The sequence below is a fragment of the Chiloscyllium plagiosum genome, unplaced genomic scaffold, assembly GCF_037043375.1.
Source record: "Chiloscyllium plagiosum isolate Xiang-an unplaced genomic scaffold, Cpla_swu_hap1 HiC_scaffold_2, whole genome shotgun sequence".
Lineage (NCBI taxonomy): Eukaryota > Metazoa > Chordata > Chondrichthyes > Orectolobiformes > Hemiscylliidae > Chiloscyllium > Chiloscyllium plagiosum.
The window spans coordinates 144223281-144367459 of NW_028270140.1; the positions used below are offsets into that span (position 1 = coordinate 144223281).

A 144179-nucleotide genomic window follows, 5' to 3' on the forward strand; every position below is an offset into this window, starting at 1 on the left:
TTTGTCAAGATTTAATCAAAATTGGAACAACTAGATGTTGCAACGAGAGATGGTTTCTTAACTGTTGAACTAGAAATTAGTCATTTATGGGGAGGTGATGGCAGACTGGAATTATAACTGGACTGCAACCGCACAGCAAATGATAGTATTTGAATTGAATAAAATCTGGAATTTAAATCCTAATGGTGACCATGCAACCATTTTCCATTGTCATCTGGTTCAGTAATGTTCTTCAGGGAAGGAAATCTGCCGTCCTTGCCCAGCCTCATTTACATGTGACTCCAGATCCACAGCAGTGTGGTTGACTGTTAAAAATCCTCTGAAATGATTTGTATGAAAAGGCCTCAGAGCAGAGCTTGAAATTAGACCAATCACTTAGTCATCAGAAATGACAATGGCATGCTCAGTCCAGTGGATCCTGCAAAGACATCCTAACCAACAAGTAGGGTGTCATGCTAAAATTCAGAGGGCTGTCTTACAGACATGTCAGACAGCTGGCTGATATGATCATATTCATAGAATCACACCTTATATTGTTCCAGAAACTGCCATCACCATTCTGTCCCACTGTCAGGCTAGAACCAGCAGAGGTAGTGGCACAGCGGTATACAGTCAGGAGGAAATTGCCTGGGAGTCCTCAACATTGACTCTGATACTCATGGCATCGTATGGCATCAGGTCAAACATGAAAACCTCCTACTGATTAACAAATGCTGCTCCTCACCTAATGAATCAATACCCATTTGTTCATGGATGTGGTGCCAAACAAGTGGCTGAATTCTCCTAGATGGGTGTCAAGCTACTTAAGCGTTGTGGAGCTGCACCCATCTGGGTAAGTGGGGAGTATTCCATCACACTCCTGACTTGTGCCTTATAAGTAGTAGACAGGCTTTGGGGAGTCAAGAATTAAGTAAGTTACCAACTGCAGTATTCCTAGCCTCTGGCCCGATCTTACAACTACTGTATTCCTATGGTGAGCCCAGTTCAGTTCCCAGTCAATGGTAAACCTCAGGATGTTGATAGTGAGGGATTCAGTGAGAATAATGTCAGGAATGTCAAGGGGTGCTGGCGAGATTCTCTCTTATAAGGAGGTGAAGGCCTAGCGGTATTATCGCTGGGCTATTAAGCCAAAAACCCAGGTAACGTTCCGGAGATCTTGATTTCAAATCTTGCCCCAACAGATGGTGGAATTTGAATTCAGTAAAATTCTGGAATGAAGAGTCTAATGATGATGATGGTTCCATTGCTGATTGTCAGGGAAAAACCTATCTGATTCCCTGGTGTCTTTTAGGGAAGGAAACTGTCATCCTTATCTGGTCCAGACTACATGTGACTGCAGTCCAAAAGCAATGTTAAACATCACACAACACCAGGTTATAGTCCAACAGGTTTTGGACTATTGCCTGATGCTGTGTGATTTTTAACTTTGTACACCCCAGTCCAGCACCGGTATCTCCAAATCACAACAGCAATGTGGTTAACTCTTAACAGCCCTCTGGGCTATTATGGATGGTCAATACACACAATGCCTACATCTTGTGATTGAATAACATAAAAATGGAGGTGGTCTCGCCTGGCATTTATGTGATACGAGTGTTACTTTTCAAGCCTGCATATTGTCCAGATCTTGTTACATTGGAACCTGAACTGCTTCAGTATCAGAGGATGGCACAGTGGCTCAGTGGTTAGCACTGCTGCCTCACAGTGCCAGGAACCCAGGTTCGATTCCAGCCTCAGGTGACTGACTGTGTGGAGTTTGTACATTCTCCCCGTGTCTGCGTGGGTTTCCTCCGGGTGCTCTGGTTTTCTCCTGCACTCCAAAGATGTGCAGATCAGGTGGATTGACTCTGCTAAATTGTCCGATAGTGTCCAGGGAATTACAGGCTAGGTGGGCTGGCCATGGGAAATGAAGGTTATAGGGTGTTTGGGTGGGATGTATTTAGGACAATCCATGCAAACTTGATTGACTGAGGGGCTTCTTTCCATACTGTAGGGATTCTGTAATTCTATGTGTTGTGAATGGTGCAGAACATTGTGCAATCATCAGCAAACTTCTGACCTTCTTAGAAGTACATTGATGTAGCAGCTGAAGATGGTTAGGCCAAGGACACTATCCTGAAAAACTCCTGCAGAGATGTTCTGGAGCTGAGATGACTGACTTCCAACAACTGTGATCATTGTTCTGTGTGTCAGGTACAACTCCAACCAGCAGAGAGTTTTCCCTCCATTGATTCCAGTTTTGCTAGGACTCCAGTTGAATGCAACCTTGATGTCAAGAGATGTCACTTGCGCCTTCCCTTGGAATTCAGCTTTGTTGTCCATGTATGAACCAAGGCTATAATGAGGTCAGGAGCTGATGGAACCCAAACTGGGCATCACTGAGCAGGTTATTGCTGAGCAGGTGCTGCTTGAAAGCACTGTTCATGATGCCTTCCATCAATCAGTGATCAAGGGTAGACTGATGGGGCAGTAATTGGCTGACTTGGATTTGTCCTACCTTTTGTATACAGGACATACCCAGACAATAATTCACATTGCCGGGTAGATGCCTGCGCTATAATTGTAGTGCAACAGCTGGCTAGGGCAGTGGCAAGTTCTGGAGCACAAGCCTCCAGTACCTTTGGCAGAATTTTGCAGGACCCATAGCCTTTGCAATATCCAGTGCCACCAGCTGTTCTTGATATCATATAGAGTGAATTGAATTGTCTGAAGATTGGTATCTGCAATGCTGGGGACCTTGAGAGAACACTGAAATTGATCGTCCATTCAATATTTTTGACTGAAATTTGCTGTGAATACTTCAGCCTTATCTTTTACATTGATGTGCTGAGCTCTTCCATTATTGAGGATGAGGATATTTGTGGAGCCTCCTTTTCCAGTCAGCTGTTTAATTGTCCACCACATTCACAACTGGATTTGGCAAGACTGCAGAGCTTATACTTCATCCTTAGGTTCTGGGATCGCTCAGCTCTGCCTGTCACTCGTTGCTTGTGCTGTTTGGCATGCAAGTAGTCCTCTTTAAGCAGATTGACATCTCCTTTGTAAACACCCCTGGTGCTGCTTCAGGTATGCGCTCCCACACTGTCCGTTGACCCCTTTGCTTGAATGGCAACAGTAAAATGGAAGGTATGCTGGGCCGTGAGTACAATTCTGCTGTTGTTACTCACCCACAGTGTTTTATGGATGGCCTAGTCTTGAGTTGCTAGATCAGTTCGAGGTCTATCTCATTTACAGAACCTCTGTCATGCAATTAGCTAACCAGGAAAACAATTTTGGATCTTAACATTTTTAAATATTCTGACATTGTTCAGGTTTTCATTTGAAATTTGGACATGCAATTTAGTAAATATGCAAATATGCCTCTATGGTATGCTGTGATATAACTGTGATCTCAATAGACATGTGATGAGATTCTGCTTGAAGCTTGGAACTAGAGCAGTGTTTGATTACCAATACTAAATCATTACACAAATGCTACTTTTATGGGCAACAAATTTGTCAGCACTCCTGCCTGACAGTGCCAGGGACCCATGTTCGATTTCAGCTTTGGATAACCATCTTTCAAGGTTTGTCCCGAGCAGTTCTGTGAAGCAGGAGTCTGTGCTGTATGGTCTGGTCACACACACCGAGACAAAAATTGACTGCACCTGGAGAATCATTAACTCGGTCAAAGACACTCTTTGGTCTGCCTGAAACTTGTTGGTCTCAACCAAGTGTTACAGACTGGCTCATTCCAAGTTCCAAGATTAAGTGCTGAGGGGAAAGACCAGGGTCTAAGGTCGCTCCCAGTTATCAGACCCTCCCAATGTCTCAAATATGTGTAAATATCATCTTGTGCAAGTAAAAAATGCCTTCAGTTTGATTAGATTACTTACAGTGTGAAAACAGGCCCTTCAGCCCAACCATTCCACACTGACCCTCCAGAGTTACTCCAAAGAGTAACCTACCCAGACCCATTTTCCTCTGACTAAAGTGCCTAATACTATGAGCAATTTAGCATGGCCAATTCACCTGACCTGCACAGACACGGGAAGAATATGCAAACTCCACACAGACAGTCACCTGAGGGCAGAATTATGAATAAAGTATATTTTTGAAATAAAAAAGGGTTTGCATGTTCTCCCCGTGTCGGAGTGTGTTTCCTGTGGGTGCTCTGGTTTCCTCTTACAGTCCAAAGATGTGCAGGTCAGATCGACTGGCCAGGCAAAAAGAAAATGGCCATAGTGTCCAGGAATTGTCCAGGTTAGATTGGGGAGTTAGCTATGGTAAAATCTACATGCAGCGATGGGGTAGAGTGGGTCTGCGTAGGAAGCTCTTCAGAAGGTCACTGCAGATTCAATTGGCTGAATGGTCTCTTTCTGCACTGAAGGAATTCTACAAATCTTGAGATTTGGCCTTGAAGATGTAAACCCACACTAAACCAGGAAAGGTAACAGAAAGAAGCCTGAGGGAAGTGGAAATGCTCTACTACTGGGCCAAAAGGCAAGGATTCAAGTCACACCTGTACCAGGTAATAGGTTGATGCAAACTATTTCATCCCTAATTAGTGTGCAGTATCTATTAGGATAGAATTTTGCAATCTCATAATTTTAATTTCAGTTCAAAAGCAACACCCTCAGTGCTTGGAAAAGTTAAAAAAACAGCCGCCAAACGTGAGGAAACATGATAAAATCATAGTGGCACAAATAGTGGAGGTACACTTAGAACTGATTCAGGTTTGACTTCTATCGATGTTGCTGACTGCCAATTCCCCAGCCACCAAGACCAATTGTAACATTATCAGTTTTCATGTGATAACACTGCCACCTAATGAGATAAAGCTTACATTAGGGCCGCAGACACCTCTTCACTGTGTATATTCTAGAGAAGGGAGCAGGAAATGAACTGATATCAGCAACTGCAATTTGTACCTTCATGTACTTGTACTGTAATTGTACAGTACATGATACTGTGCTGTAATTGGTGGATGTGGTATCCTCTGCTTTCATTGGCAGTGGGATTGGACTTGGAAAGGCATTCAATTTGACAGGATTGTGTTGCACCTGAACGCTGTTCCTTCATATGCTACTGTATAATATCAAACGGCTTCAGTGACTATGTATGCTTCAGTGACTAAATCTATTCAATGAATAAAGTATATTTTTGAAATAAAAAGTAATTTGGATGTTCTCCCCTTGTCTGCGTGTGTTTCCTGTGGGTGCTCCAGTTTCCTGCCACAGTCCAAAGATTCTAAGCTGGACCATGCCAACTTGGCCTTTAAGTGGCCAGCTGAGGAACTGTCGAAGGTACTTTAGTCAGACAATAGTATTCTTGTTGCACACACACAGTGTCTTTATTCATTGCAAAGTATTTTTATTCAGAAATCTGTAGTCAATCATATCTTGGCTTCTTCTTCTTCTTGTCCAATTACATATTGATTTGTCAAAACAATAGACCAATCATATTCCACTTTGGTTATGCCTCACTCAAGATAAGGTCATTTGCCTTAGACTCCCGCCATAGAAATTAAATGTGGTTCACAACTTCCTCTTTGCTTGAAACGGAGCAAGTTGCAGTTTGCTACATGTCTAACGGCTCTACACCTCACTTCTACATGTAACAATTTGTGGTCAGTGCTGTCCACACATATCTTGTTTTGAACCTGTCTGTCTTGTTTAAATTATCTTTGTTTTATTTTAACCTGATTCACAGAGCACCCAAGGGTGCCTGGTCCCACTGGCACTTGGGCTTAACCCAGCTGCAGATGAATCTCTGTCACCATGCTGTTTCTATAACAGGTTGAACAGGCTAGGCAACGTGTCACCCCTAGAAGTTCCTCATAGGTGACCAACACTTCATACTGTGTAAGTGCTGGATTCCCTTTCTCTTGGTGTCCTCGTGAAATATTCTGGTGAGTGCAAAATGGAAAGCCTCGACAAAATCCATCTCTCTTTTAGCAATACTCAAGTTCGCTACTAGCAAACAACTGTAATATGTAGGAACAAATTACTGCAGATGCTGGAATCTATGCTGAAAACAACAAATGCTGGAGATTACAGCAGGTCAGACAGCATCTATGGAGACAGAGCAAGCTAATGTTTCGAGTCTAGATGACTCAAAAGGTTAACTGTTAATATGCTTTCCTTGAATTTCTTTAGTTCACGTGATCATGAATCCTTCCCTTCGAATAATTATTTATTGTTGTAATGTACTTCTGTGTATTCTGAAATATCCCCTTAAATATCTCTCTGTATCTCAATTGACCTTAACCTAATTTTCCAGTTTGCTGGAGCTAGCTTTGGCTGTAATTAAGCAAAAGGATATTGAGGCATATAGTTAGTGTCACTATCTCTGGGCTACAAGGTCTGGATTCCAGTCCAACCTTCCTTTTTTTTAATTGGAATGTGGGCTTTGCTGGCCAGACAGTCCACCTGCGGTAGGTTGACCCACACTGTCCTTAGGGAGGGAATTCCAAGATGTCCGCCCAGCGACACTGAAGGGATGGCGATATTTTTCCAAGACAGGGCAATGTGTGACATGGAGGGAAACTTATAGGTTGTGCTGTTCCTATGTATCTGCTGCCCTTGTCCTTCTAGATGGAAGTTGGTAGGTTTGGAAGGCGCTGTTGAAAGATCTTTGGGGAAGTTCTGCAGTGCATCTTGTAGAGAGTATGCACTGCCACTAGTGAGTGTCAGTGGTATTGGGAATGGATGCTTCTGAATGTGATGCCAATCAAGCCAGCTGCTATGTCCTGGATGGTTCCAAGTTTCTTGAGTGTTGTTGGAGCTGCATCCATCCAGGCAAGTGAGGAGTATTTCATCACACTCCTGGCTTGTGTCTTGCAGGTGGCTTTGGAAAGTCAGCAGGTAAGTTATTTGCAGCAGTATTCCTAGCCTTTGACCTGCTCTTGTTGCTATTGCATTTATATGGTGAGTCCAGATAAGTTTCTGGTCAATTGTAATCCTCAGGATGTTGACAGTGAGGGATTTAGTGATGGTAAAACCATTAAGCGTCAAGGGGTGGTGGTTAAATTGTCTCTTATTGGAGATGGTCATTGTCAGGCATTTGTATGGCACAAATGTTACTTGCCACTTATTAGCTCAAGCCTGGATATTGTCCAGATCATATTGCATTTGAATGTGAACTACTTTAATACCCGAGGAGTCACAAGTGGTGCTGAACATTGTTTAATCGTCAGTAACCAATTCCACTTCTGACCTTATGATGGAGGGAAAATCGTTGATGAAGCAGCTGAAAGATGATTTCACTAAGCACACTACCCTGAGGAACTCCTGCAGAGATGTCCTGGAGCTGAGATGAGCGACCGCCAACAATCACGGCCATCTTCCTACATGCTAGCTATGACTGTAACCACCAGAGAGTTGCTCCCCCTCCCCGATACCTATTGATTCCAGTTTTGCCTGTGCTCCTTGATGCCACAGTTGGTGGCAGGCAGGCTTGATGTCAAGGGCTGGCACTCTCACCTCCCCTCTGGAATTTATTGTGCATGTTTGAACCAAGGCTGTAATGGGGTCAAGGAGCTGACTGGCCCTGGCAGAACCCAAACTGAGCATCGCTGAGCAGGTGCTGTTTGATACCACTGTTGTTGACACCTTCCATCACTTTACTGATGATCAAGAATAGATGGATGGGGCATTAATTGGCTGAGATGGATTCGTCTTGTTTTTTGTGTACAAGTTGATTTATTTATCTTTAGCTGCTAGTAAGCAGCATTGGCCTTGGAATTGCAATTGCAGACTGTTCCCTCTCAAAGTACAACTACCCTGCCTAAATGGGCATGAGGAGATCAATGCAGCAGGCAAATCTTTCACTAACCATACTGAGCTACGGTGGCAGAAAGGACATTTCAGAACACATCTAGTATGGGCTGAGGTTAGAAACAGGAAAGGTCACCCTGTTGGGAGTTTTCTATAGGCCTTGAAATAGTTCCAGAGACATAGAGGAAAGGATAGCAAAGATAGTAACAGGGTAGTTGTTATGGGGGACTTTAGTTTTAATATTGAGTGGAAATAGTAGCAAGCTTGAGGAGTGGGTGCATATTTTAATACAGTAGAGACAGATCAAGATTGAGATGTGCCTGAGGGTAAACTTACAAGGAACATAAATGAGGACTGTAAGAGCTTCTGAATTGAAGACGATAAGGATTAGCGAAGAATCTATGAGAAATGGAGGCCCCTTACAGTCTAAAAGGGGACAACAAGAAAATAGCAGAGCAATTACCCAGCAACTTTTGTTCTGACTCACAGAAGGAGACATAAAAACATCTCCGAAATGATACAGAAGCAAATATCTTTTGGGAAGGAGGGACTAAAGGAAATTAGTATTTGTAAAGAAAAGTAGAGCGAGAGATATTAATGGGCTGAAAGCTGATAATTGAAAGCTGAAAGCAAAGCTTTTTAATCCACCTCCGAGGGTTCTAAAAGAGCTTGCCACGGAAATGTTGGATGTATTGGTTGTCACCTTCCCAAATTCTGTAGGTTCTGGAACCGTCTCAGCAGACTGGAGGTCAAATGTGAACTATTGTTGAACCAAGAAGGGAGAAAACCAGGAATTGCAGACTAATTAAGTCTAACATCAATAGGAGGACAATGTTAGAGTATATTATAAAGAGTGTGATACAGGACAGATTGAAAATACTGACATAAAACACAAAGTTAACATGATTTGTTGGGAATTCTGTTTGACAATCCTACTAGGGTTTGTTTGAGGACATTACTATCAGAACAGATGAAGGAAAATCAACAGTTGTGAGTGTATCTAGATTTTAAGAAAGCTTTTGACTAAATTCCACATAAGAGGTCATTGCGTAAAATCAAGACAGCGGAATATCAGGATGGATTGAGAATTGATTGTTAGAAAGTACATGGACAATAGAAACAAGTGGGTGGTTTTCAGAGTAGAGGGCAGTGACAAGTGAATATCATAACAAACCCCAGATATTCACAATTTATGTGGATGGCTTGGATCAGGGGATTGACTGTAATATTCTCAAGCTTTCTGAAGACACAAGACAAGGTGGGACTGTGAATGGTGAGGAAGATGTAAAGAGGTTTCATGACAACTGAAACATGGCAGATGCAGTATATGATGAATAAATGTGAAGTTGTTCACTTTGGTAGGAAAAACAGAATGGTAGAGTATGAGTTAAATGGTGATATAGTGAGAAAGTGAAAAACGTTGATGACCTGGGTATCCTTGGACACCAGTTATTGAAGGCAAGCATTCATGTGCAATAAGCAATTAGGAATGCAATGGGATTTTGGCCTTCACAAAAGAAAGTTTGAGTAGGTAGTAAGAATGTCTTACTGCTGCTGTACAGGACCTTGGTGAGACCACATCTGGAGTACTGTGCACAAAACTATTTCACACTTTCCTGAAGTATACTCCAGATTTTTACCCATTCACTCAACCTATCTATCGGCAACTCCATATGTCTTCTTCACAACATACTTTCCTACCTATCTGACACCATCTAAATGTTTAGCCCCCATCCCTTCACTCCCTTTGTCTAAGTGTTGATGTCAATTGTAAATGGTTGGAGCACCTGCAAGACTCTACTCATCACATCCTGCAAATTATAGACCCACATATGCGTTCTCTCTGTTTTATCACTGCCAGCCAATCTTCAATCCATGCTAATCTATTAACTGCTAAGAAGTTCATTTTCTGCAATAATCTCCCAATGATTATGGAGTATGATGATTGTGAGACACAGAATTTGTAGCAAACATCTACAGCATGATGTAACTGAAATTATACATTGAAAAATACCTTGATTGCTTGTTAAGTCTCTCATCTTCAGTTTCATCACTCGATGAACTTTCGCTATAAATTCTGCGTCTTACGATCTTATATTCCACAACCACCTGATGAAGGAGCAGCACTCCGAAAGCTAGTGCTTCCAAATAAACCTGTTGGACTATAACCTGGTGTTGTGAGATTCCGTACACCCCAGTCCAACACTGGCATCTTCATATCCTAAATAAAAAGTGACTTTGTGACAGGATAGCAGCCTCTGTGCAGTTATTTCAGTCACGGTAGCCATCTGACTGTTCTCAATTGCCTGGGGAAAGCCCCAACTGGTTCACCAATGTTCTTTAGCAAAAGAAATCTGCCATCCTTACCTGGTCTAGCCTGTGTGTGACTCCAGGCACACAGCAATGTGTTTCGCTCTTGACGACTTCCAGGGGGATTCGCGATGAGCAATACATGCTGACCACAAATGAATCTTTGTTTTCAGTGCTGCAACACTTCAGCACCAAGAACAGTCTTTTGGATGCACCCTTCCCCAGAGCTGTGCCTGGCCAATGCAAGCGCAAATACATTTTTGTATTTTTTTTAAAAGGCAGGCACGACCACGTCAAACCCAGGTTGTAAGGCAACAAACACCCGCTTGGGGCGCAATTGTGGCGGAGGCTGCACGCCCGAGCAGCGAAGCGGCCAGGACCCGGTAAGAGGTTCAGGGAGCCGGGGAAGGGGGTGAAGTCGGAGGGTCGGGGGTGAGGTCGGAGGGTCGGGGGGGGGTGGTGAGCCCGAGTGCATTGCAACCCAACGCGGTGAGGTCCTTGCGTCCCCTTGCAAGGGCGAATGCCCGGTCAGTCTGGAAACCTTCGGCCGCTGGGAACATCTGAGCAGCCGGCGATGATTGACAGCTGAGGGGACCAGCCAAAAATAAATGTCAGCTGCAGCAAATATAGCAGCGGAGTGAGAGAGAGAGAGAGAGAGAGGATTCACCTCACTGCCCAAATAGGCACGTCTCTCGCTGGAGGTTCAGAGACTAGCTCCCCTCCCTTGTTACTTACGCAACATTTCCAATTGCAATTCCCAGATCCGTTTGTCAGCAAAATCAAAGGAATTTCAAGTGTCGCAGCTCGCTCGTTGCTCATTCAGACACCTGCTACTGTCAAAAATAAACTGCTGGCCCCAGGTAAGACCATCTGCTGACCACTTCTTTCACCCCTTTACTTTTAAATGCCCCACAACCGTTTAAAGTTGTGGTCGCGATCTGCCCTTTTGAGACAAATTTAACAGTGAACTTCAAAATTTTGAAGTGGGGTGATTTTGTTTGAAGGAACAAGGGGCTGAGAACAGAGGACAAAAGTAAGGTACAAGTCCCGAGGTGAGTCTTAAACTGCATCTTGTGGAATGAAGTGGTCTTAAAGTGAAGCTCTGGGATTAATTTTGAAAGTAAATGAAGAAGGAATTCCAATCAAAACATTTTCAGACAGCGGTGAAAATGTGGAAATTGCTCCAATAAGGGATGTTTGAACAGATAGGATGTGATGCCTTTTATTATTAGGGAATACTTGCATTTGAACAGGGGTGATGGCCTTGCGATATTATCACTGGTCTCTTAATCTAGAGACCTAGGTAATGTTCTAGGGACCCAGATTTGAAACCTGCCATGGCAAAAACTTGAATTTAATAAAGTTCTGCACTTAAGTGTGTAACGATGACGATGAAACTGTTAAAAATCCATCTAGATGGCTAATGAAGGAAACTGATCTCTGTAACTCTGTATTTTGGTCCACTCTTATCTGTCCCCTGGACAATTAAAATAAATCTCTGTATGGGATAAATCTCTATGCAGGGTGGATGGGGGGAGGTAATGGTGTTGTGGTATTATCACTGCACTGTTAATCCAGAAACCCAGATAATGTTCTGCGGACCTCGGTTCAAAGCCTGCCCTGGCAGACAATGGAATTTGAATTAATTTTGTTTTAAATCTCTGGAATTAAGAGTCAAATGATGACCATGAATTAATTGTCGATTGTTGGGAAAACCAACCTGATTCACTGATGTTCCTTTAGAGAAGGAATACTGCCATCCTTACCTCGTCTGGACTACATGTGACTCCAGACCGACAACAATGTAGTTGACTCTTAACTTCCCTGTGGGCAATTAGGGATGGGCAATAAATGCTGGCTTGGCCAGTGATGACCACATCCCATGAATGAATAAAGAAAAAATAAATGCCAGTGACAACCCTGTTCCATTCATGATTAAAAAATATTTCTTCAATATCTTTCTTGATTCAGAATGTCAAAAGAAATGAAATAAGCTTTGGGAAATGTGGCAACCAATTTATACACAGCAAGCCCCTAGAGTAATTCTTTTGTTGTATAGTTTTAGGTCCATGTCCATAAGTTTGGGTTCAAGACAAACTGGTCAAGGCAAAGACAAATTCAAGAACTTTCATCAGGCTTCAAGGTTCTTTATAACACTGCATATTGGATAGTGCAGTGCATGGTATTCAGAGATGGAATATTTTGTCTGCAGCATTTCAGATTTACAAATCGAGGCAATGTTCATGAAGTGAGAGTGGCACAGGTATACAACAATGCAAGGACAAAGAGCTGGTGACACTGGAGATCTGAAACAAAGGAAACTGAAATTGCTGGAGAAACTAGTCTGGCAGCATTTCTGGAGAGAAAAACAGAGATAATCTTTCGCGCGCAGTGATCCTTCATCAGATGTATACAATGTCCACCAGATCATAAAGTCGTCTTGTTATTGATTCCTATATTTGAAACATATTTTTTTAATTGCAGGCACCATGAACTACTTCCGATATATCAATGCAGTAAGTGCAGCTCGAAAAGCTTCACCGATTAGAGAGCTGAGTAAGTAGAGACACAAATCTGTCATTGCTAATATTGAATTATTTTAAATCAAAACCTAGAGAGATTTAATCACCTGTCCTGCCCATATTGTGGTCCTTGTGTGATTAATGAGAGAATCTAGTGAAGAGGCTATAGGTTTGTACAAAACCCGTTATTGTACACCAATGTGGGTAAAGATTTATAGGAAAATTACTTATGAGTAAAGTCCCAATAAGACTTTGTAAAGTCAATTGCTTGAATTCATTTTTGTTTATGTTGGTGGCTCAGTGGTTAGCATTGCTGCCTCACAGTGCCAGGGACCTAGGTTCAATTCCACCATAGAGTGACTGTCTGTGTGCAGCTTGCATATTTTCCCTGTGGGTTTCCTCCCATTTTCCAAAGATATGCAGGTTAGGTGGATTGGCCACGCTAAGTTGCCCATAGTATCCAGGGGATGTATAGGCTCGGTGGATTACCCCTGGGAAATGTGGGGTTACTGAGATAGGGATGGGTCTGTGTGGGACTCTCTTCAGAGGGTCGCTGTGACTCAATGGGCCGAATGGCATGCTTCCACACTGTAGGGAATTTGAGTGACTTGAAGGCCATTCGACTCATCACGTCTCCTCCACCATTCAGTGACAGCTTGGCTGAGCCAGATCTGATTGTCCTCAACTCTACCTTCCAGCTTTATCCCTATACCCCTTAATTCCTTTAATGATTTGAAATCTTCCTACCTCAGCCTTGGATGGTCTTAATGACCCAGCCGCAACAGAACTCTGCTGTCAAGAATTCCACAGATTTGTCACTGTCATGAGAGAAAAAAAATCCACCTTATCTCTGTTTTAAATGGGTGACTTCTTAATCTAAGATTATGCCTTCTGTCCTAAACTGTCCCACAAGAAGAAACAGTATCTACCCTGTAACGTCCCCTAAGAAGCTTACAGGTTTCGATAAGGACTTCTCTCATTCTTCTAAACTCCATTGAGTACAGCCACAACCTACTGAACCCCTCCTCATATCCAGGATCAACCCCGTGAAGCTAAATGTGGGTTCCCTCGAATGCAGCGTAGCTATCTTTAGATAAGGGACAGAAACTGTTTGCAGTATTCCAGCTGAAGTCTGGCTAGTATTTTGTATATTATTAGCAATTGCCTTTCTTACTTGCCTTCCCTCTGAATTTGGATTGTAGCATTTTATAATTCGTGCACTAGGATCCCCAAATCTCTCTGTACCACAGCTTTCAGAAATGTTTCCACCTTTAAATAATATTCAGTTCTTCTAATCTTCCTGTCAAGTTCAAAACTGCCAAGTGCCACATTTTCCAACATTACATTCTATCTAGGCAAAGGTGAGGACTGCAGATGCTGGAACGCGGAGTTTAGATTAGAGTGGTGCTGGAAAAGCACAGCAGGTCAGGCAGTGTCCGAGGAGCAGGAAAATCAATGTTTCGGGCCAAAGCCCTTCATCAGGAATTACATTCTGTCTGTCGAGTTTTGCCGTGTTTTAACCAACCTATATCCCTCTGTAATCTCTGTAATCTCTGAGTCATCCTTCGTTTTTGCCTCCCAACTTATGTTTGTGAGATCTGCCAAATTGACAACAGTACATTCACACCCATCATCGCAGTCATTAATGTATCTTGTAAACACCCATTGTTATCTGTGAACAACACTCCATGTGTTGCAAAAGATTTTGCAGTTTCTCTATCATCCTTCCAGTGTTTCACAACTCAACTCTACTCGTGTCCAACCACTTTGAGTGGGTGTCTACAATAACTAGAAACACTGAGCACATGAAAGGACCTGCATAGTCATAGAACATATAACATTACAACGCAGTACAGGCCCTTTGGCCCTTAATGTTGTGCTGCTCTGTGAAACCAATCCAAAGTCCATCTAATGTACACAGTTCCATTCTGTCCATATGCCTATCCAATGACCACTTCAATGCCCCTAAAGTTAGGTCTGCTACTCCTGTTGCAGGCAGTGCGTTCCATGCCCCTACTACTCTCTGAGTAAAGAAACTGCCTCTGACATCTGTACTACTCTCTGAGTAAAGAAACTGCCTCTGACATCTGTCCTATATCAATCACCCCTCAATTTAAAGCTATGTCCCCTCGTGCTAGCCATCACCATCCAAGGAAAAAGGCTCGCACTGTCCACCCTATCTAACCCTCTGATTATCTTATGTGCCTCAATTAAGTCAGCTGTCAACCTTCTTAGAACATAGAAGAATACAGCGCAGTACAGGCCCTTCGGCCCTCGATGTTGCGCCGATCCAAGCCCACCTAACCTACACTAGCCCACTATCCTCCATATGCCTATCCAATGCCCGCTTAAATGCCCATAATGAGGGAGAGTCCACCACTGCTACTGGCAGGGCATTCCATGAACTCACGACTCGCTGAGTAAAGAACCTACCCCTAACATCTGTCCTATACCTACCCCCCCCCCTTAATTTAAAGCCATGCCCCCTTGTAATAGCTGACTCCATACGAGGAAAAAGATTCTCACTGTCGACCCTATCTAAACCCCTAATCATCTTATACACCTCTATCAAGTCACCCCTAAACCTTCTTTTCTCCAATGAAAACAACCCCAAGTGCCTCAGCCTTTCCTCATACGATCTTTCTACCATACCAGGCAACATCCTGGTAAACCTCCTCTGCACCCGTTCCAGTGCCTCCACATCCTTCCTATAGTATGGCGACCAAAACTGCACACAGTACTCCAGATGTGGCCGCACCAGAGTCTTATACAACTGCAACATGACCTCAGTACTCCGGAACTCAATTCCTCTACCAATAAAAGCCAGTACGCCATATGCCTTCTTCACCGCACTATTTACTTCTAACAAAAACATCCTCAAGTACCTCACACTTTCCTCGTAAGACCTTCCCTGCATTACAGGCAGCATCCTAGTAAATCTCCTCTGAACCCTTTCCAAAGCTTCCACATCCTTCCTATAATGCGGTGACCAGAACTGCACACAATATTCCAAGTGCGGCCACACCAGAGTTTTGTACAGTTACAGCATGACCTCATGGTTCCGAAACTCGATCCTTCTACTAGTGAAAGCTAACAGACCATATGCCTTCTTAACAGCCCTATCGACCTGGGTGGCAACTTTGAGGGATCTACGTACATAGACGATATGCAACCAAGTCCAAGGTTCACCCAGCCCTTCTCATGGATATGGGGGAGCAGCTGGTAATAATTTTTTACCCTGTTGGCTCTCTGGGCACTGCCCCACCAAACCTGGTCACCAGATGCAACTTTGTGCTAACACCTTCATTTTGGACAGTCCTGGATAAGGTAGGGGTGCATGTAGGTGGGATGCTCTTCAGAGGGGCAGCATGGACTCAATGGGCCGAATGGCCCACTTCCACATTGTAAGGATTCCATGAGGTGGATTCAATCTGGCTTTCTGCCCGTGTCGTAACAGATATGTGGAAGATGTGATGGCTTGTGGTTTTCATTTTAACAAAGTGGTAATTATTATTGAAGATATTGATTAATTCTGCTAATTCTGTTTCTGCATGTGTTCAAATCCCCCACACATCAACACAAATACAGTCAGTAATATTATCACATGACTGCATCACCTAATAAACATATTGATGAGAATGAAAAAGGAATCCCTGAAAACCAAAAAAAATCTACACAAACCAGAAATTTTAAAAGGAGTCCTTGAGAAAATATTATTTGACCCCAGCCTTGAAGTCTTTTGGCACCCTTCTCGAAAGCATTCCTGCCTGGTTTTTGTCATCCATAAGCTTGGAAACTTTACATTTGGTGACCAAATCCAAAGCGTTACCTAACCCATAAATCCCCTACATTCTCCCCATACACTTGAATACCGTTTCTATCCAAATAGTCATCTGTTGCTCGCTTGAATGCCTCAACTGAACCTCCATCCACCACAATTCCAGGCAGTGCATTCTGTGCCCTAACTACTTACTGTGTGTAAAATGTTTTTTTTCTGACATCACCCTTGCTTCGCTTGCACATCACTTTAGATAAGCGCCCTCTCGTTTTCATTCCTTTTATGAGCGGGAACAGCTTCTCCTGTTGTGACTTTGGGAAGAATCCTTGTGGATTGGGAGGCAGGAAGTTAGAATTTGACATTTGCTAAATGCTGGGGGGGAAGCATTGTGTGGTCCCTTTAAAAGATCGTGTGCTTTTTCTGGGCTTAGACATTTAAAATGGATGTCTGTGAGCAAAGGCTTGAAAGTTTGTAAGTACACAGAGTCAGAACTGAAACATTTGTATTGAAAGGCCGTACAGTTATCAGACCCAGCAGCAGTTATTTTTTATAACAAGACAATAGGCTTTTGAATTTAGCCTGTCAATTTGAACCAGGTACTTGGATACCAAAGAGCTATTAAATTTAAGTCTGTTGGTTTTGACAACGTAGGACCAATCCTACTGTAGATATATTGATATGTCATCACGGTTATAAAAAGAAAGTGATAGTTGGACAAAGACCTCAGAGTTAATGGCCCTCAGCTTTCGAGAGAGAATCACTGTAATTCACAGCCACCTCTTAGTCTTAGAGAAAGCATCATCTAAATAACAGTGATACCAAAGGCACAACTAGTTAACATTCCTGACAGAAAATTGACAAAGAAGACATTCCTGACTGAAGAGTCAACAGAGAAGGCACAGAACATTCCAGAAGACATGTAACCTGACTGTAATTTCAGAGACTGATTTTTTTAAAAAAATATGAGTGGGACTTGTATTTATTGGAACAGCATACCATTAAATTTTTGCTTTATTCAGGAATAGTAGTTAGAAGGGAATTATTCTGTCATTAATAGTTTGGTTGATTTGTTCACTGTTAGAGTTAGATAAATAAATTTCTACTTGTTGATTTTGAAATGAATATCAGGGATTTATTTTATTTAACCACTAGAAGTTTCTGGAAAGCAAGTTACACCACTTTTCACACTCTACAGATTATTATGTGTGGTACTCTTTGCGTATTTTGATTTTAATTCTCAGTATGGGGTCAACCTCCACATTCCCTACCTAATTTATCCAGCCTGCTCATGATTTTGAAAACATCTATCAAATCTTCCAAGGAGGGCAGTCATAGCATTTTCAATCTACCCTCATAGCTGAAGTTTCTCATTCCTGGAACCATTTGAGTAAATCACTTCTGTATTCTCTCCAGTGTGATTTACATTTTTATTTCTAATGTGGCACCCACAACTACACAGTTGCCCAGCTGAGGTCTAACAGGTTTCTTGCACGTGTCTTATAGTATTGCTGCCCTTTGCTGTTTCTCAGCTCCACTCAAACAATTTCTACAATTTGTACTTCCGATTTAACGCCCTCTCTCACTACCGATCCCATCCCCTTATTAACACGTTGCCCAACTCTTTTTTTTTCCTTTTTGCCTGTTCTTCCTAAATCTCCATTATTGCTGTTCCTTCGCTGTCGCTGGGTCAGAATCCTGGAATTCTCTCCCGAGCATCACTGTGGATCCCCCTGCAGCAGGTAGACTGCAGCGATTCAAGAAGACAGCTCACTACTATCTTCTCAAGGCCAAAGAGACAATAAATGGCCCACAAATGAATAAGAAAATGTTAAATATCAGTCGCATTATTGGTATGACAGCAAAAACATTCCCATTTATTTACATTTAAGCAAACTGTCACCTGCTTTGTTGCAATGCCAAATGCATTCAGGTGGTAACTTTAGCTCTGCATTTTGTTACGACATGGGGTAAACCATCCCGCTTAATTTCACACCAGCAACACAGAGAAGATCTATCCCGTGTAGTAATCTGTAAACATCGAGTGGCCAAGAACTATTTAAAGTAAAGGTTAACAACTTTATTTCTTAAGGCATAACAGACAATAATTAACTAAACACTTTTACTCCAACGAAATAGTCTTATCTTTAAAACATTCTAAGAATGTAAGCGGATTGTGGTCAGTGTACACAATCATCTCCGACACATTGTTTGTGACATTCACATTAAAATGCTGTAAGGCCAGTACCAAACTCAATAGTTCCTTTTCGATTGTGGATTATTTCCTGTGGTGAATGTTGACCCTCTTCGAAAAGTAACCAACTGGCATTTCAATCCCATCCTCATTCTCCTCAATTGTAATCTATGTTTTTCTACCTCTACTGCACTTGTCTGTTTCTCTGACACACCTAAGTATTTGAGTAATTTCAGCTTTACTTTTGTCCCTGGTTAAACCCAAATCTAACATCTTTGCTGATTCTAAAAGTGTAGCCTTTTTCTTTCCTTCTAACCTTTCTTGGCAAATTTGAGAATCATCTTCAAATCCCAGAACCTCTTTAGCAATTCTAAGAGCCATATCTCTCACTTTTAATTTAATCAACTACAAGTCACCGAAATTAAACAAATTGTTTCGCCTACTTGGGACACTAACCTAAATCTGTTTAGGTTTAAATCTGCTGTGATTTTTTTGTACTACCAAATCTATTCAAACTGTTTAAACCAGTTCAGATCACGGATCCGAGCCCCCAGACTGTTACGACACAGGGTAAACCCTCCTGCTTAATTTAAAACCAGCAACACAGAGAAGATTTATCCCGTGCAGTAATCTATAAAAATCGAGTGGCCAAGAACTATTTAAAGTAAAAGTTAACAACTTTATTTCTGAAAGTATAGCAGAGAATAATTAACTAACTGCTATTTACAATTTCTTTCTCTAACATATCTTTTAGCTTCCCTTCTGTAATACTAGTCCGATAAAACTCCCATCTAAAATGAACAAAACCACACTTTTTATGTCAAAACCAGACAGCTGTAGGTTCTCGTCTTTAGATTTTTATGTGTCTTCTTTTCCGCTTGTTAGGAATGTCTGTGCTCCAGGTTACTGATCGAAAAGGGACTTTTAAGAAAAATATTTGTTCAGGCAGTCTCTTACATGCTAGGATGTGGCAGATCCCTCCTCAACTGTTCAATATTCCCGGGTCTTATACTCCAGAGCATCGGATTGTGTCATTGGCTTTTAAGATTGTCAATATGCTCAATTCGATCTTGATTGGAGTTTGATATGTTTCGAGTATACTTTAAACTGATTGGCCGGATTCAATTTTGTTTTTGTCTCCAAGCAACAAACTAATCAAGTGGCTTGACCCAGGGTTACATTGTTACCATTTCTGAGTACATTTGGTTCTGGGTCTGGTAGTTCTGCTGCTTTTAACTCTCTTAAAGGTATACCCACATCTTCATAACAATTTTTAACATTATTCAGTCTTTTGACCCTAACTGATGTTAGCATTTGTTTCTGCATCCTGCCACTTTTATTTACTACATTTTTTACTTCCCTAACCATCTTTGTTCATTTTCCAATCTAAGCAAATCTCCCTGTGATGATGTTAGTCTCAGTTCTGTTAAGCTGTGTGTCCTCCCTGTGTAAGTTCAACCTGCCCCAGAAATCTAAACCCCTCCATCCTGCACTATTTCTTCACACACACAATCAATTATATTATCTCTGCACTCACTCTCATATCTGCCTGATTCTCTCTCTCTCTCTCTCTCTCTCTCTGCAATTAGTCATAGAGTCAAACAGCACGGAAACAGACTACGTGGTCCAACTTGTCCATGCAGATCAGTTATTCTAAATTAATCTAGTCTCGTTTGCCAACATGTAGCCCATATCCCATTAAGCTGTTGTATTCATGGTCTCATCCAGATGACTTTTAAATGTAATTGTACCAGCCTCCACCACTTCCTCTGGCAGTCACTTCACACACACTCCGTCCTCTGTGTGAAAACGGTGCACCTGAGGACCCTTTTAAATCTTTTCCTGCTCACCTTCAACCTTTGCTGTCTTGTTAAAACCTTGGCTATTCATGAAGCTGCCTTCATGATTTTATAAATCTCTATAAGGTCACTCCTCAGCCTCCGATGCTCCAGGGAAAATAGCCCCAGACTACTCAGCATCTCCCTAATAGCTCAAACCCTCCAGCCCCAGCAACATCCTTATAAATATTTTATGCACGCTTTCAAGTTTAACAACATCTTTCCTGGAGGAGGGAGACCAGAACTGAACACAGAATTCCTGTTGTTAGCTCTATCCAGTACTGGATTAGCAAGGTTAGATCTCATGGAATACAGGGAGAACTAGCCATTTAAATACAGAACTGGCTCAAGGGTTGTTTTTCCCACTGGAGGTTTGTGACCTGTAGAGTGCCACAAGGATCGGTGCTGGGTCCTCTACTTTGGGTGTTGGGTCCACGACTTTTTGTCATTTATATAAATGATTTGGATGTGAACATCGGAGATATAGTTAGTAAGTTTGCAGATGACACCAAAACTGGAGATGTGGTTGACAGCGAAAAAGGTTACAATGGGATCTTGATCAGATGGGTCAATGGGCTGAGGAGTGGCAGATGGTGTTTAATTCAGATAAATGTGAGGTGCTGCATTTTGGGAAAGCAAATCTTAGAAGGACTAATACACTTGATGGTAAGGTCCTAGGGAGTGTTGCTAAACAAAGATACCTTGGAGTGCAGGTTCATAGCTCCTTGAAAGTAGAGTCCCAGGTAGATAAGATAGTGAAGAAGGCGTTTGGTATACTTTGCCTTTATTGGTCAGAGAGTCGAGTATAAACTTTGGAAGGTCATGTTGCAGCTGTACAAGACATTGGTTAGGCCACTGTTGGAATATTGCGTGCAATTCTGGTCTCCTTCCTAATGGAAGGATGTTGCAAAACTTGAAAGGGTTAGGAAAGATTTAAAAGGATGTTGCCAGGATTGGAGGATTTGAGCTACAGGGAGAGGCTGAACAGGCTGGGGCTGTTTTCCCTGGAGTGTCAGAGGCTGCGGGGTGATCTTACAGTGATCTATAAGATCATGAGGGGCATGGATGAGATAAATAGACAAGGTCTTTTCCCTGAGGTGGGGGATTCCAGAATTAGAGGGCATAGTTTTAGTGTGAGAGGGGAAAGATATAATAGGACCTGAGGGGTAATTTTTCCCCCCCGGGGGGGGGGGGGGTGTACAGAATGAGCTGCCAAAGAAATTGTTGGAGACTGGTACAATTACAACATTTAAAAGGCATCTGGATGGGTATATGAATAGGAAGGATTTAGATGGATGTGGGCCTAGTGCTGGCAAATGGGACTAGATTAGGTTAGGATATCTGGCCAGCATAGATGAGATGGACCGAAGGGTCTGTTTCCATGCTGTGCATCTCTATGACTCTCTCCCATGCCTCATTCACAAAATTGCATTCCTGTGTTTTTTTTCCCAGGGGGAGGTTACTACTGCAAATGAAAGTTACTCTTAATAATTTTATGACCTAAACATTAGGTCCTATGACGTTTATGACCAAAATTTTTTTTTTACTTGTTTTCAGCTGAACTGTTAAACAGGAGCCCACCAACCATGATCTCATTGGCTGGAGGAATGCCGAACCCCAGACTGTTTCCCTTTGAATCTGCCAGTTTTACCATCCAGGACGGTCTGAAAATAAACTTCAGTCCGGAAACAATGAAGAGGGCACTGCAGTATTCCAATTCAGCAGGGTAATGTAAAACTATGCTGAACATCAACAGCAACTAGGAGAAAGTGAGGATGCTTGAGAGGCAGAGTCGAAAAGTGTGACGCTGGAAAAGCACAGCAGATCAGGCAGCACACTCTTGATGATGGGCTTATGCTCAAAACATCGACTCTCTGCTCCTCAGATGCTGCCTGACCGGCTGTGCTTTTCCAGCGCTACACTTTTCGACTTTAACACCGACAGCAACCAAATTGCTCTGCCTCGATGCCACAGGGGTCAGTGCTGGGGCCACAATTGTTTACAAGATATCTTGGATGAGGCAAGTGAATGCACTTTTGCAGATGACAAAAAAAAGAACATGCAGAGGGCTATTGGCTGAGTAAGTGTGGGTAGATGGAATATAATGTGAAAAAAATGTGAGGTTAGTCACTTTGGATGGAAGAGCAGAATATTGTTTGAATGGAGAATGACTGCAGAAAGCGATGGAACTGAGTGAGTTGGAATACTTATCTATGAATTACGAAAAGCTACCATCAATTTTCGGCATAATGTAAAATGCAAATGCGTACTTATTTAAAAGGGAATAAAGTATAAAAGTAAAGAGGTCTTGCTAAAACTATATAAGGCACATATCAGACCGCGGATGGAATACAGTGAATAGTTTGGGCCCCTTACCTAAGGAAGGGTATAGTGCAGTTGGAGACAATCCAGAAAAGATTCTTCAGGCTGATACCAGGTTCTGGGGAGACTATCTTATGAGTTGAAGTTGAGTAGTTTGGCCTTGTAGTTACAACAGTTCAGAAGACTGAGAGGTGACCTTATTGAATTACATAAAGTTCTTAGGGGACTTGACGGGGTACATGTGGAAAGATTGTTTCTCCACATTGAACCGTCTAGGACCAAAGGACATAATCTCAGAATAAGGGGGCGGCATATTTAAGAAAACGATGAGGAGAAATTTCTTCTTTCAGAGGATAATGAATCTCTGAGAAGATTTGTAGCTCAGGTTGATGATAAGTCGGTAAGTAAGCTCACTTGCTGGAAGGTTTGTTTTCAGACGTGTTGTCACCATACTGGATAACATCATCAATGAGTCTTAGAGTCGTAGAGATGTACAGCATGGAAACAGACCCTTCAGTCCAACTCATCCATGCCCACCAGATATCCCAACCCAACCTAGTCCCACCTGCCAGCACCCGGACCATATCCCTCCAAACCCTTCCTATTCATATACCCATCCAAATGCCTCTTAAATGTTGCAATTGTACCAGCCTTCACCACTTCCTTATTCTATACACGTACCACTTCTGCGTGAAAAGGTTGCCCCTTAAGTCTCTTTTATATCTTTCCCCTCTCACCCTAAACCTATGTCCTCTAATTCTGCACTCCCTGACCCCAGGGAAAAGACTTTGCCTATTTACCCAATCCATGCCCCTCATAATTTTGTAAACCTCTATAAAGTCACCCCTCAGCCTCCGATACTCCAGGGAAAACAGCCCCAGCCTGTTCAGCCTCTCCCTATAGCTCAGATCCTCCAACCCTGGCAACATCCTTGTCAATCTTTTCTGAACCCTTTCACGTTTCACAACATCTTTCCGATAGAAAGGAGACCAGAATTGCACGCAATATTCCAACAGTGGCCTAACCAATGTCCTATACAGCTGCAACATGACCTCTCAACTCCTGTACTCAATACTCTGACCAATAAAGGAAAGCATACCAAACGCCTTCTTCACTATCAGATCTTCCTGTGACTCCACTTTCAAGGAGCTATGAACCTGCACTCCAAGGTCTTTGTTCAGCAACACTCCCTAGGACCTTACCATTAAGTGTATAAGTCCTGCTAAGATTTGCTCTCCCAAAATGCAGCATCTCGCATTTATCTGAATTAAACTCCATCTGCCACTTCTCAGCCCATTGGCCCATCTGGTCTAGATCCTGTTGTAATCTGAGGTAACCCTCTTCACTGTCCATTACACCTCCAAATTTGGTGTCATCTGCAAACTTACTAACTGTACCTCCTATGCTCGCATCCAAATCATTTATGTAAATGACAAAAAGTAGAGGACCCAGCACCGATCTTTGTGGCACTCCACTGGTCACAGGCCTCCAGTTTGAAAAACAACCCTCCACTACCACCCTCTGTCTTCTACCTTTGAGCCAGTTCTGTATCCAAATGGCTAGTTCTCCCTGTATTCCATGAGATCTAACCTTGTTAATCAGTCTCCCATAGGGAACCTTGTCGAACGCCTTACTGAAGTCCATACAGATCACATCTACTGCTCTGCCCTCATCAATCCTCTTTGTTACTTCCTCAAAAAACTCAATCAAGTTTGTGAGGCATGATTTCCCACGTGCAAAGCCATGTTGACTATCCCTGATCAGTCCTTGCCTTTCCAAATACATGTACATCCTGTCCCTCAGGAGTTCCTCCAACTTGCCCACCATTGACGTCAGGCTTACTGGCCTATAGTTCCCTGGCTTGTCTTTACCGCCCTTCTTAAACAGTGGCACCACGTTAGCCAACCTCCAGTCTTCCGGCACCTCAACTGTGACTATCGATGATACAAATATATCAGCAAGAGGCCCAGCAATCACTTCTCTAGCTTCCCATAGAGTTCTCGGGTACACCTGATCAGGTCCTGGGGATTTATCCACTTTTATGCGTTTCAAGACATCAGCACTTCCTGCTCTGTAATATGGACATTTTGCAAAATGTCACCATCTATTTCCCTACAGTCTATAGCTTCCATATCCTTTTCCACAGTAAATACTGATGCAAAATATTCATTTAGTATCTCCCCCATTTTCTGCGGCTCTACATATAGGCTGCCTTGCTGATCTTTGAGGGGCTCTATTCTCTCCCTAGTTACCCTTTTGTCCTTAATATATTTGTAAAAACCCTTTGGATTCTCCTTAATTCTATTTGCCAAAGCTATCTCATGTCCCCTTTTTGTCCTCCTGATTTCCCTCTTAAGTATACTCCTACTTTCTTTAGTCTCTTCTAAGGATTCACGCGATCTATCCTGTCTATACCTTAGTTAAGAATCACACAAGTGTGCTTCCAATTAAACCTGTTGGACTACAACCTGGTGTTATGTGATTTTCAACTTTGTACACCCCAGTCCAACACTGGCATCTCCAAATCATACCTTACATATGCTTCCTTCTTTTTCTTAACCAAACCCTCAATTACTTTAGTCATCCAGCATTCCCTATATCTACCAGCCTTTCCTTTCACCCTGACAGGAATATACTTTCTCTGGATTCTCATTATCTCATTTCTGAAGGCTTCCCATTTTCCAGCCGTCCCTTTACCTGCCAACATCTGCCCCCAATCAGCTTTCGAAAGTTCTTGCCTAATACCATCAAAATTGGCTTTTCTCCAATTTAGAACTTCAAGTTTTAGATCTGGTTTATCCTTTTCCATCATTATTTTAAATCTAATACAATTATGGTCGTTGGCCCCAACGTGCTCCCCCACTGACACCTCAGTCACCTGCCCTGCCTTATTGTCTCCAATGAAGTTCTGAAGCAGTGAGTCTGTAAAATTCTTTACCACGGAGGGCTATCAAGGCTGGTACGTTAAGTATCTTCAAGGTAGACAGATGATTAATCAGTAAGGGAATCAAGCATTATGGGGGAAAGTCAAGAGAGTGGCTTTGATCAGCCATGGTCAAATGATGATTGGTGGAGAAGTAAAAATAGGACTGAATGGCCTATTTTTTGCTCTAGTCTTATAGTCTTATGTGTCCAAAGGCTTAGAGTTCATGTGTAGTTTGTATTGTTTCAAAAAGCTGATGCCAGTAAACGTAATCAAATCAACTGTTGAATTAGCCTAAAAGCCTGGAGCATTGATGATATCATTTGAACAGTCACTGCCTGTTCCACAACCCCATTTGAGAATCTCAATAGCTTGGGGAGAGGTCATCTCTGGGAATAATGGAAAAGGTAATTCCAGTGGTACCCAACAACATCAAGATCATTTTAAAACTTTGCCTTCATGGGATGTGGATGTCATGGCTGGGCCAGCATTTTAAGTCCATCCCTAATTGAGTCAACTGCATTGCTATTGGCGTCACATTTTATGACCAGGTGAGGATTGCATATTACCTTCCCTAAAGGGTATTAGTAAACCAGCTGGGTTTTTATGGCATCTAATTCACAGTCATCATTTAATTTGAGTGCTTTTTGAAATGGATTCAAAATTCACCAATTGCCACAGATAGGATTTGAACCCAGAACTTCAGCCTGGGGTTCTGAATCATTAGCCCAGTAACACTACTATTATGCTGCTATTTTCCTGTATACTGGCACACCCGAGGATGGAAGCACTGGATTAGTTTCTGTGTGCATCAGAGCTGCCTTTCAGGTAGCATCTCCCAAAGAGACCTCGGAAAAATTTGAAGTTATCCCTAAAAACATCCAGTGCATACTTCGGCCCAAACTGGAGCCTCATAATTAAGCAAGAACAATCCCATCAGAGATTCTGAAGACCAGGGGACTCCATCAAATCAGTCCTTAGCAACCTACACAGGTTAGCCAGTTGATGCAAGAATGGAGCATTGAAGACAAATTTATTCGCAACTGAGTTATCATCTAAGTACCTTCTGAACATTTGTCAATGTTACAATGATAAGTGATAACCTGGCACTCGAGAATGTTGTTCAATACAAATTGAAGGTACAAAATCCCTGAAAAATAATCTATAGGAATATGGGGACCTTGGATCATAGAATCGCTACAGCGTGAAAACAGGCCATTTGGCCCAACAAGTCAACACCGACCCTCCAAAGAATATCCCACCCAGACCCATTCCCCTGCCCTATAGCTGTACATTCCCACTGCCTAATGCACCTAACCTACACACCCCTGAGCACTATGAGCAATTTAACATGGCTAGTTCATATAACCTACTCATCATTGGACTGTGGGAGGAAACTGGAACACCCAGGGGAACCCCATTCAGACACAGGGAGAGCATGCAAACTCCACAAAAACAGTCACCCTCGGTGGGAATTGAACCCAAGTCCCTGATGTTGTGAGGCAGCAGTGCTAGCCACTGTGCCACTGTGCTGCTTGTGCAATGGATGAGTCTGTTCATTGTGTCGGCTCAAAAGACACTGTCATGACTACTCAAAGGTCCACCTAAAACAAGGAAACTCTGTAGTTGCCATCTTAAAATGGTCACCTGGTACACCTAAAGGTAAAGTGGCGCAGCTGCAGAATCTTTATAATATGGAAATACTCAAGACTACTGCAACTGTAAATATGCAAGCAAAAGGAAGAAAACAGATGAATGTCTTTCAACATTTAGGGCATTTAGGAAATTGGAAATGGAGAATTCATGTTTCTTCATGAAGACTTAAATTGAAAAACCTAGGTGATAGAAATATTCAAGTAAAGGTCAGATCACCAGCACTCGGGGTTAACAAGAATCGCTATATTTTTACAAAATCAAAGAACATCTGAACGTAACTATTTCTTTCAATTCCCAGTCTTGAAAGAGTGATACCCTCTTCCTTGAGTATTCACACAACTGAGTTTGGACTATCTCAGTTTAAATTAATACTTCCAGGGTCTTGACCAAACACTTCTTGTTTGGAACTTTCAAACTAAGCTCCTTACATTGAAATAACTGATTTCTTAACAGTTTTCAACTATCTAACTTCCTCAAAAGAAACTATTTTACTGACCAAACTTCCAAAAAGACCTCTGTAAGACTTCAGTAAAGCCCATTCAAAGACTTTTGAAACAATAGGTATTTCCCTTAAGACAAAAAATAATAATTCAAGATTCTTCTAACTTTATACTGCACCACTCAGTTTGCTCCAAAAATGTGTCCTAATTAAACAAATTCTGATTAGCCACCAAAAACTGTCTTTTTCATGCTGTTGCTAAATCAGATGGCTCCAGAAACCATTACAAATTAATCATTAAACCCATTCAAACCAAATCCCAATGTTGCTAGTTTAAAATTCTAAAAGGAATAATATTAAAGAAAACATGAATGATCCACCTTTCAGCATTATGCACGCAAAGTTTCAGGCTTCAGACTGATGTCTTATCACTATACAGGTGTAAGTACCTGGTGAATCTGTGGTCACAGCAGTTGCACAATGGTGACTACAGTTGGTCCAGCAGAAACACCAGACCCAGTGCAACAGCAAAAAGGACCTCTCAGTAAACTCTGTGGGCAGGGACCAGCGAACTTCCCAGTTTTTGCGTTCCATTCAGAACACCAATGTTTTTTGTGTCTTTCTGTGTGTGTGTGTGTGCGCGTCTAACTGTGTATATATGAGTGAGTGTGTGTGTATGCATGAGTGTGTGTGTACGCACATGTATGGAATGTGTGGAGTTTTATCAGGGGTTAGAATTTTAACTGGTGATAGGTCAGCAGTTCATAGATATTCACTTGTAACTCGAGTGATGCAGCTTCTCCCTGCAAGCCCGAGCCAAATGGGCTGAAGGGTCTCTCCTGTGCGGTGTCTGCCTGAAATTTAGGAAGGGTTGCTGTTCCTCATCATCATTGCTGTTGAATCTCTAAGAAGCCATTCAGCCCATCTGAATTCTTCAGGACCACAGCACGGTGTCTGGTCTCCTCTCTGCCTCCTATCCTCGAATTATTTTTTTAGTTAAAAGCCATCAGTCCCAGATTTTGATCTATGACAATTCCATTTGTTGGATAAATTTACACTCCACTTCAATCCCTTATTGGGAGCAAGGAGTCTTCCCCTCATGAAATATCTCATTTTATACCATATCCTCCAGTGCTAAACACTTATAGTTTTTTTTTTGTTTATTCATTCATGGAACATATCCGTTTCTGACAAGATGCATATGTTGGCTGTCCCTATTTGCATTGAACTGAGAAGTTGCTTAGGTCAATTCAGAGGTAGTCAAGCAGGATTCTGGGAGAACACAGTAAGCTAGGCAGCATCAGGAGGTGGAGAAGTCGATGTTTCAGGTGCAACCCTTCAGCCAATTCAGAGGGAAAATAAGAGTTAACTACATTGCTGTGTGTCAGGACTCCCAGGTAAAGATGGCAGATTTCCAATTCTATAGGACATTAGTGAACGAGATGCGCTTTTACAACAATAGTCATCGTTAGAAAAGCTTTTGAATTCCAGAATCATTAACTGTGTACCCTGGAACTCTGTGGGAAGCTAGAGAACTAATTGCTGGGCCTCTTGCTGAGATATTTGTATCATCGATAGTCATTGGTGAGGTACCGTGGACTGGAGGTTGGCTAACGTGGTGCCACTGTTTAAGAAGGGTGGTAGGGACAAGCCAGTGAGTCTGACATCGGTGGTGGGCAAGTTGTTGGAGGGAATCCTGAGAGACAGCATGTACATGTACTTCGAAAGGAGAAAGTGAGGACTGCAGATGCTGGAGATCAGAGCTGAAAATGTGTTGCTGGAAAAGTGCAGCAAGTCAGGCAGCATCCAAGGAGCAGGAGAATCGACATCTCGGGCATGAGCCCTTCTTCAGGAATGAGGAGAGTGTGCCATTCAGGCTAAGATAAAAGGTAGGGAGGAAGGACTTGGGGGAGGGGCGTTGGAAATTCGATAGGTGGAAGGAGGTTAAGGTGAGGGTGATAGGCCGGAGTGGGGGTGGAGGCGGAGAGGTCAAGAAGAAGATTGCAGGTTAGGAAGGTGGTGCTGAATTCGAGGGTTGGGACTGAGACAAGGTGGGGGGAGGGGAAACGAGGAAGCTGGAAAAATCTGAGTTCATCCCTTGTGGTTGGAGGGTTCCTAGGCGGAAGATGAGGCGCTATGGTCTGGCGATGGAGGAGTCCAAGGACCTGCATGTCCTTGGTGAAGTGGGAGGGGGAGTTGAAGTGTTGAGCCACGGGGTGGTTGGGTTGGTTGGTCCAGGTGTCCCAGAGGTGTTCTCTGAAACGTTCCGCAAGTAGGCGGCCTGTCTCCCCAATATAGAGGAGGCCACATCGGATGCAGCGGATGCAGTAAATGATGTGTGTGGAGGTGCAGGTGAATTTGTGGCGGATATGGAAGGATCCCTTGGGGCCTTGGAGGGAAGTAAGGGGGGAGGTGTGGGCACAAGTTTTGCATTTCTTGCGGTTGCAGGGGAAGGTGACGGGAGTGGAGGTTGGGTTGGTGGGGTTTTGGACCTGACAAGGGAGTCACAGAGGGAGTAGTCTTTTCGGAACGCTGATAGGGGAGGGGAGGGAAATATATCCCTGGTGGTGGGGTCTGTTTGGAGGTGGAGGAAATGACGATGGATGATATGATGTATATGGAGGTTGGTGGGGTGATAGGTGAGGACCAGTGGGGTTCTGTCCTGCTGGTGATTGGAGGGGCAGGGCTCAAGGGCAGAGGAGCGGGAAGTGGAGGAGATGCGGTGGAGAGCATCGTCGATCACGTCTGGGGGGATATTGCGGTCTTTGAAGAAGGAGGCCATTTGGGTTGTTCAGTATTGGAACTGGTCCTCCTGGGAGCAGATGCAGCGGAGACGAAGGAATTGGGAATATGGGATGGCGTTTTTACAGGGGGTCAGGGTGGGAGGAGGTGTAGTCTAGGTCGCTGTGGGAGTCGGTCGGTTTATAGTAAATGTCCGTGTTGATTCAGTCGTCCGAGATAGAAATGGAGAGGTGCAGGAAGGGGAGGGAGGAGTCTGAGACGGTCCAGGTAAATTTGAGGTTGGGGTGGAAGGTGTTGGTAAAGTGGATGAACTGTTCAACCTCCTCATAGGAGCACGAGGCAGCGCCGATACAGTCATCGATGTAGCGGAGGAAAAGGTTGGGGGTGGTGCCAGTGTAGCTGCGGAAGATGGACTGTTCCACATATCCTACGAAGAGGTAGGCATAGCTGGGGCCCATGTGGGTGCCCATGGCTACTCCTTTGGTTTGGAGGAAGTGGGAGGATTGGAAAGAGAAGTTGTTCAGAGTGAGGACCAGTTCAGTCAGTCGAAGGAGAGTGTCAGTGGAAGGGTACTGGTTGGTACGGCGGGAAAGGAAGAAACGGAGGGCTTTGAGTCCTTCGTGATGGGGGATGGCGGTGTACAGGGACTCGATGTCCATGGTGAAGATAAGGCGTTTGGGACCGGGGAAGCGAAAATCATGGAGGAGGTGGAGGGCGTGGGTGGTGTCCCGAACGTAGGTGGGGAGTTCTTGGACTAAGGGGGACAGGACCGTGTCAAGGTATGCAGAGATGAGTGCGGTGGGGCAGGAGTAGGCGGAGACAATAGGTCGGCTGGGGCAGTCAGGTTTGTGGATTTTGGGCAGGAGGTAGAAACGGGCGGTGCGGGGTTGTGGGACTATGAGGTTGGAGGCGGTGGATGGGAGATCCCCTAAGCTGATGAGGTTATGGATGGTCTGGGAGATGATGGTTTGGTGGAGGGGGGTGGGGTCATGGTCAAGGGGGCAGTAGGAGGAGGTGTCCGCGAGCTGGCGTTTAGCCTCAGCGGTGTAAAGGTCGGTGCGCCAAACTACTACCGTGCCTCCCTTGTCTGCTGGTTTGATAGTGAGGTTGGGGTTGGAGCGGAGGAAGTGGAGGGCTGCACATTCCGAGGGTGAGAGGTTGGAGTGGGTGAGAGGGGTGGAGAAGTTGAGGCGGTTAATGTCACGGCGGCAGTTGGCTATGAAGAGATCGAGGGTGGGTAAGAGGCCAGCATGGGGTGTCCAGGTGGATGGGGTATGTTGGAGGCAGGAGAAGGGGTCGTCAGAGGGTGGGCGAGAATCCTTGTTGAAGAAGTAGGCGCGGAGACGAAGGTGGCGGAAGAATTGTTCGATGTCTCGCCACGTGTTGAACTCGTTAATCTGAGACCGTAGGGGAATGAAGGTGAGGCCTCTGCTGAGGACTGATCTTTCATCCTCAAAGAGGGGTAGTTCTGGAGGGATGGTGAAAACACGGCAGGGCTGGGAGCTAGAACCTGGTGTGGGGCTGGAACTGGGAGTGGGGGCGGGGTTAGGCGTGGGGGCGGGAATCGGGGGTGGGGATGGAGATCGGGGCGGGGGTGGGGTTCGGCTTGGGGGCGGGGTTAGGCGTGCGAATGGAGATCGGCGTGGTGACGGAGATCGGCGTGGGGGCGGAGACGCATGCAGCGTTGTCGTTGTGCAGGTGAGTGATGTCACTGAGGGCGGAAGTGGCTGCGGCGATGGCAGCCCCGGGGGCGGATGTGGCTGTGGCGATGGCAGAAACGGTGTTGTTCCCGTTAGCCATGGACCCCGCGGAGGCTGCGAATCTGTCGGCGATGGTCTTCCTGGCGATCATGGAGGCAGTTGTATTTGGAAAGCAAAGACTGATTAGGGATAGTCAGCATGGCTTTGTGCGTGGGAAATCATGTATCACAAACTTGATTGAGATTTTTGTAGAGGTAACAAAGAGGATTGATGAGGGCAGAGCAGTGATGTGATCTATATGGACTTCAGTAAGGCGTTCAACAAGGTTCCCCATGGGAGACTGATTAGCAAGGTTGGATCTCGCGGAATACAGGGAGAACTAGCCATTTGATACAGAACTGGCTCAAAGGTAGAAGACAGAGGGTGGTGGTGGAGGGTTGTTTTTCAGACTGGAGGCCTGTGACCAGTGGAGTGCCACAAGGATCGGTGCTGGGTCCACTACTTTTCGTCAGCTATATAAAAGATTTGGATGTGAGAATAAGAGTTACAGTTACTAAGTTTGCAGATGACACCAAAATTGGAGGTGTAGTGGACAGCGAAGAAGGTTACCTCATGATTACAACAGGATCTGGACCAGATGGGCCAATGGGCTGAGAAGTGGCAGATGGAGTTTAATTCAGATAAATGTGAGGTGCTGCATTTTGGGAAAGCAAATCTTAGCAGGACTTACACACTTAATGGTAAGGTCCTAAGGAATGTTGCTTAACAAAGAGACCTTGGAGTGCAGGTTCATAGTTCCTTGAAAGTGGAATCGCAGGTAGATAGGATGGTGCAGAAAGTGTTTGGCATGCTTTTGTTTATTAGTCAGAGTTGAGTACAGGAGTTGGGAAGTCATGTTGTGGCTGTACAGGACATTAGTTAGGTTACTGTTGGAATATTGCATGCAATTCTGGTCTCCTTCCTATCGGAAGGATGTTGAGGCTTGAAAGGGTTCAGAAAAGATTTACAAGGATGTTGCCAGTGTTGGAGGATTTGAGCTATAGGGAAGAGGCTGAACAGGCTGGGGCTGTTTTCCCTGGAGTGTCGGAGGTTAAAGGGTGACCTTATAGAGGTTTACAAAGTCGTGAGGGGCATGGATAGGTTTAGCAGACAAAATCTTTTCCCTGGGGTAGGGGCTGTTTTCCCTGGAGTGTTGGAGGCTGAAGGGTGACCTTAAAGAGGTTTACAAAGTCATGAGGGGCATGGATAAGATAAGTAGACAAGGTCTTTTCCCTGGGGTTCAGGGAGTCCAGAACTAGAGGGCATAGTTTTAGGATGAGGGGAAAGATATAAAAGAGACCTAAGGGGCAACCCTTTCACGCAGACGGTGGTACGTATATGGAATGAGCTGCCAGAGCAAGTGGTGGAGGCTGGTACAATAGCAACATTTTAAAGGCATCTAGATGAGTATATTTATAGCAAGGATTTGGAGGGATATGGGCCGGGTGCTGGCAGGTGGGACTAGATTGGGTTGGGATATCTGGTCGGCATGGACGGGTTGGACTGAAGGGTCTGTTTCCATGCTGTACATCTCTATGACTCTAGAATTTGTTAATGTGTCATTCTTGTTCATTACTGAAACCTACACCATGCTTCCTATCAACCAAGGTCTGAAAGTCAAGGAAACTGGGGACTTTATGTACTTTGTTAGAATGTTTAGTTTTCCAGAGCACTGCCTCAGCTTTGAAAAATGTGAGAATGAAACATCAGGTCATTAATTACGGAGAAATTTAGGCCATGCCTGAATTTTTGTTTTATTGTAAATGAGGAAATGAATTTCACTATTTGTTTAAATCGTTCTGACTTCTGAAATGATAATACTGTGATCTTTGAGAGGGTGAGAACTCTGAAGTGGTAAACATAATTGCTTGTGTGCTGGTGTGTGTTACAGAATTCCAGAATTAGTCTCCTGGATGAAGGATCTGCAAAAACGTGTTCATAATCCTCCAACCGTCAGCTACAGTCCTGATCGAGGACAGATGGAGCTCTGTGTCACCAACGGCAGTCAGGAGGGATTAAGTAAGGTGCGGCAATTACTGCACAGGCTGTCTGGAAAGTTGCCAACTAAATAAAATATTGATGGGTGGGGCAGTTTCCAAAGCAAAAAGGATCTAATGGATAATAAACACAAAAAGATACACGTGGGACATGGCTCCTCTGGCTGTGACAGCTTTTATTGCCCATCCCCTGGAGGAGGCAGTGCTGAGCCACTTTCCTGGACTTCTGCAGTCATAGGGGAGTTGTGGGTGTGCTGTTAGGAGAGGAATTTCTTGGCCCAGTAACTTTGAGGGAACAGCGATTATAGTTCCAAGTCAGGATGGCATGCAACTCTGTTAAGGAAGTTTCTTCTTCTTCTATATGCAAACAAGCGATAATTCTCAGAATAAGTGGGAGATGAGGAGGAATTTCTTCTCTCAAGAGATGCACGAATCTGTGGACTTCTTTACAACAAAGGATATTGCCTGGGTTGGAGGATTTGACCTACAGGAAGATGTTGAATGGACTGGGGCTGTTTTCCCTGGAGTGTCAAGAGGCTGACGGGGTGACCAGATAGAGGTTTATAAAATCAATGGGGGGTTTGGATAGGATAAATGGACAAAGTCTCCTGGGGTGGAGAGATCAGAACTAGAGGGCAAAGGTTTACGGTTAGAAGGGAAAGATATGAAAGAGACCTGAGGGGCAATTGTTTCACGCAGATGATGGTACGTGTATGGAATGAGCTGCGAGAGTAAGTGATGGAGGCTGGTACAATTGAAACATTTAAAGGGCACCTGGATGGGTATATGATTAGGAAGGGTTTGGAGGGATATGGGCAGTATTGGGTTGGAATATCTGGTCGGTATGGACAAGTTGGACCGAAGGGTCTGTTTCCGTGCTGTACATCTCTGTGACTCTATAACTCTCAGCACTATCGAGGCTGGTTCATTAAGTATATTCAAGGTTCCGATTTCTCAGATTGTTAATCAGGGAGAGAATCATGGATTATTGGGAAAGGTTAGGAAATTGCGATTGAGAATTATTAGGATCTCATTGAAAGGGGCAGCAGATTCAATGGGCTGATTTCTGTTCATTATGTCTGATAGTCTTATGGCCTTACAATTGTCAGGGAGACTACCCCCAAGAGTAGCTGCCAATTTGCAATGGAGTAAATGTAGTGAAAATACGAGGATGTAAGAATTAAGAGGAGTCGATCATATGGTCAGTCCAGCTGGCTCTGTTCTCCTGTACAATCTTAAGGTTGAACTCCACTTTGTCTCCCATTCCCTATTTCCCTGAGAAACCAAAAGAATCTATCAATCCCAGTTTTAAATATATTCAGCGCTGGAGCATCCACAACCTTCGAGGGTAGCAAGTTCCCCCATTGATTCGCAATCTTTTGAGTCTGAGTCATTTCTCATTACCATTCAAAATGTTCAGCTCCTTCTCCTGAAACAGTGTCCCCTCCCCGTGTTTAAGATTCCCCGCCCAGCAGAAACAGTCTCTCGGCATCTGCTCTGTTAAAGGTCCCTCAGAGCCCTGTTCAAAGAGGTTATCTCATTGAACCAAACTGTACAGAATATAGGGCCAATTTATGGAGTTCCATACCATTGAGCAAGCTACGCACTCACCCCCACCAGTGTGAGGGCCCAATTTGGTGTGCCTTCACTGTCCTGCCTCCAATACAAGTGTATCCTTTCATAAAAAAACAGGAGGTGATGGCCCTTTCAGTGTATTATCACTTGACTATTGATCCAGAGACTGGATTCTGGATCAGTGGTGCTGGAAGAGCACAGCAGTTTAGGCAGCATCCAAGGAGCAGCGAAATCGACATTTCGGGCAAAAGCCCTTCATCAGGAATAAAGGCAGTGAGCCTGAAGCGTGGAGAGATAAGCTAGAGGAGGGTGGGGGTGGGGAGAAAGTAGCATAGAGTACAATGGGTGAGTAGGGGAGGGGATAAAGGTGATAAGTCAGGGAGGAGAGGGTGGAGTGGATAGGTGGAAAAGGAGATAGGCAGGTAGGACAAGTCCGGACAAGTCATGGGGACAGTGCTGAGCTGGAAGTTTGGAACTAGGGTGAGGTGGGGGAAGGGGAAATGAGGAAACTGTTGAAGTCCACATTGATGCCCTGGGGTTGAAATGTTCCGAGGCGTAAGATGAGGCGTTCTTCCTCCAGGCATCTGTTGGTGAGGGAGCGGCAGTGAAGGAGGCCCAGGACCTCCATGTCCTTGGCAGAGTGAGAGGGGGAGTTGAAATATTGGGCCACAGGGCGGTGTGGTTGATTGGTGCGGGTGACCCGGAGATGTTCCCTAAAGCACTCTGCTAGGAGGCGCCCAGTCTCCCCAATGTAGAGGAGACCGCATCGGGAGCAACGTATACAATAAATGATATTAGTGATGTGCAATTAAGACTTTGATGGACGTGGAAGGCTCCTTTAGGGCCTTGGATAGAGGTGAGGGAGGAGGTGTGGGCGCAGGTTTTACAGTTCCTGCGGTGGCAGAGGAAGGTGCCAGGATGGGAGGGTGGGTTGTAGGGGGCGTGGACCTGACCAGTTAGTCACGGAGGGAACGGTCTTTGCGGAAGGCGGAAAGGGGTGGGGAGGGAAATATATCCCTGGTGGTGGGGTCTTTTTGGAGGTGGCGGAAATGTCGGTGGATGATTTGGTTTATGCGAAGGTTGGTAGGGTGGAAGGTGAGCACCAGGGGCGTTCTGTCCTTGTTACGGTTGGAGGGGTGGGGTCTGAGGGCGGAGGTGCGGGATGTGAGACCCAGGTAATATTCTGGGGACCCAGGCTCAAACCCTGTCATGGCAGATGATAGTGTTTCAATTTGATAAAATTCAGCAGTTCAGAGTCTAAAGACGTCCATGAATCCGTGGTCAATTGTCATGAAAAGCTCATCATGTGTATTAACCTCCTTCAGGAATGCAAATTGCCACCCTCGCCCAGTCTGGCCGATATGTGACTCCAGACCCACAGCAATGTGGTTGACTCTTAGTTGCCCTCTGGGCAATTAGGGATGGGCAATAAATGCTGGCCTGGCCAGTGATGCCCACATCCCGTGAATGAGTTGAAGAAAGGGGCTGAGGAACCTGGAACCCAATGAATCATTTCACAGATAAGATGAGGAGACATTTCTTGGTGCAACCAGTTGTGAATCTATGGGATATTCTACCTTGGTGGTTTTGTGCCCCATCGTTGAATGCATTTAAGGCTGAGATAGCCAGACCATAGAACCATACAGTACAAAAGAGGCCCTTCAGCCCATTCGGTCTGTACCAGCATGGTGGCTCAGTGGTTACCACTGCCACCTCACAGCACCAGGGTCCCAGGTTCAATTACAGCCTCAGACGACTGTTTGCATATTCTCTCCGTGTCTGCATGGATTTTCTCCGGGTGCTCCAGTTTCCTTCCAAAAAGTTGTGCAGGTCAGGTAAATTGCCCTTCGTGCTAGGTGCCTTAGTCAGAGGGAAATGGGTCTGGATGGGTTACTTTTCAGAGGGTCAGTGTGGACTGGTTGGGCCGAAGGGCCTGTTTCCACACTGCAGGGAATCTAATCTAATCAAATAAAATGTACTACTATCCAGACTAATCCCATTTTCCAACACTAGGCACGTAGCCTTGCATACATTAAGGGCTCATCCAAGTATTTTTTAAAGCAGGCGAGACATACGAATGGGATGGGGGGTGAGCTGAGACAAGTCAGAAGAACAGCATGGGGTGGGGTGGAGTGGGGTGGGGTGGGGTGGAGTGGAATGCATACATGATATAACTGCACAGACGACAGTATTCCATCACCAAGTCACCCTTTATTTACATTTACACAGTATATTGGCTGAGACCAGCCAGCTCAGAGTCAGTCCCTGAAGTGAGGAGATTCTGAATCCCATGTTTTGACTTTATTTTTCCCCGGTTATATTCTTTTCCTTTTTGTTTTGTTTCCCCCACACTATTGCCATTCGAGCAGAAGTGCTCATATTCCCCAGCACTCACATTTGTGTGTGTAAGATACAGTGAAAAAAACTTTATTTCCCTTTTTTGTATTGTATTAAACTGTACAAAGTACAAACAAGCTGTCACCAATGAACAATAAACAGCAGTTTGCAAGAAACAGCAATTTCCAGGGGAAAGGGGCAGCAAGGCCAAACCCCAAACCCCACAACCAGTTCACATGGAAATGTGGACAATATTCCCGGTTTATACTGGTCAGCCAGGCCCAGGTTAAGGATCCTAATCAAGGATCTCATAGTCAATAAGATCCACCTGGTTCCAATCACCACAGTAGGAAAGATGGAAGATTGAGTTGTTATCTTATTAAATGCAATGTAAACGTTTTGTGGATCTCTGCTAGTAAATAATATTCACTATTAAAGCTAATGGGGAATGCTGGAGAAAGGTCTTTGTCCGTTTCTCCTGTAAGGTGACAGGGTGATGTGATGTTTAGGAAGGAGGTTGCTCTCAAACCTTCTCACAGGGATTTCTATGTTCCCTCTCCAGGTATTTGAGATGCTCCTAGCTCCTGATGACTTCATTCTTCTCGACACACCGACATATCCTGGGACATTATCAGCAGTAAGAAGTGCCTGATGTTTGCTTGCAAAGGGCCAATTCAAAAGGGAGGCAATGGCCTAGTAATATTACCACAGGACTATTAACCCAGAGACCCTGGTAATGTCCTGAGGACCTGGGTTTGAATTCTGCCCTGGCAGCTGGTGGAATTTGAATTCAATGGAGAGAAAACAGTCTAATGCTGACCATGAAATCATTACAAGTGTACAAGATGATTAGGGGGTTAGATAGGGTCGACAGTATGAACCTTTTCCCGCGTATGGAGTCGGGTATTACAAGGGGGCATAGCTTTAAATTAAGGGGGGGTAGATATAGGACTGATGTTAGGGGTAGGTTCTTCACTCAGCGAGTCGTTAGTTCATGGAATGCCCTGCCAGTAACAGTGGTGGACTCTCCCTCTTTATGGGCATTTAAGAGGGCATTGGATAGGTATATGGAGGATAGTGGGTTAGTGTAGTTTAGGTGGGCTTGGATCGGCGCAACATCGAGGGCCCAAGGGCCTGTACTGCGCTGTATTCTTCTATGTTCTATGTTCTATGTTCTATTGTCGATTGTTGGAAAAACCAATCTGGTTCATTAACGTCTTTTAACTGCCATCCTTACCTGGTATGGCCTACATGTGACTCCAGATCCACAGCAATGCCCTTGACTCTTAAACAGCCTAGCCAGCGATGCCCTCATCCCATTTATAAAATAAAGCGCATTCCTGTCCACGCAGGGTCACAGCATCATTACAGTGCAGAGGAAGACCATGCAGCCCACCTTCTAGGAGCTAACCAGCCATATGAGTATCTCACCTCATTGCATTCTCCTATCTTCTCCCCACAACCCTGCGTATTCTTCCTAATCAAATAACCATCCGATTCCTTTCTCAGTATTTTAAGGGAAGCTGCCTCCAGCACATTGTCAGGCTATATACTCTAGGCTCTAAACAGTTATTATGGAAAAATGGTTTTCCTCAAATTGCTTTTTTTCCTTTGTTTATGAATTGGTTAAATCTGTGCACTCTCCTTGACCCCATCATGAATGGGAACATTTTCTCCCTCATTAATCAGTCAGGTGGACATAAAATATCCCCTCCCGCACTAGTTAAAGACTAGCAGGGTTATTGTCCTGATTAACATGTATCTGACAATCAACATCACCACAACCATGCTGTTTCTCCAGTCATTGTCATGTTGCTGGTTGTGAGAGCTCACGAGAGATCAATGGATTTCACTGTTTCCCTGCATTATAACAGCCATTCTACTCTATTAGCTAGACATCCTGAGAACATAAAAGGTAGTATTGAAGTTAGGGGCTGCATGGTGGCTCAGTAGTTAGCCCTGCTGCCTCAAGGCACCAGGGACCCAGGTTCACTTCCACCCTTAAGCAACTGTCTGTGTAGAGTTTGATTGTTCTCCCTATGTCTGCGTGAGTTTCCTCCGGGTGCCCTGGTTTCTTCCCACAGTCCAAAGATGTGCAGGTCAGGTAAATTGGCCATGATCTTATTGAATAATGAAACAGGCTGGAAGGGCTGAGTGGCCTACTCCTACTCTGATTTTCTATGCTTCATTCACCTTCCCGTACCTCTGCCTGATGCTGGCAGGACCAGGCCTTGCGCTGAGCTGAACCTAACACTCTTCCCTGCACGTTCTTCTATCCCAGTCAGATGGATGATCCATCCTGACGATGGATTGATTATTCATTCTAACCACCACCAGCACCACCTTCCTACCGTGGGAGCTAGGGCAGTTGAATAATCAGATCAACAATCTGCATAGCCCCTGGGCTGAGTCTGAGCAACATTCTCACTCAAGATCTACATTAATCAGCGCTGTTACCAGCTGAAGGGAGGAGCACTTCTTTTAACAAACCATTAATTCATTCACCAGCGCTGGGCCAGGAATTGCTCTTTACTGTGTTGAGGGAGGTGCCAATCAGTAAGTCTCTGCTCTTACTTGTTTCCATTCTTGTTTCGACTCAGCTCAGACCTCTAGGCTGCAAGATCCTCAGCATTTTGAGTGATGAACACGGACTCATTCCTGAATCCCTGTCAGAAGTCCTTTCAAAGTGGGCACCAGAGGAGGCGAAGAATCCGGACTCCGACGTACCAAGGATTTTGTACACAATTCCAAATGGTGGAAACCCAACTGGAGCTTCCATGACAGCTGATCGGAAGCGGGAGGTGTACCAGGTATGGCAAATGCCAGATATTCCTAGACGGTCAGGTAGCTGTAATGTTTTAAAGAGGTCGTCATACACAATCAGCCATCTCTAACAGGCACACGTGGTCCATCTGCATGACATTTTATCACGAGTAACCGGAAAGTATTTTGCAAATGCAGCAATTAAGGTATTTTCGTGTGTGTGTTTGGCTGCTCCTGTTCAGCAAGTTCTTCATTAAATCAACTTTAAAAATCACTTTGCATTTGGACACAAATAATGTTTTTGGCAAGGTTAACACACCGCACCACTTCTTGACATTGTAGCCAACCCCTACTGCTTTAACCTAAGGGAAATGCTACATTGATGAAGGTTTGCTGCCATTCATAAGAGCAGGGTTGTATTATCCAATTCAACTTCCCATCAGAAGGGGAGTGGAACATTGAATATGGAGCTAGGGAAGGGGAAATGGAACTGGCTGAGAACCTCTCCCAGAAAGCCAGCATGAATACCATAGACTGAATGGCCTCCCTCTAAGCTGAAACCATTCTATGATTCAATATGCTCTACTGCATAGAGCCCACAATGGATTTAGGGTGGCACGGTGGCTCAGTAGTTCGCACTGCTGCCTCACTGCGCCAAGGACCCAGGTTTGATTCCACCTTCAGGCGACTGTGTGGAGTTTGCACGTTCTCCCCGTGTCTGCGTGGGTTTCCTCTGGGTGCTCTGGTTTCCTCCCACAATCCAAAGATGTGCAGGTTAGGTGAGTTGGCCGTGCTAACTTGTCCATCGTGTCCAGAGATTTGCAGACTAGATGGGTTAGTCATGGGAAATGCAGGGTTTTCGGGATGGGGGGGTGGGTCTGCGTGGGATACTCTTCAGAGGGTTGATTTAGACACAGTGGGCCAAATGGACTGCTTCCACACAGTAGGGATTTTATGATACTATGAACTCCACTTACGCATAGAGGCAGGCTATAATTGGAACAGAATAGTGTTACAAAAATCAAAATCGAAATCCACCCCTCCCCACTCTGTGAGCCATACCAGAAGTGTCAACATCTTGTTTACCAAAAATGACCAGCTTCTCTTTTTTCTGAATAACAGGAATAGGCTTTTAAAAAGCTTCTTCAATAAGCTTGAAAGAAACATTTTTTATTGTGAACAAACGTATTATTTTTTTAAAAGTGGCAAACAGATTATTAATTAAGCTACTGAGTCATAGAGGCCTACAGCACAGAATAAGGCCTTTTCGGTGAATCAAGTCTGCACCTAACTATTCAAAAATAAGCACCTCTTGAATCCCATTTTGCAGCATTGGGCCCATAGCCCTGTCTGTCTTGGTATCACAAGTCCACATCTGGATACTCCATAACTGTTGTGAAGGTTTCTGTCTCAAACCCCCTGACAGACGATGCAGATTTAAATTGTATCCCCTTACTCCCAAACAAACACACGTTCATACAGAGACAGAACAAAATGACACAGCTCTGCAGAGCAATTGTGATTGAAAAGATGGGGAGAACGTGTGTTGATCAAGAGTTTAAACTAAAAGTGTATATTGAGACGACTTTCTCACAATCCCTTCAGTTGCTTGTCAATAAGCAATGAAAGATGCGTCGTGTGGGTTGCAGGTCAGATTTTACAGCTAAGTTAATAATTCACGTTTCAGAGTTTGAGGAGATCAGAATATTGATTTCTGAAACTTTTGTTTTCCAATCCTCAGTTAATACCTCAAAAATATTTCTTCAACGCCAAGAGTTATATTTTAGCTTACTGAGAAAAATGAGACATTTTTCCCCATTAGCAGCTTATTCCAGCCTCCCACAGCTTCCAAGTTTGTGGCAAAACATGCACCAACTTAGTCCAGAGGCTGTTGCTAGGCAACTTTCAGTATTGGATCCCTTCCAAAACCCTGCCTATAATTAGATGTTGTTAGGCATTTTCTTGTCCCTCTTTGAAAGCTTCTCTTCCAAAGTCACTGACTCATTTCAAACAGGACAAAAGAAAGAAGAACAAATGGATTTTTTTGGTGACTAAATAAGAGGTATGACACGCTTTGACACCAGTGACCCTGGCCACCAGGAGCTGCTGACCAATCAGAGGCTGTCAACTTCTGGGTCTTAAAGCCCACTAGTCATGGCCTACTTTTCATGTGATGAGTAGGTAAGTCTTGTTTGTCCTGTCCTCTTGAGTTGAGGGTCACAGGGAGAGGGTGGTTTTGTTCGTCCACAGGAAGCAGGTGTCACTGGCTAGGGCAACATTTATTGCCCAGAGGGCACTTAAGAGTCAGTCATATTATTGTAGATCTTGAGTCACGTGTAGGCCAGACCAGCTAAGGATGTCTGATGGGTTTAAACTGCCTGTTGTTTTTAACAACGATCAACAGTGTTTTCACCGTCTAGCTTTTATTTTATCCCAGATTTTGGATTTGAATTTAAATTTCACCATCTGCCATGGTGGGATTCAAACAGAAACAGATTCACCAGAACATTAGCCTGGGATTACTGACCCAGTGATGTTACCACCAACCCCACCCCATGGTATGTCATGTTGGTCAGAGGCAAAGGCTGGGCTTTCAGAGGCCACCTCTTTGCCTGCCAGTGGTGGCTCTGATTGGGGCAACTGGAGGGGCTACCCCTCACCAAACCTGGTGAAATAACTCCACAAAGGCTGGACTCCTGTCACTGAGTCACCCTTTATTCACTCGTCCAGAGTCCGTGACACTGGTCCAACTTCCTCAGAGCCAGCTCCTGACACTCTTGTTTCTATCTGTCAGCCAGGGCTCCCAGATTAACAGCTCCAATCAGGGAACTCACCATTACAATCACTGTGGTCGGTAGCTGTGGTGACTCAATCAGCAAACTAGCTCCTTTTTCATGCTTGCTGGGCAGGCTGTTGATTTGGGAAATGTTGAGTTGAAGTCATTAAGCAGCTATTTAAGGGTCTTAATAGCTGGTGAATCCAAAAACAACCCCATGGACCTTTCCCATGCAGGTCATTGCAGTGGTGGTAAGAGGGGTTGGGTTTCTCTCCAAGCAAATTTTCCAAATGATTTACCCCATCCCCCCGCCACCTCCAGAGAGGCTCCAACCACATACCTGCACCATCCCAAAGACTACCTCTTCTTGGTACCTAACCTTGGCCAATTCCACCCGGCCACAGCACACTGACTGCTGATGCTCTTATTCGGACCTTCTGTCATCTCGAGGCTCGCATAATAGACAACCTCTCAAATTCTAAAACGGAAGAAAACAACACTGGATGCCGGAGATCTGAGGCAAAGATATAAATTTGATGGAGAAACTCAGCAGGTCTCGCTGCACTCTGTGGAGCGAAAGCAGAGTTAACGTTTTCGGTTTCTGTGACCCTTCTTCACATGTGCAGAATAGCTAGGAAAAGGTGGTCTATATGCTGAAGACAGGAGGTAGGGCTAAATGATAAGTGGAGACACGGCCCAGAGGGAGAGAAAGACATTCAGAGAAAAGGCTGGATAGTACTAAGCCAAGGAGGCAGAAATAATAATAATGGGGACCGTAAGTAGATGAAAATTGGATGGCAGTGCTGACAGTCCCATCTCCAATTTCTGCTTTTGTCTCCAATTCTAAACTCAATCATCATCAGAAACTCTGCCCACACTGTGTTCACCTCTCACCACTGTATTCACTTATCTACACAGGTTCAAAGTAAAGTAGCGTACAGGTCTTTTTAAAAAAATTCTCAGCCTTATTTTCCGATCACACCATCACTCCACCCTTCCTGACTCTGTGCCCTGTTCCAGACTTACATTACTCGGAGATACCTATATTCTCCTAACTCAGGCCTCAAGGACATATTAAATTTTAATTGCTGTTAGTTTTGCCTTCAGCCAATTAGACGCTAAGATGTTTAAAACCCCCTGATATGTTTGCATCTCTCTATATCCCTTTCGTCCTTTCAGACCTTCTTTTAAAGCATACTTTTTTGACCAAAAAGTGTGCCCTTATGTGGCTCAGTGTCAAAACTGGCTTTCTTGTATTTCTGTGAAGCATCTTAGATTATATCATTGTGTAAAGGCTCCTTATAAAATGTTGTGATAAGAATGGAAGAAAGGTGTCAGTTTTTTATCTCAAGTTTGAATCCCACCAGTTGAAAATTTTAACTTATTCTTGTTAAAATGGAGGATCAGCAAAAGTGACCGTGAAGCTGTTGTAAATTGTTAACCAGAAAGCACGGTAATGTTCGTCCAGATTTTTTTACCCATGCCTCAGGCCTGGACTTTGAGTCCGTGACCTCCTTTTTCATGATGTTGCCATCTCAATTTGATATGAGGCTCACTGATCCAAAGTAATTAGTTAGCAAACTTGCACAAGAATGTGGTGAGAAAAATAGCTTACAAAAGAAAGAACGATGGATGCTGGAAGTCATGCCTTCTGAAGATGGGTCGTTGGACCCGAAACGTTAACTCTGCTTTCTCCCCAAAGATGCTGCCAGAGCTGTTGAATTTTTCCAGTAATTTCTGTTTTAATCTTGAAAATATTCCCATTTGACCCATTGAATCCAGTCTGTAGTTTGACTCATTATGACACCACAGTTAGATTAAGCTGGTATAATCATGAAACCACGTGCTAGAGGTATGAACTCTTGAAACAGTTATGTCAAGTTAATGTTTAACTTTTATAAAAATACAAGCTAAGCAAGTTCTATTTTACTGATGTCAAATATTGTCAAATGTTAAATTTCCAGGAAGTGTTTGGGAAATCCTACGCGCCAAACATTATGATGGAAAATGGAAGTTCATTCTCAAGGAGTAACATGCTAGCACACTGAAGGTTGGCTAGCTAACAGCAGAGCAAAGCAGATACAAATGGGTCATTTTCTGGTTGGCAAGGTGTAACGAGTGGTGTGCCACAGAGTAGAGGGCTGGAGCCTTTATATACATGACTTAGATAAGGGATTGAAGTAAGCTAGTACAGTTACCTACAGAGTAGGGACCACAACTATTCACATCATATGTTAACAGTCTGGATGAAGGAACTGAGAGAATTGTTGCTAAGTTTGCAGATGACACAAAGATACATGGAGAGACAGGGAGTCTAGATTATAGTGGTGCTGGAAAAGCACAGCAGGTCAGGCAGCATCTGAGGAGAAGGAAAATCGACGTTTCGGACAAATGAAGGGCTTTTGCCCGAAACGTCGATTTTCCTGCTCCTCAGATGCTGCCTGACCTGCTGTGCTTTTCCAGCACCACTATAATCTAGACTCTGATTTCCAGCGTCTGCAGTCCTCACTTTTGCCTGAAGAGACAGGGAGTGTTAAGGAAGCAGGGAGGCTGCAGAAGGACTTGGACAGGCAAGAAGACTGGGCAAAGAAGTGGCAGATGGAATACAGTGTGTGAAAGTATAAGGTTATACATTTTGATGGAAGAATAGAGGCGCGGACTATTTTCTAAACAGGGAAAGGCTTTGGAAATCTGAACCATAAAAGGACTTGGGAGACCTAGTTCAGAATTCTTTTTAAGTTTAACATGCAGACTCAGTTGCTCGTTATGAAGGCAAATGCAGTGCTAGGATTCCTTTGGAGAGAGCTAGAATACAAGAGCTGAGATGTATTGCTGCAACTTTATCAGTTCTAGTCAGACCACATATAGAATAGTGTGAGCAGTTTTGGGTCCCATATCGAAAGAAAGATGTGCTGGCATTGTAATGGGTCCACAGGAGGTTTACAAGAATGATCCTGAGGATGAAGACCTTGTCATGGAATCATAGAGATGTACAGCATGGAAACAGACCCTTCGGTCCAATTTGTCCAAGCCGACCAGATATCCCAAACCAATCTAGTCCCACCTGCCAGCACCCAGCCCATATCCCTCCAAAACCTTCCTTTTCATATACCCATCCAAATGCCTCTTAAATATTGCAATTGTACCAGCCTCCACCACTTCCTCTGGCAGCTCATTCCATACACGCACCACCCTCTGTGTGAAAATGTTGCCTCTTAGGTCTCTTTTATTTCTTTCCCCTCTCACCCTAAACCTATGCCCTCTAGTTCTGGACTCCCCCACCCCATGATTTTATAAACCTCTATCAGGCCACCCCTTAGCTTCCAACACTCCAGGGAAAGCAGCCCCAGCCTGTTCAGCCTCTCTCTGTAGCTCAAATCCTCCAATCCTGGAAACATCTTTGTAAATCTTTTCTGAACGCTTTCAAGTTTCACAACATCTTTCTGATAGGAAGGGGTCCAGAATTACGCAAAATATTCCAAAAGTCAACGTCCTGTACAGCCGCAACATGACCTCCCAACCCTGTACTCAATACTCTGACTGATAAAGGAAAGCATACCAAATGCCTTCTTCACTATCCTATCCACCTGTGGCTCTACTTTCAAGGAGCTATGAACCTGCACTCCAAGGTCTGTTTGTTCAGCAACACTCCCTAGGACCTTACCATTAAATGTATGAGTCCTGCTAAGATTTGCTTTCCCAAAATGCAGCACCTCGCATTTATCTGAATTAAACTCCATCTGCCACTTCTCAGCACTTGGCCCATCTGATCAAGATCTCGTTGTAATCTGAGGTAACTCTCTTCACTGTCCACTACACCTCCAATTTTGGTGTCATCTGCAAACTTACTAACTCTTATGCTCACATCCAAATCAATTATATAAATGATGAAAAGTAGTGGACCCAGCACCAATCCTTGAGGCACTCCACTGGTCCACCACCACCCTCTGTCTTCTACCTTTGAGCCAGTTCTGTATCCAAATGGCTAGTTCTCCCTGAGATTCCATGAGATCAAACCTTGCTAACCTGTCTCCCATGGGGAACCTTGTTGAATGCCTTACTGAAGTCCATATGGATCACATCTACCGCTCTGCCCTCATCAAACATCTTTGTTACTTCCTCAAAAAACTCAATCAAGTTTGTGAGACATGATTTCCCACGCACAAAGCCATGTTGACTATCCCTAATCAGTCCTTGCCTTTCCAAATACATGTACATCCTGTCCCTCAGGATCCCCTCCAACAACTTGCCCTCCACCGAGGTCAGGCTCACCAGTCTATAGTTCCCTGGCTTCTCCTTACCACCCTTCTTAAACAGTGGCACCACGTTTGCCAATCTCCAGTCTTCCGGCACCTCACCTGTGACTATTGATGATACAACCATATGAGGAGGGGTTGAGAATTCTGAATCTGTACTCAACAGAGTTTAGAAGGATGCAATGGGCTCTAATTAAAACTTCCAGAATACATAGACACCTGGATAGAGTGGACATGAAGAAGAGGGTTCCACCAGTAGGAGAGTCTAGGACCCCAGGGCACAGCCTCAGGGTGAAGGGACAACCTTTTAGAACTGAGATGAGGAGGAATTTCTTCAGCCAGAGGGTGGTGAATCTATGGAACCCATTGCTGCAGAGGGCTGTGGAGGCAAAATCATTGAGTGTATTGAAGGTAAAGGTAGATAGATTCTTGATTAGTGAAGGGAACAACGGATAGGAGCAGAAGGTAGGAGAATAGAGTTGAGAAACATGATTGAATGGTGGAGTAGACTGATTGGCTGAACTGATTGATTTATTATTATCACATGTACCAAGATACAGTGAAAAGTATTGGTTTGCATGCATGCTCTACAGGCAGAATGTACCATACAAAGAGCATTAAGGTAACAGGACAGAGTGCAGAATGTTTCAGCCACAGAGAAGTGCAGAGAGAGAGGTGAGAATTAATATTTGAGAGGTCCATTGAAAGGTCTGATAACAGCGGGGAAGAAGCTGTTCTTGAATCTATTTATACATGGATTCAAACTTTTATATCTTCAGCCCATCAGAAGAGGATAGAAGAGAGTGTAACCAAGGTGGGAGGGGTCTTTGATTATTTTGGCGGCTTTACAGAGGCACTGGGAAGTGTAGATGGAGTCAATGGATAGAAGGCTGTCTTATGTGATGGATTGGGTTGTGTTCACGAATCTCTGTAGTTTCTTTCAGTCTTGGAATGAGCAGTTGCCAAACCACGCTGTGATGTATTCAGATTGGATGCTGATCTGCCAATGGCCCAATTCTACTCCTGTATCTAATGGTGTTATGGTCTTACGAAAGATATGGTTGCCAAGTTGGCTGACGATATGAAGATAGGTAGGAAAGTAACTTCGTGGATAGAAGAGGGACAGGAACGGTTGTTGGAGGTTCCTGGTTACAGGTGTTTCAGTAAGATTAGGGAGGGTGGTAAAAAAGGAGGGGGGGTGGCATTGCTAATTAGAAATGGTATAACGGCTGCAGAAAGGCAGTTCGAGGGGGATCTGCCTTTGGAGGTAATATGGGCTGAAGTCAGAAATAGGAAAGGTGCAGTCACCTTGTTGGGTGTTTACTATAGGCTCCCCAATAGCAGCAGAGATGTGGAGAAACAGATTGGGAAACAGATTTTGGAAAGGTGCAGAAGCCACAGGGTAGTAGTCATGGGCGATTTCAACTTCGCAAATATTGATTGGAAGCTCTTTAGATCAAGTAGGTTGGATGGGGCGGTCTTTGCGCAGTGTGTCCAGGAAGCTTTTCTAACTCAGTATGTAGATTGTCCGACCAGAGGGGAGGCCATATTGGATTTGGTACTCAGTAATGAACCGGGACAAGTGATGGGCTTGTTAGTGGGTGAACATTTTGGTGTTGGTGACCACAATTCTGTGACTTTCACCTTGGTTATGGAGAGAGATAGGTGCGTGCAACAGGATAGGTTTTACAATTGGGTGAAGGGTAATTACGATGCTGTAAGACAGGATCTGAGGAGCATAAGTTGGGAGCATAGGCTGTCAGGGAAGGATGTCGTGGAAATGTGGAACTTTTTCAAGGAACAGATACGACGTGTCTTTGATATGTATGTACCTGTCAGGCAGGAAAGAAATGGTCATGTGAGGGAACCTTGGTTGACGAGGGAGGTTGAATGTCTTGTAAAGAGGAAGAAGGAGGCTTACATAAGGTTGAGGAAACAGGGTTCAGACAGAGCAGTGGAGGGATACAGGATAACCAGAAGCGACCTGAAGAAAGGGATTAGGAGAGCTAATAGAGGGCATGAAAAATCTTTGGCGGATAGGATCAGGGATAACCCAAAGGCATTTTATGCGTTTGTGCGAAACATGAGAATGACGAGAACGAGGGTGGGTCCGATCAAGGACAGTAGTGGGAGACTGTGTATTGAGTCGGAAGAGATAGGAGAGGTCTTGAATGAGTACTTTTCTTCAGTATTTACGAACAAGAGGGACCGTATTGTTGAAGAGGAGAGTGTGAAACAGACTGATAAGCTAAAGGAGATACTTGTTAGGAAGGAAGATGTGTTGGACATTTTGAACAACTTGAGGATAGACAAGTCCCCCGGGCCTGACGGGATATATCCTAGGATTATGTGGGAAGCAAGAGAGGAAATTGCAGTACCGTTGGCAATGATCTTTTCGCCTTCACTGTCAACAGGGGTGGTACCAGGGGACTGGAGAGTGGCGAATGTTGTGCCCCTGTTCAAAAAAGGGAATAGGGATAACCCCGGGAATTAGAGGCCAGTTAGTCTTACTTCGGTGGTAGGCAATGTAATGGAAAGGGTCCTGAGGGATAGGATTTATGAGTATCTGGAAAGACACTGCTTTATTAGGGACAGCCAGCACAGATTTGTGAAGGGTAGGACTTGCCTTACAAGTCTTATTGAATTCTTTGAGGAGGTGACCAAGCAGGTGGATGAGGGTAGAGCAGTGGATGTAGTATACATGGATTTTAGTAAGGCATTTGATAAGGTTCCCCATGGTAGGCTTTTGCGGAAAGTCAGGAGGCATGGGATAAAGGGAAATTTGGCCAATTGGATAGAAAACTGGCTAACCGGTCGAAGTCAGAGAGTGGTGGTAGATGGTAAATATTCAGCCTGGAGCCCAGTTACAAGTGGAGTTCCGCAGGGATCAGTTCTGGGTCCTCTGCTGTTTGTAATTTTTATTAATGACTTGGATGAGGGAGTCGAAGGGTGGATCAGTAAATTTGCAGATGATACGAAGATTGGTGGAGTTGTGGATAGTGAAGAGGGCTGTTGTCGGCTGCAAAGAGACTTAGATATGATGCAGAGCTGGGCTGAGGAGTGGCAGATGGAGTTCAACCCTGCCAAGTGTGAGGTTGTCCATTTTGAAAAGACAAATAAGAATGCGGAATACAGTGTTAACGGTAGGGTTCTTAGTGAGGTGGAGGAACAGAGGGATCTTGGGGTCTATGTTCATAGATCTTTGAAAGTTGCCACTCAGGTGGATAGAGCTTGTAAGAAGGCCTATGGTGTATTAGCGTTCATTAGCAGAGGGATTGAATTCAAGAGTCGTGAAGTGATGTCGCAACTGTACAGGACTTTGGTTAGGCCACATTTGGAGTACTGTGTGCAGTTCTGGTCACCTCACTTTAGGAAAGATGTGGTAGTTTTGGAGAGGGTGCAGTGAAGATTTACCAGGATATTGCCTGGAATGGAGAATAGGTCATACGAGGATAGGTTGAGAGTGCTAGGTCTTTTCTCGTTGGAACGGCGAAGGATGAGGGGTGACTTGATAGAGGTTTATAAGATGATCAGAGGAATAGATAGAGTAGACAGTCAGAAACTTTTTCCCCGGGTGCAACAGAGTGTTACAAGGGGACATAAATTTAAGGTGAAGGGTGGAAGGTATAGGGGAGATGTCAGGGGTGGGTTCTTTACCCAGAGAGTGGTGGGGACATGGAATGCGCTGCCTATGGGAGTGGTAGAGTCAGAATCTTTGGTGACCTTTAAGCGGCAATTGGATAGGTACATGGATGGGTGCTTAAGCTAGGACACATGTTTGGCACAACATCGTGGGCCGAAGGGCCTGTTCTGTGCTGTATTGTTCTATGTTCTATGTGAAGAGGACATGAGGAGGCTACAAATGAATATTGATTGGTTAAGTGAGGGGGGGAAAAGGAATGCCAAGTGTGAAAATGTAAAACTGTTCAATGTAGCAGGAAGAATAAAAATGAAGCATGTTATCAAAATGAAACGAGAGATTGCAGAGTTCTGAGATACAGAGGGATCTGGGTGTCCTAGTTCATGATTAGATTACTTACAGTGTGAAAACAGGCCCTTCGGCCCAATAAGTCCACACTGACCCTCCGAAGAGCAACCAACCCAGACCCATTCCCCTCCATTTACCCCTTCACCTAACACTACGGGCAATTTAGCATGGCCAATTCACCTAACCTGCACATTTTTGGACTGTGGGAGGAAACCGGAGCAAACCCGCACAGACACGAGGAGAATGTGCAAACTCCACATAGTCGCCTCAGGTGGGAATTGAACCCGGCTCTCTGGTGCTGTGAGGCAGCAGTGCTAACCGCTGTGCCACCATGCCGCCCCACATGAATTCATGAATCACCAAAGGTTAGTATACACATACAGGAAATAATTATTGAAGTAAATACAGTGTTATCTGTTATTGAGAGGGGTAGAAATGAAAAGTAGAGGAGGTTGTCCTGCAGTTATATAAGGCATTGGTGAGCCCACACTGGAACCGCTGTGCACAGTACTGTTCACCTTATTTATGTTAGGTTCTAAATGCATTGGAGACAGTTCAGAGAAAGTTTACTAGACTAATAGCTCATTTCTCTTAAGAGGAAAGATTGGGCAGACTAGGCTTATATCCACTAGAGTTTAGAAGAATTAGAGGCAATTTGATTAGAGATGTACAGCATGGAAACAGACCCATCAGTCCAACTCGTCCATGCTGACCAGATATCCTAAAGTAATCTAGTCCCATTTTCCAACACTTGGCCCATAAACTTTTCCTGTTCATGTACCCATCTGGGTGCCTTTTAAATTTTATAATTGTACCAGTCTCAACCAACTTCTCTGGTAGCTTATTCCGTACACTCATCACCCCCTTAGGTCCCTTTTCAATTTTTCCAATCTTACCTTAAACCTTTGCTATCTAGTTTTGGACTCCCCTACCCCAGGGAAAAGCCCTTGGCTATGCACCCTAACCATACCCCTCATAATTTTATAAACCTCTATAAGGTCACCCCTCAGCCTCCAACACTCCAGGGAAAATAGCCTCAACCTCTCCCTCCAGCTCAAAATCCTCCAACCCTGAAATATAAAATTTCTGTTGTCATAGTAGACACGGAGAGGATACTACCTCTTATGAGCGAGTCTAGAGCTGGGAATCACTGTTTCATTATAAGGAGATGCCAAATTAAGACAGAGCTAAGGAAAAAAGTTTTTAGAATCAGAACATCCTGAGGAAATGCTGGGCCAACATTTATTACCCATCTTTGGTTGCCTTTGAGAAGATGGTGGAGAGTTGCCTTCTTGAACCGCTGCAGTCCATGGGCTGTAGGTTGACCCACAATGCCCTTAGAGAGGGAATTTCATGATATTGACCCAGTGACACTGAAGGAACAGCGATATATTGTGACTGGCTTGGAGGGAAATTTGCAGGGGGCAGTGTTCCCTTATATCTGTTGCCCTTGTACTTCTAGATGGAAGTGGTCGTGGGTTTGGAAGGTGCTGTCTGCAGTGCATCTTGTAGATGGTACAGACTGCTACTACTGAGAGACAGTGGTGGAGGGAGGAGATGTTTGTGGATGTGGTGCTAATCAAGTGGGCTGCTTTGCCTGGATGGTGACTGTTCATGTGTGTGGTTGGAGCTGCATCCATCCAGGCAAGTGGAAGTATTCTATCACACTCCTGACTGGTCAGTCTTCACCACAAACCAGCCGTCCAACCAACCGAGCTAACGGAACCTAAAGTCAGTATAGAGTGCTGAGCAAAAGAGTTAATTTCCTCCTGCCCTCTCCTCAGCAAAAAGAGGCGATGAAATTCCAAAAGAGCATGTCTTTGTGAACTGGTCATGTTAAACATTAAAAGTATGCAGTAACCACAGTAGGTATTTTTAATTAAACTAATCATCATAAGATCCCTACAGTGTGGAACCAAGTCATTCAGCCCATCAAGTCCACACTAGCCCTTCGAAGAACATCCACTCAGACCCACCACCTACCCTATCCTGTAACCCTGCATACCCCATGGCTAATTCCACCTAGCCTGCACATCACTATACACTATGGGCAATTTAGCCTGGCCAATCCAATTAAACCTGCACATCTTTGGACTGGTTAAGGTTTCAAAGGTTGATCACATGGATAACTTGGCATTAAATGGCTTTTCTTAATTCAAGTAAATCTTAAATCTGTAATATTTATATTTTACCAGTGGGTGGCAGTGTTAAGCTTCTTGCCAACACTGTCTTGGTATGATTCATAATTTGGAGGTGCTGCATTGATTAGATTACATTACTTACAGTGTGGAAACGGGCCCTTCAGCCCAACAAGCCCACACTGACCCACCAAAGCGCAACCCACCCAGACCCAGTCCCCTACCTTTACCCAACACTACAGGCAACTTTAGCATGGCCAATTCACCCAACATGCACATTTTGGAAGGAGGGAGGAAACCGGAACAAACCCATGCTGACACAGGGGGAATGTACAAACTCTACACAGAGAGTCGCCTGCGGCGGGAATTGAACCCAGGTCTCTGGCGCCGTGAGGTAGCGGTGCTAACCACTGTGCCGGGTTGGGGTGGACAAAGTTAGAGATCACACAACACCAGGTTATAGACCAACAGGTTTACTTGGAAGCACTAGCTTTTGAAGCGCTGCTTCTTCATTAGGTGGTTGTGAAGCAGGACCATAAGGTACAGAATTTATAGCATAAGATTATAATGATATATTGATACATTGAACAAACCTAGATAACTGTTAAGTCTTTCATTCTTCAGAATGGATTTGCTGCTTTCAGTTTTTTAATATCTAAATCCCAGAACTTCTTTTAAGTCACATTCTCAAGGAAATTTAAGATTTTTTATAATAAAAGGTGACATCTCAGCTCAGACAATACCTTAAAGGTGTGAGTCAGGCCAATCTTGAGTCAGACTGGTTTTATTTCCAAAGTGGAATTTACAAATATTATATATATTCACTGCCTGCATTGATTACTTGCAGGTTCTGCATTTTTTGAGTAAAATAGAATGTATCTGCAAATACAAATTTACCCCATAAACTTGTGTGTGTGTGTGTGTGTGTGTGTGTGCGCATGCAGGAGAGAGACAGAGTGAGTGTGTGCATGTGAGAGAGTGTGTATTTGCATGCATGCATGCTTGGTAAAGTGTGTGTGTGAATGTGATGGGGCATAAGCCTGTGAGAGGGTGTGTGTGGGTGTGAGTGTAGAAGGTGTATGTGTGTGCATATGAGAAAGAGCTTGTGTATGAGAGAGGATTTGCATGAGAGTGTGAGTATGTAAGAGTGTGTGCGTGTGTGAGAGAGAGTGTTAAGTGCAGTGGGGTCACCTGTAGTGTGAGATGAACCCAAGGTCCTGGTTGAGGCCATCCTCATGGCGACCTAAGTTGACTATCGGCCTCTGCTCAGCCACTTTGCTTTCTTGCCTGTCCCATCTGGGCTTGTTAGGTCCCAGAAATCATGCTTGATGGATCATATTTTTAGTTTAGTTAATGTAGAGGTCACTCATTGAACTATATTCACATGAGGCTACCATGTTTCTTTAACAACAAAAGTTTATGACATACATGTTGAATATAATAGCATACAATCGTAATTTAGAACACAGTTTGAAAAATCTTAAAATACTTATTAAAAAAAGACTCAACCTATTTCCCAAAAATGGCACTTTACAGCAATTCACACACAGAGAAATTACCCCACTATCAAATCTTTAAATTCGACTAATCTGGTTCTCCCCAGTTCCTGTCTTGTTTTACACGTATATTCATGGAAATATCCTACATTCCTATCTTAATGGAGAAACTATTTTTGCTTCTGATCCTAACCTGGTCTTCTCAACCTTCAATGTTTACCTCACCTGTCCTAAAGCACCATTAACACTCCTGGGGTCCTTGCTCACTGATACATTCTAGATCAGCTCACTATTCCAGACTTTTTTAAAATTCATTTATTGGATGTGGGTGTCACTGGCTGGGCCTGTTTGTATTGCCCATGCATAATTGCCACTTGAAATGAGTGGCTTACCAGGGCCATTTCAGAGGGCAGTGAAGAATCAACCACATCGCTTTGAGTCTGGAGTCACATGTAGGCCACACCAGGTAAGGACAGCAGATTTCACTCCCTAAAAAGCATTCCTGAACCAGATAGGTTTTTACAACAATCAACAAAAATCTCCCTTAGGCCAGTGTTTAATTCTAAATTTTCATTGATTCAAATTTCACCATCTGCTCTGATGGGATTTAAATTTATATTCCCACAGCATTAGTCTGGATTACTAGTCCATCACAAATACCACTGTGCCACCATCTCCCACCTCATCTTGTTTTTTTTTAAACAGTTCAGCAATGTATCCAACCTATTAGTCTCTATTTTAAAATCCAAACTCTGAAACACATATGCCACGACTATTATCACACTTCCTTTGCCAGGCCTTTTCCCTCCTTCCCCTTTCTAGGAATCAACTTTCCATAACAGCAGAATCCTGATCTCTTTCACAGTTTCCAGCCCCTAACCATCTCTTCATCATCGTGAATGGCCAACCTCCCTGTATCTCCATACTCAATGAGACAATCTGCAAGATGTCCACATCTTCTCTGAACAGAGACCAAATCAGCCTCCATCACGATACTACCTGCGCCTCCCCCCCCCAACCCCCTCTCACCTGGTTAACCTTAGTTCTCACTCCCTCGGTGCTGCACTGGACTGTCAGCGTTGACTTAACCCTTGAGTGGGACTTGAACCTGGAACCTTCAAGATACGAGAGCTACCAACAGGCAACTGCTGATGAGCTTTGCAGAGAGAAAGTTGATCCATTAGGAATTTTAAACAAGAGGATGAAAATGTTAAATGTGAGAAGATGAGAGTAGGAGAGGAAAACAAACACCATAGTCTTTCTGTGTGCATTGCTGGCCGGGCCAGTATTTATTGCCCATCCCTGGTTGGCCAGGAGAGAGCAGTGGTGAGCTGCCTTCATGAACAAGTTGTGTCAGAGAACTTTGGATGACGTTCAAGTTTGTGGCTGAGGGTGAAAAGGTATGTCAGCTTTAGGGTGAGGAGCTGGGTTAGAGGGTCATGATGGCTCAATGATTAGCACTGCTGCCTCACAGCACCAGGGACCCAGGTTCAGTTCTAGCTGACTGTCTGTGTGATGTTTGCACATTCTCCCTGTGTCTGTGTAGGTTTCCTTCCACAGTCCAAAGATATGCAGTTTGGGTGAATTGGCTGTGCTAAATTGTCCACAGTGTTCAGGAATGTGTAGATTGGTTACGTTGGTCAGGGGTTAAATGTGGGGGAATGGGTCTGGGTGAATTACTCTTCGGAGGGTCAGTGTGGACTTGTTGGGCCAGATGGCCTGTTCCCACACTGTAGGGATTCTAGGTAAAAGCAATGACTGCAGATTCTGGAAACCAGATTCTGGATTAGAGTGGTGCTGGAAAAGCACAGCAGTTCAGACAGCATCCAAGGAGCAGGAAAATCGACGTTTCGGGCATAAGCCCTTCATCAGGAATACAGGGTCAGCCATAATTGTATCTGCTTGTAAAAGGAATAAAATCAAGAGTGCCCAGATTTAAAGTGACATCCAAAAGAAGCAGAGGTGATATGTGAAACATACCTTTCCCTCAGCAAGTATTTAGAATGTATTTCTGTAAATGTGTGGAGGCAGGTTCAATTGAAGCATTCAAGAGAGGCATTGGATGGTTATTTGGTTAGAAATGGTGTGCCGAGATGTGGGGAAAAGGCAGGAGATTGGCATTAGGTGATAGAATCAGTGTAGGTATATTGGGTTGACTGGCCTCCTTCTGCACTGTAGCAATGCTATGATTCTGTGGTATTGATTGGCAAAGTGCAGAATGGCCTGTTCCAGCTCCTATTCCTTATGTTCTCTTGTGGTCATCCAAACATTATTCTACTCTACCCTTCGCTGCTCTCAGTTCCATAGGCCAGTGGAGCACAGATGCTAACTGACCTCTCTGAGAAATGTTCTGCACACTAATCCCTTTCTGTTTACCCAGACCTCTGCAGGAAATCTGTTGGAGACTCCATTTGGAATGCACTTTTTGGGCCATTTGGGTGCATGAAAACTCACTTCTGTGCAATCGACACTTACCTGTATGATACCTGCACTGGTGTGGACTGGCATCCTCATAGAAAAGAGGAACAATTCTCACCCAAAGTCAAATGATGGAGAAACCTGTCCGTTTTGTAAAATTGACATTTTCTTTTGCAGATTGCTAGAAAGTACGATTTGCTGATAATTGAAGACGATCCTTACTATTTTCTGCAGTTTGAAAAGGTAAAACAACTTGCATTTATAAGGCACCTTTCCTGATCTCCAAACATCCCAAATGGTTTATAGTCAATGAAATTCTTTTGAATTGAAATTACTGTTGTTATGCAGGTAGCACTGCACCAACGTGTACAGAGAAAGCTGTTACAAACAGCAACATTGCTTTCAGTTAAGAGCTAACTATTAGGCAGAACAATTTCCACTGGTTATCTTCGGAAGAGCACCAGAGATCTCTTAGGTCCACCTGAGGGAAACCCCAGTTTAAAATGCTAACCAAAAGGAGGCATCTCCAGTGTGACGCTCCGTCTTGAGAATCTAAGTAGCTGTCTTTATTTTATCTTCTGGCCCCTGGCGAGGAGCTTGAAGCTTCTGACTACGGGATGAGAATACTACTCCTGAAAATATGCTAATGGTAAATAATGTTCCTGAAATGATAGGGCTTAGTAACCGTCCACTGCAAATTTCTTGTTTCTCTGCCGACCAATAAACACCAAACTACACTAATCCCATTTCTCCTTGAAGGGCTTTTGCCCAAAACATCGATTTGGCTGCTCGTCGGATGCTGCCTGAATTGCTGTGCTCTTCCAGCACCACTGATCCAGACTCTGGTTTCCAGCATCTGCAGTCATTGTTTTTACCACCATTTCTCCTTTGCCTACTCTGCCCTGGCATTTTAAGTACACATCCAGATATTTCATAAACGCTGCCCCCACCACCCTCTCAGGCAGCACCTTCCATATTTCTCCCAACCTCTGGATGAAAGACATTTTTTTTTCTCTCAAATCTCCTCTAGACCACGTCCTCCTCACCTTAAACCCATGTCCTCTGGCCTTAGACATGTCTGCCATGGGAAAAAGAACCTCACAATCCATTCTGTCTATTCCTCTCATCACTTTGTAAACCCCAATCAGATCACCCCCTGCTCTGCTCCACGGAAAACAAGCCCAGCCTATCCATCACTGAGACTTTCCATCCCAGCACGGTAGCTCAGTGGTTAGATTAGATTAGATTAGATTCCCTACAGTGTGGAAACAGGCCCTTCGGCCCAACCAGTCCACATTGACCCACCGAAGCGCAACCCGCCCAGACCCGTTCCCCTACATTTACCCCTTCGCCTAACACTACAGGCAATTTAGCATGGCCAATTCACCTAACCTGCACATTTTTGGATTGTGGGAGGAAACCGGAGCACCGGGAGGAAACTCACGCAGACACGGGGAGAATGTGCAAACTCCAGGGTCCCAGGTGCGATTCCAGCCTCGGACAACTGTCTGTATGGAGTTTGCACATTCTCCCCGTGTCTGCGTGGGTTTCCTCCGCGTGTTGGTTTCCTCCCACAGTCCAAAGATGTGTAGGTTAGGTGAATTGGCCATGCTAAATTGCTCGTACTGTTAGGTGCATTAGTCAGAGGGAAATGGGTCTGGGTGGGTTAGTCTTTGAAGGGTTGGTGTGGACTGGTTGGGCCGAAGGGCCTGTTTCCACACTGTAGGGAATCTAATGGGAAAGGTTACATCCCAGTGAATCTCCTCTGAACCCTCTCCATTGCAGTCATGTCCTTCCAATAGTGTGGTGACCAGAACTGCACACATCTGTGATCTAACTAATGTTTTATAAATGTTTAAGACAATACTTCCCTACTCCTATATTGAATATAGGAGTAAATGAAGGCAAGTATCCTAATGCCTTCTTAACCACCATACCTACCAGTGCTGACACTTTCAGGCACGTGTGGACTTGTACACCAAGGTCCCTTTCTTCCTCAGTTCTCCCTAGGGACTTACCATTCATTTTGTATATCCCCCTTATAGACCTCCCAAAATGCATCACCCCACACTTATCACATTGAAATACCATCTGCCATTGCTCTGCCCAATTTACCAGCTAATCAATATCAGACTGCAGCCTGAGACCATTCTCCTCACTATCAACAACACCATCAATTTTCAAGTTATCTGCAAATGTACTAATTATACCTTCTATATCACATCCATGCTGTTAATATATATAACAAACAGCAAAGGTCCCTCTTAAATTTACAGTCAAAATTGTGTCATTGGTAGAGATGATATGCCTTTGTTTTGGCAAGTAAGCGCAGAGTATTGGTGCCAGATCAATAATCCAGAGGATGAAATAACAATCTAGAGAGTATGTTGTAAATTCAACCATGGTGGTTTGGAAATTTGGAAATCCATAATTAAAAGTCTGTAAAATTCACATCGAAATTGATTCACTGATTACATTAGCAATGCAGGCTTGCCTTTCTGACCAAGCCTGCTCCCTGTGTGACTCCCTACCCATGCCAACATTAAAAATCACACAACACCAGATTATAGTCCAACAGGTTTAATTGGAAGCACACTAGCTTTCGGAGCGACACTCCTTCACCAGGTGATTGTCACAATCATCTGATGAAGGAGCATCGCTCCGAAAGCTAGTGTGCTTCCAATTAAACCTGTTGGACTATAATCTGGTGTTGTGTGATTTTTAACTTTGTACACCCCAGTCCAACACCGGCATCTCCAAATCATGCCAACATTAGTTGAGTCATTACTGCCACTTTAAGATGGGCACTCAATCCAGAGTAGTGAAGAACAGACACTAAATGCCTGAAATCTTGAGGGCATTGTGCGAATAAATATATATTCTTAAGAAAATCAATCAAGTAAATCTCCCTTTTGTGTTCTTTGCCACTCTACATTCAAAACAACTTCACTTAGTCGCTGCAGAGCTAAATTAATCGCTTGGTGAGTGAACATCCCATCAGTTGAAACTAAATTTCATAAAACTTCTTTCAAGGAATGTGGGTGTTACTGTCCCCTAATTGACCTCAAAGTAAGTATCCTGCTGGGCTATTTCAGAGGACAGTTAAGAATGAATCGCATTGCCATGGGTCTGGAGTCACATGTAGGCCACACCAGGTAGAGATGACAGATTTCCTTCCCTCAAGGACATGAGTGAACCAAGTGTTTTTTTTAGAAACTAAATAACACTTGATGATGTTTGCCACAGTCACCATACTTCAGGCCTATTGAAGTGGTGGGATTTGAAGCCGTGTCCCCAAAGCACTGGCCTGTCCTTCAATCTAACAGGATTACCACTGCACCACAATCTTCCCCCGGTGCCACGCCTTCTTTGGGGCGGTACAGTGGCTCAGTGGTTAGCATTGCTGCCTCACAGTGCCAAGGACCTGGGTTCGATTCCAGCCTCAGGTGACTGTCTGTGTGGAGTTTACACGTTCTCCCCATGTCTGCGTGGGTTTTCTCCAGGTGCTCTGGTTTCCTCCCACAATTCAAAGATGGACAGATTAGCTGGATTGGTCATGGGAAATTGTCCATAGTGTTCGGTGCGTTAGTCGGGGGTAAATATAGGAGAATGGGTGTGGGTGGGTTACTCTTCGGAGGGTTGGTGTGGACTTGTTGGGCCAAATGGCCTGTTTCCACACTAGGGAATCCAATCTTACATGTGGTTAGCAGTTGCATGTTATAAACTGGAAAATTCATGAATACCTTCGGTAATCTGTTGCTATGGGAACTCATTGCAATTGTGAAACAAACTGAACTCAGTTAAACGTTTAGACAAGGCATTGCTATGGCAACAAAAGCATCAACTCATTCATGTAAAGTTGGAATAGGGATGTCAGCCTAGATTTCTATCCTCACATCTTTGAACTGACAACCATGTGACTGATGGGAAGGATAGTGCTGACAGGCCATATTGGATCCTTCGCTGACTACGACTCTCTTGTGTTGATTTACAGCCTTGGGCTCCATCATTCCTTTCCTTAGATGTGGACGGTCGTGTCATAAGGACAGATTCCTTCTCCAAGATCTTGTCTTCAGGGTAAGGGTGTTTCTTTGGATTTGCTATTATGGAAGGTACATTGTCATGCTGTTACTTGCTTCGGAATAATTTTTGAATCCCTTCACTGTGGAAGCAGGCCATTCAACCCTCTGAGTCCACACCATCTCTCCAAAGACCACCCCACCCAATCCACACCTTATCCCAGTAACCCTTGCATTTCCCATGGTTAATCCACCTAACCTTGACACTTCAGCGCAATTTGGTATGGCCAATCCACCCTAACCTGGGAGGAAACCAGAGCACCTCCACACTGAAACGGGAGGATGTGCAAACTCCACACAAACAGCCACCCAAGGCTGGAATGGATCCCAGACTCCTGGCATTGTGAGGCAGCAGTGCTAACCACTGAGGCACCATGCCACTTACGTCAACTTGTGATGCCAGGTGAAGGCCAAACAGCTTGTAACAGTGCCTGTGTGTGGCCAGGCCTTAGAAACTGCAGTCTGCAACCAGTCAGATTTGATTATGGATGAGGTCTCATTTGAACCAATGGATTGAATGCAGATATCTCTGAGGGTTGAAGGAGCTTACAGAGACTCCTATGGAGTGATTCAGAAACCAGGATTAAATTCAACCCAAGGCATTCCCAGATGGGCAGGCAATTTTGGTAAACATAACAAAGGCTCCTTTTGATGTTACCCAAGTTTCACTTCTCGTCTTTGTTGAAGTATTCATTTTAGTATTGGATTCCTAACACTGGGCACTGTACTGAACCATCGCTGGTGTTGACAGCAAGGCAGAATGACCCATCGTGACCCTTCCCAAGACAATCCTGATCAGGGCAGAAATGGGAAGGTAGTGAGGACCCATCCACTCCCACCCATCCCCCGCCTGGTTTAACTGCACCCCCCACCCCCTCCCACCGCCACCAAATGCACCACTGGATAGAGGAGGGAGGGGAGCATTAAACTCCCCTCCTACTTAAGTTTTAAACATTTCCAAGAGTAGTAGCTTCTATTGGAACAGTTTCAGAATGCAGCATCAAATTGATTCAACATGAAAACACCGATTGGCCAAGTTTGGAGTTAAAGAATTTGTCTGAGGTGATTTTGGCAAGGAATGTGGGGTACGAATTGATGGACACCATATTGGAGGAAGCATTGACGCTGTGTTCATAACCACCTTCATTGAACGAATGTAACCTCTTGCTTTTACATTTTACTGAAAAAGGAAACTTTACTTTTTAAACAAACACGGGCAGTAAGAATTTGTGACATCTATTCTTGTGTTTTAATAGGCTGAGAATGGGCTTCCTAACTGGTCCCAAACCACTCATAGACCGGGTGGTTCTACATATTCAGGTTTCCACGATGCATACAAGCACCTTCACACAGGTACGTGCACTCTCCACTAATATCAAAGTTAAAAATCACACAGCACCAGGTTATAGTCCAACAGGTTTATTTAGAAGTACGAATGGAAGCTAGTGCTTTCTAATAAACCTGTTGGACTATAACCTGGTGCTGTGTGATTTTTAACTTTATCCACCCCAGTTCAACACCGGCACCTCCACATCATTACTAATATCAAACATAACAAGATAAGTGTTTGAAATCACTGTTGGCTGGAAGGAAACACAACAAGCATCTATTTTCTGTCAGCACTTCAAACAAGTTATTTTTCTCATCACGTGGCTTGGATTCAGACTCTGCAATACTTGGCTGGGTGCATTCCGTGAGTATTTTCACCAGACTATTAATCCGGAGACCCAAGTAATGTTCTGGGGACCTGGGTTCAAACTTGGCAATGCCTAATGATGAAATTATAAATAAGTTAAAATCTGTACTTAACAGTCTAATGATGACCATGTATTGATTTTAAGGAACAACCCAACTGTTTCATTGATATCCTTTAGGGAGGAAACTGCCATCCTTACCAGATCTGACCTACATGTGACTCCAGACCCACAGCAGTGTGGTTGACTCTCAACTGCCTTCTGGGCAATAAATAATGGTCCAGCCAGTGACACCCACCTCCTGTGAATGAATACATGTTTTTAAATGAAAGACTTTAGCTAGTTTTTCTTCAAAGGGAATGACAACCTGATAAAATTTGAGGATAGGGTGATTTCTTTGGAGCTATCTTAATGATTTTGTTGTAGACACATCTGGAAGGGGCATTTGAATGAACGACGGTGTGTGTCTCTCACACATTGTTTCACAATTTGGAGGTGCCGGTGTTGGACTGGTGTGTACAAAGATAAAAATCAGGCAGGAGTGGGTACTGCAGATGCTGGAGATTAGAGTCAAGATTAGAGTGGTGCTGGAAAACCACAGCAGGTCAGGCAGCACCGGAGGAGCAGGAAAATCGACATTTCAGGCAAAAGCCTTTCATCAGGAATGAGGAGCTTTTGTCCCTCAAAGTTAAAAATCACACAACACTCATTGTTTTACCTCATTGTCTCCCCTCAGTTAATGGCTGCCCTTGTGAATGGAGAGCTGTCTCAGTGTTGGAAACCCTGCTGTTTATTTCGCACATTAACAATTTGGAATTGAACAGTGTGGGCACAGTTGGGAAATTTGCAGGCTACACAAAAATTTGCCTGTCCACGGATGCTGTCTGACCCACTGTGATCTCCAGCATTTGTTGTTTTCAGTACAGATTCCAGAATCTGCAGTAACTTGTTCCTAATATGTTGAAAGTACAAGGGTAAAAGTGATTGATTACTTTAATAACAATCTGCCTGATTAGAGTAGATTAGAGTTGTCAAAGACAGATCGCTTAACTAAATTATCAATTGACACCAGTGATTGAAGTGGAGACTATCGATCCACTATGAATACATAATCCCTATTCATAGACCATCACCTCAACCCAGTTCATTTATTCATTTAGTGCATTGTTCAAAGTGTTTAATTCTTCTCATGAACATATTGTTTTTATAGAAAATGTTTTGCGCAAGTCTCCTAAATCTGTACGTTCCAAAGGGTAAAATGACCCAAGTTTATAAAACAAATGTTGTTACATTCTCATCTTACACCATCGCTATAAAAATGATTGAATTATTTATAGTGACAGTGGGGGACCCAGTAAAACCACATCTGTCTCTTCCAATCTCTTGTGCCGTTTCACACATTGCTTGGATTGAGTTCCCGTTCTTGACATACTCTATCAGAACTCAAAGCAATTATGCGCAGTATCACCTGGACTGAACAGTGTAAAGAGAAACACATTTTTCTGGTCAACAACCTGTTATCGGTGAGGATTACGTCTACTGTTGCCAAAGAATGTGTTGTTACTAAAATGTACTAAGCCGAGGGAATTCCTGTGAATACGTTTACGAAAGACATTTCTAGCTGTTGGTTCTATCAATAAATCAATCCAGTCTCCGGTTTAAGACCATTTGTCAGTATAAATGTCTCACTGTGCCTGCCTGCTTTGCCTTCTTGCTTGATACTTATCTGACTATCCTGACAAACATAGAAACATAGAAAATAGGAGCAGGAGTAGGCCATTCAGCCCTTCGAGCTTGCTACACCATTCAATATGATCATGGTTGATCAGCTAACTCAGTCTCCTGTTCCCACTTTCTCCCCTCCCCTTTGACCCCTTTAGCCCTAGAACTTTATCAAACCAAATTGGATATCCTAACGTAATGAGAGTCATGGTTTTTGTTTTAAATAAGAGCATAAGAACTAGGAGCAGGAGGAGGCCGTCTGGCCCTTCGAGCCTGCTCCGCCATTCAATAAGATCATGGCTGATCTTTTCATAGACTCAGCTCCACTTACCCACCCTCTCACCGTAACCCTTAATTCCTTTACTGTTCAAAAATATATCGATCTTTGCCTTAAAAACGAGGTAGGCTCAACTGGGCAGGGAATTCCGCAGATTCACAACCTGATGGGTGAAGAAGTTCCTCCTCAACTCAGTCCAAAGACTGCTGCACCTTATTTTGAGGCTGTGCCCTCTAGTTCTAGTTTCACCCTCCAGTGGAAATAACCTCCCTGCTTCTTTCTTATCTATTCCCTTCATAATTTTATATGTTTCTATAAGATCCCCCCTCATTCTTCTAAATTCCAATGAGTGTAGTTCCAGTCTACTCAATCTCTCCTCATAAGCAACCTTCTCAACTCTGGAATCGATCGAGTGAACATCCTGTGCACCCCCTCCAGTGCAGTACGTCTTTTCTCAAGTAAGGAGACCAAAACTGTACACAGTACTGCAGGTGTGGCCTCACCAGCCCCCTATACAGCTGCAGCATGAATTCTCCTTGCAGGATGTGGGTGCCACTGGCTGGGCCAGCATTTATTGCTCGTCCCCAGTTGCCATGGAGAAGCTAATGGTGAGCTGCCTTCTTGCACTGCTGCAATTTGTGTTATGTAAGCACACCTACAATGATGTTAGGGAGAGAGTTTCAGGATTTTGACACAGCAACACTAAAGGAATGGGGATATGTTTGCAAGTTAGGATGGCACATAATTCAGAGGGGAACTTGCATGTATTTGCTGCTCTTTCTCTTCTAGACATTAGATGTAGTAGGCTTGGAAGGTGCCAGTGAAGGAGCTGTTGTCATGTATCTTGTAGATAGTCCACATTGCTTCTACTGTCAGTGGTGGAGAGACTGAATGGTGATGGTGGTGGATGGGGTGGCAGTCAAAAGGGTTACTTTGTCCTGGATGGTGTTGAGCTTCTTGACTGTTGTTGGAGATGTTGGACAAGTGGAGAGTTTTCCATCATATTCCTGACTTGTGCCTTTTAGATGGTGGAGAGGCTGTTGGGAGTCAGAAGGTGAATTACTCGCCGCAGTATTACTGGTCTATGACCTGCTCTTGGAGCCACAATATTTGTATGGCTAGTCTAATTCAGTTTCTAGTCAATGGCAATGTCAGGAATAGTGGGCGATTCAACGTTGACCATGCCATTGAATGTCAAGGTTCTAGATTAGAGTGGTGCTGGAAAAGCACAGCAGTTCAGGCAGCATCCGAGGAGCTGGAAATCGACGTTTCGGGCAAAAGCCCTTCATCAGGAATAGGCTTTTACCCGAAACATCGATTTTCCTGCTCCTCAGATGCTGCCTGACCGGCTGTGCTTTTCCAGCACCACTCTAATCTAGAATCTGGTTTCCAGCATCTGCAGTCCTTGTTTTTACCTCATTGAATGTCAAAGGGTGATCGTTAGGATCTCTCTCTTATTGGAGATCGTTTTTGCTTGGACTGTGTGATATGAATTTTAATTATCACTTGTCAGCCCAAGTCTGGATATTGCTGGTCTTGCTGCATATTGATAGTTGGCCTCTCTAAACCTGAGCTCACCCAAAGCTCAACTGCCTCTATCCTCACTGAAACCTGTTATACCTGATATATATTTGCTCTTTTTAAAAAGATAATTTCACCCATCTTAAGCTAACCCTGCATACCCTCATTCCCTCTAGCATTGTAACATCTTCTGTTGACCTCCCTCCACCTCTGTAACATCCTGTCTAGCCCGGCAACATCCCATGATCTCTGTGTACCTCCAATTCTGGATACATGCACCTTCCTGATTAGTGAGTTTTGAGAAGATTTGTAGGTCAGGTTGAGATTCTGGATGTAGGTTTGCTCGCTAGGAGGGTGACAAAACATCTGAAAATGAACCTTCCAGCTCAGCAAGCAAACCTACATCCAGAACCTTCCTGATTTTCCTTCACTCCTCTGTTACCAGTCAGCCTTCAACTGGAAGGTCTAGAATTCCCTCCCTAAGCTTTACCACCTCTCTCTTTTTTAAGTCACTCCTTAAAACCTAGATTAGTGACCGAGCCTTCTTTCACACACCTTAAAATCTTATGGTGCAGTTTAGGCTCATGTTCCCATAATTCATTTCTCTTTTGGTAGACAACTTACTAAATGAAAGATGTGATGTAAAAGCAGCTTATTTTCTCTTCCCCTTTGGCAGAGATCTGATTCCCTCAGCCATTACCTATGCCTCATCGACGTCATCCTCTTGCATAATAAATTATCAGATTATTATCACATTCCTGTTGTTGAATTGTTTTGTGAGGTAGCTGTGTATAAATTGGTTGCCAAGTTTCTTATGTTACAAATCATGACTCCTCTGAGGTACGTCATTCACTGTGAAAGTATTCAATAAGCTAAATTACCTATTCCTGTCCTTAGTTCTTATTAGATTACTTACAGTGTGGAAACAAGCCCTTCGGCCCAACAAGTCCACACCGACCCACCCAGACCCATTCCCCCACATTTACTCCTTCACCTAACACTACGGGTAATTTAGCATGGCCAATTCACCTAACCTGCACATTTTTGGACTGTGGGAGGAAACCGGAGCACAGAGAGTCGCCTGAGGCAGGAATTGAACCCGGTCTCTGGCGCTGTGAGGCAGCAGTGCTAACCACTGTGCCACCGTGCCACCCATGTTCTTGTGTATTCTTAAGGACATGGAAGGTGTGATTATAAACCCAAATAGTTTTATTTAGCTCTGTGCCAAGTTTAGGGGTCTTTAACGGATATTCCCTAAGGTCGGATCAATTGCAGGTAGAAGATCCTTTATCCCAGCATCCAAAAGCTGAAAAGCTCTGAAATATGAAGGGTTTTTTTGTGAAGTTTTTTCTCATTAACAAGGTTGTTTGACGTGCAAACAGTTAACCCAAGTCGACACCCACTTGATGCATGTCACTCAGATGCGATGTGGGGGCCTGGGATTTCTCTGTGAAGGCCCCCAAGTCGACACCCACTGGATGGCGTGTCACTCAGATGTGATTTGGGGGGCGTGGCCAAGCACTTTCTTACTTAGAAGTCTGCTCCTCCGGTAAAGATTTTTTAAAAATTTCACCATTAAACTGTCACTTATTCTGAAAACCGAAAACCTCCAAATTCCAAGAAACAGCTTGTCCTGACATTTCGGTAAAGGATCGTCTCCCTGTATAGGCTTATTGGATGGCGATGGGGTTGATTGGTGCGGGTGTCCCAGAGATGTCCGCCCTGTGGCCCAACAGTTCAATTCCCCTCCCACTCTGCCGAGGACATGCAGGTCCTGGGCCTCCTCCACCGCCGCTCCCTCACCACCCGACGCCTGGAGGAAGAACGCTTCGTCTTCTGCCTCAGAACACTTCAACCCCAGGGCATCAATGTGGATTTCCCCAGTTTCCTCATTTCCCCTTTTCCCCCACCTCACCCCAGCTCCAACCTTCCAGCTCAGCACCGCCCTCATGACCTGTCCTACCTGCCTATCTTCCTTTCCTCCTATCCACTCCACCCTCCTCTCTGACCTATCACCTTCATTCCCACATCCATTCACCTATTGTACTCTATGCTACTTTCTCCCCACCCCCACCCCCCTCTCATTTATCTCTCCACTCTGCAGACACCCTGTCTCTATTCCTGATGAAGGGCTTTTGCCCGAAACGTCAATTTTCCTGCTCCTTGGATGATGCCTGAACTGCTGTGCTTTTCCAGCACCACTCTAATCTAGACTCTGGTTTCCAGCATCTGCAGTCCTTATTTTTGCTGATGGGAAATGCAGGGTTACAGGGGTATTGGTGGGTGTGGTAGGATGCTCTTCAGAGGATTGGTGTGGGCTCAGTGGGCCTGCTTCCATACTATAGGGATTCTATGAAGACAAACCTTGGTTACTGGACCTTACCATTTGGCTCATCTCTCCCTTCTCAGTTTCTTTCATTAATTACTATATATTGCATAGCCCAGTCTTTAACCCTGAGGTTTGTTTGACCTTTGTTATTTGTTATATACATAAATGATCTGGATGTGAATGTACAAGGCATGATTAGTAAGTTTGCGGATGATACAAAATTAGGAGGTAATGTTGATAGTGAGGAAGCTTATCAAAAATTAGGAGATTTTGATCAAATGGGTAAGTGGACTGAGGATTAGCAAATGTCATTCATTACAGATAAGTGTGGGGGGTTGCATTTTGGAAAGTCAAACCAAGGTAGGACTTGGAAAGTAAATGGTAAGGTCCTGAGGAGTGTTGTGGAACAGGGGGACCTAGGAATACAAGTACATAGTTCTTTGAAAGCAGTGTCACAGGTAGACAATGGGATGAAGAAGGCATTTTATCGGTCAAGACATTGAGTGTAGGAGTTGGGGCGTTATGTTGCAGTTATATAAATCATTGGTGAGGCCGCACTTGGAGTATTGTATACAGTTTTGGTCACCTTGTGACAGGAAAGACTACGCAGACCCCTTGGCATCATGGTAGCCCACAAACCTACCAACACACTTAAACAGCGACTAATGAACCTAAAGGATCCATTAGATACCACCAGCAAAACTAACATCATTTGCAAGATACCATTGCAAAAGCTGTAAAAAAACACTACATTCGACAAACTAGCAGGAAACCTGCCACCAGGATACATGAACACCAACTGGCCACCAAAAGACACGATCCACTCTCATTAGTTTCCATGCATACAGACAAAGAAGGACACCACTTTGACTGGGACAACACACACATCCGAGGACAGGTGAAACAAAGACACGCACGAGAATTCTTAGAGGCATGGCATTCTAACCAGAATTCCATCAGTAAACACATCGATTTAGATCCAGTCTACCTTCCCTTGGAAAAAAATAACTGGAAGTGACATCACACACCTTACGAAACCAAGACCTATAAATAGAGAGGCGGGACCTGCCACCAGCACTTCACCAGAGCCTCTCACTGATGATGTTTCCTAGTCATGGTGACGAAACATCTGAAAACAGACCTTCAAACTCAGCGAGCTGACTTACAGATTTATCATCAGCCTGGGCTACAAATCTTCTCAAACATTGCTAAAAGGAAAGACATGACTAAACTGGAAAGAGTGCAAAGAAGATTTACGAAGATGTTGCCAGGCCTATAACTCAGGGAGACGTTAGCCAGGATAGGAATTTATTCCTTGGAATGTAGGAGAATGAAGCATGACCTTATTGAGGTCTATAAAACCATGAGAGGGAGAGATAGGATGAATACATATAGCCTTTTTCCAGGAATAGGGGATTGAAAATTACAGGGCATAGGTTTAAGGTGTGAGGGGGAAAGATTTAAGAAGGACCTGAGGGGCAACTTCTTCATGCAGAGAGTGGCGTGTATAAGGAACAGGTTGCCAGAGAAAGTGGTTGAGTAGAAATTGAGGACTGCAGATGCTGGGGATCAAGAGTTGAGAGTGTGGTGCTGGAAAAGCACAGCAGGTCAGGCAGCATCCGAGGATCAGGAAAGTCGACATTTCAGGCTGGGAGCCTCGAGGGTGGAGAGATAAATGGGAGTGGTGCGGGACTGGGGGTAAGGTAGCTGAGAGTGTGATAGGTGGATGGAGGTGGGGTTAAAGGTGATAGGTCGGAGAGGAGGGTGGTGTAGATAGGTGGAAGGGAAGATTGTCAGCTTCCTCAGTTCCCCTCCCCCCATCTTACCCCAGTTCCAACCTTACAGCTCAGCCCTGTCCTCATGACCTGTCCCACCTGTCAATCTTCCTTCCCACCTATCTACTCCACCCTCCTCTCTGACCTATCACCTTTACCCCCACTTCCATCCACCTATTGCACTCTCAACTACCTTCCCTCCCACCCCAGCCCCAACCCCCTCCCATTTATCTCTCCACCCTGGAGGCTGCCAACCTCATTCCTGATGAAGGGCTTTTGCCTGAAACGTCGACTTTCCTGCTCCTTGGATGCTGCCTGACCTGCTGTGCTTTTCCAGCACCACTCTAATCTTGACTCTAATCTCCAGCATCTGCAGTACCCACTTTCGCTGAGGAAAGTGGTTGAGGCAGGTAAAATAACAACATTTAAAAAACATTTGGATAGGTACATGGATGGGAAGGGTTTAGAGGGATATAGACCAAATGCGGGCAATTGGAAGGAACTGAATGGGCGCCATGGACAGCATGGACCAGTTTGCGCTGAAGGGCCAAATGCTGTGTTAATCTATGACTCTAGGTTACTATTTCATTGCTGTTTTTATGCAGACTGACTAAATGCAAGGCTCTTTGAACTGTAGGACACATGGGGTAAAATGACGGAATTATGTCACACCTCTTTGTTGAATTTGTGATATAATTAGGAGCTAAGCATTTAAGTCATTTATCAGCAAGAATGTCAACATGGCTCTGTGACTAGGCCTCTCCTGGAAAAGTTGAATCAGCTAAATAAGTACATTTGGAATCTTTCCAGTGTCTGAAGGTGAAGGTCAAATACTTAATCAGCTTTCTAAAAAGAAGCAGGCATCAAGGCTGAAGAATCAAATCAGCTCTCCCAATTGACACTCACATTTCCCACCAGAAGTACAACAATATGTACATTTATATAGCAACTTTAATATAATAAGGTGTCCCAAGGCACTATATGTGTATGTGTGTGTGTGTGTAGGAGTGTCTGTGTGTGTGTATAGTGCAATGGTGGTCACCTGTAGTGTGATAGGAACCCAAGGTCCCAGTTGAGGCCCAAATCTGGTACCAATGAGATTCTAAGACAGAGGACTGGAAGATTGGCTGGAAAAGTAGGTCTTAAGGTGGGCTTAAAATGGCAAAGGTGGGACAGAGAGAGTTGAAGAGTTTGGAGCCTCTTTAAGTAGAACCACCATTGTTGGACTAAGCATAATCAAATGGTTCCTCTTAAGAGACCACTGCCTGCAAGTTCCCTTTCTTTGTCACTGTTCCTTCACTGTCACTGGGTCAAACTCCTCGAACTCTCTTCCTAACATTATTATGGGTGACCCTATGTCAAATGATCTGTAGAATGAAGCCCACTAGGACTTTCTCCAAGGCAACTAGTGAAAGTCAATATATATTACATCAGCCAGCAATGCCAATATCATGTGAACCAATAAAAATAATTAATCCATGTTCTTTCTTTTTGAAGAAGGTGAAAATCTTAAGCTCTTCAATTTTCTTTGGTTGTTTCAATACCTTGAACCTAATCTTAACTTGACCCATTATTATCATTGAATTCTTTCCCTAATGGCATTTTGGAGGTAGCTACACCAAATGGACTGCAGCAGTTCAAGAAGTTAAATCACACAACACCAGGTTATAGTCCAACAGGTTTATTTGGAAGCACTAGCTCTCTGAGCGCTACTCCTTCATCAGGTAGCTGTAAGAAGGAAGCTCACCACTACCTTCCCAAGGGCAGATGAGGATGGGAAATAAACACTAGTCCAGCAGTGACACCTACAGCCAGTGAGTTAATATAAATGGTAGGAGTTAGTGGTGTGCAGAGGTCTCAATGGGTTGTGCAACTGTAGGAGATTGAAGAGATGAGAAGACATGGAGGGATTTGAAAACCAACATGATATATTTACAATCCAAGAATTGATTAACCAGGAGCAAGTATAGGTCAGTGAACACTGGGAATAGGTGAAAGGGAATCTGTTAGGTTGTGTGTAGCAGAGTATCTCTGGGGGAGCTGGCAGGTAGGAAGGATAATGGAGCAGTGGTGATGGCTCTGTACTGTAATCCAAAGATTACAAGTTCAAATCCCACCAGCAGCTAGTGGAATTTAAGGGGAGATGATGACCTAATGGTTTTATCACTGGACTATTAATCTATAGGGGCCTGGGAACCTGGGTTCAAATCCAAGCATGGCAGATGGTGGAATTTGAATTCAATAAAAATCTGCAATTAAGAGTCTAATGTTGACCATGAAATCATTGTGATAAAGCTCCATTGGGTTCACTAATGTCTTTTAGGGAAGTAATCTGCTGTCCTTACTTGGCCTGGCCTACATATGACTCCAGACTTGCAGCAAAGTGGTCAACTGTCAAGATGGGAAATGAATGTTGGCCAAGCCAGTGGCACACTCATATTCAGTTAACAAAATCTGGGATGTAAAGACTCCGTGTTGGTGACTATGAAGCTGTCATTAATTGTGTTTTATTATTTAATACGATCTGGTTTGCGATTGTCTTTCGGGAAGAAAGCTGCCATTCTTACCCGGTCCAGCCTATATGTGTCTCCAGACCCACAGCCAATGTTGTTGACTTTCGAATGCCCTGTGCAACGACCCCGAGCAAGCCACTTAATTTTAGGGCAACTTGAACCAGGCAATAAATGCAGCCTAGCCAGTGACACTCCTGACCTTTGAAAGAATAAAGAACAACAATACCTAGTTTTCGGAGGGTAACCTATGAGAGGTCACCTCATACATTGGAATAGTCTAGTCAAAGGTAACAAGGGTGTGACTGAGGGATTCTGGGAGAAGCTTGGGAATAAGTGATGTTGGGATTTGGAATTTGATGGTGCAGAAGTGTACTCAGTTGCCCATCCCCAGGTCCAGATATAATAGCAAGGTTACATTGCTTTCATTTAAGTCATGTTTTGCTCTAGTATCATCCCACACCATTTTTTTGCTTAAAGCCAGCATGTATGTGCTCCTACTCTTGGCCTACCTCCTGCCCCAGTAGGGTTGTTCGTCCTGAGACCACTTTCTTCAGACAACGCTCCATTGGTTATATTTTATCAGCTTTGAATTTCTAACCAAAGTTTGCCAGAAGTGGATGGGCTTGTAAAACTTTGATTTTGATTTGAATTGATTTGTTGCAGTCACACGTACCTAAGAAAAGTTTTGGTTTGCGAGCAGTAAAGGCAGATAATAGCATACAAGGACATACAGATCATAACATGGTTAAACAGAGAGAGGAATTCAAGGTTACAGCTGCACAGGAGACAAAGCGGGATCAACATTGTTTGAAGTTGGACGGTCCATTCATAGTTGAATAACAGCAGGGAAGAAGCTGTTCTTGAACCTATTGGTGCATGTGTTCAAGGTCTGTATCTGAAGAGGATGGAAGAGGTTATAACCGGGGTGGGAAGGATCTTTGGTGATGTTGGTAGCCTTTCTGCAGCAATGAGAAATGTAAATCGAGGCAATGGATGGGAGGTTGGCTTCCGTAATGGTCTGGGCTATGCACACCACCTTCTGTAGTTTCTTACAGTCCTGGGCAGAGCAATTACTGTACCAGGCCATTATGCACCCGGATGGAATGCTTTCAAAAGTGCATCTGTAAAAGTTGATGAGGGTCCTCAAACCCTAATAATAAAGAAAGAATTCAAGGATTGTGTTCAACTTCAGATATTGCTTTTTGTTTGAATTTAACAAAGTGTGTACAGTGAATGTCTCTTCCATTTCTAGCTCATGGTTGCACAGCTACTGAAACAGTGGGGACAAGACGGCTTCTTGAAACATGTCGACAGGTAAAAATTACAGCATAACATTTTTCCCTTTCTTTCTGTCACTCTCTAAGTCAGGGGATATGGAGCAGTGAATTATCCTGAAGCTTTATCACAGAATGTTATGTCGCATTAGGAAGCCATTTGGCCCATCATATCTCTACCAACTCTTTAGACAAGCATCATTATATGCTGCCAATCTCCTGCCTTTTCCCCAAACCCTTATACATTATTTTCTATCCAACTAAGCACCCAGAGCCACTCTGGATGTCTCAATTGTACCTGTCTCCACCACATTTCCAGGCACTGCGTTCCTCCGCCATTTTTGCACATCATTTTCAAGCTATGCTTTCTCCTTGTTCCTTTTACAAGCAGGTACAATTTCTCCTCACCAACTCAATGCAGCCCCACTCGTGATTTGGAAAACCTCTATCGAATCTCCTCTTGGGCTTCTTCTCTCCAGGGAGAACAGTCCCGACTTCTTCAGTCTCTCCTCACCACTGAAGTTTCTCATTCCTGAAACAATTCTCATAAATTGTTTCTGCACTCTCTCCAGCATGTTCACATCCTTCCTATAATATGACACCTATTACTATACACAATATTCCAGTGGGGGCCTAACAAATATCTTACATAAGTTCAACATTACCCCCCTGTTGTTGTATACCGCTATTAATAATTATATTTGATTGAACATTCTTCCAGATTATAAAGCAAAAATTGCTTGTTTTGGAGCAGGTAAAGATTTTAAGAGTGGAATTGACTGAGATTTCCAAAATCATGAATAGTTTTGATACAGTAAATAAAGAGAAAACCTGTTACAGATGGATTTGAATTCAGAGTATGATACAGATTAAAGCCAACCCATATAAATGTGGTGGTGTAGTGCTAATGCCACTGCACTAGTAATCTAGAACCTCAGGTTAATGTTCCCATGAGATAGGTTTGTATCCCATCAAATGGAGAGGTGATGGCATAGTGATATTATTGCTGGTCTGTTACTCCAGAGACCCAGGTCATGTTTCCTGGGTTCGAATCCTGCTATGGACAGATGGTGGAATTTGCATCCAATAAAAATCTGGAAATCCAGTCTCATAATGACCACGAATAGGTTGTCGGGGAAAAAAACATTTTTGTTCGGTATTGCCCTTTAGGGAGGGAAATCTACCATCCTTACCTGGTCTGACCGACAGGTGACTGCAATCCCACAGCAATATGGTCGATTCTTTACTACTCTCAGAAATGGACTCACAAGCCACTCAGTCCCAAGATATTTTGCACATGTTGGCCTCATGTGAAAGCCACAGAAAATGAGGGAGATACTAAATGAATCTTTTGCATCAGTATTTACTGTGGAAAAGGATATGGAAGATATAGACTGTAGGGAAATAGATGGTGACATCTTGCAAAATGTCCAGATTACAGAGGAGGAAGTGCTGGGTGTATTGAAATGGGTAAAGGTGGATAAATCCCCAGGACCTGATCAGGTGTGCCCGAGAACTCTGTGGGAAGCTAGAGAAGTGATTGCTGAGCCTCTTGCTGAGATATTTGTATCATCGATAGTCACAGGTGAGGTGCCGGAAGACTGGAGGTTGGTAAACGTGGTGCCACTGTTTAAGAAGGGGGGTAAAGGCAAGCCAGGGAACTATAGACCGGTGAGCCTGACCTCAGTGGTGGGCAAGTTGTTGGAGGGAATCCTGAGGGACAGGATGTACATGTATTTGGAACGGCAAGGACTGATTAGGGATAGTCAACATAGCTTTGTGCGTGGGAAATCATGTCTCACAAACTTGATTGAGTTTTTTGAAGAAGTAACAAAGAAGATTGATGAGAACAGAGCAGTAGATGTGATCTATATGGACTTCAGTAAGGCATTCGAAAAGGTTCCCCATGGGAGACTGATTAACAAGGTTAGATCTCATGGAATACAGGGAGAACTAGCCATTTGGATACAGAACTGGCTCAAAGATAGAAGACAGAGGGTGGTGGTGGAGGGTTGTTTTTCAGACTGGAGGCCTGTGACCAATGGAGTGCCACAAGGATCGGTGCTGGGTCCTCTACATTTTTGTCATTTACATAAATGATTTGGATGCGAGCATAAGAGGTACAGTTAGTAAGTTTGCAGATGACACCAAAATTGAAGGTGTAGTGGACAGCGAAGAGGGTTACCTCAGATTACAAAAAGATCTGGACCAAAAAGATCTTTTTTTTTTTGAGTGGGAGCAGCGGCCGAGTAAAGGCGAACTCGGGAGACTACAGCTAAGGTAAAACAGTTTGTTTCAAAATTACTTACCTGTAGCGGGCAGCGGTGTTTTTTATTCTCTCTTCACAAAAAGAGCGGGAGCAGCTGAGGAAGTGACGGCAAACAGAGGGGCAGCCGGGAAGGAGAACTGTGAGTATAAATACTCACCCTTTAATCACCAACGGTCATTTGAGTGGGAGCAGCGGAAGTGAGGTTGGAGCGCATAGCTGGGCGGGAAGGTAAGCGATTAGTATTTGAGTGGGTGTGTTCTAGACCCCAGGTCCTACTTCCGTAGGGCCTCCTCTAACCTAACTTTAAAGTCCACAGGTAAGTGACTCAGTGTTATTGACTCAGTGTTCTTGTTTTTGGAGAAAGTGTACAGTCATGGCAGCGCAGGCGGTGAAATGTTCCTCCTGCAGGATGTTTGAGGCAGGGGTGACCACCGATACTCCTGCCGACTTCGTCTGCAGGAAATGCAGTCAGATCCTGATCCTCACCGAACGAGTTAGGGAACTGGAACTGGAGTTGGATGAACTGAGGATTATTCGAGAGGCTGAGAGGGTGATTGATAGAAGCTACAGGGACATAGTTACGCCGGAGAACAGAGGTAGCTGGGTAACAGTTAGAGGTGGGAAGGGGAAGAAGCAGGCAGTGCAGGGTTCCCCTGTGGTCGTTCCCCTAAAAAATAAATATACAGCTTTGGAAACTGTTGGGGGGGACAGCGTTGCAGGTGTAAGCTGCAGTGAAGGGGTCTGTGGCTCTGAGACTCAGAAGGGAAAAGGGGAGAGGAGGAGAGCGCTAGTTATAGGGGACTCTCTAGTTAGAGGGACGGACAGGCGGTTCTGTGGACATGGGCGAGACTCACGGATGGTTTGTTGCCTCCCGGGTGCTAGGGTCCGAGACGTCTCAGACCGTGTCTTCAGAATCCTTAAGGGGGAGGGTGTGCAGCCAGAAGTCGTGGTGCACATTGGCACCAACGACATAGGTAGGAAGAGGGGTGGGGAGGTCATTCAAGAGCTCAAGGAGTTAGGCTGGAAGCTAAAAGCTAGGACAGACAGAGTCGTCATCTCTGGGTTGTTGCCGGTGCCACGTGACAGTGAGGCAAAGAATAGGGAGAGAGTGCAGTTGAACACGTGGCTGCAAGGCTGGTGTAGGAGGGAGGGCTTCAGATATTTGGACAATTGGACTGCATTCTGGGGAAGGTGGGACCTGTACAAACAGGACGGGTTGCACCTGAACCAGAAGGGCACCAATATCCTGGGGGGTAGGTTTGCTAGCACTCTTCGGGGGGGTTTAAACTAATTTGGCAGGGGGATGGGATCCGGACTTGTAGTCCAGCAAGTAGGTTAGCTGTTCGTCAGGATGCCCAAGACTGTAGGGGGGCTGTGGAGAAGGTAGCACTGACAGGGACTACTAGCAGACACAGAGATGGGCTCAAGTGCGTATACATCAACGCAAGGAGTATCAGAAATAAGGTGGGTGAACTTAAGGCGTGGATCGGTACCTGGGACTACGATGTTGTGGCCATCACGGAAACGTGGATAGATGTGGGACAGGAATGGCTGTTGGAGGTTCCTGGTTACAGGTGTTTCAGTAAGATTAGGGAGGGTGGGAAAAAAAGAGGGGGGGTGGCATTGCTAATTAGAAATGGTATAACGGCTGCAGAAAGGAAGTTCGAGGGGGATCTGCCTCTGGAGGTAGTATGGGCTGAAGTCAGAAATAGGAAAGGTGCAGTCACCTTGTTGGGTGTTTACTATAGGCCCCCCAATAGCAGCAGAGATGTGGAGAAACAGATTGGGAAACAGATTTTGGAAAGGTGCAGAAGCCACAGGGTCGTAGTCATGGGCGACTTCAACTTCCCAAATATTGATTGGAAGCTCTTTAGATCAAGTAGATTGGATGGGGCGGTGTTTGTGCAGTGTGTCCAGGAAGCTTTTCTAACGCAGTATGTAGATTGTCCAACCAGAGGGGAGGCCATATTGGATTTGGTACTCGGTAATGAACCGGGACAAGTGGTGGGCTTGTTAGTGGGTGAACATTTTGGTGATGGTGACCACAATTCTGTGACTTTCACCTTGGTTATGGAGAGAGATAGGTGCGCACAACAAGGTAGATTTTATAATTGGGGGAAGGGAAATTACGATGCTGTAAGGCAGGATTTGAGGAGCATACGTTGGGAGCATAGGCTGTCAGGGAAGGATGTGGTGGAAATGTGGAACTTTTTCAAAGAGCAGATACGACGTGTCCATGATATGTATGTACCTATCAGGCAGGAAAGAAATGGTCGTGTGAAGGAGCCTTGGTTGACGAGAGAGGTTGAATGTCTGGTAAAGAGGAAGAAGGAGGCTTACATAAGGTTGAGGAAACAGGATTCAGACAGAGCAGTGGAGGGATACAGGATAGCCAGAAGGGACCTGAAGAAAGGGATTAGGAGAGCTAAGAGAGGGCATGAAAAATCGTTGGCGGATAGGATCAAGGATAACCCCAAGGCATTTTATGCGTATGTGAGAAACCAGAGAATGACGAGAACGAGGGTAGGTCCGATCAAGGACAGTAGTGGGAGACTGTGTATTGAGTCGGAAGAGATAGGAGAGGTCTTGAACAAGTACTTCTCTTCAGTATTTACGAACGAGAGGGACCGTATTGTAGAAGAGGAGAGTGTGAAATGGACTGGTAAGCTAGAAGAGATACCTGTTAGAAAGGAAGATGTGTTGGACATTTTGAACAACTTGAGGATAGACAAGTCCCCCGGGCCTGACGGGATATATCCTAGGATTATGTGGGAAGCAAGAGAGGAAATTGCAGTACCGTTGGCAATGATCTTCTCGTCTTCACTGGCAAAGGGGGTGGTACCAGGGGACTGGAGAGTAGCGAATGTTGTGCCCCTGTTCAAAAAAGGGAATAGGGATAACCCCGGGAATTACAGGCCTGTTAGTCTTACTTCTGTGGTAGGCAAAGTAATGGAAAGGGTACTGAGGGATAGGATTTATGAGTATCTGGAAAGACACTGCTTGATTAGGGACAGCCAGCATGGATTTGTGAAGGGTAGGTCTTGCCTTACAAGTCTTATTGAATTCTTCGAGGAGGTGACCAAGCATGTGGATGAGGGAAGAGCAGTGGATGTAGTGTACATGGATTTTAGTAAGGCATTTGATAAGGTTCCCCATGGTAGGCTTATGCGGAAAGTCAGGAGGCATGGGATAGAGGGAAATTTGGCCAATTGGATAGAAAACTGGCTAACCGGTCGAAGGCAGAGAGTGGTGGTAGATGGTAAATACTCAGCCTGGAGCCCAGTTACAAGTGGAGTTCCGCAGGGATCAGTTCTGGGTCCTCTGCTGTTTGTAATTTTTATTAATGACTTAGATGAGGGAGTCGAAGGGTGGGTCAGTAAATTTGCAGATGATACGAAGATAGGTGGAGTTGTGGACAGTGAGGAGGGCTGTTGTCGGCTGCAGAGGGACTTAGATATGATGCAGAGCTGGGCTGAGGAGTGGCAGATGGAGTTCAACCCTGCCAAGTGTGAGGTTGTCCATTTTGGAAGAACAAATAAGAATGCGGAATACAGGGTTAATGGTAGGGTTCTTAGTCAGGTGGAGGAACAGAGGGATCTTGGGGTCTATGTACATAGATCTTTGAAGGTTGCCACTCAGGTGGATAGAGTTTGTAAGAAGGCCTATGGAGTATTATCGTTCATTAGCAGAGGGATTGAATTCAAGAGTCGTGAAGTGATGTTGCAGCTGTACAGGACTTTGGTTAGGCCACAGTTGGAGTACTGTGTGCAGTTCTGGTCGCCTCACTATAGGAAAGATGTGGAAGCTTTGGAGAGGGTGCAGAGAAGATTTACCAGGATGTTGCCTGGAATGGAGAGGAAGTCGTACGAGGATAGGTTGAGAGTTCTCGGCCTTTTCTCGTTGGAACGGCGAAGGATGAGGGGTGACTTGATAGAGGTTTATAAGATGATCAGAGGAATAGATAGAGTAGACAGTCAGAAACTTTTTTCCCCAGGTACAACAGAGTGTTACAAGGGGACATAAATTTAAGGTGAAGGGTGGAAGGTATAGGGGAGATGTCAGGGGTGGGTTCTTTACCCAGAGAGTGGTGGGGGCATGGAATGCGCTGCCCGTGGGAGTGGTGGAGTCGGAATCATTGGCGACCTTTAAGCGGCATTTGGATAGGTACATGGATGGGTACTTAATCTAGGTTAGAAGTTCGGCACAACATCGTGGGCCGAAGGGCCTGTTCTGTGCTGTATTGTTCTATGTTCTATGTTCTATGTTCTAAGTGGCAGATGGAGTTTAATTCAAGTAAATGCGAGGTGCTGCATTTTGGGAAAGCAAATCTTAGCAGGACTAATACACTTAATGGTAAGGTCCTCAGGAGTGTTGCTGAACAAAGAGACCTTGGAGTGCAGGTTCATAGCTCCTTGAAAATGGAGGCGCGGGTAGTTAGAATAGTGAAGAAGGTGTTTGGTATGCTTTCCTTTATAGGTCAGAGTATTGAGTACAGGAGTTGGGAGGTCATGTTGCAGCTGCACAGGACATTAGTTAGGCCACTGTTGGAATATTGCATGCAATTCTGGTCTCCTTCCAATTGGAAAGATGTTGTGAAACTTGAAAGGCTTCAGAAAAGATTTACAAGGATGTTGCCAGGGTTGGAGTGTTTGAGCTATAGGGAGAGGCTGAACAGGCTGGGGCTGTTTTCCCTGGAGTGTTGGAGGCTGAGGGGTGACCTTATAGAGGTTTACAAAATTATGAGGGGCATGGATAGGATAAATAGACAGTCTTTTCCCTGGGGTCGTGGAGTCCAGAACTACAGGACATAGGCTTAGGGTGAGAGGGGAAAGATATAAAAGAGACCTAAGGGGCAACTTTTTCACGCAGAGGGTGGTACGTGTATGGAATGAGCTGCCAGAGGATGTGGTGAAGGCTGGTACAATTGCAACATTTAAGAGGCATTTGGATGGGTATATGAATAGGAAGGGTTTGGAGGGTTATGGGCCGGGTGCTGGCAGGTGGGACTAGATTGGGTTGGGATATCTGGTCAGCATGCACAGGTTGGACCGAAGGGTCTGTTTCCATGCTATACATCTCTATGACTCTAAAAGTCAGAAGAGCTGAATGAAGTTCTCTGTGGTTGAGGAGTCACTACTTTAATGGAAGTGGCGATAGTCTTCATTGGAAATGATTATTAAAACAAGACATCCCAAATATGGCTTGACCAGTGTGCTGCAGCAACAAGAGAAAATTAAAATGAATTGCAAACATGAGAAGAGGAAATAATGTTTCTGCACAATGAGTGGTTGGGGTGTGGAGTGCACTGACTGGAAATGTGGTGGAGGTGCATTCAATTGAGACATTAGGGAGGGACATTGAATACTTGCTTCTTTTCAAATAATGTGCAAGGATCATGGGGCAAAGGCAGGAGAATGGAACTGAATCAGAATGCTTGCTCGAGAGCCAGGATGGAGGTGATGGGCTAAATAGCCAGCGTTTTTATGATTCTGTGAACCTGCCAAACCCACTTCATCAGAATTTTCCAAACCCGAGAATTCTTCCATCTAGAAGCTGAAGAGTAGTAGATGTATGGAAACTCCCTTCTTTACAGCACTGTGGGTACATCTACGCTACATGGACAGAATCAGACAGCACAGCAACAGACCCTTCGGTCCTTTTTGTCCATGCTGACCAGAATTCCCAAATCAGACTAGTCCCATCTGCCTGCATTTGGCTTGTCACAAACTATTTCCTGTTCATGTTCAAGAAGGCAGCTCACCACCACTTTCTCATGGGCAACTAGGGGCAGGCAATGATTGCTGACTGAGCTCAGATTCCATGAAAGAGTATATTTTTAAAAGCTGCCTCTCATAAGATCGCCTCTGAGCTACTCACCGTCCAGCCTTGAACTGCATCATTCACTGAAGCTGGGTCAAATCCTGAAACTGTAGGGTGTCTGTAGGGTAACTGTAGGTTACTGAAGAACCTCACCATCCCATGTTGCTGGTGCAGCAAAAGCCCGAACGCAAAGCTACTCACCGACAGCTGTTACTATGGTAAGGACCATGGAATCTGGTTGGTGAGGTCTGAGGTAAGGCTCCTTCAGCAGCTAATAATCTTGCTTTAAAGAAGAGAACTTGCTTTTGCACCCTTCTCCTGAACTAAGAGATTGGTTAAGGGAAAGAATCTGTATTGGGACTTATTATTGGAGGGTGTCATGCCTGTTTGACAAAGTGCTGCTCAGGAGGTTGCTGAACAAGATAAGGGCCCATGGTGTCAGAGGCAAGGTACCAGCATGGATAGAAGCCTGGCTGTCTGACAGAAAGCAGAGAGTGGGGATAAAAGGGTCCTTCTCAGGATGTCAGCCTGTGACAAGTGGTGTTTCGCAACGCTCAGTGTTGGAACTACAACTTTTCACTTTATACATTAACGATCTAGATGAAGGAACTGAGGGCATTCTGGCTAAGTTTGCAGATGATACAAAGATAGGTAGAGGGACAGGTAGCATTGAGGAGGCAGGGAGGCTGCAGAAGGATTAGGACAGCTTAGGAGAGTGGGCAAAGAAGTGACAGATGGAGTACAATGTGGGAAATTGTGAAGTCATGCACTTTGATATGAGGAATAGCAGTGTGGACTATTTTCTAAATGGGGAGAAAATTCAGAAGTCTGAAGTGCAAAGAGACTTGGACATCCTAATCCAGGATTCTCTCAAGGTAAACTTACAGGTTTACCTTGAGTGAGTAATTAGGAAAGTAAATGCAATGACGCCATTTATTTTGACAGGACTTAAATACAAAAGCAGGGGGTGTACTTCTGAGGCTCTATAAGGCTCTGGTCAGATCACATTTGGAGTATGGTGTACAGTTTTGGGCCCCAAGTCTCGGGAAGGATGTACTGACCCTGGAGCATGTTCAGAGGAGGTTCACAAGAATGGTCCCAGGAATGAAAAGCTTAATGTACGAGGAACGTTTGAGGACTCTGGGTCTATACTGGATGGAGTTTAGAAGGATAGGGGGGATCTAATAGAAAATTACAGAATACTGAATGGTCTGGACAGCGTGGATGTTGGGAAGATGTTTCCATTGGTAAGAGAGATTAGGGCACAGGCTTAGAGTAAAGGGAAGACCTTTTAGAACAGAGATAACTGGAAACTTCTTCAGCCAGAGAGTGGTGAATCTATGGAATTCACTGCCATAGAAGGCTATGGAGGCCAGGGTATTGAGTATATTTAAGACAGAGATAGATTCTTGATTGCCAAGGTGATCAAGGGTTACGGGGAGAAATTAGGAGCATAGGGTTAAGAAATTTATCCACGATTGAATGATGGAGCAGACTCGATGGGCAGAATGGCCTAATTTCTGCTCCTATGTCTCATGGTCTTATGGTCTGTCTGCAGGGGTCACTGTATAAGTGAGCAGGTGGGAGAAGTGGGTGGCTTTTCTGCAGGGTAAAACCCAAACCAGTTGCCCCACCCTGAGGAAATACACACAGGATGGACATCTAGAGACAGCCTTAATTTTTCTACCGTTTGCACTACCTTGCTTTTGCTCTCATTCTCTCACAGTCCCTCAACCACCATCTCGTGCTTTCTCTCCTTCCAGACTGTTTCCCTTCTCTCTCCTATCTTTTCTTTTGTATTCTCTCTCTTTGTTCATTTGCTTTCTCTGTCTCTCTCTCTCTTTCTCTCTCAAACACAACTGTTCTCTCTATCTATGTGGCTGTCTTTTTCTCTCTGTGTTTCTCTCTTTCCATCTCTCTCTGTCTCACTCTTTCTCTCTCTCGCTCTTTCTCCTTCTCTGTCTCTCTCTCTCTGTCCCTCTGTGTCGTTCTCTATCAATTTCTCTCTCTCTGCATCTTTTTTCTCCTCTCTCTCTCTGTCAGTATGTGTCTTTCTCTGTCACTATCTCTCTTTTTCTCCTCTGTCTGTCTTTCTCTCTCTCTTTCTCTGTCAATCTCTCTCTCTCTCTTTCTCTATCACTCTCTCTCTGAATATATGTCTGGCTCTCTTTTTCTCATTTTTGTTTTCAGTGTTGTGTACTCAGGAGATGAATGCTGGCTGATCATAAAGCCAAGGAACATGACCATCCTGATGTGTAACTAGACATTGTTGAATAATCAGGTGCCGACATTGGACAGGGAGGCAAGTGGGTTGCCGCTGATGATAACTTAAAGTAGGGCTGTTGTCTGGAGACACATCTAATTTTAAGCTGGCTGAGACCTATATTAGAGACAAAAAAAAACTCCAAATGCTGGAATCTAAAGTAGACACACAGGAGACTGAGAGAACACAGCAAACCAGGCAGCATCAGGAGATGGAGAAGTCAACGTTTCAGGTATAACCCTTCTTCAGGTCCAAAATATACACTCTTTCTTTATTCATTCATGAGACATGGGTGTCACTGGCTGGGCCCATCCCTAGTTGCCCTTGAGATGGTGGTAGCGAGCTGCCTTCTCAAACTAAGGAGGGAATTGCAGAATTTTGAGCCAATGGCAATGAAGAAACCGTGATATATCTCCAAGTTAGGATGGTGAGTGGCTTGGAGGGGAACTTGCAGGTGTTGGTGCTCCCATGTATCTTCCAGATGGAAGTGAACGTGAATTTGGAAGGTGTGGTCAGAACATTTTTAAGAGCATGATCTTTAGGAGATAAGATTAATAAGGTTCATTTTTTGCTCATGCCCTGGGTGAAACCCAGTCCAGATTGACTGGGGTGAAATTAGACTTGGAGATTTCAGATTGGTTATAGTGTAGGAGAAGGCCATTCAGCCTATATCTCTATGCTAGCCCTCTGAATGGTCAGTCCACCTGGAGCCATTCGATCAACCTCACCGCACAGCCCTGCACAGTCTTCCTTTTCAGATAGTCATCCAAATCACCAGAGACGATCTCGATTGAACCTGCCTCCAACAGAATGTCAGACGCTGTGTTCTGATCCTAACCACTCGTTGCTACTTTTGCCAATTTCCTTCAATCTCTGCTTTCAGAAGCCTGGCTAGCTTTTCTTCCACTCCACCTGATTCCTTCAGCATTTCAATCTCTCTGTCTTTATTCTTCTCTGTCCCTATCCCTCTCTCTCTTGCTATGCCCCTCTTTCACTATCCCTCTCTCTCCCCATTTCTCTTTCCCGATCTTTCTCTGTCTGTTTAACTCTGTCCCTCTCTCTCTCTGTTCCATCTCACACCCACTGTGTGTCTCTCTCTCTCTCTGTCCAATCTCTCTCTGTCTCATCTCTCTCTGTCCCTGTCTCTCACTGTCCCATCTCTCTCTCTGTCTGTCCCATCTCTCTGTCTGTCCTGCTCTCTGTCTATCCCTCTCTCTCACTGTCCCATCTCTCTCTATATCTGTCCCACCTCTCTCTGTCCCTCTCTCTCTGTCCCATCTCTCTCTCTCCCATCTCTCTGCCTGTCGCTTTCTCTCTCTGTCCCTCTCGTTTTCTATCTGACTCTCTCTGCCCGATCACTCTCTCTTTCTCTCTCTCTCTCTATGAGTCAGGTTTATCCCAAGTCCTGGTGTGTATGAGCCCCAGCAGAAAATCCCTTCTTATTTGGTGCAAATTGTCAATTGCATTCAAGATCACAGACGGAATAATCAACCTGAGATTTATTCAAAATCATTGCAACCAGAATTATGCATTGTTTTAAAAGACTTGAATGAGGAGCTGTGTTAGTATTGTTAAAGAAAGAGACACACTGTGAAAGCTTTCCATTCTGCAATCCTCAGGACAGATGCAAGAATGCCAAATTTCAAAAGGAGCAACAAATCAGACTCCATGAAGAAAAACATACTGAGTGGTTGGCATTATCCAGTCTTATTGGTTGGGCATTGCTATGGCGAATGCACCGGGAAATGCTTTCTCCGCACGCTTCTGTTCAAAAGGAAAAACAGATGCAAATCCTCAGACATGTTCCTTTATCCTGAGAGCACATGAATTGATGTTGCTTCTAGCAAAGGAAGAACTGGACAGCAAATGCCAACAGGTTTTGAATTTCTTCTTTTCCATTCAATTTATGACAGGGTGGTGCAGTTTTACAGAACGCAGCGAGATGCCATGCATAAGTCTGCAGAAAGATGGCTTAAAGGTAATGCTGGCAAATTAAACTATCATTGTTTAAAAAAAATGGAATGAACATTAACACAGCTCCTTGTAGCATAGAGGAAATGCTTCACCAAGTATAGTCAGCATAAAATTCAGGGTTAGATCCAAACAAACAGTGTAATCTTTTTAAACTGGACCTATCACCCAGTAACCGCTGGAGGGATTGCCTGATGAGCAAAGGCTAACCTACTCACTGGAGTTGAAAAGGATGAGAGGTGATCATCAGTGGAAAAAGAGATGTGTAGGTTGGGTGGGAAATGCAGGGTTACAAGGAGGGGTCTGGGTGGGATGCTCTTCAGAGGGGTGGTGTGGACTGAGTTGGCCGAATGGCCTGCTTCCACACTATAAGGATTGTATGATTCCATGAAACATATTGAATTCTTAAAGGGCTTATCAGGGTAAATGCTTCTCTAAGAGGGTTGTGAGTTTTTGGGACTCCTTGCCAATAGAGAGCTGTGGGAGCAGAGTCATAGATGGGGGCGGCACAGTGGCGCAGTGTGGGGTGGACTGTGACTCGGTGGTTAGCACTGCTGCCTCACAGCGCCAGGGACCCAGGTTCAATTCCAGCCTCGGGTGACTGTCTGTGAGGAGTTTGCACATTCTCCTCGTGTCTGCGTGGGTTTCCTCTGGGTGCTCCGGTTTCCTCCCACAATCCAAAGATGTGCAGGTCAGGTGTATTGGCCATGCTAAATTGCCAAGTCAAGGGTAAATATAGGGTAGGCAATGGGTCTGGGTGGGTTACTCATCAGAGGGTCAGTGTGAACTTGTTGGGCCAAAGGGCCTGAAGGGAATCTAATCTAATCTAGTCATAAAGCATCAAAATAGGCCATTTGGCCCATCATGTCTAGACTGATCACTAAACACCAAATTAATATATTTAAAACTGAGATAGATAGATTCTAGATCTTTCAGGGAATCAAGAGTTCCAGGGAAAAGGCAGGAAAGTGAATGTCAGGAGTGATGGAGTAGCCATCATCCTATTGAATGGCAGAGCAGGCTCAACGGGCCAAATGGCCTAATCCCATTCCTATTTCTTATGGTCCTCCCACTTGCAGAAGTGGGAGAGTGCACATCCCTCACTTAGAGGAGAACCAATGCTCCAACGTTAATTAAACTGCTGACATTTGATGGGTATCTCCATGAACTTAGTTATAAATTAAAGTGTTTCAGATGTCAGTGAACAACTTCTGTCCATTCAGTGCCTGCTGTGTTAGAGAAAGACTGAATGTTCCACGTACCAGTGGACACTATGTGATCCCACTCCAGGGAAACGCAGATGGGAGCATTGGAACAAAAGAGAAGCCGTAGGACATAGGAACAGCAGTAGACCATTCAGCCCGTCGAGTCTGCTCTGCCATTCAATGAGATCATGGCGGATCTGATCATCCTCAACCCCACTTTCCCTCCACTTCCAACCATCACCCTTGATTCCCTTCCTGATTAAAAATCGATCTCAACCTCAAATATACTTAATGTCCCAACCTCGACAGCCCTCAGTGGCCAAGAAGGGGAGCTCACACCCCTTCTGAGAGAAAAAAATTTCTCCCCATCTCTGTCTTAGATTTGTGAACTCGGTTGTAAATCTGTGGAGCTCTGTTGCAGAGAGTTGTCACGGCTGGGTCATTAAAAATAATCATGGTGGAGATAGATTTTGAATCAGGAAGGCCAACAAAAGGTTTGTGGGGAAAAGACAGGAAAGTGGAGTTGCGAATTATTAGATCAGCCATGATCTTATTGTATAGTGGGGCAGACTCGATGGGCTGAAGGGCCTACTTCTTTTCCGACATCTCATGGTTTTGTGGTCTCACGTAATCATTCAATGTAAGTGGAGAATTGAGGAGATTAGAAAGCGAATCACACTGATGGTCAGTCAGCATGCTGAGGTTGAAAGGTCCAGTTATTAATAGGAGCAAACCACTGCAGATGCTAGAATCTATACTGAAAACAAAAAGGTGCTGAAGATTCTCTGTCACCATATCCTCTCTCCCCTCCCCCCACCCCAGTCTATTCTTTCCAGTTTGGCAGTTAGATACACCAGTGTTCTGCCATTCCAATCACTTAATCTGACCTATTAATATTCTGTCTCCACCAGTACTCCAACCCTAATTCCTACTAAAGCATAAATGCTGCCCCCTCCACACTTTATATCAGTTCTAATAAAGAGTTCTAATAGGATTTATAACCATCAAGAAAAGAATAATCTGATCAGGGACAGTCAGCACGGTTTTGTGAAGGGTAGGTCGTGCCTAACGAATCTCATTGAGTTTTTTGACAGTGACCAAACAGGTAGATGAGAGTAAACGATTGATGTGGTGTATATGGATTTCAGCAAGGTCTTCGATAATGTTCCCCACAGTAGGCTATTATACAAAATGCACAGGAATGGGATTGTGGGAGACATAGCAGTTTGGATCAGTAATTGGCTTGCTGAAAGAAAACAGAGGGTTGTAGTTGATGGAACATGTTCATCTTGGTGTCCAGTTACTAGCGGCATACCACAAGGGTCGGTGTTGGGTCCACTGTTGTTCGTCATTTTTATAAATGACCTGGATGAGGGCTTAGAAGGGTGGGTTAGTAAATTTGCGGACGACACTAAGGTCGGTGGAATTGTGGATAGTGACAAAGGATGTAGGTTGCAGAGAGACATAGATAGGATGTAGAGGTGGGCTGAGAGGTGGCAAATGGAGTTTAATGTGGACAAGTGTGAGGTGATACACTTTGGACGGAGTAATCGGAATGCAAAGTACTGGGCTAATGGTAAGATTCTTGGGAGTGCGGATGAGCAGAGAGATCTCGGTGTCCATGTACACAGATCCCTGAAAGTTGCCACCCAGATTGACAGGGTTGTTAAGAAGGCATACAGTGTTTTGGCCTTTATTAATAGAGGGATTGAGTTCCGGAACCAGGAGGTTATGCTGCAGCTGTACAAAGCTCTGGTACGGCCACACTTGGAGTATTGTGTACAGTTCTGGTCACCGCATTATAAGAAGGATGTGGAAGCTTTGGAAAGGAGGAGATTTACTAGGATATTGCCTGGTATGGAAGGAATGTCTTACGAGGAAAGGCTGAGGGCCTTGAGGCTGTTCTCGTTATAGAGAAGAAGGTTGAGAGGTGACTTAATAGAGACATACAAGATAATCAGAGGGTTAGATAGGGTGGACAGGGAGAGCCTTTTTCCAAGTATGGGAACGGCAAACACGAGGGGACACAATTTTAAAGTGAGGGGAGATAGGTATAAGACAGATGTCAGAGGTAGTTTCTTTACTCAGAGAGTAGTAAGAGTATGGAATGCTTTGCCTGCATCAGTAATAAATTTGCCAAGTTTAAGTGCATTTAAGTCGTTATTGGACAGGCATTTGGATGTACATGGGATAGTGTAGGTGGGATGGGCTTCAGATTAGTATGACAGGGCAGCGCAACATCGAGGGCCGAAAGGCCTGTACTGCGCTGTAATGTTCTATGTATGTTAAGAGTTATCTTGACTCTGTCGCTCTCTATGGATATTGCCTGTGATTTCCAGCATTTTTTTGTTTTCAGATCCGATTGCTTGACCTGTCTCATCGTCAGACTAAATTCCGAAGAAAACTCTCATCTCAACTATTATTTCTCTTTTCTCCCCCGTTTAAAGATAATTATAAATTAATAATTTTGTCCCATGCTTCCCCTGGCTGGGAAATGTGGAGCATTTGGGCACATCTCAGGACAAGAGGTTGATCATTTAGAAACTTGGGTGAGGAGAAATGTCTCCTTTCAAAACCTTCAAAACCTTTGAAGTTCTCTACCAGTGGATGTTCCATTGTTGAATACTAGGAAGACCGGCATTGATTTCCAGTCTGTCCGAGAATCCAAAGCTAGAGCGAGTGGGTGGGAAAATGGAGTCGAAATCCAAGATCATCAATTAGCATACTAAATGGGAAAACCGGCTCAACATTTGCTCTTATTTCTTGTCTTCCTGTGAAGACATGACTAAAGATTCCCCTCTCCATAGAACAGGAATGATTTTCTCAACACATTGTTCCATATCTACTAATTTATTCTCTTCAGTGATTGAAGAGGTGAACCATGCAAATCACACTTTTTCCTGTCTTCATAGAATCCCTATAGTGTGGAAACAGGCCATTTGGCCCAACAAGTCCACACTGACCCTCTGAAGAGTATCCCACCCAGACCCACTGCCCTTCCCTCCCCTACTACTCTATATTTCCTCTGACTAGTGCACTTAACCTCCACATCCCTGAACACTACGGGCAATTTAGCATGGCCAATTCACCTAAACTGCATATCTTTGGACTGTGGAGGGAAACTGGAGCACCCAGAGGAAATCTTCACAGGCGTGGGGAGAATGTGCAAACTCCACACAGGCATTCAGCTGATGCTGGAATCCAACCCAGGTCTCTGGTGCTATGAGGCAGCAGTGCTAACCACTGAGCCACTGTGCCACTCTATCTTCCTTCCTATCTTTCCATTCATTTTGTTTTTAGTTCTCCGAGCCAAGGTAACAGTTTGATGCAAGTTTATGGCATTCGCTTTGGTGAATATTGAATGATTTTTTCTCTGTAATGCTTGTGTTCCTTCAAGATGTAGCTGATTGGCAGGTCCCCAGTGCAGGCATGTTCTTCTGGATGAAGCTGAACAAAATCCCAGACACGCAACAACTCATCTCGGAGAAAGCCATAGAAAAAGAGGTAGTGTACAAACTGTTGAAGGCAATTCCCCTGGCAACATGCATCGATCTGATGGAAACTTTGAGTGATAGATCATGTGGTACGGAAACAGACCCTTCATTCCAACTCATCCATACCAACCAGGTTTCCCAAACCACTCCCATTTGCCTGCACTTGGCCCACGTCCCTCCAAACCTTTCCTATTCATGTACCTGTCTAAACGTCTTTTAAATGTTGCAACTGCCACTTCCTCTGGTAGCTCATTCCATATACACATCACCCTCTGTTAAAAAGTTGCCCCTCATATCCCTTTTAAATCTTTCTCCTCTCAAAATATGCCCCTTAGTTTTGAAGATCCCCACCCTGGGGAAAAGACCTTTTCTATTCACATTATATATGCCCCTCATTATTTTATTAGCCTCTATAAGGTCACCCCTCAACCTCGTATGTTCCATTGAAGAAAGGTTCCTGAAGAAGGGCCTTTGCCCGAAACGCAATTTTCCTGCTCCTTGGGTGCTGCCTGACCTGCTGTGTTTTTCCAGCACCACTCTAATCTTGACTCCAGTGAAGAAAGGCCTAGTCTTTCCAGCCTCTCCTTATAACTCAAACCGTCCGATCCTGGCAACATTCTGGTAAATCTTTTCTAAACCCTTGTCAATTTAATGATATTCTTCCTGTAGTAGGGCAACCAGAACTGCACACAGTTCTCTAAAAGTGACATCACCAATGTCCTGTACAACCTCAACACTATGTCCCAACTCCTGTATTCACAGGTCTGAGTAATAAAAGGCAAGCGTGCTAAATGCCTTCTTAACCACCCTGTCTGCTTGTGACACAATTTTCAAAGTATGATGTACCTGAACTCTGAAGCCTACCTGTTCGACAAAGCTGCCCAGGGCCCAATCATTAACTGTATAAGACCTGCTTTTGTTTGTTTTACCAAAATGTAATACCTTGCATTTATCCAAATTAAACTCCATCTGCCAATTTTCAGCCCATTGACCCAATCAATCAAGGTCCCTTTATAATCTTAGATAACCTTGCTTTTGCTCTTCATTTTCTCTTCTTCGATCTCCCTCTCCTCTCCATTTCACGTTCCCCTCTTTTTCACCCTGCCCCCCCTTTACCCTTTTAATTCAATCCCAAGTCAGTCAGTAGAGGATAAAAATTAGCCATTAATTCATTTTGATAATATATTTATAATGCAGAGAATTCAGCATTATCATGTCTGCTTCTACCTGTTATCCATCATGCCCCAGCTCTCTTTATGTGCTCTAGGTATTCAATTAAATAATAAAATTCCTCCATGTATTTTTATTTAATTAAGATACTGTCCCCGCCTCTTTAGCCTTCACACCCCTTCATCTCTTTTTCTTCACCGCCTTCCCATCATCTTCACTCCCGTCTCCCTCACTCCTTCCTCCTCACCCTCATCCTACATTGAAGGCCTAAAGATTGTTCCCACGTGGCCCTTAACACGTTTCCAGAGGCAGCTTGTTGTTTTAAAGAGATCAGGAGGAGGAGAAGAATGTGGCCTACGTAGTATTGAGGATCCAGGAAGAACACCCTTGCGAACTTCCTGCCCCTACACATCTCCCTTGCCCAATCCCCACGCACCCACCACTCCGATCGCCACTTGAAGATACATTTTAGCAAATCAAGGATTCATGGCCCTTTCTTCTGACTTGACAAAAGGAACACGATATAGAGCGGACATCCAGAAAAAGGTCTCAAGCAGATGTCCCATTGGCATCTCCACAAGGGACTAACACTTGTTTACGTGACAGTCATGTTCAGTTCAGTGTCTCCCTCGTGATAAGGGATCAGAATGTCTTCAAGGCCATTGGGCTAAGCTCCTTGAAATGCAGAACCTTTTACCTGAAAAGCACTCATGAGGTGCAGTTTCTGTCACGTGAGTGGCATACAGCCACTTTAGATGCAATGTTTACCGATTTTCTATCAAAATCCCTCATCCTGAACTCTCTTCCTACCTTTGGACCCAGTTCCTATTTCTAATCAGTTGGGGTGCCCTTGAACATTTGATTCTAGGCTGGATGTCCCAGTCCAGGTGAGGGGGTGGCGGGGTCAGGATAATTCCTTGAATGCCCTTCCTGGGACCCTCCTGCTAGCCCACACCCTATCTGCTATTTAACACAAAAGGGCAAAGCCTACACCGGCCTGGCCACCCCAAGCCCAGCCAAGGTCCCATCAGTGGTCTGTCACTGCAGAACTGCCTCAATTGTAAGGCTGTATAGAAACATGGAAAATGGGAACAGGAGTAGGCCATTCAGCCCTTCAAGCCTGCTCCACCATTCAAGATGATCATGGCTGATCATCAAAGTCAGGTTCTTGCTTTCTCCTCCCACCCTTTGACCCCTTTATCTCTAAGAACTATATCTAACTCCTTTAAAACATTCAATGTTTTGGCTTTCTTGGGAGAGAATTCCCCAGGCTCCCCATTCTCTGTGTAATACAATTTCTCTTCATCTCCTCATGAGAAATTTACATTTGACATTTACCAAATGGGACATGAGACCCAGCAGGCGTCCAGAGGCAGCTTATTGTTACAAAGAGAGCAGATGTTGGAGGAGTAACAAAGGCCTGAAATGAGCTCACCCACGTCCTTAGAATGTGGGCCCTGGTTCTGGACTGCCCCAGGCATCTTCAGGAGCAGGGGACAGGCGAGGGTGGGAAAGTCAACAGGTCACCTCATTCCAGCTTTGAGTGGGAGGCTAGGTCGGCCTCTTTCTCAAGAGCCTTGTGTCCATACCTGACATCCTCACTCCTAATCCAAATCCCATTCACCAAGGTCTGCGCCCTACAGACACTTCCCTACAAATGCCAATCCAGCCGCTCCATCGAGACTTCCACTCACCCTTTCCCTACTTGCTGATGGGACCCCTCCACACCGTGCTGGAAGATCTCCTGCTCATGCCTTCACTGTCCTGATCTCTGGGACCTGAAGGGCTTTAGAGGGATGCGCCTTGTAGTTCCTGTCCTGTCCACTGTTGCCACTGGCGCTGCTGAGCCAGCAGTGATCCTGGCCAATCAGACTGGCCGCCAATGCTCAGAGATTGAGGGTTGGGTGTCTTCAACACAGGTGGAGGGGGAAATCTAGTCTCCAGTGAATTAACCCTCTGTGGGCCTGCTGGAGTTATCCTTCACTCAGACTGTGAGCAAGGCAAGATCCCCTGCTTATTCCTTTCACCGTCTGCCTCCTTTCTTAACCTTGGTCCATCGTATTTTGAATGCATCAGAAAGTGACTCCTGCTGAAACTGGGTTTGTCTGCCTCTCCTCAGGTACTGCTTGTGCCTGGTCGAGTGTTCATGACTGACAGTTCAGCACCATGTTCGTATCTCCGAGCTGCTTTCTCCATTTCCAGCCCTGAAGAAATGGACGAGGTAAATGCTTTTTTTATTATTAATTCACTGATTTAATCAAGTCTCTTCCTCACCTTCACAGGATGTGGGCATCACATGTTGGGCTGGCACTGCCCATCCCTAACTGCCCTGGAGATGGTGGTGGTGAGCTACCTTCTTGACCAGCTATAATTACTTAGAGTGGTGGGGATAGATACCCACAAGGTGTGTGGAAAGGGACTCCCAGGATTTTGAGTTGGCTGAGGGAACGGTAGTGTGGGTTGAAGTCTGGATGGTGTATCGCTGAGAGGGGAACTTGCAGATGGCCGTGTTTGCACATGTCTGTTGTCCTTGCCCTCCCAAGTGTCAATGATTGCAGCCGTAGAAGCTGCTGTTAAAGAGGGCTTATCAACACTTCTAAAAGGAAATAGGTAATTACACGCAAGATAAAGGAATGGACGAGGGTACATCTGCCTCCTTACCCACCCACCTGGCATCCTGCCTCCTCACCCACCCACCTGGCACCCTGCCTCCTCACCCACCCACCAGGCACTCTGCCTTCTCACCCACCCACCTAGCACCCTGCCTCCTCACCCAGCTGTTACTCTGCCTCATCAGCTACCCACCTGGCACTGCCTCCTCACCCACCCACCTGGCACTCTGCCTTCTAACCCTGACACAACTGCACCCTGCTTCCTCATTCACCCACCTGCCACTCTGCCTTCTCACCCACCACCTAGTACCCTGCCTCCTCACCTACCCACCTGCCACTCTGCCCCATCACCTACCCACCTGCCACTTTGCCTCCTCACCTACCCACCTGGCGGCCTGCCTCCTCACCCACCCACTTGGCACTCTGCCACTCACATATTTCCAACACCACCCTTCACCCACCTGCTAGTTTACTCCCTCACCCATTTATCTTACACACTTACCTTCACTCTGTAGAGTCTGAGAGGTGATTTGGGCTCTCGGGCTGTTGACTTACTGGAATAAACAGTCAAACGGCCTGTTTCTGTGCTGGAATAGCACAAAGACCTGAGCAAGACCTGGGCATCTAAAGTAAACATAGAAATTTCCGAAGAATCTCAGCGGGCCTGGCAGCATCTGTGGAGCGAGAAAGCACAGTTAACCTTTCAAGTCCAGCAGCCCCTCTTCAGTTCATCTGAAGTTCTGAAACGTTAACTCTGCTTTTACTCCACAAATGCTGCTAGAAATATTTCTGGGATGTACAATTTCTAAAATGATATAGTAATAGGAAGCAGTGTCGAAAAGTGGCACTCTGGAGGGGACACTGTCATCGCAAAAAATAAAGATATCAAATGACAGAATGAGGCTTCCTCATCGGCATGTTTCTTATCCCTTACAGGGTTTGCAGAGGCTGGCTGCACTCATCAAAGGATCTGCGTAGAGCATCTTACTGGAAAGGATAGACTTAGAATGATCCATCACCTCACGAAGCAAATCAAAAATTAACGTCCTCTTGCGATTATCATTTTATAACCGTTTCATTTGCCAAACCGTTAGTTTAATTGAATGTTCTTGCACTTTCAACTGTTTCATGTCAAACCATAGTAAAAGCAACAATCAGGGTAAATAAGCAAGTTCATGTTGAATGAGTGTGCAGCATCTGCAGTCCTTCCTGTCTCCAAATTCATGTTGAATGTTCAGAAGAACAGTTCCTTGTGTAAAGAGTGAAAGGTCACTTCTTTCAGAATGGTGCCTTTGTGATTTTCTTTCGGAAAACCGAGTTTTATTGTCTGACTGACCTCCCACTTCTGCATCAGCCAGTTTGAGACTTAATTCAGTACATTGGTCCACATCTCCTGGTAGCTGGATGCTCAGTGTATCACACAAATCTCCCGTCGGGAGCCCTAAGAATTCCCAGTGCACTCTCGATGTGCACTAAACTCTGTGGGTAGAGTCTTACCAGGAACATGAGCGATGTGGGCATTGGCGCAAATATTGGGAAAATCGCATGAGATTAGCACTGCAGAGCTGCAAACCATTTATAATGAAAAATCCTATTTCCCAGCCTTTGCTTTTCATTTGAGACAAAAAAAATTGCAGATGCTGGAATCCAAGGTAGACAAGCAGGAGGCTGGAGGAACACAGCCAGCCAGGCAGCAGGAGGAGGGGAAGAAGTCGATATTTAAGGTTTTTTAATTCACCCGCGAGACATGGCGCCGTTGCCTGGGAATACATTTGTTGCCCATTCCTAATTGTCCTTCAGAAGGTGGTGGTGAGATGCCTTCCTGAACCACCCCAGTTCAAATGCTGTAGGTAGGTTCCAGGGTTTTGACTCAGCACAGTGGAGGAACGGTGATATATTTCCAAGTCAGGATGGTGAGGTGCTTGGAAGGGAACCTGCAGGTGGTGGTATTCCCACATATCTACTTGTCCTTCTAGGTGGAAGTGGTCATGGGTTTGGAAGGTGCTGGCGGAGGGTCTTGGGCGAATTTCTACGATGCATCTTATACATTGTACGCACTGCTGCTACTGAGCATTGGTGTTGAGGGAGTGCATGTGGTGCCAATTAAGCGGGCTGTACCCATTCAGGCAAGTGGGAGTATTCCATCACACTCCCAACTTGTATCTTGTAGATAATGGACTGGATTTGGGGAGTCAGGAGGTACGTTACTTGTCTCACTCTCTGGCCTGTTCTTGCAGCCACTGTGTCCACTTGAGTTTCTGGTCAATGGTCTGTTTGAGAAGTCCTTTAAAACCTCTCATGTTGGTCACGGTTTTTGCTCATCGGACACAATATCACCTTAGGTGCCTTGATGTCAAACATTGATAGTGTTCCTGAAAAGTGTCTTTGGATGGTTTACAATGCTGAAGGAGCTAGAAAAATATAAACAGTTTTCAATTACCCCAGAGTACTATCCACAGGTGCTAAAAATTTCAGAGATGAGGAGAAATTTCGTCTCTGAGGGTTGTGAATATGCAGAATTCTTTACCATAAAAGGGCTGTTGTGGGTCGGTCATTAAAGGCTGAGGCAAACAGATTTTTAATCAATAAGGATTCAAGAGTTATGGGGGTAAATCCCATATTCTTGGGATGTGGATGCCTCTTGTAGAATCCCTAATTGCCCTTGAAAGGTGGGGTGGTGAACCACTTCCTTGATCTACTACAGTTCTCAAGGTGTAGGATCATCCGTGTATTATTAGGGAAGGAATTCCAGGATTTTGACCCAGCAATCGTGAAGGGACAATGTGGCATGGAGGGGAACTTGATATATGGTGTTCCCATATATCTGCTGCGCTTGACCTTCCTGATGAAGGGCTTATGCCTAAAACTTTGATTCTCCTGTTCCTCAGATGCTGCCTGACCTGCTGTGCTTTTCCAGCACCACACTCTCAACCCTGCCATTGGCCTTCTAGATGGAAGTGGTCATGGATTTGGAAGATAGTGTTAGAGGAACTTGATGAGTTGCTGCAGTGTATCTTTATTGTGAGACACACTGCTATCACTGTGCACTGTTGGTGGAGGTTCTGAATGTTAAGTGTGGTAGATGGGTTCCCAATGCAGCAAGCTGCTTCCGATAAATGGTGTCAAGCTGCCTCTGGTCATGTGATAAAACCTTAATTGAATCTCATTTAGCTTTCTGCGTTCCAGTGGCAATAGGTCCAATATCACTATCTTCCAAATACCACACCTGATAAGGCTAAAAACTTGTGTTTGGCTCAAATAACTACTGATATATTGTGGTGTTACTCAAAGTGAATTAATCAAAAGTGCTGTGTTTGACACTGGAGGGAAACCAAATAAGCAGATACTTTAATTTTTGTCAAATTCAAACTGTAAAAATAAAATGTTCTTCATGCAGTTTCTGTCTCTCATTTTCCCACTTATTTCAGATGAATACATAGAGTTGGGATTCGCATCCTTAACCAACAAAAGATGACAATGCAGTTCCGAAAGTAAATCACTCAGCAAATAGCTAACTTATGGCAAACAGTTGTCCGATAAGACAGGATTATAGATAAGGAGGTTAGACGTGTATCTGTGATGGCAGGATATGTAAAGCTATGGGCCAAGTACTGGAAAGTGGGATTAGAATAGTTTAGGTAGTTGTTTTTGACCAGAACAGACATCTTGGGCTGAAGAGCTTTCTTCTATGCTGTAGACCTCAATGACTCTGAGAGTGCATTCAAATTAGAAAGTTTGACTTGAAATCTGTCACCGTAGTTGACATCTCTCAGCACTTGTATTCATGCGAATGTCAGTGAGGGAGATTATAATGTTAACCCTCCCTCTCTGCAGTCGAACAACGAGTACAGTAGGACATTCCACATCACCTTAAAAACAGATTGAAACACAGTCAGAAGTTCTAACTTCTGCAGATACTTTGAGCAAATATTTTGACTCATTCAAGACCTTTCCAACCAGAGTTCATATTGTGCTTTTTTTATTCACTAGACATACTGTGAGTTGTAATTTTCAGCTTGCTTTGGCAGACATAGCACAATCTACATTGATGAAAATAGAATATACGTAAATAGTTCTTGCTTCTTTGCAAACAGAATTAGTTTCAATATTTTTATTTCAAATGTTGAAGTGATAGAATTAGAAGAAACTGTGCAAATGGCACTGTGTATGATAGGAATTTTCTCTGTAAGACCATAAGGTATAGGAACAGAATTAAACCATTCAGTCCATCGAGTCTGCTCTATCATTAAATCATGGCTAATATTTTCTGAGGAAAGGTCACTGGAGCTGAAACTTTAACTCTGATTTCTCTCCACAGATACTACCATCTCTGCTGAGATTTTCTGGTAATTTCTGTTTTTGTTTCTGATCTCCAGCAAACACATTTTTTCATTTTTTTTTCATTTAGCTACCTCTGTTTTATAAACACTCAACGGCTCAGCCTCCACAACCTTCTGCAGCAATGAGTTCCACAGATTCAACACCCTCTGAAAAATTCCTCCTGAGTTCTAAAGGGTTGTCTCTTCACTCTGAGGCTATGCGCTCATGTACTAATCTCTCCAATTAGTGGAAACGTTTTTTTTTCCCGCATCTAATCTGTCCAGGCCTCGCAGTTTTCTGTAAGTTTCAGGCAGATCCTCCTTCATCCCTCTAAACTGCTTTAAGTACAGACCCAGAGTGTTCAAGCGCTCCTCTTTTGACAAGACCTTCATCCTTTGGTTCATTCTTGTAAACCTCCTGTGGACGGCCAGCGAATCCTCCCTTAGATACACGGCCCAAAACTTCTCACCATATTCCAAATGCAGTCTGACCAGAGCCTGATACAGCCTCAGTAGTACATCCCAGCTCTTGCATTCTAGCTCTCCTGAAAAGCACGCTGTCATTACATTTGCCTTCCTAACTGCAATTGAATCTGCATATTGGCCTGAAATGATTCCTGAACTAGGACTCCCAAATCCCTTTGTGCTTCAGATTTACAAAGTCTTTCCCCATTTCAAAAATAGTCTATGCCTCTAATTTTCCTATCAAAGTGCGTAATCTCACACTTTGCCACATTGTATTCCATCTGTCACTTCTTTCCCCACTCTCCTAGCATAATCAAGCCTTTCTGCAGCTTCTCCACTTCCTCAAAACTACCTGTCCCTCCACCTATCTTTGTGCCATCTGCAAACTTAGCAACAATGCCCTCTATTCCTTCATCTAGATCATTAACATATGATGTAAATAGATGTGGTCCCCTTACAGACCCCATTAGTCATCCATTGCCATCCTGAAAAAGACCCCTTTGACCTTATTTTCTGCACTCTGCCAGTCAGCCAATCCTCTATCTACACCAGTACCTTACCCCTAACACTATGGGCTCTTATTTAGCAGGTTCCTTTGCGGCATCTTGTCGAAAGTCTTTTGGAAATCCAAATACATCATGTCCACTAGCTCGCCTTTATCTGACTTTGCGGAAAGATCACCAGTGACTTCACAATCTTCTCAGCTATCAAATTCGGAACATCTGATCCAGTCGATTAATTCACAACCTTCCAATTTCCCCAGCACCTTCTCCTTAGTGATGGACACTACACTCATTTCTTGAAGTTCTGGTATGCTGTCGGTGTCTTCCACTGTGAAAACTGATGCAGTTTTTCTATCTCCTGATTTCGGTCCTTTCCCACATCCTGATTACTGCAAGGAGGCCTGTACACAACTCGCGTCAAGCTTCCTTTCCAGTTCCTAAACTCAACCCACATAGATTGTATGCCTTCTGACTCTGTATCACTTCTTGTAATCAATTTAATTTCATTTCTGATGAACAAGGCAACCCCTCCCCCACTACCCACCTGTCTGTCCTTTCGACAGGACATGTATCCTTGGATGTTTAGTACCTAGCCCTGATCCCCTTGCAGCCATGTCTCTGTGATACCCACAACATTGTAACCGCCAATTTCAATCTGCGCTACAGGCTCATTCACCATGTTTTGTACACACATGCATTTAAGTGCAACACCCTCAGTCCTGCATTGACTGTCCCCATTCTCATAATTGTCTCCTCAATCACTGTGTCTGAAGTTAGTTTCCTGACCATTTCCACACTCTCTGTCCTATTACTTGTTCTGGAAACTTTAATAACGTTCAACATTTTCCATAATTTCCATGCAACTGAACCCATACCCCCACTATTTAGTTTAAAACCCTATCCATAGCCACAACGATGCGACTTTCCAGGACTCTGGAACATCTCTTTTTTCCAGGGTTGGGGAATCGAGGACTAGAGGGCATCAGTTTAAGGTTAGAGGGGAAAGAATAAAAAGAACCTGAAGGACAATGTTTTTACACAGAGGGTGGTACACATATGGAATGAGCTGCCAGCAGAAGTGGTTGAGGTGGGTACATTAACAACATTTAAAAGGCATTTGGGCAAATACATGGATAGGGAAGGATTAGAAGGATATGGGCCAAGTGCAGGGAAATGGGGTTAGCGGTGATAGACATTTTGGTCAGCACGGACCAGTTTGGGCCAAAAAGCCTGTCTCCGTGCTGTAGGACTCTATGGCTCTACGACTCCTTCACCAAGACTGATGCTAATGTCCCATGAATTCCAACCCGTTTCTCCTACACCAATCTTTGAGCCATGTGTATACCTCTTTACCTTATTAACCCTGCACCAATTAACTCATGGCTCATATAGTAATCAGGAGAGTATCATCTTTTTGGATCTGTTTTCTAATTTATCCTCTTGCTGCTCAGCAGAACCTCATTCCTCCTTCACTCCTATCTCAGGCAGGGGTTTCACTGGAATGGGAATTAGGCAGGCAGGCATGTAATTTTGTGCCATTGGCCAGTGTATCATTTTGCCAGTGCCATCACTGTCATATTCCTGAAGGCTGGGTAAAGGGTGGAATGGATATCCTCCATAATACACAGGTAACCTCTTAGGTTCATTACGAGTCCAATTTTCCAGTAAGCAATTGGGTTACCTATGGTACCAGGAGTGCCTGGCTGGTTGGAGATGATGCCCAGCAGCAGACTGGTGTGGATGGGCACTCCAGGAAGACCAGGACGTGTCATTGCAATGCCTCCTCTCCACCAACATCTACTGGCCACTGCATAGCTGCTCATGACTATAACTGTAGGCTAACATGTTCCCCTCCGTGATGGATTGCCAGCCAAATGTATCATTTACTTCCACAGTGTTGGGAAAGCTCCACTCTAAGGTGCCATCTCCATTTCTTACCAGACTTCCTTCCACTTGGAGGGCTTCCTGTTAGCCTCAAGACCCTGTGCTCCATTTGAATTGGGCAAGGTGCCTACCCTCTCCCTACAAACTGAGACATTGACAAAGCAGTTGCATGAGAATTCTCTGTTAGTTCCTAATGAGGAGGTCATAGAGTCATAGAGATGTACAGCATGGAAACAGAACCTTCAGTCCAATTCGTCCATGCCAACCAGATATCCTAAATTAATCTAGTCCCATTTGCCAGCATTAGGCCCATATCCCTCTAAACCCTTCCTATTCATATACCCATCCAGATACCTTTTAAATGTTGTAAGAGGACTTAAACTGAAAGCAATTGGTGAAAGAAGCAAGGTTGAAGTGAGGTCCATCTTCCCCACTCCGTGGCTCATTAGAGTGCGGAATGCACTGCCTGGAAACGTGGTGGTGACAGGTTCAACTGAGGCATAAAGAGGGATTTGGGTAATTATTTGGATGGAAATGGTGGGCAAGGGTATGAAGAAAAAGCAGGAGATTGTCACGAGGTAATGACACCCATTTCAAGGGCCAGTGCAGGCACTATGGGCTGAATGGCCTCCTTTTGCATCATAGTACCTATGTGATTCTACGTCACCTGTTTGGTTTCTTGGTATTAGATGCTCAACATGACGGAATTGCAGGTACCACATTATCCTCCATGTGGGAAAAAGAATAATAATCACGTATATGACTAAGAGAAGAAAATGTTCTGAGGAGAGAACAGTGAATGAATAAAGAAAACTAGTGCTGAGAGGGAAATCAAAATCACAGATAATTAGCAGTGAATAAAGGTTTTGTTTAGTCATGAACAAGCCACTTGTGATATCAACAAGTTTCCTAATCATATATATACCAGGCTTGGATGATTTGTTATGTGTTATGTTTCAACAAGTGCCAGTTGAGCAGTACCAAGCCAAAATACTAACAGTAGTAGAAATTAAAAACAGAAAATGCTAGTAAGGCCTAGCAGTCGGTGGAAAGAGAAACAAAGTTAAGGTCTCAATTTATTGAGAAACATATCAGCTTAGATCGAATGGGAGAATAGATTTGATGGGCCTAATGGCCTAATTCTGTTCCTCTATCTTATGATCTTATGATCTGATGAATAGTCACATGCCTGAACCATTAATCCTATTTCTCTCTGTACACTTGGTGCCAAGCCTACAGAGTATTTCCAGTCATGTAGATTGTCTCCAGTCCAGAGATTATCACCATCGAGGTCCTGGTTTTTAACTTTTTTCCTAGCTCTGTATAATCACTCTGCAGGACCTTATCCCTATTTCTATTCATGTCATTTGTACCAACATGCACAATGACTTCTGGCTGTTCACCCTCCCCCTTGAGAACATTGTGCAGCCATCCTGAGACATCCTGGAGCCTGGTACCCGGGAGGCAAAATACCATCATGGATTCCCATTTGCGGCCACAGAATCTGCTATCTGTCCTCCTAACTATTGAGTCTCCTATTACTAAGGCCCTGTTGACCTTTACCCTTTCCCATTGTGCCCCACAGCCGGTCATAGTGCCACCAACCTGGCTACTGCTGTTTTCCCCTGAACGATCATACCCCCAACAGTATCCAAAGCAGTAGACTTGTTTTCGGGGGAATGGCCACAGTGGACTCCTGCACTCTCTGCCTACTCCCTTTGCCTTTCTTGGTGGTCACCCAGTTATTCTGTGCCTGCACCTTAGGTGTGACCACCTCACTAAAACTCTTAGCTGTGAAGCACTCAGCGCTTAGATGATCCTGAGTGCATCCAGCTCCAGCTCCAACTCCCCAACACGGTCTCCCAGGAGTTGCAGCTGGGTGCACTTCGCACACGTGTAGTCATCAGAACGATGGAAGTCTCCCGGAGCTCCCACATCCTGCAGGTGGAATATGGGACTGCCCTAAATAACATCTTAACTGCTGTAAAACTAAAGAGGAAAGTTAAAAGGACTTTACCTGAGGTTACCTGTACTTTTTTACTGAGCCACAGCTCTCCAAAGCCTCTGGGGCCAAAGCCTTATTTCCTATTCTGCTACCAATAAATTTTACAATAGCACATCTCTCTACCCAAACCCTTTTTTCTTTGGTTAGAGGAGGAGGGAAGGAGGGGAACACGACAGTGATGTCGTCTTTGGGCCTTAAGCACTCTTTGGCAAAAGGTATTAAGGCTTTGACCAGAAAAAGGAAGGAGGTGTGGCTTAGATACAGGCAGCTGGGATCAAGGGAACCCCTGGAGATGTACAGGAGTTTACTGAAGAAAGAAATCATGAGGGTGTAAAGGGGGCATGAGATAGCTTTGCTTGAGAAGATTAGGGTGAATCCAAAGAGGTATGATGTGGAGGTGCTGGTGTTGGACAAAGTTAAAAATCACATAATGCCAAATTATAGTCCAACGGGTTTATTTAGAAGCACTAGCTTTCGGAGCACCACTCCTTCATCAGGACAACTACCTGACAAAGGAGCAACACTCTGAAAGTTAAAACTTCCAAATAAACCTATAGGACTATAACGTGGTGTTGTGTGATTTCTAACTTTTCCCAAAGAGGTACTTTGTGTACATTAAAGGAAAAAGAATAACTGGAGAGAGAATAGGGGCCCTGAAGGACCAAAGTGAACACATGTATGTGGAACCGCAGGAGATGGGTGAGGTCCTCAATGAATATTTCTTCTCTATGTCTACCATGGATAAAGACATGAAGTCTAATACATCCAAAACCTCCTTTGCTGTGATATGGATTGTCCCCAAGATGTCACTACTAATGTCCTCAAGTTCCCAGGTCTTAGAGTCATAGAGAGTCATAGAGATGTACAGCACAGAAACAGACCCTTTGGTCGGCATGGACGAGTTGGACCAAAGGGTCTGTTTCCATAATGTACATCTCTATGACTTAATGATTCTATGACCTGGGAACTTGAGGAGGTTAATGGTGATATCTTGGAGACAGTCCATAATCACAGCAGAGGAGGTTTTGGATATATTAGAATGTATGCAGGTGGATAAGAACAAATGGGCATGGCCTCAAGATTAGAAGGAGCAGGTTTAGAACTGAACTGAGAGGGAACTTCTTCACCCAGAGGGTTGTTAATCAATGGAATTCCTTGACCAGTGTGCAGGATAGGGGACTCTGCGACCCCCCATCAGGCACTCTGCTTCCCTTCCCAAGAACAAAGACACGGAGGAGTTCGTCCAAAACTATTTATTCAATTCTGCAGAACCGGGTGTTACCTCAATGGCTTCCCACGAGGCACACACACAGATTGTAATCCCCGCACGTTATATACATGTAGGAGTGGGCTGGGCCTTCTACTGTCTCAGCCAATGAGTGTTAAAGTTCCCCACTGTCCTCCTGATGGATGAGATTATTTGGTTATTCACCCAGCCAATCAGTGTTCGAGTTCCCCGCTTCTCCCTTATATGGATGATGACGTACAGCCGTGGTTGTGGGCGGTCCCTCAGCCACGAGGAAAGCTGTTTCCATTGTTCCATTCATGAAAATCTGGGGGAGTGTCTGCTCGTGCTTACTACAAGGTAGAGAAGACTAAAATGGTGGCTTTGTACTTACTATGTGCTTACTACAACAGTTAATGATTTAAAAATTACACCACCCCCTACAAATCCCCCGTGTCTTTTCTTACGGTTTGTAATTTTTAAACTGGGAGTTTCTTCTCCAGGGCGTCCAATAGCTCCCGAGCTTGTTTATCAAGCTGCCCGTCTCTAATGCTATCCCCGCCCAAGAGGGATTCAGACTGTTCTATCTCGAGGTTCATCCTTTCGACCTGCCCATAGGGAACATCCCTCTTAGTAAGGGCGGTTTCGATCAGTCGCTGAGTTAACCCCCTGGCGCAGGGAATGATACAACACCCGAGGGCAGTTAGTACCCCTGCCACCACTATACATGAGACAAGAAAGGAAACGACCACCCCCTTCCATTTACCGAACCAAGCATCCAACCAACCCGTGAGGCCAGAATCGATGCCCGAGTTTTCGGCGAGTTCATCCACCAATGTGGTGAGCCCATCCAGGGCGCGGGTGATGGACCCATCAGGGGCTGTGTTGTTGGGGATGAAAGTGCAGCACTGAGTGCCTATCATGACACAAACACCCCCCTTCTCTGCTAACATCACGTCCAGGGCCAACCTATTTTCCCACGCCATTCTGCTAGTGGCGTCTAGTTGTTCTGCTATTCCCTTCACTGCATCCCGAGTATAATTAATGAACCTCTGCTGATTGTAGTAAATATAATTAATCCAATCCACGTTCTTATTGATGGTAACCCACCAGAACAGTGACGACTCAAAACCCGCCGCTATCTGGTTCCTAGCCTTGTATTCATCAGGAACACCCCTGGGGACCCCTATGGCATCTAAATATATGTTATCATCAAAAGAGGTCTCCAAAGCCCTTAGTTCTTCTACTGGAACGGGGTTGCTCTTGTTTTTCGAATGCCACGGTGAATGGGATGGCCAATTGAACGATTGCACAAGTGCCCGCCCATTTTTGGGGCAGGGTCGGTCGCAGAATCCTCCCACCACAGTACCACCAGAGGTCTGCCCTAGGCACATGAATGTGGGAGTAATTCCTGCCCCCGGTAGTTTCGTTGACCCGCCGAATTGATCCGCTGCACTTGTCAAATGTCCCCACATCATTGTCCCATTGCGGTGCCATCCGAGAGACGCAGGCTTGGTGCGTACCCGTTACCCCTGTGAATGACGGAGGGCGGGGCGCCCCTTTAGACCTGACGGGAGGAAACTTCAAACTTAAGGGTCGACAAGTGGGGTCGTTCCAGGCCTCTCGGTCCTGGTACAGCCTTACCATGCAGTCCAAGGCTTGTGGATGTTTCTCCCATCCCAGCGGGAATGGGACCACCTGAGGGTTAGGACGGGCACCCGTGCACGCGTAGCAATCACTCTTTTTCATGCTCCTTACCGTATATTTGACCCATTCCATCCAGGCATTCGCCTCCCCGTATCCCGTTTCTATTTCAAAGGTCCTTTCCAAGTCCATCACCTCAATTATCCTAACCTTTTCCTGCTCATCGGGGGTGGATGAGGCCCCAGACCCAGCTTCAATGACCGTGATGGTTGTGCAGCACAGCTGCAACCCCTTCTGTCCTGCCTGGCCCCCAATCCTAATACCCAGGATCGTTCCATTAAGGCTCGTCCCGTTGTTCCCCAAGGTCTTTATGGTCAGATAGAGTGGATTGCACTGATTCTGCTCACAATTCCGCCCAGGGGTGATGGGATCACGGACAATTGACACCATAGCCTGGACCCCGGGGGCCGGAGGCCTATTGATGCCTTATTTGCCATTCAACTGTAATACTAACGTCTGACCCTGGAATCCCCTTTCTCTCTCTAGGTTACGCTTAGTCTGATTCAGTTCACTTTTAGTCGCACAGGGCACCAACCCACATAGGTCTAAACTAAGTGTCTGTGTTGGCTTGTTGGCGGGAACGGAGATGGAGAGCCACCGACGGTCCTCTGCCTGTTTTTTTTCCCAGAGGCCGAATTGGGTAACACGCACACTATGACCCAGCTGAAGGATAATGGCAAAGCAAGTTAACAATACGATTGACTGCATTTTGTTGCAACACTCGTGTCCGGCCGGAGGACACAGTCCTTTAAACTCGCCAAAGTCCAATTAGTCTGTTCTCAGGGTCTCTGTTCCTTAGATGCCTCTGTCAGAGAGGTTTGTTTGTCCTCCGTCGGTTGTGGCACCGGTCCCTTGATCCGAGTATAATGTGTCCAGCCCTTTTCGGCCGTGCGGACAGCCGTTTCGGTAGTCAAAAGTACTAGGAAGGGACCGTCCCAAGTTGGTTCGAGGGTGCGTTGCTTCCAGCTTTTAATCAGGACCCACTGACCCGGCTTGATGGTGTGCACCGCAAACTCGAGGGGCGGCGTCTGTGCCAAAAGTCCCTGTTGGCGTAAACGAGATAGAGCAGACCCCAGAGCCACCACATATTTTTGCACAAACATGTCCCGAGACTCGAATAAGGGAGGTTCTCCCTTCGGCCCATGGAATGGGAGGCCAAACAGCATTTCGTAAGGGGAGATGCCCAAATCCCGTCTTGGCTGGGTGCGAATTTGCAACAGGGCGAGGGGTAGGCATTTGGTAACTGTCTTCAGGCCCTGCCTCCCTTCCCAAGAGATGGGGTATTGGTGCACTCTGACGTCGGGGCTCTGGGGCTTTAATTTTACCTCCACAGGTCGAATTGCGACCCCCCCCCGGTTCCCTTTGGCGACCCAAACCCTAGGGTCTATCTCTGTCAATCGGGACTCACTAAGGTATGACATGGTAATGGCTAATTCTTCCTCTTCTCCCACTTCTATTCGTAGTCCGAAACGGACTATTAAATCCCGTCCCAACAACCCATAGGGAAGGTGCGGGAGGTGAAGGAGTTCCACTTAGAGCTCCTCCTCCTCCAGCCGCAAGGGTTGTGGTTCAAATATTCTTGCACTGAAAACCCCACCCTTTACTCCTGAAATGTTTAATGTTTTAGCCTGGAAGCCAACCCCCCTAGGATGGAGGGGGATTGAGGACCTGCCGGCGCCTGTGTCAACTAAGAAAGTAACATCTTGTCTAAATGGGCCCACCCGTAAATTTACCAGGGGTTCTTGGTAGGCCCGTGTTCCGATCCTCCCCTGACTTCCCTAATCCATTTGTTCGCGCTCCATTTCATACATCCCTTCTCGCTCCCTTTTAAAATCGGGACAATCCCTCTTGAAGTGTCCCAGTTTCCCGCAATGGTAACATCCAGCCGCCTTAGGCCGTTCGATTCCATAAGATCCTCCTCTCCCACTTCTGCCCCGTCTCGCTCCTCTCCCTCTCCAACTTTCCCTCGACCTTCCTCTTTCCATCCCATAACCTTCTTCCCCCATTCCGGTGGATTTACAAGCTTCCCGTACGGGCCACCATCATTTTTGTCTTCTGTTTCTCCCTTATTACATCCCTCTGAACGTACACCTTCTGTGCTTCCCGTAATAATTCTGCAACATCTTTTTCAGCCCAATCCTCCACTTTCTGTAATTTCTTCTGAATGTCAGGCCATGACTTAGTCACAAAGTGCACCTTAAGCATGCCCTTGCCTATTTCCCCATCGGGGTCTAAACCTGAATACTTTCGCATGGACTCCCGCAAATGGTCTAAAAACTCACTCGGGGATTCATCCTTTTTCTGTCCAACTTCGAATGCTTTCGCTAAATTCCGCTGTTTAGGCACGCAGGTTTTGATTCCCCTGATTATAAGGTTTCTGAGGTCTGTCATATTAGCCCGTCCCCCCTCGTCATTATGATCCCACCGGGGGTCCTCTAAGGGGTACTTCTGCTCTCCACGCTGAGGGCCGTCCTGATGCTCCCTATCCCAAATGGCCATTGCACTTTTCCGGATCATGACAATTTCATCGTAATTAAATAGTATTCTCATCATGGCCTGCAATTCGGCCCATGTGTATATACTGGGCCCCAGAAATTGATCTAATTGTGTTCCCACACTGACGGGGTCGTCCAGTAGACGGGGTAGTTCATTACGGAGTTGTCGGATATCCCCAGAATTTAAAGGTTGTACTACGAATCCGGTCCGTTCGTTCCCAAACGGCACCTCTCGTAAAGGGTTCATCTGTTCAACATTGTTAACCCTCTCAGCACCCAATCTCTCTTCTTGATCTCTCCGCATCTCAATTCGGGCTGATCTCCTAATGCCTGGGGTGGGGTCTTCTTCCCTTCCTGTGTCCCCCCCAGCAGGCTCTCCCTCACTGAGCATGACCTGCCGGGAACCGGGATTATCCGACGCAGGAGGGAGGTCCGCGCTGGACGCCTGGCCGTGGCGGGTTGTACATACGGGGGCGGGGCAGAAGGGGGCAAACCGTCGGTGAGGACGTCCCAAGACTTCTGGGGCTTTCTCGGGTCTGTTTGGGGAATCAGAGGTAGAGACTTGTGGGGTCCCCGCAGTCACTCGCCAACCAGGCGGCGGCGTATTTGCTCTCTTCTGGGTCAAACGGTTGTTTTCTGTTAACATATATATTTAGGAGTTGACACACCCAGTCTTCATCAGACCCATACTCGGGCCAAACTACCGAGGGGGCGCGGACAGGTTCTTTGGTCCATATAAAACAACAATATTTTATCATAGTCTCTTTCTTTAAGTCCTTTGTCCTACTGCTTTCCGTCCATAAACTCAATTTCCGACCTAGTGGACTATCGGGGGGTATTTCTTTTCCATTTACAGTCCTCCCTGACTTGTCCTTAGTGGACCTAAAAGTCTGATTTCCCATGGTCTATCTTCGGTCCTGGTCTTAAACGCCTAAAGCGTTTTCACAGATAACCGTCAAAACCACAATTTCCCATGGTCTATCTTCGGTCCTGGTCTTAAACGCTTAAAGCGTTCTCACAGATGACCGTCAAAACCACGCGGCCAACAAGGAAGAACAAAAAGAAACTCTCTCACCTTGATTCGTGCACGAAGTTGTCTGGCCTTTTTAAATGTGTGTACCCCCGTGTATAGTCACTAACCGGTCGTCCCAGCACTCGTCCCTGTGTTCCTTTTCTCGGGATCCAAAATTATTTTAATGAGCCGGGTCACTCTCTTGGCCGACGGCTGACGGACCAAGCCGATCCAGTGAGCAGTATAAATATATACCAGACGCGTCTTTTTGTATCAGACTTGATCCACGAGCCGAAGAGAGTCCCGGCAATAATTATTGCATCCCGGAAGAGCCCCCAATTGTGCAGGATAGGGGACTCTGCGACCCCCATCAGGCACTCTGCTTCCCTTCCCAAGAACAAAGACACGGAGGAGTTCGTCCAAAACTATTTATTCAATTCTGCAGAACCGGGTGTTACCTCAATGGCTTCCCACGAGGCACACACACAGATTGTAATCCCCGCACGTTATATACATGTAGGAGTGGGCTGGGCCTTCTACTGTCTCAGCCAATGAGTGTTAAAGTTCCCCACTGTCCTCCTGATGGATGAGATTATTTGGTTATTCACCCAGCCAATCAGTGTTCGAGTTCCCCGCTTCTCCCTTATATGGATGATGACGTACAGCCGTGGTTGTGGGCGGTCCCTCAGCCACGAGGAAAGCTGTTTCCATTGTTCCATTCATGAAAATCTGGGGGAGTGTCTGCTCGTGCTTACTACAAGGTAGAGAAGACTAAAATGGTGGCTTTGTACTTACTATGTGCTTACTACAACAGTTAATGATTTAAAAATTACACCACCCCCTACACCAGGGAAGTAGCTGATGCTACTTCAGTTATCGCTTTTAAAGCTAAGGTAGATACTTTTTTGAAAAGTAGAGCGATTAAGGGATATGGTGAAAATGCGGATAACTGGAGCTGAGTCCATGAAAAGATTAGCCATGATCTTACTGAATGGCAGAGCAGGCTTGAAGAGCCAGGCGACCTACTCCTGCCCCTAGTTCTTATGTTCATATGTTCTTATAAATCTCCAGGTCCTGACCAGATATATCCAAGAACACTGCAAGAGGTTAGAGAAGAAATTGCAGGGGCTCTGGCTGATATTTTTGCATCATTGGAGCCATGGGTTAGGTCCTGGAAAACTGGAGGATAGCGAATGTTTATTCAAGAAGGGCTGCAAAGAAAAGCCTGGGAACTACAGACCAGGAAGCTTAACATGTGTGATAGGTAAGTTACTTGAGAAGATGCTGAGGGATAAGATATACATGCATTTGGAAAGATAGGGTTCGATTAGGAGTAGTCAGTATGGCTTTGTGAATGGGAGGTCATGTTTCAGAAATTTGTTAGAGTTCTTTGATAAAGTGACCAGGAAGGTTGACAAGGGCAGGGCAGTAGATATAGTCTATATGGATTTCAGTAAGGCGTTTGATAAGGTTCCACATGGTAGGCTGCTCTGGAGGGTTAGATCGCACGGAATCCAGGGGAAGCTGGCAAACTGGATACACAATTAGCTTGTTGGTAGAAGAGGGTAATAGTTAAAGGATGTTTGTCGGATTGGAGGCCTGTGACTTGTGGACTGCCTCAGGGTCAGTGCTGGGTCTATTACTGTTTGTTATCTATATCAATGATTTGGATGAGAATGTACAAGGTATGATTAGTATGTTTGCTGATGACACTAAAATAGGGTGTATCATGGACAGTGAGTAAGGTTGTCAGAGATTGCAGCAGGATCTTGATCAGCCGGGGAAATGAGCTGAGAAATAGCAAATGGAGTTTATCATTGAAACATAGAATCCCTGCAGTGTGGAAACATGCCATTTGGCCCAACAAGTTCACACCGACCCTCCAAAGAGTATCCCACTCAGACCCATTCCCCTACCATATTACTTTACCTTTCCCCTGGTTAATGCAACTAACCTACACACCCCTGAACACTATGGCCAATTCAGCATGGCCAATTCATCCAACTTGCACATCTTTGGACTGTGGAAGAAAACCAGAGCACCTGGAGGAAACCCATGCAGACACAGGGAGAATGTGCAAACTCCTCGCAGACCATCACCTGAGGCTGCAATCAAACCCAGGGCCCTGGTGCTGCCAGGCAGCAGTACTAACAATGGAGATACCCCGCCACCCTCACATAGATAAGTGTGAGTTTGTGCATTTTGGAAAGTCAAATCAAAGTAGACGTTTCATGGCAAATGGTAGGGCCTTAAGGATTGTAGTGGAACAGAGGGACTTTGGAGTTCAGGTGCATGGTTCTCTGAAAGTAGAGTCAGAGGTACTCAGGGAAGTGAAGAAGACCTTTGGCACACTGGCCTTCATCAGTCAGAGCATTGAATAAAGAGGTTGAGAAGTTATGTTGTAGTTGTACAGGACATTGGTGAGGCCTCACTTGGAGTATTGTGTTCAGTTTTGGTCACAAAGAACAAAGAAAATTACAGCACAGAAACAGGCCGTTTGGCCAAGCCTGTGCCAATCCAGATCCTCTAATAAACCTGTCGCCTATTTTCTAAGAATCTGTATCCTTCTGCTCCCTGCCCATTCATGTATCTGTCTAGATACACCTTAAATTATGCTATCATTCCCGCCCCTATCACGTCCAGTGGCAACGCGTTACAGGCACCACCCACCCTCTGCATGAAGAACTTTCCAAGCATATCTCCAGTAAACTTTTCCCCTCTCACCTTGAACACATGACCCCTTAATAATTGAATCCCGCACTCTGGGAAAAAGCTTCTTGCTATCCACCTAGTCTATACCTCTCATGATTTTGTAGAGTTCAATCAGGTCCCCTCTCAACCTTTGTTTTTCTAATGAAAATAATCCTCATCTATTCAACCTCTCTTCATAGCCAGCGCCCTCCATACCAGGCAACGTCCTGGTGAATCTCCTCTGCACCGTCTCCAATGCATCCACATCCATTTGGTAATGCAGTGACCTGAACAGTATTCCAAATGTGGCCAAACCAAAGTCCTACACAACTGTAATATGCCCTGCCAACACTTATACTCAATACTCCGTCTGATGAAGGAAAGCATGCCGTATGCCACCTTGATTACTTTACCGACCTGCATTGCCACCTTCAGGGTACAATGGACCTGAACACCCAGATCTCTCTGTACGTCAATTTTTCCCAGGACTTTTCCATTTACTGTATAGTTCGCTCTTGAATTGGATCTTCCAAAATGCATCACCTCGCATTTGTCCGGATTGAACTCCATCTGCCATTTCTCTGCCCAATTCTCCAATCTATCCATATTCTCTGACAGTCCCCTTCACTATCTCCTACTCCACCATTCTTAGTATCATCTGCAAACTTGCTAATGAGACAACCTACACCTTCGTCCAAATCATTTATGTATATCACAAACAACATTGGTCCCAGCACGGATCCCTGTGGAACACCACTGGTCACAGTTGTACATTTTGAGAAATGCCCTTCCACTCCTACTCACTGTCTCCTGCTCCCCAGCCACTTCTCTATCCATCTAGGTTGTACACCCTGGACCCCATGCAACTTCACTTTCTCCATCAGCCTACCATGGAGAACCTTATCAAAGGCCTGACTGAAGTCCATATATGTGACATCTACAGACCTTCCCTCCAACCAATTTTGGCATTTCCTCAAAGAATTCTATTAAATTGATAAGACATGACCTTCCCTGCACAAAACCATGTTGCCCATCACTGATAAGCCCATTTTCTTCCAAACGTAAATATATCCTATTCCTCAGTATCTTGTCCAGCTGCTTCCCTACCTCTGACATCAGATTCACCACTCTGTAATTACCTAGATTATCCTTCCAACCCTTCTTAAACAAGGGAACAACATTAGCATGTCTCCAGTCTTCCAGGACCTCATCCATGTTCAAGCATGTTGCTGCAAAGATATCTGTTAAGGCCCAAACTATTTCCCCTCTCACTACCCTCAGTAACCTGGGATAGTTCCCATCCAGACCTGGGGATTGTCCACTGTAATGCCTTTTAGAATACCTGACACTTCCTCCCTCCTTATGCCAACTTAACCTAGAGTAATTAAACATCTATCCCTAAGCTCAACATCCATCCTCCCCTCAGTGAATACCAATGCAGTACTCCTTGAGTGGGCCAACTCTTTCTCTAGTTATCCTCTTGCTCCTTATTTACAAATAAAAGGTTTTGAGATTTTCCTTAACCCTGTTTGCTGAAGATATTTCATGACCCCTTTTAGCCTTCTTAATTCCTTGTTTCAGATTGGTCCTACTTTCCCAATATTCTTCCAACACTTCTTCTGTCTTCAGTCGCCTACGAATGCTTCCTTTTTCCTCTTAGCTAGTCTCATAATTTCATCTGTCATCCATGGTTCCCTAATCTTGCCATTTCTTTTCCCCATTTTCACAGGGACATGTCTGTCCTGTACTCTAATCAACATTTCTTTAAAAACATCCCACATATCAAATATGGATTTACCTTCAAACAACTGCTCCCAATCCACATTCCCCAGCTCCTGCCAAATCTTGCTGTAGTTGGCCTTCCCCCAGTTTGGCACCCTTCCTTTAGGACCACTCTCATCTTTGTCCATGAGTGTTCTATAACTTACGGAATTGTGATCACTATTCCCAAAGTAATCCCCAACTGAAACTTCAACCACCTGGCCGGGCTCATTCCTCAACACCAAGTCCAGTATGGCATCTTCCCAAGTTGGACTACTGCTCTAGAAAACTATCCTGGATGTTCTTTACAAATTCTGCTCCATCAAGACCTCATCCACAACCCCACAGCCGTCATATAGTCTAACAAGAGCTACAGCTGGACATACTTCCTGCACGTGAAGGAGTCAGGGACATCAGCCACATCCCTGAGCTACCATACTGAGCAAGAGAAGCAAAACACGGGTCTGAGATCTCCCGCCATTTTTACTCTTAAGCTTAACTTAGTCCAACTATAATATCAAATAAGATAAATGAAAAAAGAAAAAAAGAAAAATTCTTACCAATCACATGATAAAAAAATAGAAAAGCCCTACCTTATCAACGTACTACAGAGTCTTGTTTTTGATTAGAGGAGGAGGGCGGGTGTGAGATACTACACGTGTAGTGTCTCTGGGTCAGCCGCTGCCCAAATATAACAGTTCACTCACCTTCCCAGAGCGCAACCCGATCGGTCCCACTCAGCTCCTTGCTCTCACTGCTCCCACTCAGCTCCTCGCTCTCACTGCTCCCACTCAGCTCCTCGCTCTCACTGCTCCCACTCAGCTCCTCGCACTCACTGCTCCCACTCAGCTCTTCGCTCTCACTGCTCCCACTCAGCTCCTCGCTCTCACTGCTCCCACTCAGCTCTTCGCTCTCACTGCTCCCACTCAGCTCCTTGCTCTCACTGCTCCCACTCAGCTCTTCATTCTCACTGCTCCCACTCAGCTCCTCGCTCTCACTGCTCCCACTCAGCTCCTCGCTCTCACTGCTCCCACTCAGCTCCTTGCTCTCACTGCTCCCACTCAGCTCCTCGCTCTCACTGCTCCCACTCAGCTCCTCGCTCTCACTGCTCCCACTCAGCTCCTCGCTCTCACTGCTCCCACTCAGGTCCTCGCTCTCACTGCTCCCACTCATCTCCTCGCTCTCACTGCTCCCACTCAGCTCCTCGCTCTCACTGCTCCCACTCAGCTCATCGCTCTCACTGCTCCCACTCAGCTCCTCGCTCTCACTGCTCCCACTCATCTCCTCGCTCTCACTGCTCCCACTCAGCTCCTCGCTCTCACTGCTCCCACTCAGCTCATCGCTCTCACTGCTCCCACTCAGCTCCTCGCTCTCACTGCTCCCACTCAGCTCTTCGCTCTCACTGCTCCCATTCAGCTCCTCGCTCTCACTGCTCCCACTCAGCCTCGCTGCCGAAATGAAAGGGAAATTTCCCTTCCCGGCAGCCCCCTGGTCCCGCTGCTGCCTCCTTGTTATAGGAAGGATGCTATTTAACTGGAAAGAGTGCAGAAGACGTTTACAATTTACTAAATGGTCAGAGCAATAGGAAGAGATTGGACAAGCTAGGACTTCTTTCTTTAGAGCGTAGGAGACTGAGGGAGGAACTTATAGAGGTGTATAAGATCCTGAGAGGCATGGATGGGGTGAATGCACTTAGTCTTTTTGCCAGGGTTGGAGAATCGAGGACTAGTGGGCTTCATTTTAAGGTTAGAGGGGAAAGAACAAAAGGGAACGTGAGGGTCAACTTTTCTACACAAAGGGCAGTACGCATGTGGAATGAGCTGACATTTAAAAGGCATTTGGACAAATACATAGACAAGAAAGGTTTAGAAGGATATGGGCCAAGTTCAGGGAAATGGGGTTAGAGTGGATGGATAGTTTGGTCGGCTTGGACCAGTTTGGGCCAAGGGGCTTGTCTCCATGCTAGAGGACTCTATGACACTATGTACAATGGGTTAGCAGTGATGATTGGATCCAGACTGGAAAAGAAGGGTGGCCATTTATATTGCAGCTTGCTGAAAATGCTCAAAGGCTCAGGAAAATACTCAACGTGGTTGTGTCTACCAGAACCATCTGGGTGGTTCACTACTACCAATCCTTCTTATTAATGTCAGCCTCATTAGGAATGTCGGAACAGGAGTAGGCCATTCCACCAAGTCTGCCTGCAATTTAATATGATTAATGCTGACTGAATACTTTAATGCCTTTCACCCACTCATAAGCCTGCACATCAGAAGTAATCAGAAGTCCATCAACATCCATCTTAAATGTGTGAGCCTCCGCAGCCCTGTGTGGGAGAGAATTCCAAAGATTCTGTGTAAAATAATTTGATCGCTATCAAGTGGGGAAGAATGCCCACACTAACTCTTAGTAATAGAGTGTGCTCAATAGATTTATCACAGAGCAATTAATAGCTCAAATACATTTGAGATAGATGATAGTCTGTTGTGAAACAACATGCCCAAATTAAAAGGGAGTACACATTCATGTTAGCTACATGAACGTGGCAGTAGAGCTGGTTTTGCAACTTACACTAATTTGTTAGCTACCGGTATATATACACACTGATTAGCTCTTCCCTGATGGATAATACACAATATTTTCATATATAACATTTTCAGATACTAACTGTCTAATATGACATAATTTTAATTTAATTATAAAATCTGGAAATTAAACATTTTCATCGGTGACCATCATACCATCATTGATTGCTGTAAAGACCTGTTTCATAACTGCCCTTTAAGGAAGGAAATCTGTCGCCCATACCCAGCCTGGCCCACACGTCACTTATTTTTATTATTCATAGAATGCAGTATTGCTGGCTTATCTAGTATTTATCACCCATCCCTAATTGTTCTAAGGGCAGTTAATAGTCAACTACATTGCTGTGGGACTGGACCCACGCATAGAGCAGGTTTCCTTCCCTAAAGGGCATTAATGAACCAGATGGGTTTGTAACTGGCAGTTCTTACATGGCCTCCATTAGATATTTTTATTTCACATTCTTATTGAAGTCAAATTTCACCACCTGTTACGGTGGGATTTGAGCACATGATCTTCAGAACATTGGCCTGATGGAGCGTCTGGATTACTAGACCAAACCCACCGACTCCCACAGCTACCTGGATTACACCTCTTCCCACCCTACCTCCTGCAAAAATGCCATCCCGTATTCCCAATTCCTCCGCCTCCGCTGTATCTGCTCTCAGGAGGACCAGTTCCACCATAGAACACACCAGATGGCCTCCTTCTTTAGAGACCGCAATTTCCCTTCCCACGTGGTTAAAGATGCCCTCCAACCCATCTCGTCCACAACCCGCACCTCCGCCCTCAAACCCTACCCTTCCAACCGTAACAACGACAGAACACCCCTGGTGCTCACCTTCCACCCTACCAACCTTCGCTTAAACCAAATCATCCACCGACATTTCCGCCACCTCCAAAAAGACCCCACCACCAGGGATATATTTCCCTCCCCACCCCTCTCCGCCTTCCACAAAGACCTTTCCCTCCGTGACTACCTGGTCAGGTCCACGCCCCCCCCCCGACAACCCACCCTCCCATCCTGGCACCTTCCCCTGCCACCGCAGGAACTGTAAAACCTGCACCCACACCTCCTCCCTCACCTCTATCCAAGGCTCCAAAGGAGCCTTCCACATCCATCAAAGTTTTACCTGCACATCCACTAATATCATTTATTGTATCCGTTGATCCCGATGTGGTCTATTCTACCTTGGAGAGACTGGGCGCCTCCTAGCAGAGCACTTTAGGGAACATCTCCGGGACACCCGCACCAATCAACCACACCGCCCTGTGGCCCAATATTTCAACTCCCCCTCCCACTCTGCCGAGGACATGGAGGTCCTGGGCCTCCTTCACCGCTGCTCCCTCACCACTCGACGCCTGGAGGAAGAACGCCTCATCTTCCGCCTCGGAACACTTCAACCCCAGGGCATCAATGTGGACTTCAACAGTTTCCTCATTTCCCCTTCCCCCACCTCACCCTAGTTGCAAACTTCCTGCTCAGCACTGTCCCCATGACCTGTCCGGACTTGTCCTACCTGCCTATCTCCTTTTCCACCTATCCACTCCACCCTCTCCTCCCTGACCTATCACCTTTATCCCCTCCCCCACTCACCTATTGTACTCTATGCTACTCTCTCCCCACCCCCACCCCCCTCTAGCTTATCTCCCCACGCTTCAGGCTCTCTGCCTTTATTCCTGATGAAGGGCTTTTGCCCGAAACGTCGATTTCGCTGCGCCTTGGATGCTGCCTGAACTGCTGTGCTATTCCAGCGCCACTATTCCAGACCCCATGACATTAACATTCCACCAATAATTCCAGATCTACAGCAATGCATTGAAATGGCTTTGCAAGCCACACAGTTTAAGATAATTGGGGATGAGCAATAAATGCCAACCTTGCCAATGACATGCACAAACACACACACGCACACGCAGACATGCACACACTCTCACTCACACCCAAATACACATGCATGCACACACACAGGCACACAGACATAAGGCGTACACACACATACACATGCACACGGACATGCACATGCATTCTCACGCACGCTCACACACACACATGGACACAGTCACAAAAATATGCACAGACACACATACACAAACTGCATGCACGCAAACATGGGGATATGCACACACACAGACACACAACCTCACACACAAAAACATACACACACGAACACATATACATACATGCATACTCACACTCTCACAAATACACACACTCACATAGACACGCACACACACATATGCACAAGTATACACACATCCTAAGAATCAGAATGTTTTGAAATTTTTTCCAGTCAATTATCATTTTTGAAGAGTGATCACCATGGGAAGACATGCAGCTAATATCTTGCCCATTCTGACAGAATTTCACATATTTCCTACACTTCCCAGGCATTTGCAGAATTTCACTTTTTAAACTTTGATTATCCATCTTTGCCAAAACCATTGCCGCAGAGTAATCCCTTAAAGCATTTTTTTTTCCTTTACACCTCCATGATCTGTTCAATATCCACAAGATATCACGACAGTGTATTGAGTTCATCTTTAACCATGATACTGTTCAGCTTTCGGTGTGCTTGAATGGCCCTGGGTGAAGTTGTAACAGAGCTGCTGAAAAGGAGCTGTAAACAAATGTCCCTTATATCAGGAGTTTGTACAGAAGTTGGGTCAGGCTGCCACAATTCACCCTCCATTTAATTTGTACCCACATTATGAGTCTATCAGCATTTTTACAACGTAAAGTGTTAATCAATTCTGGCGGTCTGTTTATCCTCCATGCATTGGAATTCCCTCCCTTATATCATTGTGTGTCAGTCAACAGCACATGGACTTATGCGGTTCAAGAAGACATACTTACCACTGCCTTCTTAAGGGCAACTAGGGATGGGCAATAAATGCTGCCCCAGTCAGTGATGCACTCGAGGTTCATTGAATAATGCCAGCACTCTCAAAATCTACCACATTAGCTGAAGTGGTTCGGGTAGAACAGCCATTGCCATCGTGACAAAGTGTTGATAATTCTTCTACTTAAGTACTAAGTTAGTGCCCACCAACCTTTTCTAAAATTTCTTTATTTATGGGAATGTAGACATCTCTGTCTAGGTTGGCACTTACTGCCCATCTCTAACTGCCCAGAGGGCAGATAAGTGTTAACCACATTGCTGTGGGTCGGAAATTACATGTAGGCCAGACCTGGTAAGGATGGCAGTTTCCTTCCCTAAATGGGCATTATTGCACCAGATGGGGTTTTCCAACAATTGCCAACGGATTTCATGGTCATCATTAGATTCTAAATTCCAGATTCTTTATTCAATTCAAATTCCATCGTCTGCCATGGTGGGATTCAAAACCAAGTCCCCAGAACATTAGTTGAGTTTCTGGATTAATAGATGTGCAGGTTAGGTGAACTTGGCCATGCTTCATTGCTAGTATTCAGGGATGTGTAAGTTAGGTGCATTAGTCAGGGGTGAGCATAGAGTAGTAGAGTGGGGGGAATGGGTCAGCGTGGGTTACTTTTCAGAGGATCGGTGTGGCTTTGGTGAGCTGAATGGCCTGTTTCCACACTGTAGGATTCTATGATTCAATGAATAGTCTAGCAACAATATCACTAGGCTAGGTCCTCCCCGAACGTGGGTTCAAATCCCATTCAAGACAACTGACGGAAAATGAATTCAAGTAATAAATCTGGCATTGAAAAATGTTTTCAAACTCTTTGTTGGGAAAAAAAATCATCTGCTTCACCAGTGTCTCCAATCTGCTGTTCTTACCTGGTTTGGCCCACACATGACTCCAGAGAAGCAGTTGATGCAGCTTTCTGTACTTTCTTGACTTTTTTATACTATGCGAGCAACACTGACAAACGCATAATTTATTGTCCATCCTTAAAAGCCCTTGAACTAATTGGCTTACTAGATTGCTTCAGAAGGCAATTCAGAAGTTGCATGTAGGCCAAGCCAAGTAGGGGTGACAGATTTCCTTCCCTAAAGAATTTAAGTAAATCAGACACATTTTTATAACAACTGATGATTGTTGTCATGACTTTTTTTATCCACTCATGACACATGGGCATCTCTAGCTGGTCCGTCATTTATTGCCCCATCCCTATCTGCTATTCAGAAGGTGGTGGTGAGCTAGCTTTTTGAACCGCTGCAGTCTACGTGCTCTGGGTTAACCCATGGTAAACAGACAGGAGGCTGGAAGAACACAGCAAGCCAGGCAGCATCAGAAGGTGGAGAAGTTAGCGTTTTAGACATAACCTTTCTTCAGGACTGGGGTGAGTGTCAGGGCCAACACTGTTAAGGAGGGAATTCCAGAATTTTGACCCAGTGACAGGAAAGGAAAGGGAACACACTTCCAAGGCAGGATGGTGAGTGCATTTGGATGATACAAGTGATTTTTGTTCAAAATTCAGTCTCATGAGGCTGGGGGAGATATTAGTATGGACTGAGGATTACTCAACAAACAGAAGAGTATAAATAAATGGGAAATTTCATGATGGTGAGACCTGACTAGTGGAGTGAGGCAAGGATCAGTGCTCAGTACGGTAATCTTCATATACTTGCCACAGAGGCAGTGCCATAAAAGTTCACTGGACTGATCCACAGGACAAGACACATGAGCAAAGATTAGGTTTCTGGAGTTTAGAAGAAGGAAAAGTGAGCTCATTGAAATGGATAATATTCTCAAACAATTTGATCGCTGTTCAGGGAAGGTTCCCATCCAAAGTTAAGAATGTCATGGTCCCAGGATAAGATGTCAGCCCTTTATAATTCAGGTGAGGAGATATTCCTTCACTCTGCCAGGTGTGAATATTTGGAGGTTCTCCATTGGAGGCAATTATGGATTCTCAGTCATTAACAGATCAATAGATCTTGGGCCACTAAGGGGATCAAGAGGTAGGGCAGGGATGTGAAATTAAGGTCAAGGATCAGCCATGATCTTGTTGAATAGTAAGACTTGAGGAACCCCACAGCCTATTCCCGCTCCAAGTTGTTATGTTCTTATGGTATTGCCTGCATCAAGACAGGTGCATTAAACATTAAGTGATGCTGAGGACTATCAGATCAGCCATAACCTCACTGAATGGTGGAGCAGATTTGATGGGCTGAATGGCCTGTTTCTGCTCTTAAGTTTTATAGTTGTATTCCTAGAGTTGCCTCAGCACTGTTTCTCAATAATGATCATAGCTGTCCTGCAAATAGACCTTAAAGCTATAAGATATAAGAGCAGAATTAGGCCATTTGGCCCATCAAGTCTACTCCATCATTCCAATGTAGCCAATATGTTTCTCGAACTCATTCTCCTGCTTTATTCTTGTAACCCTTGACCCCCTTACTAATCAAGAACCTATCTATCTCTGCCCTAAGTATATTCAATGACTTGGCCTTCACAGCCCTCTGCAACAATGCTTCCACAGATTCCCCACCGCCTTGCTGAAGAAATTCCTCCTCATCTCAGTTTAAAGGGTCATCCCTTCACTCTGAGGCTGTGCCCTCGGGTTCAGGTCTCTCCTATTAGTGGAAACATCTTCTCCACATCTATTCTATCCAGGCCTCTCAGTATTCTGTAAGTTCCAATCAGATTCTCTCCTTTTCCTCTCAACTCTATCGTGTACAGACCCAGAGACCTTAACCTTTCCTCATATGACAAGCCCTTCATCCCCGGGTGGTGTGGGTAGTTTGATTTGGGGGATATAATTTATAATTCACTCAGTAAATTCCCCTCTGCCCAAACATATTGATGGTTCAATTTTCGCCGACCTACTTATAGTATTCCTTCCCTCACTGCATGCCTATGGATCTCTGAGTAGCAGCCAACACGCTGGTCTAATTCAAGTTGCAATTAATTATTTATTCATACAACCCCGAGTGAAGCAATATCAAAGACCATTAATCAAATATTCCTAAAAATAGAGTCAATTTCCATTTTTCTATAATAAGCAGGAGTGGAAGTGTCCCCATTTCAGCTTAAGCCAAAGTTAATGGATTGGTGTTTATACAATCAGGACTAAATAGACATAAAGAGGGAACAAGATATATGACTGCTTCATTACCTCGTTGTGCAGCTGCTACCGTGCTCCATCCAGATCATGTTCTATACAACTGATGCTTTTTTTTAGTTAGTAAAATATAGTATCTTTCTTCTAAAGAGATAGAACAAATTTTCTTTGGACAATGAAGTGTTTTGTCAACTTGCACACCAAGGTCGTGGCACGCTTGATTATGTCTAAAAGGGTGGCATGTTGGCTCAGTGGTTAGCACTGCTGCCTCACAGCGCCAAGGGTCCAGACGACTGTCTGTGTGGTGTTTACACATTCTCCCTGTGTCTCTATGGTTTCCTCCCAGTGCTCCGGTTTTCTCCCACAGCCCAAAGTTATGCAGATTAGGTGGATCGGCCATGCTTAGTTACCCAAAGTGTTCAGGGATATGCAGGCTAGATGGGTTAGCCATGGGGAATGTAGGGTTACAGGGATATGGTGGGGGTTTGGGGGGGGGGCGAATTCTGGGTGGGATGCTCTTCAGAAGGTCAGTGTGGACCAGATGGGGCCAAATGACCTGCGTCCACACTGTAAAGATTCTATGATCCTGTGTGCTTCGAAGAAGAGTTATATTCCAAGCAAAAAGCTAACTCTATTCTCTCTTACAAACAAACATCAAAATGTTAACTCTACTTCCTATCTCTAGAGATGCTGAGGGCTAATGCATTTTTCTGTTTTCACTTCAGATTTTCAACATCTGCAGGTTTTCTTTCAACATTTATGACATTATTGCTTTTTTTTTAAATTGTATTCTTTGGAGGGATGTCCTTACCTTGTCACTGACAAGGTCAGAATTTGCTATCTATCCCTAATTACCCTTGAAGCAGTTTCCTGTAGGTTTGGATTCACATCTGATCAGATTGGGTAAGGATGGTGAATTTCCTACAACAACTGGTGCCTGACAGAGTTTTCTAATAACAATCAGCCACAGTTGATTGCTGCTATTACTGGGACTAACTTTCTATTCCGGGTATATCCACTGAATTTAAATCCCATCAGCTGCTCTGATTGGATTTGAGCCCACACTCTCAGATCATTAATTTGCGTCTCTGGGTTAAAAGCACAGTGACATTACCACAATGCTATCACCTATCCCATGCCTCAGCAAGACATTTTTGGAGACTGAAAGGAAGGAATTGCATTTATGTCATATTTTATGACCATCAGATGTCTCAAAATATTTCACAGCCAATGAAGTGCATTTTAAAATGAAACAAAGAACTGTGGATGCTGGAAATCTGAAACAAAAACAGAAATCGCTTGGAGAAACTCAGCAAGTCTGGCAGCATCTGTCGTGAGAGAAGCAGAGTGAGCATTTTGAGCCCAGTGACCCTTCTTCAGGACTGATAGTAGCTCAGTAGCTTAAATACCAGTTTTTTTCTAGCTATTATCAGTTCAAAAGAGTCACTGGACTTGAAACATTAACTCTGCTTTCTCTCTACATGTGATGCCAGACCTGCTGGGTTTCTCCAACAATTTCAGATTTTTAGTTCAAGTACATTTTCAATATTGTTACTATTCTAATGCAGGAAGCCCTATTCTAATGCAGGAAGCCCTATTCTAATGCAGCATGTACAGCAGTCAATTTGCAAACAGCCACATCCTACAAGCAGTGAGGTGATAATGACCAGATACCCTGTTTTTGGTGATGTTGATTGAGTGATCAATTATTGATTGGGATGCCAGGGACCTTACAAAGTAGCATCACGGGATATTCTATATAAGCTGAGAGAGCAGACGGAAATTCAGCTTGATGTCTCATCCAGGAAAACAGCACTTCTGACAGTGCAGCACTCCTCCAGTACTGCAATGCGAGTGTCAGCTTTGGTTCATCATGCTCAGGTACTGGAGTGGGATCTTCTACCTCAGAGGTGAGCTGGTAATGTGGCCATCAGCCTGTGGATCAGCTGGACCTTTCCTGCCTATTGATTCTGTCAATTTGCACCCCCAGTTCATGGCTTAAAGAGGTTAGAGTACGATCTATGTCTTAGTTGGGAATATTTACCTGACTTCATTGGAATTCCTAGGATTGAGGCATTCGATGTAGCATGTTCAATTATCTAAAACTGTATTGGACCAACCAGTGTCAACTAGGAGGGAATGGGGATTTAGTTGGTGGCAATGTAATGTGGCATGCCACATGGCATGGATAGCGGCTCAGTGGTTAGCACTGCTAGGGATCCAAATTCGATTCCAGCCTTGGGCTGACCGTCTGTATGGAGTTTGCACATTCTCCTGTGTCTGTGTGGGTTTCCTTCCACAGTCCAATGATGTGCAGGTTAGGTGGATTGGCCATGGTAAATTGCCCCTTAATATCCAGGGATATGCAGGCTAGGTGTGTTGACCATGGAAAATGAAGGGTTACAGCATTGGGTGGGTCTGGCTGGGATGCTCTTTGGAGGGTCAGTGTGAACTTCATAGGCTGAATGGCCTGCTTCCATACTGCAGAGATTCTATGATTATCTGTGGTGACCTATACCTGTAGGAGAAAGTGAGGACTGAAGATCAGAGTGTGGGCTGGAAAAGCACAGCAGGTCAGGCAGCACCTGAGGAGCAGGAGAGTCAATGTTTCAGGCATAAGCCCTTCATCAGAAATGACCTATAACTGTATCTAACTACAAATACTACTGTTATTATTATTATTAACAGTTATTACTCAGAACTATTATTGCTCCTCCTAAACAACTATTACCAATGCTGACTGTTTCTGAGTATCACTATCATTAATACTTGCATTAATATTTTTACACCACATAAAATCGTAAGGGAGAGAGTTAGGGTGAATTATCAATGTCTTTTTCCCAGATAGGGGAATCCAAAACCAGAGGGCATAGTTTTAAGGTGAGAGGGGGAAGATTTAAAAGAGACCTAAGGGGCAACCTTTTCACACAGAGGGTGGTACGTGTATGGAATGAGCTGCCAGAGGAAGTGGTGGAGGCTGGTACAATTGCGACATTTAAAAGGCATCTGGATGGGTACATGAATAGGAAGGGTTTGGAGGGATATGGGCCAAGTGCTGGCAAATGGAACTAGATTAATTTAGGATATCTGGTCAGCACAGTCCAGTTGGACTGTGCTGACCAGATATCCTAAATTAATCTAGTTCCATTTGCCAGTTCCTAATTATCCTGGTTGTCAAAGTCAACCGCACTTCTTTGTATCTAGATTCACATATAGAGGCATAGAGATGTACAGCAGGGAAACAGACCCTTGCAGCACAGTCCAGTTGGACTGTGCTGCAAGGGTCTGTTTCCCTGCTGTACATCTCTATGCCTCTATATGTGAATCTAGATACAAAGAAGTGCGGTTGACTTTGACAACCAGGATAATTAGGAACAGGCAATAAATGTTGGCCTTAAAAATGCAGTGTTCTTCCTCTTATTGTAATCACACAATAGCTGGTTGTATGGTAGATAATATCTCTGGCAGTAGCAAAGGATTTTGTAAATCTGGGATGTTTCACCCAATGACACCCAACCTTCCTGATTTGATTTATTTACCAGTGCATCAGCACAATTATGCCAGCTCTCTTTTCTGTCTTGTTTTGTTTGTTGCTCCATCAGTCACTCCTTCTCTCAATTCAAAGCCAGAAAGCTGAATGATCCATTGAGTAAATAGACAGAGATAGTGGTTGGATTGATAGCATTTCTGTGAGGCTGGTTAACACTCTGGTGCATGAATCATAGTGCATGGCTATTCTTTTGCATTTCCTGTGCGGAAAACTGTGATCAATAAATCCCAAGTAAAAGATAGAGGCGTGAGTAAGAGAGCAGCTCTAAACACGAGAGAAACTTAACAATTCCTGAACAGACTCCAGAAAAGTTCTTCCATCAGTATGAAACCACAGGGCAAAACCATCCCAGCCAATTTATTTTATTTGATGTGTGCATTGTTGGCTAGGCCTGCATTTACGGTCCATCCCTTGAGAAGGTGATAGTGAGTTTGAAACACGGGAGTGGTGTAGGGACACCCACTGGGAGGGAGTTCATGATTTTGACCCAGTGACACTGAGGGAACAGTGATGTGGGTCTAAGCCATGATGTGTGACTTGGTAAGGAACTTGCAGACAGAGATCCCGCATATATACTGTGTCGTGGACCAGACCAGACCCCTCAAAATATACTAAGAAGGTAGCCTAGATCCTAATATTTTCTTATTTTCAAGGTGCTGGGTTCCAGATGCAATTCAATTGGTCAAACAACTCCATTATAATTTTAAAAACAACAAAAGGAAGAAGGAATTGGATTAGCTTATCTGTATTGGAAAACTTAGCAGAAAAATGGATACAATTACTATACAACTACTGTTCCAATATAGTAAAACCCCATAAACACACCCCTTGGCAAAAGTCACATTCAGAAAACAAATTGTCTCACATGCAATTCCTGTAGCAGATAAAGAACCCCAGGTTTTAACTTTTTCTAAGAGAGGGAAAAATCGCTCCAACTGCTGAAAGCTAAACTAAAGATCCTGTTTCTGTGGGAGTTTGACCACACCCATTCAGGCTGTTTACATTGTTCCAACCTTTAAAATAGTCTCCAAGGTCTCACAAGCTGTTCACTCTAGTTGTTCTGATAGAACGCTCCTCGCCTCTGCCTTAAACCCTCACTTCAAAACAAAAAGGGCACAATAACCTCTTAAAACCTCAGCATCATCACAACTGCTCTTGTCCTTCTAGATGGTCGAGGTTGTGAAAGGTGCTGCCTAAGAACTCTTGACAAGATAATTTCTTTTTGAAACAAGAAAATCTTTGGATCGTGAATCAGAAACTTTTTCAATCAGTTGAAATTGTGCATCATGATTGTGCAAATGGTAAGCACTGCCCGCGGTTCCTATGTCCAAATTAATATGAATTCTATTCAACCCTATTGCCATGTCATCACTGTTATTCTTGATCCAGCAACACCTCAATTTGAAAATCACCATCTTTTTTTTTAAGTTAAAAATCACACAAGACAGGATTATAGTCTAACAGGTTTATTTGGAAGCACTAGCTTTCGGAGTGCTGCTCCTTCATCAGGTGGTTGTGGAGTATAAGATCATAAGACAGAATTTATAGCAAAAGTTTGCAGTGTGATGTAACTGAAATTATACATTGAAAAAGACCTGGATTGTTTGTTAAGTCTCTCATCTTTTAGAATGGACCTGTTGGTTTCAGTTCTTTGATATGTAAATCGCAGACATTTTTAAAGTTACATTCACAAGTGAACTTTAACAATTGGTGTCGTGTCGGCCCAGATAATGGATTTAAGGTGTGAGGTGCCCTGGGTGAGACTGTCTGTGCCACAATGGTCAGACTGATTCTAATCTAATAAAACGGATTTACAGAATCTTGCATGGATTCCAGCAGTTTTTGAGCAAAATAAAATGTAATTCTGCAAGTACAAATTCACCACACAAACTTATATGTGTATGTGTGTGTGGTGGTGGGGGGGGGGGGATGTTATGAGTGTCCGTGAGAGAGTGTGTGTGAGTGTAAGTGTAAAGGAGTATAAATCTGTGGGAGGGTACATGTGTGCATGGGAGTGTGTGAGCGTATGAGAGAGAGTTTATGTATGAGAGAGGGTCTGTGTGAGTGTAAGGGTCTGTAGAAGTGTGTGTGTCTGTGTCTGTGTCTGTGTGTGTGTGTCTGTTTGTGAGTGTACATCAGTCTGTGCGCGTGCATCTGTCTGTCTGCATGTGTATGTGTCTGTGTTCGTATGTATGTGTAGTGCAATGGGGTCACTTGTAGTGTGACATGAACCCAAGGTTCCGGTTGAGACCATCCCCATGGGTACCGAACTTGGCTATCAGCCTGTGCTCGACCGCTTTGCGTTGTTGTCTGTCCCTAAGTCCACCTTGGAGGATGGTCACCCGAAGGTCTGAGGTTGAATGTCCCGAACCGCTGAAGTGTTCTCCAACTGGGAAGGAAAAACCCTGTCTGTTGATTATTGTGCGTTGTCTATTCATCCGGTGCTATGGCCTCAGCTTGGTTTCACCATTGTACCATGCCTCAGGGCATCCTTGCCTGCAGCGTACGAGATAGACAACGTTGACTGAGTCGCATGAGTACCTGCCACGTACACAGTGGGAAGTGTCCCCACGCGTAATGGTGGTATCTGTGTCAACATTACTGCGTTGTCCTGAAAGCTGGGCAGTTTGCTACAAACAATGATCTGTTTGAGGCTTGGTAGTTTTATAAGGGCGGACTGTGGAGGCGTGGGCAGGTCTTAGCGAGTTGCTCATCCTCATTGACAATGTGTTGCAGGCTGCAAAGATCATGGCGTAGTTTTTTGGCTCATGGGAAGTACTGGAAAATGAAGGGTACCCTGTCAGTTGCAGCTCCTGTCTGCCTGCTGTGGAGGTCATTACAGTTTCTCGCTTTGGCACGTCGGAACTGGCAGTCGATGAGTCGAGCATTGTACCCCGTCCTTATGAGGGCAACCTTGAGTACACGTTCCTCCTCATCTGAACAGATCTTGTGTATGCGTCGGGCTTGTCCATAGGGGATGGCTGTTTTAGTATGTTTCGGGTGGAAGCTGGAGAAGTGTAGTCTCGTGAGGTTACCCATGGGTTTGCAGTAGAGTGAGGTGCTGAGGTGCCCATCCTTGATGGAGATGCATGTGTCCAAGAATGAGACAGATAGTCGAGAGTAGTCCATGGTGAGTTTGATGGTGGGATGAAACTCGTTGATATCACAGTGTAGTTGTTCAGTGAATCCTCGCCATGGGTCCAGAGGAAGAAAATGTCATGAATGTACCTGGTGTATAATGTTGGTTGGAGGTCCTGCATAGAGAAGAAGTCTTGTTTGAACCTGTGCTTGAAAATGTTGGCATATTGAGGTGCAAATGTGGCCCCTATGGCTGTTCCATGTGACTGGATGAAGAACTGGTTGTCAAATGTGAAAGCGTTGTGATCGAGGATAAAGCAGATGAGTTGTGGGATGGTGTAGGATGGTGTTCTGAGATTGGCAGTTGTTGGTGTTGAGTACTGAGACTGTTGCCGTGATGCCATCATCGTGGTGGATGCTGGTGTAGAGTACTGAAACATCCATTGTGACGAGGAATGTTCCCAGTTCGACTGGTCCGTTGGTGCTGAGTTTCTGTAAGAAATTTGTAGTGTCGCAACAGGAGCTGGGGGTCCATGTCCAATGGGTTTCAAGATGCCTTCAACATAGCCAGAGAGGTTCTCACACAGGGTCTCTTTTTGAACTTTATGAACTTCTCACACACATCCTCTATCTCCTCCAGGCTCACAAGCCCCCAGGATTGTTGCACATCACTACCCGTTATGGATGGCCCTGTCTTCATGACAGTAAGCTCTAAAATACATTCACTAAGTATCTCCACATTTATCATGTAGTGCTCAATGGTTTCATTGATCTATGTCTGATAATGTTAACTTGATCACAGATGCCTGATTTCTTAACCCTGAGGGTAGAGCTAAGCGACAAACAAAGGTAGGCACTGGGTCCTTCAAGCTTGCTCCTCCTTTCAATATGAGAATAACAAATCTGATTTTAGTCTCAACTCTCCATTCCTGAATACCCCCAATAATCAATCCTTGGTAATCAAAATTGACCTATCCCTGTCTTAAGAATATTGAAAGATCCACTGCCTTTTGAGGAGGGGAATTTCAAAGACTCTCAACACTCTGAGAAAAAACAAAGTTTTCTTACCTCTGCTGAAACTGCTCTGCAGTCTTACATTAATTGCTTCTGGACTACTGTGTAGAGTTTTGGTCTCTTTATTTAAGGAAGGATACAATTGTATTGGCAGCAGTGTAGAGAAGATTCACGCACCTTGTCTGATTCCTTGGATGGAGGTATTATGAGAAAATGTTGAGCAGTTTGAGCTTACACTAAATAGGCTTTAGAAAACTGAGAGGTGATGTTATTAAAAACTGTAAGGCCCTAAGAGGTGGAGAATGTTGTCCTTTAGGGGGTTGTCTGGAAGTCAGTTTAATAATGAGGCACCCCTCATTCCTGAAGAAGGGCTTATGCCCGAAACGTCGATTCTCCTGTTCCCTGGATGCTGCCTGACCTGCTGCGCTTTTCCAGCAACACATTTCCAGCTCTGATCTCCAGCATCTGCAGACCTCACTTACCCCTCATTAAAGACAGAGTAAGGAGAATTTCTGTCTTTCAGAGGGTCATGAATCTGTGAAATTCTCTTCCCCAAAGAGAAGTGGAGTTTGGGGGTCACTGAATATACTCAAAAGATCATAGAATCACACAGTACAGAAGAGGCTCTTCAGTCCATTGAGTCTGCATTGACAAAAACTACTCTAAATCTACACTCGTCCCATTTGCCAGCACTAGGCCCATAACCTTGAATGCTATGACACTTCAAATGCTCATCCAAATAGTTTTCAAATGTTGTAAGTGTTCTGCCTCAACTAGCCTCCCAGGCAGTATATTCCAGAGCCCCGCCAACCTCCGGATGAAATCCCCTCTAAAATCTCGACCCTTCACCTTAAAAATATGACCCCTTGTTATTGACCCTTCAACTAAGTGGAGCACCTGCTTTTTATTCACCTTGTCCAGGTACCTATCCCAATCATCTCTCCTCTCAATCTTCTCACCTCTAAAGAAAACATTCCCTGGCCATCCAGCCTCCCTTCAGAGCTGAACTATTCCATCCCAGGCAACATCCTGGGGAATCCCCTGTGTAACACCTCCAGAGATATCACATTCGTCCTCCAGTGCAGTGATCAGAATGGCACACAGTACTCTAGCTGTTGTCTAACAAAAGTTCTGTATAAAACTAACATGAGCTCCCTCTATAATTTATGCCTTGACTGATAAAGGCAAGTATACCTTCTTAACCATCCTATTAACCTGTCCTGCCACCTTCAGGGATCTGTGGACAAGGATCCCAAGATCTATATGTTCCCTGGAGCTTTCTAGTCTCCTGCTATTCATTAAGTAATTCTTTGTCTTGTTACCTCATTCAAAGTGTATCATCTCACATTTAAATTCCATCAGCCACTGATCTGCCCATGGGACTGATCCTTTTATATTCTTCTGTAACCTAACACTATGGGCGGTACAGTGTTTCACAGCACTGGGGACCCAGATTCACTTCCAGCCTCAGGTGACTGCCTGTGTAAAGTTAGCATGTTCTCCCCGTGTCTGCGGGGGTTTCCTCCGGGTGCTCCAGTTTCCTCCCACAGTCCAAAGAAGTGCAGGTTAGGTGAATTGGCCGTGCTAAATTACCCATGGTGTTCAGAGATGTGTGGGTTAGGCGCATTAGTCAGGGGAAAGGTAGAGTATTAGGGGAGGGGAATGAGACTGGGTGGGATACTCTTCGGAGGGTTGGTGTGGACTTGTTGGGCCAAAATGACTTGTTTCCATACTGTAGGGATTCTGTGATTCTATGACCTTCTTCCTCACTGCAACCACCAGCCAATCTTCATGTCATCTGCAAACTAATTTACCATCCCACCACCTCGCATTTTCTTCTATATCAGTTTTATATATATCTTGAATAATAAGGGAACAGGACTGATCCTGTTATAAACCACTAGATACTGGTCTTTCAGCACACAAACAGTTTACAACCAGCACCCTCTGTGTCTTATCACAAAGTCAATTTTGGATCCATTTGCCAAGTTACCCCAGACCTCAAGTGCTTTTACCGTCTCAACCATTCTCCCAAGCGGGCCTGGCCGAAGACCTTGCTGAAATCCAGATGAATAGATTTCCATTGGATACGAGAATTGAGGTTATGGGGACGGAGAGGAAAGTGGAGTTGAAGCCCCAGTCAGCATTCCATCTACTTTGTGTGGTCACGCAGCCACACAGGCACCTCGAGGTTTTATGAACACCATGTTGGCATGCAGAGCCATTCACTTCCAGTTCTGGAAGCAATGTTGAGGAATCTTGACTTCCTCTTTATTACACTGGTTTTATTTATTGTCTCATTGGCCCTTTTTTGCACTCCTATCTGTCTCTCTCTTTCTTCAAGTTACATCTTAAAAACGACCTGTTTGTCATAGAGTCAAACAGCACAGTCCAACCAGTCCATGCCGAACATAACCCCAAACAAAACTAGTCCCCACCTGCCTGCTCACTGCCTATATCCCTCCAAACCCTTCCTCTTTACGTATCTATCCAAATGTCTGTTAAATGTTGTAATTGTACCCGCATTCACCACTTCCTCAGGAAGTTCATTCCACACACAAACCACACCCCCTATCCCCATGTATAAAATTTACTTCTTCTGTCTTTTTAAAATCTCTCCCCTCTCGCCTGAAAAATTTCCCCCAGTTTTGAAATTTCCCATCTTGGGGAAATGACAACTCCCATCAACTCTATTTATACCTCTCTTTATTTTATAAATTTCTATCAGGTCACCTCTCACCCTCCTATGCTCCACAAGAGTCCTAGCCTATCTAGCCTTTCTTTGTAACACAAATCTTCCTGACCTGGGCCTCATCAATGCCCTGTACAACCTCAGCATAACGTCCCAACTCCAATACACAAAGATCTGAGTAATAAAGGCAAGCATACCAAATGCCTTTTTAACCATATGCTTGTTTAAGCTTTTGCTCATCAGTCCCAATATCTCACCAAGGGGCTCAATGTCAAATATCTTATCTGGCTCTGTTCCTGTAAAATACTCCATGATGTTTTACAGAGTTAAATCCAAGCTGCATACGTGCAAGATGTTAATGTTACACTCCCAGCATTCTGACTGTGGCTGTCTGCTAGCACTGCAGGCAGGGGTTTGTGCAACCATGAAGCAACAACTGAAAAATGACAAATGGATCATTGCATCTGCAGATTGACCGATCGATGCTGCTATTGCACTAAGCGGCAATTCAAAAACTGAGTAATTGAAAGGATCGGTTCCTTAGCCAATCTCGGTTGAGAACAATAGGACTGGGAGCAGTCTGCTGGCAATGAGCAATATTAGCTTTTCAAAAGTATTGCTTTATAATTTCACCCATCAATCTATCCATCCAGCTTTGCGAGCTCTTTAATCTACACATTGTATCTAAGCTTTCCAATGACAGTCTAATAAGGAAAAGTGCTTTTAAAATGAACATTAAAGCCTAGTTGCTGTAATGCCAAGATTAAGAGATAGTGTCATTGAGATTTTATCTGGATTTGGAAAGAAATGACAGCAGGCAGATAGAGCACCTGTATTATTTATGTGTCATAGAGGTTTTACAGCACAAAAATAGGCCCTTCGGCCCAACATGTCCATGCCACCCAGTTTTCACAATTAATCTAGTCCCATTTTCCTGCATTTGGTCCATATCCCTCCATACCTATCCCCCTCCATGCACCAGTCCAAATGCTTCTTAAATGACTAAATTGCACTCGCTTCCAACACTACCCCTGGCAGCCCGTTCCAGACACTCACTACCCTCTGTGTCAAATAATTGCCCATCTGGACCCTTTTGTATCTTTCTCCTCTCACCTTAAACCTATGCCCTCAAGCTTTAAATTCACCTTCCATGGGGAAAAGCTGTCCACTATCTGCCTTATTTATGCCTCTCATGATTTTATAGGGCTCTATAAGGTCACCTCTCAGTCTCCTACGCTCCAGGGAAAAGTGGCCCAGCCTATGCAACCTCTCCTTATAACACAAACCTTCCAGCCCAGGTAGCATCCTAGTAAATCTTTTCTTCACTCTTTCTGGTTTAATAATATCTCTTCTATGGTAGATGACCAGACCTATACACAGTACTCCAAATGTGGCTTCACCAATATCTTGTATAGCTGTAACAAGATGTCCCATCTTCTATACTCAACACTCTGAGCGATAAAAGCTAGCATATCGAAAGCGTTCTTCACCACTCTGTCCCTTTGACTCTGTTTTCAAGGAGCTATGAACCTTTACCTCTAGATCTCTTTGTTCTGTAACACTTCCCAGGGCCCTAGCATTGACAGTTTAAGCCCTGTCCTGGTTTGCTTTACCAAAATGCAACACCTTGCACTCTCCCTGGATCCCGTGAGACTTGACTTTACAACAAGCTATCATACGGTACCTTGTCAAAGGCTTTGGTAAAGTCTATGTAAACAATGCTTACTGCACTGCCCTCATCTACTTTTTTGCTCACTCCCTCAAAAAACTCAATCAAATCCATGGGACACAAAGCATGCTGACTATCCCAAATGAGTCTTTGCCTCTCCAAATGCCTGTAGATTCTGTCCCTCAGAATGTCCACTAGCAATTTACCCAACACCGATGTAAGGTTCGCCAATCTATAGATCCCAGGCATTTCCCTTCAACCTTTTTTAAATAATGGCACAACATTTGCCACCCTCCAACCTTTGAGCACTTCACCCATGGCTGTCAGCGATACAAGTATCTCCACTTGGGGCTAGTTATGGAGCAGGCCAGACCCCCTCAAAACATTTTAAGAAGGGAGCCCAGACCTAATGTTTTTAGGCAGATGTAAGGTGGATATTCCAGCAGTGATACAGCTGGTCAAACCACTTGGCTTCAACTAAAACAGAATTTATTTCCACACCAGCGAATGAAACACAAGCAAAAGAAAATAGAATTTATAATAACAACTATTTGAAAACCCAACTGACACAATATCACCACAACTTAACAAAGGAGCTGTTCCAATCCCCTTAAACACACCCCTTGGCAAACAAGGTAAGTTTGAACTCCTTCTTACAGGAGAGATATTACAGAGAGAGAGAGAGACAGTCCAGAAATATCTGTTGAATCAGGGAACCTTGTTTTCCCGGCAACTTTCTTTGAACAGCAGCTTCAAGCAGAATGCTTGCTAAAATCCAAACCAAAACAAAATGCCCTGAACTGGAAGAAGTGGCCGCTCCCCTTTCATTGTACACCTGCTTTAAAAAAAACCTAAAAGCCTTTTCCCTGATTGCTGCCTTAGGCAGTATCTGTTAGCAATTAGCAAAGTCTCTATGCCCAGACACATCAGAACTTCTGCCTTTTACTAGCCTTCTTGAAAAACACCAAGGACAACAACCTTGTTAAAGGACCAGCATCGTCACAAGGCGCAGCAATTTCCTCCCTAGCCTCCCAAAAAAGTCCTAGGATACACTTCATCATGTCCCAGGGAGTTCTCTACCTTAATGCGTTTTAAGACTTCCAGCACTTCCTCTTCTGTAATGTGAACACTCTTCAAGCCATCACTATATGTTTCCCCAAGTTCCCTCGCATTCCATATCTTTCTTGATGGTAAATACTGATGAAAAATATGCATTTTGAATCTCATCCTTCTCTTTTGCCTCCACATATAGATGACCTTGTTGATCTTTAAGAGGCTCTATTCACTCCCCAGCTCCTCTTTCATGCACTGTAGAATCTCTTTGGATTCTCCTTTACTTTAACTGCCAATGTCATCTCATGTCTTCTTTTATCCCTCCTGATTTCTCTCTTAAGTGTACTCCAACACCTTCTTCAAGGAATTCACTTGATTCCAGCTGCCTTTACATGTCATATGCCTCCACATTTTTCAAGACCAGGGCCTCAATTACTCTAGTCATCCAGGGTTCTACTCCTGTCAGCATTTCCCTTCATGCTAACAGGAACATGTTTGCTGTGAACCATCATTAACTTTTGAAAGCCTCCCACTTATGAGAACCCTTTGCCTGTAAACAGCCTCCACTCAATCACCTTTTGAAGGTTCCTGCCTAAGATCATCAAAATTGGCCTTAGCCCAATTGAGAACTTTAAGTTGTGAAAATAAGATGTATTATTTTCCAATGCTATTTTTAAAACTAATGGAATTATGGTCACTGGTGCCAAAGTGCTCCCCTACGAACACTTCCATCACTTGTCCTACCTTACTTCTCAAGAGAAGGTCAAGTTTTGCCCCTACTCCAAAAGGCCATCCACATACTCCATTATAAATTCTTGGAACACACTTAACAAATTTCTCTCCATCCAAGCTCCTAACACAATGGCAGTCCCAGTCAACGTTTGGAAAGTTAAAATTTCCTGCGATTACAAACCTATTATTCATGCAGCTATATGTGATCTCCCTAGATATTTGCACCTCAATCTCCCGCTGACTATGTGTTTTCGTCGTGCTCCCATCAAACAGGATTCTTAATGCCTTATCTCTTCATTATTATTATTTCTTGGCAGCTTCCGGGGGACATTTGTGAGTCAGTATATTTTGTTACATGTTAATGGTGGGGCCTGTACATTTCCGTTCACCTGGCCAGCCACATTCTTCTTTGTTCTTTTTTTTTGTTTCATTTCTTCATTTTTCTTTTGTGTCAAGGTTCACCTTTCCTTCTGCTCTACAGCTGCGGTGGAGGAAGGCAGTTGCGAGGGCCTGTGGTGCTGGTGGCAGCATGGTAGACCCGAATGCCCGTTCATGGTGGCCATGGTGACCATGGCTTTATTGAAGACTTAGTTGTCGGTGGGTCTGGTCCGTTCCTCCTGGTGGCAATGTGGCAGTGGCTAGAGGGTTGGTGGCATTGTGGGTCTGATTCCTTGTAGCAATGGTGATAATGTGTGTGGCTTCAGGAGTGATTGACATGGCAACGGTGCGGGTCCAGTCTGAACCTCCTAGCTATGGCGGCGATGCAGTGACTTTGGTGTTGGTTCTAGCAATGGCGGTGTGGTGGGTCTGGTCCAGAAATCCTTGCTTTGATGGTTTCAGGGGTGGCTTCAGTGACAAAGTCCCCTAGCCACTCCAGAAACCCAGCAGGTTTAGGAACAGCTTCTTCCTGGCCGTTATTATACTGATGAATGGACTCTCTAGCCTCAATAATCAAGGTGAGCTGTATGCCTCTGACTGTCTTTTTAATCTGTATATCCTTGCTTACCCCATGATCTTCCTGTACTGCTCGTAGAAAAAGCTTTTTACCTGTACTTTGGTACATGTGACAATAAACCAAACAATCAGTCAAATCCAGGAACCATGGAAGGAACAAAAAAATGATCTTTGTCCAAACTTTGTCTCAATTATTTCTTTTGATAACTTCTGTAATTAAAACAGCACTAAATTGTGATGACTTATACAAATCTCACCATATTTTCATAAATACAAGTGACAATACATTGCTATTCACATGTTGAGCATGGCTCAGTTAGTAGCACATTAGCTTCTGAGCCTGAAAACTGTAAGTTTGAAAGAGGAACATCCCAAGATGCTTTCTCCACTTTTTAAATGCTCTTTATGCATAGTAGTCTCTGCTATAATTGGCGCAGCCAATTTGTGCACTTCATTCCAGAAGCCAAAATACAGAATCCAGTTTGAACTGCAGAGATGTGAAGTAGACAGCCTGATCTTGCTCATCAGTTTGTTATTTCTAATTCAATTATTTTTTAGGATGGCAATCGCCCAGTGATGGAAATGACACACACTACCCCAAAACTAATTCTGAACTTTGGATAACAACAAAATACTGTGGATGCTGGAAATCTGAAACAAACACAGAGAATGCTGGAGAAACTCAGCAAGTCTGGCACCAGAGGAACAGAGCGAACATTTTGAGTCTGGTGTGATTGCGGTGTAGCCACAAGATATGTCAAAACAGAACTTTGAAAGTTATGAATTTAGAGGGTTACAAAGATAGGGCTGGAGATTGGGACTAATTGGGTAGCTCTTCTGGGAGCTAGTATATAGACTTCAGTAAGGTGTTTGACAAGGCTCCCCGTGGGAGAGTGGTTAGCAAGGTTAGATCTCATGGAATACAGGGAGAACTAGCCATTTGGATACAGAACTGGCTCAAAAGTAGAAGACAGAGGGTGGTGGTGGAGGGTTGTTTTTCAGACTGGAGGCCTGTGACCAGTGGAGTGCCACAAGGATCGGTGTTGGGACCACTACTTTTCATCATTTATATAAAAGATTTGGATGTGAGCATAAGAGCTATAGTTAGTAAGTTTGCAGATGACATCAAAATTGGAGGTGCAATGGACAGCAAAGAAGGTTACCTCAGATTACAACAGGATCTTGATCAGATGGGCCAATGGGCTGAGAAGTGGCAGATGGAGTTTAATTTAGATAAATATGAGGTGCTGCATTTTGGGAAAGCAAATCTTAGCAGGACTTATACACTTAATAGTAAGGTCCTCGGGAGTGTTGCTGAACAAAGAGATCTTGGAGTGCAGTTTCATAGTTCCTTGAAAGTGGAGTCGCAGGTAGATAGGATAGTGAAGGTGGTGTTTGGTATGCTTTCCTTTATTTGTCAGAGTAGAGTATAGGAGTTGGGAGGTCATAGAACATAGAATATAGAACATAGAACATTACAGCGCAGTACAGGCCCTTCGGCCTTCGATGTTGCGCCGACCTGTCATACCAATCTGAAGCCCATCTAACCTACACTATTTCATGTACGTCCATGTTGCGGCTGTACAGGACATTGGTTAGGCCACCGTTGGAATATTATGTGCAATTTTGGTCTCCTTCCTATAGGAAAGATGTTGTGAAACTTGAAAAGGTTCAGAAAAGATTTACAAGGATGTTGCCAGGGTTGGAGGATTTGAGGTTGAATAGGTGGGGTCTGTTTTCCCTGGATCATCAGAAGCTGAGGGGTGACCTTATAGAGGTTTATAAAAACATGAGGGGCATGGATAGGATAAATAGACAAAGTCTTTTCCCTGGGTTGAGGGAGTCCAGAACTAGAGGGCATAGGTTTAGGGTGAGAGGGGAAAGATATAAGAGACCTAAGGGGCAACTTTTTCATTCAGGGGATGGTACATGTATGGAATGAGCTGCCACAGGATGTGGTGGAGGCTAGTACAATTGCAACATTTAAGAGGCATTTGAATGGGTATATGAATAGGAAGGGTTTGGAGGGATATGGGCCAGTTGCTGGCAGGTGGGACTAGATTGGGTTGGGATATTTGGTTGGTATGGACAGGTTGGACCGAAAGGTCTGTTTCCATGCTGTATGTCTCTATGACTCTATGACTCTACAGACACGATAGGTTGAATGGGCTCCTTCTGTATTGTACAAATCTATGACTCGATGACTCTTCTTCTGTTCTCTTGTTCTGAAGAAGTCATACCAGACTCAAAACCTTGTTTTTCTCTCTTCACAGATGCTGCCAGACCTGTTTGAGTTTCTCCTGCATTCTTTGTGTTTATTTCAATGTCTTCCCTCCAACACACGTGGAATTATTGGCCAGTTTTGTCCCTCAGTGGGAATTAGGGTCTTAAGACATTGATTTGCATGTTAAAAGGAGTTTAAAAGAGTTTGGCACTTCAATACAGAATAAAAATTTATGGAGTAGAAATTTATTTTCACAGGCAATTTTACATGAAAAGTACAGAGAAAAGTTTCATAAATCGCGACCCCATTGTACCTACATCAATGACAGAAGTCGTACATAATAATTAAAAAAGCAAAATTAAGACAAAGGTCACCACAGTTCAGTTAATGGCTCTTGAGCTTGGGGAAAGCCAATTAAGGAACGATGGAATACTCTGAACATGCAGCCAGGCCAAGACCACCATGCCAGGCTGCTAGAATACTGGGTCAGAACCCCCCGCCAAAAAAGACAACCATGCTGGACCTAGACTGCCACACCGGGAGTCTCCTGTTCCCCATCTGACACTCCTCCAGTTGCTGCTGCGAGTCTGGGCAGGGGTAGAAAGGTCAGGAGACCTTGGGCTGGGTTAGGTCCATCCTGGCCTTGCTGCTGCCACTGGAAGCCCTTCAAACTATAGCTATTCTTCGATCAGTGCGGAACGTGTGTTAAGGCTCTTCCGCCAATGTAAACACTCTTTAGCAGCAGGCAAAACAAACAATAATTTGGTAATGGCAATGTCAAAATACACAGGGTCCTGAAGGGCTGTCAGCAGGGGGTTGAGGTTGTCGGGGGTGGAGGCGGTGGTGCTTGTGATAAGCCCCCCCTAAGGACCATGGACAATCAGTAATTAATCTCTTCATGGAGCTCATTGAATGTGTGTTCCCATGGTAACAGCAAAGGCCTGGCCAGCTGGAACTCATCACCTCAGCCTTTGTGTGTAATAACATCTCAGAACATATTAACAATGCCAAGAAAAGAATGCCCAGTTCATTTTTCTGTCACACTATATTAAAAAAATTGAAAGAAAGGGGCTGTTATGGTGCAATGGTAGTGTCTCTACCTCTGGGCCAAGAGGACTGGGTTTAAATCCCACCTGTTCTGAAAGTGTGCAATAACGTCTTTGTTCAGGTCGATTAGAAAAATAAGTCAAATTTTTTAAAAGCAGGCCCAGGAATGGGTTAGAGCTGTACTGATGAAGGATTAAGCCTGAAACATTGACTCTCTTGCTCCTCAGATGACGCTTTTTCCAATGCCGTGTTTTATCAACTCTGATTTCTCCAGCATCTGCAATCCTCACTATCTTCTAGAACTGTCCGCCTCAGGTGGGATAAGCCTATTTATGCTATGAGTAGTAGCTCTATTTTGGTGTTCAACAATAAAAATTGATCTCTTCCTTTCAAGCTTCCTGAGTTATTACAGAGTATACACTGGGTCCAGACATGGGTGGACCATATTCTGGCCTTGCATTAGTTTTGTCTCCCCCTAGATAGCCTTGTAGGAGGTAGGGAACTCCAAATTCTTCAACTGAAAACTTGCAGCAGAATTTTATGTTTCTCCATCTTAATGATCACCTGCCTGCCACCAGCCCAAACACACTTTCTCCCACTTCCACCCAACCTGCATCCCATTTTACAGGGTGCTGTGGAGATGTTGAGGAACATCACCATGCCCCCAGTTCTATTGGGTGAATCTAAAATGATCATTAACACCGCATGAGATATTAGCCTGCCCCCTTGAATTGGTATTTTTAAAGAATTGCTCCTGATGTGATCTCCTTGACATTGTGAAGTCAGGACATCACCTTGCAGAACATTTCAGAGAACATCTCCAAGACACACGCACCAAACAACCCCACCGCCCTGTGGCCGAACACTTTAACTCCTCCTCCCACTCCGCCAAGAACATGCAGGTTCTGGGCCTCCTCCAGCACCAAACTCAAACCACTCAACGCCTGGAGGAAGAACACCTCATCTTCCGCCTTGGGACCCTCCAACTACATGGGATCAATGTGGATTTCACCTGTTTCCACATTTCCCCTCCCCCCCACCTTACCCTAGATCCAATCTGCCAACTCAGCACCATCTCCTTGACCTGTCCTACCTGTCCATCTTCCTTCCCACCTATCTGCTCCACTCTCCTGTCCGACCTATCACCTTCACCCCCACTTTCATCTACCTATCGCATTCCCAGCTACCTTCCCCACACCCCCACACCCCTACCATTTATCTCAGCTTCCTTGGGCCACAAGCCTCATTTCTGCTGAAGAGCTTATGCTCGAAACATCAGTTCTCCTGCTCCTCGGGTGCTGCCTGACCGGATGTGCTTTTCCAGCTCCACACTCTTTGACTCTGATCTCCAGCATCTGCAGTCCTCACTTTGTCCATTCTTGAAAAGTTGCCTGATGAGTGCAAGATGAAAAATTTCACCAAAATGTATCTTTTTTCCAATAATACTCAAGTTCTGTGCTGCCAAACGATTATTAAAAATGGAGTTACTGACCAATCATTGCGACTAACATCGAACAAATAATGTCCAACAGACACAACATGAAGAAAATCCTGAATAGCGCAAAACATTGG

At 44.6% G+C, this 144179-nt stretch overlaps 1 protein-coding gene across 1 annotated transcript; it reads left to right on the plus strand.

Annotated features, from left to right (window-relative positions):
• Positions 1-10431: 10431 nt before the first annotated feature.
• Positions 10432-99345, plus strand: aadat (aminoadipate aminotransferase). Its single transcript, XM_043703414.2, has 15 exons — positions 10432-10450; positions 10829-10927; positions 12552-12623; positions 21954-22122; positions 34109-34241; positions 38689-38763; positions 40727-40936; positions 58139-58204; positions 61956-62038; positions 63297-63393; positions 75124-75185; positions 87411-87475; positions 92071-92177; positions 95457-95558; positions 96886-99345. The coding sequence occupies exons 3-15, from the start codon at positions 12557-12559 to the stop codon at positions 96925-96927; spliced, it is 1278 nt and encodes a 425-aa protein (XP_043559349.2). The 5' UTR covers positions 10432-10450; positions 10829-10927; positions 12552-12556; the 3' UTR covers positions 96928-99345.
• Positions 99346-144179: the final 44834 nt, after the last annotated feature.

What these genes read in the sequence shown, in the direction of transcription:
- aadat (XM_043703414.2), top strand. Translation starts at nt 12,557, where the DNA reads ATGAACTACTTCCGATATATCAATGCAGTAAGTGCAGCTCGAAAAGCT. An exon ending in GTCAGGAGGGATTAAGTAAG is followed by an intron (nt 34,242 to 38,688) that starts GTGCGGCAATTA and finishes TTCCCTCTCCAG; the next exon opens with GTATTTGAGATGCTCCTAGC. An exon ending in AGAAAGCCATAGAAAAAGAG is followed by an intron (nt 92,178 to 95,456) that starts GTAGTGTACAAA and finishes GCCTCTCCTCAG; the next exon opens with GTACTGCTTGTGCCTGGTCG.